Source organism: Sturnira hondurensis, unplaced genomic scaffold, assembly GCF_014824575.4.
Source record: "Sturnira hondurensis isolate 20B ecotype Veracruz unplaced genomic scaffold, ASM1482457v3 Scaffold0008640, whole genome shotgun sequence".
NCBI classification, from domain to species: domain Eukaryota; kingdom Metazoa; phylum Chordata; class Mammalia; order Chiroptera; family Phyllostomidae; genus Sturnira; species Sturnira hondurensis.
In genome coordinates, this window is record NW_028081271.1 from 359176 (window position 1) to 503354 (window position 144179).

Below are 144179 nucleotides of genomic sequence, written 5' to 3' on the forward strand. Positions count from 1 at the left end.
TAGTTGAAGATGTCCATATTACCAATGATGTGGATAAATAACTTTGCAAGTTTGAGTCTGCCTGTATGAAAGAATCTCATTAGACGAGGGTTTTAAAAGCACTGGGAAAATATTTGGCCTATAAGATTACCAGCAGGTTAACAAATTGCAGTATCAAAATGAGTTACATCTTGTGACAAGGCATTATTTTACTTTTATGTCAGTCAACACGGATGAAGCATATATCTAGTTCCACAAAGTCACGTAGGCGTGGTAAGGGTCAGGGTGCTTTGGAGCAATGGTCGTTTTTTGTTGTCACTGTAATAGGAAAGTTGGCTTTTTTTTTTTTTTTTGGTCTGAAAAGGCATTCTGAACATAGTGAAAGCCGTGCACACTGTTTGTAAAATTTGGTATTTCATATTCAGTGCATTAGTGATACAGAAGTTACCTCCATACTTCTTAGTACATGCATATGGTACCCATACCTTTGGAACATCTATACCTAAATAATTGAAAAAACTCTTTCATGTTGATTTTAAATACCATGACACTGTGCATTTGGTTATCTAGATTTTTATGAGTGAATGTACTTCAGGCCCCTAAATCCTAAAAAACTCTGCAGTTAAAGCCAGGAGTGAAAGAGTTAACCACTCCAGTGAGTGTCAGTCTGACCCCTGAGGCACCCCTGGGACAGCACTACTTCCCCAGAGTGACAGGGCCAAGGGCTGGGCTGCCCACCAGGACAACCACCTACCTGGACACGTAAAGAAGCAACGCTCCTCTGGACAGTCTGGGAGGAAGACGACTGTGAAAGGGAAGCCGGGCTCACTGATGAATGTGAACCACAAGACACGGAGGCCTTTGTGGCCTGGACGGCATCTGCCTGTTGATGGAAGGGTCCTGGTCCCCCCGAGGCAGCTGCCGCTCCTGGAGAGGTTCGCTGCTTCTCTCCATCAAAGACCTTTGGTGACCCACATGGCCCTCCCGAGATCCGCCCGGCGTGTTGGCTTCTGTTGACATGACCGAGACCCCCAGAAGTGCTTGGAGTTACCTACCCTGCCTGTGCGTACCTGCTGCCTTCACTCATCCATTCACTCCTGAGTGCAATGCACAGGCCATTTCATCTTTCCACGGTGCCCCACGAGTCCCGCGGTGTGTGGGGACTCCCCACAGGCCCCGAGGGACTAGCTTTGTCAGGACACAGAACACAGGGTCAGGACCATACACTACTTGACAGTTTCTCCAAATCTAGGCCTTTTCCCTGGATCTTTTCCCCAACTCATCTTCGGAAGATCTTTTCTTTCTAAAACCCTTCCTGAGGAATGGCATTTTGTGGGTCACAATGATTCTGATGACTTTGACGACCTTCTCCTTTAAATCCGTCCCTTTAGAATGCCAGGCAGCAGGTAAAGAACGGCTAGCTGGCTAAGATGTGCGTTTGGACCCTTTACCTCAGGTGAAACCAGGCTCTGGACACGTTCCTAAGAAGTTCACTATTTCATCAGGGCTCTCTCATTTCTTCTCTCAAATGTGACCTGCCCGAAAATGTAAAATCAAGCAAGGAGGTCTCTGAAGGGAGAGATTCCAATAAAACTGCGAGCCTTCACAAAGGCAGAGGAGGTGCTGCGGGTTAGCGGACAGACCCGCCCTGGGACTCACCACTCGTGACATTCCTCTCGGGAGTCCAGGGAGATTGCTCGTGAGATGGCATACAAACAGGAGGAATCCCAGTGAAAGAAAACTTTCCAAATATGAACATGAAATTCCCAAATATATATGAAAGACGATCGGTCTTTCAGGATATCAACCTGCTTTTGTTTCCCTTCAATAAACATGGGATGGGGGTTGGGGGGTGAAGCTAAGTTGAATTAAATGGATTGCTCAACACCAGAGTCAATTTTTAAGCAAAGCATTTTCCTCTTCCACAGCTCAATATCATCAGGAAAGACACCTATTTTTTAAAAAAATGTTCAAGGCTATTTTTCAAGGTGCACAAGTTTCCTACGGGCCGAAGTCTAATAACCATTCAGAACAAATGTTTTAGTTATAAATGGGATGTGTAAATAAACAGTAATAGGCAAACTAGTAACTCCTTTCATTTCTAGTGAGGGAAATATGGTCCCTACAAAACTTATGCAAAAGAACGCTCCCTTGTCAGGGTGAATTATGGTTCACTGTACCTTTAAATTATTTTTGTTCATTCCATACTAATTCATTCGACTTCGTGTTTTCAACAGTATGGGACACAGGTGCTTTTCATAAGTGGTTGTTGCTGGAACTAAAAGAAACATGTCCTTTGGCACGATTATGGATAGGATACCACTTTACTGTACCTATCGTTGAAATGTATCCCCGGGGAGACCAGTCTGAGCCTTCAGTGTGGCGGGAGGGGTTGGCCTCATTTCTTCCAGTCCTGGTTCAGATTGGATGGCTTCCATCAAAGATTTAAAAGGAGGTGTTTCTGAGTGCTTCACATACATGGTTTTAATGAAATCGCCATTGTCATTTATATTCGCTGGAATGTTTTCAAAAAACAAAAGTGAAACTACCTTGTGGCTATCGAATATTTACACAACCATCAATGTCTCTAATACATCAGACATACACACAGTGACAGCAACAGGCTGAGACACGTTGATCTAAACGCCCGGTAAACAGAATATTTAGAGCACGCATTATAGTAGTCATAAATAAAAAATCTGAATGTCACCCTCCTCCAAAAGTCATCAGCAGTGCCTAAAAATATCCAGGGCTTATTTTGGTCCATCTGATCCTGAATATGACTCAACTATTTTTAAATGTTGCTGCAGAAAGCAGCTGAGGCCACAGTGCCATGATTCTAGCGGAGCCTCGATTTGACACGCACGTAATTCGTAATCCCGTCTTGGTAGCACCGAGGTGACCAGTCTGGCCCCCAGGCTCCATAAGTCACCCAGCTCTCAAGTGAGGGTCCCGTCACAACTAAGAAGTCTGTGTTCTCTTGGCCCATCATTTTTGTTAATGCTAAATTTAGGGAAACCAATAGAGGAAGTTGTGATTAAAGAAGATGAACAAAGGTAACAACCTGTGTCATGACGAATTTTCGCCATCTCATTGAATAAGGAGAGGCTTTGCAGGTGAATGGCCTGCGGTGTCTGCAAGCTCAGACAGTGAGCAGGCTAAGTACCTACAGTCTAAGAGGCAAGTCAGTGTCCTTGCTCCCCACTCCACGAACTTGCATGTCCTCTGACCTGAACTAGTCACTCTGCCCTTTCATCAGAAAAACTGACATGGGTTCCCTTTCTCCAGCTTGGGGGAGACATAATTTAAAGCTTAGCAAAACAGCTCTCATCCATCTCATTGCTATGGTCAGAGCCACACCATTACTTAATTCCCATTCGGCCCAGATTGGGAGAATCCAAGCACTGGAACAGGATGGGGAGAAGTAAGAAGAGAAAAGGCTGTTCCCTCCCACCCAGGTCCGCTTCGCAGCCAGGGGAAGGGAACAGGGAGGGACCCACCACAGTCCCCTCCCCAGACCCAGACTGCTCTGCCCACCCATCACAGGGCTGCCTCCAACCTCAGTTCACGGCCTGGCTTCAGCTCCCCTCTCCAGCCCCATCCCACGATGGAAACTGCCCTTTCACTGCAGGTGTATCCCAGGTGGAGGAAGGGTCCATGAGTTGAAGGAAGGGATGTGTGCCCCGATGGACCCTTTCTCTCCCACAGAAACCCTGTTACTTCTGTTGGGTCCCCTCACGCTGAGCACCATGCCTGAGGCACGTGATGAGTGAAGGGGGTTTGACGGACTGGCTTAGTGTCCAGATATTAAAAACTGTGCTCTGAAGACCAGTGTTTGCACCGGGGCGTCAGCAAGACAAAACGGAATTAGCAGTGGTGTGTGATCAAATGGAGGTGGGGATCTTCATCCCGTGCCTCTCCTCCTGCACACCTGCAGTGCACCTGAGCACGTGAGGGGCTCCGTGGGAAGTCGTGGGTTTGAAGAGAGGGGCGCTGGGGCGTTGCTTTGCCAGACTTCAGGTAAACAACCTCCCTGTTCACTTGGGAGATGAACGCCAGAGCACAGATCACACACGCTCTCCATCAAGGACCTGACGGTTGTCGGGGCCAATACAGGACACGCAGTTCAACTTGAATTTCACATAAACAACGAATAATTTTTGGTAAAAGTATGCCTTCCCCATTTCCTAAAAGTCACTGGTTGTATTACGTTCCCTCTTTGTTCACTGACTCTGGAAGCTGGCTTTACAGGTCAGGTGGTCTTGGGCAGCTGCCTGGCCTGGTGGAGCGCAGGGTGGCCACAGGCTGGCCAGGGTCCAGTGCAACTGCATTCACACATGTGGACACTTGAATTTCATGTAGTTTTCAGGTGTTGGGACATACCATCTTTTCTCTGATATATTTTTTCAGCCATAGATAAAAAACAATTCTTACAGACTCTACAAAAACAGGCCGCCGAGACTTGGGTCAGCTCGCGGGTGCAGGGGGTGCAGGGGCTGTAGTTTGCAGTGATATAAATGCTTTCAGAATTAAGAGAATTTAAGCGAGTGGCATCTTGTGATGCACCTGACTGGGATGTGTAGGTGTGCAGGTACCTGTGTCGGCCTGAGGACTCAGGCACGCCAGCTCCTGGAGAACTGTTTTGCGCTTCACCTGTTTGACACTCCCACCTGCGTGAGGATGAGTCAGAACCCAGATGGCTCCCCCGGTGGGAGGCAGGGAACGCATCCCTGATGGGACCATAGGTCCTGCTTCCTACCAGGAGCACAGCAGGCCACCAACCTGCGGCTCCGTTTCACACTGGATGCCAGACCAATATTTAACTATTGCTAAAAATTTAAATGAATGAACACCCCCAGAAATCACTTTAACAGGTAAAAAAAAAAGGTAAAAATGAAACAATAAAAACCCTTACGTAAAGCAGGAACAGCCATCGGCCTGGAAATCACTGATTTAGGTTTGTGCCGAGGGGCCCGAGTGGGAAGGCGGTCGAGAGTAAGTTCTCCCACGGTCGGTTTGACGTCAAACCAGTCTATAAAATAAACACAAATGTTGCTTCTTAAGGACCCATGGTGGCCACTGACAAAATATAAATCACCCTGATTTAGAAATTAAGCAAACTATGTAGACATCTGTTTTACCATGTTCCGAAGGGCATGAATACAGGGCTTAACAACCCTCTCTCTACCTCACTGATGCACAAAATAATTGCTTTAAAAAGTTACTTTAAAGGAAATGTCTCTGTTCTCATAAGTTTTTTGATAAATGTTTCTTCAATAATCATTTCCATATAGAAAAATGAAGAAACTGTGTGTTTACAGCTTGATAAATTTTTGGAATGAATACACCTTTGATACCATCACCCCCACCCCTTGTCTCTCCCACACAGTACCCTAAATAGAAAATATTGCCTCCACTTGTCTTCATAAGCTGGTTTTACCTTGTTTTGTATTTTATATAAATGAAATTGTATAGTGTCTGTTTGCAAGCATTTCTATACAAAAATAGTGACTTAAAATTCTTTCTGTTTTCCGTATTTCTGATTCACTAATTCTATAAGCTGCCACACTTGGGCATGGGTTTCCCCAGGTTTCTAGAGCCTCTGAAGGTCACTTCTCTGCAGCTTGCCCTTCACCGAGGCTCGAGGTGTCTAAGGTCATTTCAACTCATCAGCCGTGCCCTGCTGATGCTCGATACGATGCTGGTTGGTAGCATTCCCTGTTGGTAGCATTCCCTGAGTGGTAATTCCCATGACTAATTACTTTGGCTGCTGAAAGTTAGCAGGCTGGAAATTGTAGACTGGTTATAACAGAACACTGTCCGAGACCCTGAAGTGTTGAGGTGACCCACAGCTAAAGGGAAATTGTGTTCAGAGGAAGACACCTTGGAAGATAAGAGTTAGATAGGAGTTAGCTTTGCACAGAGATGGACCTTGAATAGAAGACTAAATGGAATAGTTGTGTTTTATTCTAGGAATCCCAACTAGAGCCAATGAGTAGAAGCAATGATGAGATAGATTAAAGTGAACATTAGGAATAACAGAGAATGATATCTGATTTGCAGTGCTAGAATTATGACTCGATCCAACTTAAATGCTGGACACCAGAACTTAAGTGGCATAGGGGGCTGGCAGGGTATGGTAATGTGTCACAGTACCTAAGGTCCTCATAGTAAAGATATTAATTTTGACCCAAGACAAATATGCATGTTAAAATTTCTACAGTAGCACTAAAAAGTAGAAATGTAAAAATTTCCAAATTAGTGGAGGGGGAAAATGTCTTTAGAAAAAAAAAATCAGTCCAAAAGAAGAAAAGGTAGGTGAGACATAAACGAGAAAGAGAACAAATTAAAAGCAAAAAGAAGGTCCTGTGAATGCACATGTAACAATAAGCAGTATTACCGCATCCATAATCATGAAAGTCACAACACATGAAATCACAAAGGGCTACGCAACAGGATCCCCCATAAAGAACAAATTGCAGGGTTGCGATGCCAGGTGTCAACACTTGTTGTAGAGCAACAGTAGTTAAGACAGTATGACCGTCGTCAACGTGCTCACATGTAGACAATGTTCACTGGAGCGCAGAGACAGACGCGAATACAAACCGAAGCTTGAACCATTTGAAAGATGAGGGCATTACAGATCAGTGGGAAAAGAACAGACTACTCAAAAGCGGATGGTGAGACACCTGACTCTCCATTTCCGTTGCAGACAAGACCTTACAAGTGTGAAAGGCTAATCTCTTCTCAGATATCTATGCTTCGCAAATAGTTCCTCCTTTGCCACAGGTTTTCTCTTTGCTCCCTGGATGGATCTCTTTGCTGGGCGGAAGCTTTCGAGTTTGATGCAACTCTAAAGCTTGTCTGTTTTTGCTTTTGCAGCCTGTGCTTTTAGTGTGATATCCAAAACATTGCCCACACAAATATCGGGACACTTTCTTCTTGTGGTCTCTTCTGGTAGCTTTAAAGTCAAGTCTTATGTTTCAATCTTTAACCCAGTCGGGGTTGATTTTTGAATACAGTGTGAGATACAGATACAATTTCTTTCTTCTGGATGTATTTATTTCATCTTCTCAATACGGTTTATTGAAGAGTCCACCCTTTCCCGTTTCTGTGTTGTTGGCACCTTTACGAAGATCAGTGGACTGTGTCTGTGTGGATTTGTTTCTAGTTTCTGTTCCGTTGGTTTATGTGTCTGTTTTCATTGCTATAGCTTTGTGGTATAGTTTGAAATCAGGAAGTATGATGCCTCTAGTTCTGGCTACTCAGGGTCTTTTGTGATTCCATAAAAATTTAATATTTTTTCTCTTTTTGCAAAGACTGCCATAGGAATTTGAGATTCAATTTGCATTGAATCCACAGGTCACTTTGGGTAGTATGGACATTTTAATGATATTTTTCTAATCCATGAACAGGGGTGTCTTTCTATTTATATCTGTGTCTCCTTTTCTTTACTTCCTCAATATTTTATAATTTACAGTGTACAAGGGGCTGATATCCAAAATATATGAGGAACACATAAAATGCAATAGCAAACAAAACAAATAACCTGCTGAAAAATGGGGCAAAGGACCTGAATAGACATTTCTCAAAAGAAGACATACGAGCAGCCAGCAGGTAAACAAAAAGGTGCTCAACACCATTAATCATGATCACAAATCAGGGAAATGCCGGTCAAACCCACAGTGAGATATCATCACACCCCGGTCAGAATGACTATTATAACAGAAGACAAGAGACTACAAAGTGCTGGTGAGGATGTGGGTGGCTGGGCCCACCTGAGCAGCCAGCATGCGCTCCCTGTTGTGAGGTCTGCACAGACTCTGTTGTTGTAGAAAGCAACACGGCCACGGGTTCCTGGGGTCAGGACACAAAAGACACAGGGCACAGTCGGCCCACTGCAAAGCTGACAAAAATCAACTCAATCCAAGGTAAGAGGTAGATATGAATCGACTAGGAATAACATAAATGCTATTCATCGATAAACTATTTTTTAATCAAGGAAATGATAAAGCAAGGCAGCTGGAAGACGGTTCCTCTCTGCGGGAGGTATACACAATGGCCCCAGAGGAGGACACGCAGGAGATGCGAAGGCGTTGTAATATTCTACTTCTTAAATTACAAAAGGACACACAAGTGTATATTCATTGTTATTGGTCTTCTAATTATACATATTCATTATATGCATTCATGTAAGATACAGTTCACAGCCATTTTTTAATGTTTGAAGACATACCAAAAATTAGAACATAAAATTTTATAAGATTAATAATCTGAGTTATTTCTCTACTCACAAATGCATAAGTAGAATAAATCAAGGAAGAAAAGCAAAAGATGACAGGAGACAGAAAAACAGACAGAGTAAATGGAGAACAAAAGCCGAAATACCTATGTCACAATTTGTGGGGGAGTTAAGTTTCTTCTCCCTCTCCTTCTTCCCTCTCCCGAGAGACAGACAAGATGGCTTTTCTGAAAATCGGCTTCACAGAGAGAGAAATCCTAATGACCTACATCTGCCTCGCTCCTGAATGGCTTGGGTGGCATGGTAATGACGGGGTCTATAAATGTCTAGAGTAAGGGAGATAATGTTCTAAGACACAAGTCATGTCCTGAGTAAGTGGGAGGAAAGGGAAGGAGAGGAGAGGGGAGGGCAGGGGAGAAAAGGAAAAAGAAAAGAAAAGAGAAAAGAAGGAAGAGTCACTTTGCCATGCTGGAACTCTGACAGCCAGTCTTTTGGACTCTTTGGGCCTGACTTGGGTGGTGCCCCTGGCACGTCTCCATGGGTGGCCCCAGTCTGCCTGACCATCCAGACAGCAACAAGGCTGCTACAAATGGAAAGGGTAACACTGATGACACTCTAGGGAGCATGTAGGGGTGAAGCAATTGTAGCCTGACGAACTCTTACACATCCCCATCCTCTTTACTACCTGGAGTTGATACGTGAACTTCTGAATTCCCACAAAATTCTACATGAAAGATTCACCAAATAGACTTCTGGCCGAGATGGAGGCATAGGCAGCACGCTGTGCCTCCTCGCACAACCAAAAGAAGGACAACAACAAATTCAAAAATGAAAAACAACCAGGACTGACAGAATATCCAACTGTAGGGCAGTCCGGCTACCAAGGAGTTAAAGAAGAAACACTCACCCAGACTGGTAGGAGGAGTGGAGACAGGCAGCCAGGTGGAGAGAACTCGTAGCAAGGTGGTGGCTGGAGGACCAGGGCAGTTCCATATTCCCATGCAGATAAACCAGGAGGAACAACTGGGGAGTGAGACAGACTCACAACCCAGGGTTCCAGTGGGGAAATCAAGCCTCAAAACCCCCGAGTGAGAACACCTGTGGGGGTTGAGGTGGAGAGAGAAACTCCCAGCCTCACAGGAGAGTCCATTGCAGAGACCCATGGGGGTCCTAGAACGTACACAAACCACCCACTGGGGAAGCAGTACCAGAGGAGCCCAATTTTCTTGTGGGTAGCGGGGGAAGTGATTGAAAACCGGCAGGGCCCAGCAAGCGGCATTGTTCACTCCCTGACCCCTCTCCCACAGATTGCATCACTACACAGAGACGTGAGTTGCCCCGCCTCGTGAACACCTAAGGCTCCACCTCTTACTACATAACAAGCACATGGAGACAAAAAAAAAAAATGGCCCAACTGAATGAACAGATCAAAGCTCTAGAAAAAATACAACTAAGTGATGAAGAGATAGCCAACGTATCAGATGCACAGTTCCAAACTCTGGTAACCAGGATGCTCACAGAATTGAGACCTAATGAGTATGGTCTCAAATTAAGGGAAAAAATGAAGGCTATGCTAAGTGAAATAAAGGAAAGTGGACACAGAACCAACAGTGACGGGAAGAAAACCAGGACTCAAACCAATGGTTTGGACCAGAAGGAAGAAACAAGAATTCAAAAAAATGAGGAGAGGCGTAGGAACCTCCAGGAAATCTTTAAATGTTCTAACATCCGAATCATAAGGGTGTCAGAAGGAGAAGAGCAAGAACAAGAAACTGAAAACTTATTTGAACAAATAATGAAGGAGAACTCCCCCAATCTGGCAAAGGAAATAGACTTCCAGGAAGTCCAGGAAGCTCAGAGAGTCCCAAAGAAGTTGGACCCACAGAGGAACACACCAAGGCTCATTGTAATTACGATTAAAGATAAGGGGAGAATCTTAAAAGCAGAAAGAGAAAAGGAGACATTTACCTACAATGGAGTTCCCATTATATCAGCTGATTTCTCGAAAGAAACCTTGCAGGCAAGAAAGGGCTGGAAAGAAGTGATCAAAGTCATGAAAGTCATGGACCTACATCCAAAATTATTCTATCCAGCAAAGCTATCATTTAAAATGGAAGGGCAGATAAAGTGCTTCCCAGATAAGGTCAAGTTTAAAAAGTTCATCAACATCAAGCCCTTATTCTATGAAATGTTAAAGGGACTTATCTAAGAAAAAGAAGATAAAAATATGAACAGTAAATGACAACAAACTCACAGTTATTAACAACTGAACCTAAAGCAAAAATAAAACCAAACACAAACTAAGCAAACAAGTAGAACAGGAACAGAATCACAGAAATGAAGATTACAGGGAGGGTTATCAGTGGGGGAGTGGGAGGGAGGGGGAAAAGGTACAGAGAGTAAGCAGCATAAATGGTAGGTAGAAAATAGACAGGGGGAAGTTAAGAACAGTATAGGAAATGTAGAAGCCAAAAAAATTATATATATAAGATCCATGGACAAGAACTAAAGAGGGGGAATACAGGTGGGAGGGGGTGTGCAGGGTGGAGGGGAATGAAGGGGGGGGTGGAATGGGACAGCTGTAATAGCATAATCAATAAAATGTATTTTTAAAAAGACAACTCTTTTTAAAAAATGATTCACCGAATAGATTTTTCTAAAAAGCAATGGGTGTATGCACTGTTGACTTTTACTTTCATCAAAAAGGATGACTTGTAACATAAACCACTGCAATGACAATAATTCACCCATTGCCAGAACAACAGAAGAATTTTCCCCTTAACGAAGTGACAGGAGAGAGAAGTGAAAAGGTGGAAGGTTTTCTTTCTTCTGTGCCCAAGAAGGCTCTCACTAAGCTTGGAAGGATTCAGTTGGGTATTTTCAAGGAACACTTACTTGGATTCAATCTTCTGCTTATTTTTCTTCGCAACATTTGTAAAAGGAAGAGGAAATCAATTTTAAATTCATTGCTGAGCACATTGGGATTACTTATTAATTCTGACACCCGAATGTTATCTTTGATAGACTTGGAAACCGTTGACCTAGGGACCAGGGGCAATTGCATCTGGTAACTATAGTCTGTGAAGTTCACGGGGTCGTCCTGGACACTTTTAATCCTGGAAATGAAAAATAAAATATTGTTGACAAGCCATGTTTTAGGAATGAGACGTATACGGTATTATCAAAAGTTTTACAATAAACTGTATTACTGGAAAATCCCAAATCACTCACTCTCGCTGTGTTAATAAGGTGTAAACTTCTTGTATCAGTATTTCAGGTACTCCTGCTTTACAGTGAATTGTTCCGTAGATTAGTTCTTTAGGTAGCTTCCATTTCTTTTTGGCCAAGAACTTTAACAGTAGAAAGAAAACATTTTCTTCATAAAAAGTTCTACAAAAATATCCAGTTATTATGGATTCACGTTCATTCCCCTTGTACCTCTCAGCAAATTTTCTGTTTAACGTGCCAATTATTGAAAGATATTATCTAGCAGGAAAAACCATGACATCCCACTCCGACTTGAAATGAGTATGCTCTGTTTCACAGGTGACTCTTGACCTAAACTTTAATAGCCTCCTCTTCAATACAAAGAAACCCACTGCCAACTCGGTAACGTTATTTCCTGCTATAGTCATACTCCTACGGAAACCCAAGACCCTGGGAACCCACCTTTTAAAACCCACGCTAAACAGTTACGAGTGTCAGCGACTGGTAATTTACCTGTTTCAACTGTTCCCAGTTATCCAACTTGACCTTTAAAGAAGTTCCATTTTGAAAGGATGACAATCTAAGTTCCCAGGGGTAATGTATAGTGAATATTTCTGCTATCAGGAAGCCATTGGAAAAATCCCTGATCCAGAGCAGTAAGGAAATGAAATGAAACATAGTTACTTGCACCATTTGCGTTATAGTTAACACCAGTCTACTATTCTGTCCTGACAGCAAGTTACTTATCCAGGGTCTCTGAAGAGCCTCAACTATTTTCTTCTAAGTCACGTAACCCTTCTCTATCAGCTCAAGTCTAGAATGGGATGATTGATGGGGTGAGTGAATGAAGTGTTTCATCAGATTGTTTTCAGGCCCGCGCCCCAGGAGCGCAGGGGTGTCTGTGGGTGTGGGGGTGGGTGTGGGTGTGGGTGATGGGCAGGGCAGGTGGCTCTGGTCCACCTGGCTTGCCTTCCCTCGCACCTGTTGACATTCCTGGGGAAGAAGGTGAGGTCCAGGCCCTGGAGCCAGCGCAGGAGGGTCGGAGACAGGCGGCAGCTCTTCGGCAGCTGCGGATACACCAGACACTTCTTAGGCCTCCCGGGGGCGGGTGCTGAGGGCTGTGGCAGAGGCGGCGGTGAAGGTAACTTGGATTGGTCTGCCGCCGGCACCTTCAAAATCACTTTTCTGCCACGGGAGGCAGCCATGGGGCTTTCTGGGTTTCTATAGCAGCACCGGAAGGGGGCGGGGCTTTTGCGAGGGGGCGGGCCTCGTGGGTGGGTGGGGCCTCGTGGGGGCGGGGCCTCAGCACTGGCGTACTGGGCCTTGCGGCTCCCACAGTTTGAGGACCCAACTCTCTGGGTTGCGTGACACCTTCCTGGCTCCTTTGGGCGTGGAGATGGTCTAGGGCATTTCACCCTTGGGAGGGCTTTCCCTCCGTTTTAATTGTCCTCACTAATTTAGAACACCCTTGAAGTTTCCATTTTGGGTGTTAGGGTTTCTCAGGCCAGCTGATGGCCTGTTTTCAGCGTTTTTTAATTTCCAATTACAGTCAATATACCCCGGGAAGGCCAGTTTTCATCCAAGCATTTTAAGGAGGCTGTGAGGAAGCTGCAGAGGACAAGGGCAGTTTTGTTGGGACATGGGAAACAATAGGGTTTTTCCCTCCTAATCAGCAACCTCAGACCCAGAGACCAAAGTAACCACACACGGTGGTTTAAGCAAGTCATGGTGGGTAGACACACCCTCGGCCTGTGGCTTCCTCGACAAAGATTATCTGTGACTTTGAAATGGTCTATTGTCTCTGTGCATCTAAGATAACATACCTTTGCGATCTCAGGGCAATCTTCCTGTCCACACCCCTTGGTGCTCGACCCCCCGGACTGACGCAGGAGCGAGGACGAGGTTATCTTGCTCCCCGCGTGCCCCCTCCGCGTGCAGTGAACGTTCCCTATCCTGTCCCCACCCATGTGAAAGAAACCTGTCTCAGGGATTTCCCCGCCTTCCTTTCTCCCACCTCCCCAATCTACCACCAATGAATTTCATGTACACCGGATTCTAATGTGTAAAATAAACTTCTAGTCTGCTCTTCTCTAGAGCATTTTCTCAGTCCACTGAGAGTTTGCTTCTCACTGTCAGTTTGGCTCAGATAAACTCTTACGAGACTCTCTGCCTTAGGCTGGACACCCTTTCCTCAACAAAACGTGGGAGAGGTCTTGAGTGTGGAGCTCTATAACATTTGGTGAAATGTTTATTTATTACATTTTTTAAATAAAGAGAACTGAAGTGAATCTGTGCATGGTTAAACAGAAAAACAAAATATGACGCTATACCAGCACTTTCTCTTTGCCCAATGAAGCTTTTCACAGACGGTCGTTCCATTCAGTGCATTTCCTCTGAGGAGCTATGTGTTACTCTGTGCAAGTCACTAGATCTTCTCTATTTACCACAATCGCCAGTAGCCACGGGCGCCTGTTTAGATTTAAATTGAAATAAAACCAAATGAGTAATGCTGGCTACACTTCAGCTGCCCAATACTCACTTGCTGCCCTCAGCTACCACACTGTCCTGCACAGACGCAGAACTGTCCGAGCAGGGAGTTCTGTGGACAGCTGTGCCCTGAATGATTTACAGTTACAATTACCTGTAGAAAGAACGTGTATCCTGAACAGATCTGCCACCGTGAAAATACGTCAGGAAGGAAGCAAGTAATTTGGCCCGAGGGATTCTCGGCGCCCTCTCGGAGGAGCTGACCTTGGATTTGGGACTTAGATGGTATGATTTGGGACTTAGATGGTATAATGATTTGAAACTGGCGAAGACACAGGTGTGGGAGGGGCAGCCCTGCTTTGGATCAGTTCTGTGGCTTTGGGCAGGTTGTTAAACCATTTTGGTCTATAAGAGATGGAAGGAAGCAGCTTAGACCTCACCGGGCTGTGTGGGAGGTGGAATGAGTCGAATACACCAGGAGCCCGGGACAGTGCACGGCACACGTATAGCTCATCGTTTCAAGACAATCATGCAAATCCGTGGGATGAAGCGGAGAGGGGATAGTTCCACACAGAATGGCTAACACGATCAAAGACACAGGGGCATGGTCTGTGATGCCAGAGGTGGCCTTTTTCTTGTTTGTTCGTTTTAATGACTCTTAGGGAATAACAACCCATTGGGGTTGGAAAAATCAGGCTTTCACATGAGGGCTAACCCAGGATTTGGGTGGTAGTGGCTAGAGAGCCAGATTGGGGCTATAGACGGGGGCTTCATTGAGGACAGCCTTGCCAAGGAGTTAGAATTCTCTCCTAAGGAACGTGATAAGCAAGCCCGCCTCCGTTTCAAACACACCCTTCTGTATTCATTTAGCCGTGTGGAGTTGGACCTCTTCAGTGCGGTGCCTCCTCTGCTGGGCGTTTTGTCAAAGTCTGCAGATAGGGGGAGCTAGAGAGGCACCACCGCCGGAAAGGCAGAGGGAGAGAGCAGGCAAGCATCGAAGCAGCAAAGCTCCACCTGCCCTGGCCGCCGGTTCCGTCTCCCACTTTTTATTTAGCCCTGTCCGAGTAGCTTTGACCATACTCACTCAGAGGCTTTGGCCACCACTGGGAAAGTGGCCCTCGGACGCCAAGGCCCAGCTTTGACTCCAGGAAGGCTCCTCTGAGCTCGGCAAGAAGACTTGGCCCCTTCCACCAGTCTGGAGGGCTGTGCCTCCAGGTTCTCGGCTCCTAGGACCCCAGCTTCTTCTCTTTGTTCTCTCGCTGTAGGGGTGGACGTTGCTTCCCGAATCATCTTTACTGTGAACTTGATGCCCCTTCTTTAGCTTCTCAGTTTTCTTCAGGGTCTGTTGCATCTATTCCGTTTATGAAATTCTTGTTGAATAGGATTCTGAGTGATACAAGGCTACGGGCCTCGAGTGAAGCTTTGTTACCAGACCAAAGGGGCCCATGCACCTGCGTGCACCAGAGCCCAGTCTGACACCACCAGGATTTTGCAGCTCAGAGAGTCAGGGTTTATCTATAGGAAGTGGCCCACCCAGGCACAGCCCATGCTAAAGACCTGGCTTCCTGGTGGCTAGGGGAGTTGGGATCTGGTCAGGGTTGTGGTGGAGGTCTCTTGAGTGGTCAGCGCTAAGGCAGGGTAGCTGGTCCTTGCATCTGCTCCTGACTCCTGACTGCTCCTCACTTCCTATGGTTTTGCTGCTTCTCTGGGCTGGGAGCTAAAACACAAATTGAGGCCCATTTTGACTCTCCCTCTGTGCTCAACAGTCCCAAGGCTTTGCTGCTAAGATTATTTGATGCTGACCAGCACCCCATTGCCCTGAGGGCTCGATGACTGAGCAGACCTGCAGGGGAGACGGAGGCAGGTGACTCAGGGTGCCAGACCAAGCCCTTCTGAATCAAAAGGAAAGAATGGAGATAAAGTCTTATTAAAGAAATGAAGTTTCTGTGAATGAGCGTTTCCCCCACCATGAGCTCATACACGTCTTACTCCGGCGTCTAAGAAACTTGCTACCCCCTGGGCATCAGACCCGGTCAGTGTGCCATCATAGACAGAGTGGACCACGTGGGGTCCTGTGGGAGGTGAAGACACTCAAACCCCCCTGCTGACCTTGTGGCAGAGAGCCAGAGAATGGACTTGACTTGCAGCAAGATTGGGAGTATGCAGTACCCGACCTGCTAGGTCCAAGGAGACGGATGTGGTAGTTCTTGCAGGTTGACGGAGCCGCAGAACGTGCTTGCTACCTGATAAGCAGAGGGACAGTCGCCAGGGGCCGTGGCAATTGACGCCAGTAGATACTTCAGACGCAAACGCAGCTCTAAGTGGAGTGACCTCTGTTGAGTTTACAATAATCTATAGTCACCCTGTAAAGTCCATCCACTTCCACATCTGTCAGGGAGCCTGCGAAGTCAGTGTTTGTTCCCGACCTGTCAAAAGAACACGCATGGCTTCACTTGATGTGAATGTTTTGTTGAGTGAGGAAGGGACTGTTCTCCCACCTGGAGCCTGCCAAGGGCAAGTGTGAGGCACTGGCAAGTCAGCGGCTCGCAGTACAGCACGTAACAGGCCAGGGGGTGGGGCCACTGTTTCCTATTGCAACTGGTTGCTGGAAGCTGACGCTTTCTCATTGCGTAAGCTCACTTGTCCATGGCCGCTTAGCTAGGAAGATGCGAGGCCGCACTGACATGAAGAAGGCTTGGGGTTTTCTTTATAGTCAGAGTAGGGGCATTTGCCTCCTTCTGAGCTGTGTCCCTCAGCCTAGCCTGTAACCGCACTGAGGGGATGGTTGGCTTCCCTGTCCATGCCTTTATTTTATTTTCCAGTTTGGTCAGCATCTGAGCAAGAAGGAGAAGTGCTAATTACTGGGTTACTATTTCAAAAGATGCAAAAGAATATATAAAACAAGGAAGGGATTAAGAAAAGGTGGAAGGCAGTATGCACATTTCTTTTAAGACGTAAGCCTGATGATGCTTATCATAAATTCTGATATTTTCTTTCCATATTCATCCTAGATATCAGAATGCAGCAGGATTTTTATAAATTTTAAATACTTAACTCACTGAAGTTTGATGGAAACATTTTATGTCTCTATTTGTGATCTGTAAATCAACAGTACGCGGGTAAAGTTTCTCAAAAGTTGGAGGCGTCTATGGGATTGTTCGTTAAAAAGTTGTTTTATTCTGCACCATAACTTTAATTTAAGATTCATTGACATCTGCTGGTCTCATCACCTGGGTGTGGCCTTGAACTACCATTGTCTTCGGCTATATTTAAGCTGAACGCCTTGGAGTCTCACACATTATTTTATAATTGTCAGTGGATGGTGGACTTTCAAAGGTGATTATACAAAAAGACTCTGGTCCAGTTTCTAAGATGCTGGTGATGAGGAAATAAATAACTTGCCCCCCTCACACTGCCTCCCAATAATTGTTTTAAGTTGAAAGTCACAGCCATAAGATGCAATAAATTAAACATGAATTGGAAGCACCCTTTTCATTTAAACAAGCAGAACTGTAAACTTAAGAACACATCTATCACCTAAATTACTACTCATCTATTTTATGTTTCAATGTCAGAGTCAACTTCTTAAAAAAGACTGCAAGATATAATCATTTACTTAAATATTTTAAGATCTCAGATGCTAAAAGTAGTTTCAGCTAATTCTGAAGCCAAGAGTCTCGGGAGTTTTTCTCCCCCTCGGGTGACTCACTCTGTCGTGTTCAGGCCAGACTCACATTAGAGGCACTTTGCTCAATAGCGTGTTCAGATCCATCAGGCCACTTCGTGTCTCCATCTGTACAGATGAAACTGGGTAATGTTCACCCCTGTAATTGTAATTACAGCTCATGGTCAACTCAGTCACAATTGACAATGACTGTAATGGGCTATAATCATTACTTAACAAAGGGAAACACCAAGAGGAACAGATATCTCTCTCCCTCCAGAAATACCCCAAAACTTAAAATGAAATCTTTCTATGTACATGTACTGTTGGTGTAGAAATGAATTGAATTGCTATAGAGTGACTGGCAAATGTGTGAGGCCCTTGGATCTTCCACTCTGGTCCTTGCTCATGCACTTGGAAGTCGGGGCCACCTGTCAGCTGGGTTTGTCATCTTCAAGGAGGCTAGCCGGGGCGACTAAGAGGACAGAAGCAGAAGGTCCAAGGTCCCCAGAGCTTAAGCTCGGCAGGAATCCGATATCTCTTCCACCATGTTTTTCAGTCACAGCAATAACAGAGGACCAGTCCAAATTCAAGAGATGTGGAGAAAATAGACTCCCACTCTTGACGGAAAGCAAGGGAAAGTCACAATGCAAAGGGGTGTGACAGTGGAACTACAGGGGACACTTTGCAAACAATGTACTCCAGTTTTCCTGTGTCCTTGGGCCTTAATCAAGTGGAATCTGGGTTGGCACAGGGGACTTTCCCACAAAGGGTTCAAGACAATAGAGGGAGAAGTTACACCTCCTGCCAAGGAGAAAGTTCATCCTGCCTTTTGCCTGTGACTGTACCTTCTGGTGTAGTTTTTGTTAAGTTTTTAAGTCTCAGAATAGGGGGAAGAGAAAGGTCCATCTGACTTATCTAGAGAGAAAAAAATCCCCCAAGAAGGATGTTATTTATTGGCAAGTTTACAGCGCCACGGGAGAATGGGAACAGGTACAGAATTTGCAGGGCACACTGCAAAATAAAAACGTGGGCATGTTGTTCAAAAGTGAGAATCCCCAGATGAAGACGGCAGACCATCAGCCAGGCATGGGGCCCTCTCTGTGCAGGGTCCTGGACCAGAGAGCAGCCCATTGCCACAACAATAGGGTAGGTGAGTGGGTTGGTCACGTGATTTTCCCTCTGCATACACAACCAGAGAAAACCTCTGTGAGACTCTTTTCCAGTCCTTCAATGGTTCTTCCTAAGGAGGACATAACTGGAAGTAGAAATGCTGCCTTCCACCCGCTGCTCGAGACCATTCCGTTGAGGACTAAACTGTCATCTTCCTGTGAGGAGCGATTTCCTGCCTAGGCAACACGTCCGTGGACAGAGTGAGTATGGACATGCATAATTATCAGAAACCGAACAATGGGAAGTGCCGACTTGCTGGTGAGAGAGATGCCTCCAAAATTGTGAAGCGAGGAAGCAAAACAGAGACAGACTCATAGATCGGGTGCAGGCTGACAGCTGTTGGGGAGGGGGAGGGGGAGTGGAGGGATCGAGCCAAAAAGAAAAAGGACTCATGGGCATGGGCAGTCGTGTGGTGATTATGGGGGGGACGGGGTGGAGGTGGGGGAGGGTATAAGGGGCATAAACAGTAACGGAAAAAAACACAACAGAGTTGTTAAGGGAGGGCACTATTTCTTTCCCACCTTTTCTACCTTGAATGGTATTTCTGCCCCTGAGAATCAATGTGTCCTCATGTGCTGCAGGGGTACATGTGTTGGTATGTGTGGGAGTTTAACTTCCTTCTGAACACCAGAATTTAAAAGGACATCTGCCCATCACATGGCAGGGGAGATACCAACCTTGACCAGATTCCGAATGCCAATTCCACTAGCCTCTACCGCAGCCCCACGGGGCTGCTGGCCTCGTGGGGACGGACATCGTGTGGTGGTTCCTGGTGTGCCCCAAACTCACCCAAATGTGACTCCAGAGGCCCTAGGTTTGTCCCACTCAGGGGCCACGGAGGGGTCATTCTGTATCAGTGAGCATTACTCTCGATGCCGGTGACATGCCGGTGATTTGGAAAGGGGTGGTTAAAGAAATGAGCACAATTGACTCACATACTCCAGGACCTTCCACAACAAAATCAAACACTAATTACAACAGAAAAAAAAGTGTTTTATTCCAGGGATGATAATCACACTTGAACACATGAACAGATGTGTGTGCTAATATTTAAATTAGAAGAGTTCTTTGATAAGACAGTCACATGCAAGCTAAGATACAAGGCACCGGCATTCAAAAATTTGAAAATGCCAATTTTCTTGTTAATGTTGGGTATTTCTCTTAGTGGCACGAGAGCAGTGAGGAGGGCACAGTGTTGCTCCCGCTCTCCGAGGATACCTCTAACTCAGGAAACACACGGGAGGGATCTTTGGTGCTGACAGCAGTCCTAACACCTAATTATAGTTAATGAGGTTACTCTATCACACAAACATCCATGAGGACATTACGGACTTTTTAGAGATGTTTTGGTAAAAGCACATTTAAAAGCCTCTAGCTACACAGGGGACATGTCAGGAAACATGCTACGGCCTTATTTCTGGTTTTGAAAAATCTAAACAAATGTTTTGTTTTCATGCCATCTTAGTGACCTTGGCATTATATAGAATGATGGCTTGTTTCACATGGGTCTCTGGAGGTCAGCCAAGAACTAAAAGGAAGGAAAATAGGCCCCTGGGTTATTAAGATAGTGGTCACATTATTTGATCAAAATTAAGTAAGTTTTGAAAACTCATCAAAATATTTTTTTTTCTACTTTACACAGACTTGTACATATCTTGATGAGCTTATTTCTAAATTCCTAATAGACTCAAGTCTGGTCTAAAATTATACATGGGACATAAAATGTTTGTGTTATGTTTTATATTGCACTCGAGTACAGTTAAAGCAGAAGAGAAAAAACGAAGTATTAACCCATGCAAGAGACACTATTTTAGGAATATCTTCTCTGATCCAACACCCCCTTACCAAATCAGTGTGTGCCGGACCCTTGCTTTGTGTAAGAATTAAAAACGCCACTATCAATCTCTACACAGAGGGCGCATTTTTAAGGTCTCCAAGTTTGCTAAGTGGCACCCCACAGCTGAAGGAATGATTAATCTCCCATTCCCCACAGCCTGGGACTGCCCTGCTCCCAGGGTCTGGCCTGGGCCTCTTTATCAAGCGGATAGGAAGTCCACCTGCTCCAGTTCTGGTACCACCTGCTGTTGACGATTTCTGAAATGGAAGAAGGCTGGAGTGATATGGACCATGGCACTGAAGGGAGACCTAGAGAGGCCACCCTTGAGAAAGAGGCAGCCTTAAAATAGCCTTAGTGGGTGCGTAATGTTCTCCACACCTCCGGGTGAGAGAGGGCGGGAGCATAACCACCAGTCCTGCCCCTTCCTGGACCAGGTCCACTTAAGGTGGAGAAGGGACTCGTGAGGTCTTCACGAGGAGGGGACGGTTTGTCTTTTCTCTACGATTGAACATTCTAATGGCAGTGCGCATGCAGCCCTGTGGGTTTCCTGAATGAGTGGTCTTCCTTTCAAAAGGGGTATTAGCTGCTCTTTTCAAAACCATCTGCGTATTTTGTATTAATATCCAAAATACAGAGAATCAGTGACAATGACCAACATTAAAAGGTTAGTGCATTATTTGAAGAATATAGACCTTTTAAAATGCAATATGTGAATAATTTTGGTTGGAGTTCACATTTTTCCTTTTCATTCTAAAAACATAAAATGGAGAACTCGTTTTTTTTTAAACCAACCGAAGTGTACATGGGAAAAACATACTGATATTTTAAACATACCATGTCCACATACAGTAACAATGCCTACGACAATGGTACCCACGGCACACTTATGCTTAAAACGGATAGCTCACTTCTTCCCTGGGTGTTGTCACACTCACTCTGGCCCTATCTTGAGCACGTTTTAACATGAAATACACGCGATGCCGATGACACGGACACCTCCGCCGCTGTGGGGGTTGGGAGCCGCGTCACCGGTACTGCAGGAAGTTCTGCAGCAGCGTGGGCAGCTGGAGCTGGGGGATGAGGTGCAGTCTCGGCCTCCCGATGTAGCTGCGGATGCAGAGCCGGCAGAGCTGGCTCAGCGAGCTCGGGGTCGCTATGCAGACAAGAAAGTATGTTGATTAAAATCCAAAAATGAGGTTTGAGATGTTGCAAGATACACCACATACAAGCAGAGAATAAGTGCAGGGCCTCGGAGCCCAGTAGGGCAGCATGACGCCTGTACTAGGGAAAGTCATGCACGCCTTTATGCTGCCTTTATAAGAACGGCTCATTAGAATTGGGACCATGTCTTCCATATATGCTCTTTAAAATGCCTAGTCTGCAGGCTTATGAAATGATGGCTGCATTCAAATCCTCAGAAACGGATTCTATTTTTTGAAGGGGATATAAATCAAAGAAGTGTCATGCACTACAGAAGGGAATTCTTAATTTTTTTCTCAAATTAGATTTACTATTTAAGCCAAAGCTCATTTTATTATTGTGTTTAGACCAGACTTAAGAAATCCTGTTTTAGAACAAAAGTCACAAGCGTGGAAATATTTCCCAATTATGTTTCCACAACACGAGATGGAAGGTGCCCGCCCCTCTAAAACAGGGCATGTCTATAAATATTTATCTGCAGATACTAAACAAAATCACATACTATGCATTGCCAAACACTGAACGTATCTACCTTAACCAAAGGAACATAGGGCTTAGGTAAATTGGAAAAAAGAAAATGAAGATCCCTGTGATTATCTCGTTCATTTCCCCCGAAATATCCCAAATCTTACGCCCCTATTATTTTGCACGCCAGCAAAAGGTCTTCAAGCCCCAGGTCAACATTTCTGTGGCTTCGATGCTCGCCTGGATCCTTCTTACCTTCACGCTGAAGTAGCAACCTTTCCACCAGACTGCTGGACGTGGCCACATCGACGGGCCGCAGAAGTTCTGTGTTCTTGGCATTGATATCAGCTCCGAATTCTAGCAGCAAGTTGACAGTCTCCGTGCTGGATTGCTGAGCGGCAGCGTGGAGCGGCGTATCCCAGTACTTGCCTTTCTGCACATCAGCGCCTGTGTGGCAGTCGGAATGGAGGTGGATACAAACAAACTGTGCTCAGAGCCACCTAAGCACAGGCGTGGCGGAAAGGGGCCCTTCAGCCCTCTGTCAGGAGTGCTTTGTATGTACACATGTTGTACATGCATATTACCTTAAAACTTGGTACATCAGGATGGAAATGCACATATTTGCTATATTTTCTAATATCTTCTGTATCCTGAAAATATCTATTAATAAAAAATTTAAGTTTAAACAGTTCCAAAATTAATCATATTATTATATGTATTATAAACCATGTGCAATTAGGTTGACTCATCTGTGTTCATCGTGATTGAAAGCTCTTAGGATTACTCAAGAGCATATTGCTTTTCTTCTTTCCATTTATTTTAAGGCAAGAGAACTCTTTTGTTTTTTGGACAACCCGTGATTCTAGTTATGCAGCCTCTTTAGGTGAAGTGCATATAGATTTTCTGTCACTCCTCACTCACATAGTTTAAGTGGATAAATATATAAAAGCACTGACTTTCTTGACTGGAAAGGCACTTTATATTTCTGCATGCAAAGTAAAAGTTTTAAAAATGCTTACATTTGAAAACACCTCACATGTGAAATCACCTATTGCATAGCTTTTTTTACCTTAGCGCACACCCTAGCACACGGTGGTCGCTGAATGCACGTGAGAGGGACCAACGCTGTTTAAATTGCGAAGAGTAACAACCCCATGTTCCAGCACATAAATGGCTGCAACACCAAGAAATGTCTGCCAATAAAAACGCACCCGTCCTTTCCAACTCTATTTTCCGGTACGTTCTGTCAAAGCAACAGTTGTCCAAAGCAGCGCCTTCTAAGAGTCCCGTCATGACCCTCCTGCTGCTTTCAGGTTTCAATAAATGTAATCGCTTTCGATATTGTTAACCTAATGTAAAATGTTTAGTGGAGAAATTACAGTGTATAACATAACCTCCAGAGAGAAAGCGTACACCCTGTTGGCCATATCAGTTTTCTGAGAGAACAGAGCCTGAGAATAACCATCCATCCACAATTACTAACTACTTTTCTGTATTTTTTTACCCAGTGTGCAATATTTGACAGAAAGAAAATATTCCAAGCCAGCTGTAGAGCGGTGGTAAACAATAAACTCTTCTGGTTACAGAAAGCGATGGGAGAACAGAGAGAGGAATGGCAATCCGCTGACACTGAGCAGAACTCACCTTGAGGAGTCTCACTAGCAACGGGAGTGAAACACAGGGTGCCAGACACTCCCAGCTGAGCTAAGACACTGGGAGTGACAGAAAGGGGTTGCTAAAGATATGTCAGGGTGTTTCAGGGGCCAAATGATTGTCGTAAACAATGAGACGCAGAGACACCATCCACTCATGTCGAGTACATTCTAAGCACCCACTGCAGGAGAGGCACCGTGCTGGAGGGGGGCGATGGTGGGGAAAGAGGGAACCTGCAACCCAGAGAAGCCCCCAGCCCCAGACTGGGATGACCGCCCTGGTCTCAAAGGCCAGGAGAAGTGTCTCAGGGGCTAAAGCCAAACCTTGAGGAACTGGTTTGTTTCCAGTGAGTGGGCAAGGACTGTCCACCTCTGTAGGTAAGTGGGACAGAGCTCATGGTCTGGGAATGTGTGGAAGCTCCGTTGGGTGGGGGATAAGGCTACTAAGGCAGTTGCCATCCCTAAAATTTCTTTTGACGGTTTTCTGCACAGATACATACCCATTTGGCGACATTTTTTATATTCCACCTTGAAGATCGGGAGGTTATGATCTCTGTAAGTAGGGGTTCTGGAGCTTTGAGGTGAGGTGAAGTTGATCCAGAATGCCATTTTTATTGGTTATATTCTTATGTGCGGGGATGCTTAGCATAAGAGCATTTTTAGCATGGAGACATAATTTTTAATGAGGCTGGCGCAGAGAAATAAGTGGAGAGCTGAGTAACTGCTTGTGGGTATGGATGGGATGCAAGAGGCTTTCAAGATAATTACCAGCATAGAGAAGCTTCCGGATACAGTGGAACTGCTGCGACATGCAGGCTGTGTACAGAGGCGTCCCCAAGTGCGGAATGTCCTGGTCGACATCTATGCCCCATGATATCAGTATCTCCAGACACTCATGGTGACCTGCACACACAAATCAAAGAGGGTTCCCCTTTCCTTCATGCCCACCCCACCGCGGGGCTCCCCCGACGGCACACGGCCACAGGAACCCCTGCCCCCGTCCCCGGGCCCCACAGCTGTCACCTTTGCTGGCAGCCTCGTGCGTGGGAGAAGGAAGACAGGACTCCAGCTGGGGTTTGGCTCCATATTCCAGCAGGAGCGCCGTGCAGCTCGCACTGCCCTGCGAGCAGGCGTTGAATAATGGGGTCACGCCGTCGATGGTGATCGCGTTGACCTGAACCAACGGACAGGTGAGCGTCAGAGTCGGAGAACCTCACAGATTCACTGTGGTTGAATTCATTTTTACAAGCGAGGTGGTCTGCTCACAGGACTAATCGGGGAAACACACGCCATGAATAGCACAAAGTGTATTTAGCTCAGACACACGGACACAGACAGCTAGGAAAGGTCAAGAGGTACCCAGAAACGGGGCGTGGTAGGAAGTTCACAGGGGCGAATGTGCAATGAGTAGGATCACAAATACCCACTCAAAGATCAAAACCTGAAACCTGATTCCACGGTCAGGTACCTTTCAGTTGGGAAACAAGGCAAGCAGTGTGACGGTGGTGACAGTTGTGAGGAAGCCACTTGGCTGGTGGCAGTTTAAACTGGACATTCTATTTCTGAGAACTTCAGAAATAGAATTTCTAAGGAATTCTATTTCTAAGGAAATAGAATCTAAGAAAAGCCGTGCAGAAGGTGAGCAAGCGTCACGGGCGTAAAGATGTGCATTCACTGTTATCTGGAATCGTGAGAGCAGGAAGCAGCCCCCAAAGTGTTCCGAATTACGATCGGCAATCCTTCTTCCAGTGCAAATGGGGGAGGGCTGGGGCAATGAGAGAGCTTTCTCTTTACTCCGCTGCCTTTGCAGACTACTGAGCAGGAAAGGGAGGCAGAACGAGAACTTGGCTTCATTCGCTGACTCGGGAGACGTCACCTTTGGAGTGGGGACTTACGTTAGCTCCAGCTTCCAGAAGGGTCCGGGCACATGCCACATGGTCACCCAGGCAGGCTTCGTGCAGTGGGGTGACATGGTCGATGGTCACTGCGTTGACGTTATAACCCTGAACACGACGGGAATAATTTGGAAGGGTGAGCAAAAAGTTCTCTCAGGTCCTCTCTACGATGGTCATTAAAGGGCGATGTGAAAAATCAAGAAGCTTCCGGCAAGTCAGGTGTAAGTTGAACAGGACAGGCCAGCCCAATGCCAGAGCCAATCAGCTGTCAAGGAGTCTGAGCCACGTAACTGTTGTTACACCATCCTATGCAAGCCCCAAACCACTTTAAGTATTTTGTTCAATGGATTCTGAAAGTATTGTTTAAACTTTGCTTACTCACCTTTTTTTCTCTTTAGGGATTGTTTGGGTTGCTACTATGTTTTTTAAAATTATTTTGTTTTGTATAACTAAAGACTATTTAGTGACCTGGCTGGTGTGGTTCACTGGATTGAGTGCTGGCATGTGAATCAAAGTGTCACAGGTTCAATTCCCAATCAGGGCACATGCCCGGGTTGCAGGCCAGGTCCCCAGTAGGGAGCGCTGGAGAGGCAACCACACATTGACGTTTCTTTCCCTCTCTCTCTCCCTTCCCCTCTGTCTAAAAGTAAATATATATTTTTAAAGACTATTTAGAGTCTGGGTTGCTCACTTTGACTAGGGTTGTCAGTCAGCCCACACTGGAGGAACAACTCCCTGAACTACAGTAACCTGCCTTGTGGACTTTTGTCAGAAAGTGGGTCTGACGAGGTTCTGTGCTGGCGGGTGGTTCAGAGCTTGACTAGGGGTCACACGTGGGTTGGAAGCCTTCCTCCATAAGACAGTAATTGTTTTAATTGGATGAGCACATGAACCTCTACATTTTAGCCTTATCATGAGGACTGAATGAGATGATGGGTAAAAAAGCAATTACTGTTACTGTGACCAGCATGCAGCAAAGGGTTGAGGTTATTATTCAATCGAAACTGAATGCTTTTAGGGTTTTTGTTCCAATTAAACTAATGATATCCGACTAAAATAGATATTATTAGGGTCTTAGATTCTTTGCCTTTTTGCTGGTTTTTGGCAAGTCATGGCTGGTTGACAGCCACACCAAACACTGTAACAAATGGAGACGCTCAGGGCCGAATCCCAGCAACGTATCAGATCACCACGCTCTTCAGCACTTGAGGCTTGTGAGGGATCTTTAAGTGAAGGAGAGAAAACAGTCGCCCTAAATCCCTGCCACTAGCAAGTGGCAATTTCTAAGGGCCCTGAACTTAACCTTTCAAAGGTTCTGAAGGGGACTGCCCGTAGTCAGACCTGGAGAACTAATTCTAGAATGGCCAGATGACAGAAACATCTGGAACATTGCGATTCCCTCCCCCACGGGGCTTTGAGGCCACCCCTGACTCCTCCCGGCGGGCCTGTCAGCAGACGTGAATTGCTTGTTACGAAACGTCCTGGGATTTCTCCCCTCTCAAAGGCCCACACGGCGCTTTCAGGGGGTTCCCCTGTAGACACTGGTGATTTTGCAGGCTATTTTTTTTTTCTCTATCAAGTGATGAGCAAAAAAAAAAAAAGGTCACATGGTTATCAGAGAAGTAAATGGCCTTAAGGGGGCATCTCACTCTAAACCTTCCCTTCACAGATGAGACAAGGGGGCTCAGAGAGGTTGGGGTTCACCCCTAGCGTGAACCAGCCTGGTCTGGAGGCCCCGGGGCCGTGCTCTACATGCCGGGCCACACGGCCCTTCGTCCCTTGGGGCCACCGGGGAGAACCTCCACTCTGATCCTGGGAAACCAGGAGTCACTGCGAGGGCGGTGACTTTCTGACCGGGGCGTGCGGCTGGGAAGTCGCAGAAACGCACGGGCCGCGCCAGAGCACTTTCTGCTGAGTCCGATGAGCAGACAGGTGTGAGATGACCGTTCGGCGCTCTCACAGGCCGCCCCCCGGCAGGTTCCAGATCACCTGGTGTACAGAGTGGGCTGGGCGTCTGCCCTCGTCGCCCATTTGGACACCTCAGGTTGAGCCAAGGCTGCCTCAAGCTGAACGCATCATACAGAGCTGAGCAGATTTTAAATGCTTAACAAATAATACAGGATTCCAGCGATTTCTCGCTTAAATATGTCTATCAGTAAACAAATATACTGTATGTGAAACGTGAACTGCTAAGACATAAGAACATAATGTTTCACCTGTGACAACAATGTTCGCAGGGCGAGGAGACGACCTTGACTTGCTGCTTCGTGTAGCGGTGAGCGGTCTGCCCAGGAACCTGCCGGAAAAGAGGGGAAACAGGCGTCTCTGAGCCCCAGTAAACCCTACAACACAGGGTCAGTTCCTGGGGAGTAGAAACTATTCAGCTTCATGTCCACAAAGGGACCAAGACATGTACACATCAGAAAATTGGATTCTTCTCCAAGGGATCCTAACGGGCAGTCCTCAAATCCAGGGGCGTTCGGGTCTGGAACTGACCTGCCCCAGACTCACCGTGCCTTTGGAATCACCCTGCAGAGAAGAAGGGGGGTTAAGGTCTCTAGATATACCACCAAAACAAACAAAAACTTACCTCTGTCTTACAGGTTTCCAGGCAGACCTGCTCCCCGCAAAACATTTTTTGGCACCTTTAGCGAAGGCAGCTGGAGCACCTGCCTCCTCCCCATTGCAGCATGCCCCTGGCCCCACTGTCATTTCCCGTGTGGGGGTGTGAGGGGCTGAGCCCCGCAGGTCCTGAAATGTGGAACCAGCCAGTGGGCCCTACACGGGGGTGTCACAGGTTGGAGGAGCCCACTGTCATCTTTGTTGGAAACGGTGCTGATGGCGCAGCTGGTGGCACGGAAACCCAACGGCTCTGTGCCTTGGTTGGGGGTGGGAGGGAATACTGACTGGTCACGCCCCCAAGTCCCCCTCTTCTGACATGCCTTTTGTGACCCTCCCCTTAGAAAAGTGCCTGCCCCTGTTCCTTTCTCCCCAGTGCCCCTGGGCACCCAGCCACCACCCAAAGGTACACCCGGCCCTCCTGTCTCTCCCCACTGGGTGGTGCACTAGGTGTCTGTGCAGGTCACTGGATTGGTACAAGGAGATTTTCTTGTAACCCAAACAGGGCCAACATTGCTGGTTCCATTTAGTGGACCCGAGAGAGCACGCCGCATGTTTCAAAGGGACTCAATACACAGACTGCGCAAACCAGGTGAGCATTCATTTAAAGGCCATCGACGGCTAGTGAGTTCCTGCAGTGCTGACTAGAGAGAAAGTCTTCCCAGGGTAACGGGACCATGGTTGCTAGAATCTGTCTCCTTGTCTACTGCCTCTTCCTTCCCTGCCTTTTGGATCTGCAGGCAGCAATAAATAAAACTAATTTTTAAAAACTGCTCATCCACTCTAGGGCAGTGTAAATAAAGTCACCGAGCTGCTGTCGGACACGAAGTTCATGAAGAGCATGTCTAAAGCCTGTTTAAATAGGTCAGGAAAATTACTGGAAGCAGTCAGTCACTGTCCTTTAGAAAGTACCTCATCATTCCTGCAAAGCATACCTTGGGAAAAGTCCACGCATGCTTCTCTGCCTCTGTCATATGGTCTCACGTTAGAACTTTCCCACACCGTCAGTGACGGCCAAATAATGCCGCTGAGTAAAATGTGGGGCCTGTACCCCCAGGTTAATGAAACGACCGAGTGAGCCTGGTATGGAGGACAGAAGTCAGCCATCGCCAGTCTCTCTATAACCAGTGATAGCTGGGGTTTTACTAAAAATACAGGGAGAGGGGAAGAGGCCTCCTTGCACTTCCCGGGACTGATTTATGAGTGACAGTAACACAGCTAATGCTGAATCGTGTCCGCTGTGTGCATAGACTAGTCTAAGCACCGTGGACAATATCCCATTTCCTTGTCACAACTCTTTAAAATAAATACGATTATTAATTCTACCTTAGCCGAAGAGCTGAGAGCTAGAAGAAATGAAATCTTGCACAGGGTTGCATGTCTCACACTGGAAACGCCTGTCTTACTCCGGAGCTGACCTAGTTAATGATGCTGCACTGGCTTGCTTTTGCACGTCCATCTGGGATTCTTTCCTGCTCAGCCCCCCAAATTAGTAAGGCACACACCCAATTCTTTGTGTTTTCAACCGAAAGAAGAGTTACTCTTATTAGCTTCTGTGTGTTATTTCTTTACATTATGCAATGCTCCTGTGATTATATTAGAAGCAGCCAATATTGCACTCCAATAAATGGTCATTGCTAGGACAAAGTTTGGTGGCAAAATAATAATTTATAAGGCATTGTAACATTATTCTCCCTGCATGAAATGAAAACATCGCCATCATAAATAATATTATTTTGGAGAACAAGTATGTTTCGAGTTTCAGCTTCTAAGATAAAATCCGATGCTTTACAAATCTCACACACGCATTTGTTTTATCATTCAACAACTTGATTGAGGAGTGAAACTCAGCAGACTTCACAAGCTGTATCAGTTTTCACGGTGAATATTTAAACAAGATAATGATGACACTCACTTTCCAGACAGCGCATATGTGAAACCACCATGTTCGGTTTAATCAGCACAGCGGCAAAGCCATAAGGTTTCCAGAAACCAATGCTTAAATATGTTTAAATTTAAACGATGTTTTATTATTTATCATAATCATGTGTGCCAGCCTGCATAAAGATGTAATAAAGCTCATTACCCTTAACTTATCTCTATAAGCCGTTCTGCTGAATCAGACGAAGCCCACTGGTTAGCACTGCGTGTTCTTCCTTCATCATTCACTACCACGGCCAGGAACCAGACGTGGGGACCGGGGGACGCCTACAGCACAGGTGGCAAACACGGGGCCTGCAGGCCAGGTCCGGCCCTCTACTTTGTTCCTACTGAGAGCAGCACCGAGCTCCCTGCTCCTAATTAAGGAGTAGTTACACTTACACAGTCCTAAAATTGCATTTGGCCCTTTCAAGGCAACCACAAGGCTTATGTGGCCCCCGGTGAAAATGAGTTTGACACTCCTGGCCTAGAGAAGTGGCCTTCGGATTCATCCTGGGTGCATGCCTTTCTAGAATATTACGGAGACCTTTAAGTGACACCAAAGTTAACAATATTTGCACCTATGAGAAACTGGTCATTCTTCTCTTGCGCCCTAAGGTGTTTGTCCAACCGAATGATTGTATTACCCTCTGACTCATTTCAGCATTGCTTGCTGGTGTTCACAAAAAAGAAGGAAAAAGCAGGGGGAATAAAAGAAAAAGGTCACTTAGAAAACAAGCCATACAAGGACTAAAACAGAGAAACAAAGTCTTTGAATTTACCACCTATATTTCAACACCCGGGGTCCCTCCCACACTGTCACACAGCTTTCTGTCCCCACCCTGTCATTATTCTTTTTTGTTAGCAACACAAATCCATCATGGTGGGAGAAAACAATGCTGAAGCCAGAATCTATGCACTGTAGATTGTGCAATTATTGTAAATAACTGTATTTGTTATTATTTCTATTACTATGACTTCCATTGGCCTGAAAAGGGAGTTCAATGTCAGAGCAATCTGCAGGAAAGCGTAGGCAGGTGGACAGGGACAAAACCAACGGAAATATACCATGTTGAGGGAGGGCAGGCGAGAACAGGAGGAGACAAGCAGACGGAGACCTGTGAGGTATGGAGAAAGCTGGTGGGCTCTAGCGCCCAGGAACCCCGGGAGGAAAGGATGGCCAGCAGGCCTGAGCAGTGGCCTCCCCGCACCCTGTGAACATGCGAGCCCGTGACCTCATGAGACGGGGAAAGCGCTCCGAGCGAGACAGCGCTGAGGGGGCTTAGGAAGGAGCTTCTAGGGCCTGCTGTGTAAGTGCACAATGAATAATCCCTAGCGTTTGGCTGAACCTAGGGGAGGTTCAGACAAATGAGGGGAATTTTAATAGGCATTTCAGGGAGTGACCTTTTTTTCCTCCCCAAACCAAGGAAACTCGAGCCATAAATAACGGCATCTATTGCCTGCAATGCTTTTTAGTGCTATCAACTTAAATAACTATACGAAACAATTGCATGACTTATACATGTAGTTAAGGAAACAGTCAACTACAGCTGCTACATTTTCTTCCCGAGTGAACTATCCTAAATAAAGGCACGACAACTTATTAAAAGAGTAATTTATAGTACATGCATGCTATTCAATTAAAAAAAAACATTTTTAAATTGAATTCTGCTTACTTAACTCCCCAGCAACCCCTCCTCATTTGCTTCCTGATAAGTCCTTAGAAGAATTTCTGTAATTAATCTGGAAAGAGGGGAGAATTAAAGGGTAGCCCCTCCTGTTCCAGTTTCTGCTGAGAACCCCACCTTCACCCCTCCCCACTTCTCCTCTCTACAATCTGAAATTTAGCGACTGTACATCTCTAGTCAAGGGTGTTCAACACCGCAAATCTCAGCTTTCAGTACAAGTGTGCCTTACGTGACAAAGATTCGCAAGCTTCCTCAAGACCAAACAAGCTATAACTGTCTCCATCTACGACGAGCCAGTCACCTTACAATCTTGTGAGACGCTTATTCGGTGCCTATGATTTTTTTAAATGTTCAGTTGAACTCTTCAGGATAAATTATTCAGTGTGAAGATCGTTTTCCAAAGTATCTGCTGCTTTCACCACTCCAATCAAAGGCCTGCTCTTGTGGTCTCTCTGTCTCTGCTCGGGAGGTGACTCCGAGTATATTTAGAAACAACGCCAGTTCCCAGACATCTGGTATTTAATTTACAGGGAGAGAGCCTGCTCTGATCTGTAAACATCCCATTGCTAGAGCAAAAACACTCGCGGTCTCAGATACACACGGTTTGGTGAGGGGCTGCACCGTACCCAGGTCGCCGTCTCCCCAGGGCACCTCTAGCCAGCCACTGTTGAGGTGAACTCGGCTCATGTCTCTTTTTTTATCAGCATAAAAACATGACTTGTCCCTTGCCAGGTCTATTCGGCCATTTTAAGGAGCGCTGAGCTTCTTGTAACATGACCTTTCACCTTCAGGGAAAAAAAAACAGCTTTTGAAAATCCGATTTATTTTCCAAATGGCCTTTCCTTATTCTCACCCCTCTTTGAGACACTGCTGGTTCTGACTTAATTTTTTTCTCCCTCCAGGGTGTGCCCTGCGATGAAGTGAAAGTATTCCGGTGCGATCTCAGCCATGACTGTGATGGAACCCCGAGGGTTTTTCAGGAACCCTTTAACTGGCCTCTCCTGAGCCCCATCGCAGAACTGGGTTGCAGGCTCATCGGCGCGGTTAGGAACTCCGCTGGCTTCAGTGATGAAGCAGAGTGCACACTGTGAATACGCTTTACAGCCCCTTTGCTATGAAATCCTAAGTCAACACTTTTCTTCCTGTGGAAGTAGATTTACCATGAGGCCTTCAAACCTTCCGCTGAGACCCCCCAAGTACACAGATACTTTCTAAGACTCCGTGTGTAACCTCCTGTTACCTTCTTAGAGAAGAACCCCAAAGACAGATTGTGCTTCAGGGTCCATAACTGCTGGATCACGCCTATTCCCGTTTACAAAATAATTAAAAACCACGAGGCACTTGCTGACTTCCATTGTTCCCTCTTCTGTTGACCAGTTGAATCAGACGAAAGGAGCCACAGAAATTCTGGAGGGCAAGATCGGTAAGGAGCAGGTGGATGGGCCGGCAAACCCTGTCTCCTCCTCAAAGGCGGAGACTGCCTTTGCCTTCCTACTCTCACCACCTCCCTGAACGTTCCCTCAGGTAATGCTAGTCCAGACCTGAAACCACCAGACTGTCTGCACCTTGCGAACTTCAGGAAGTATCCTGAATCACACGAACACGCAAGTCACGCTATGGTTTTCTTGTTCGTGGTCTAGAGCCCTCCATTATTTCATAAGGTAATAGTGTATGGGCTGAACAGAAAAACAACAACACATGTAAGTGAAAGAGGGATGTGGCTTGTCTCAAGAGAAAAGACTAAGTTTTCAACAGATTGTGGTTTCCAAAATCAAGAGAGAAAGAGTTTTTAAGACAGTTTTCAGACAACGGTGCTGCTCTTGGGGGAGAGGGCTCACGGCCAATCTTTGGTGCTGCGGACAGCTCGCTGGCCGCACGGGGTCCACCCGAGTCCCAGTTCCAGCACTGACATGAGCAGAGGGACCATCGGGAGTTAACCTTCTGAGCCTGTTTTCTCCTCTGGACAGAGAAGGGAATTCTGCCTCGCGCATAGGGCTGTGATGAGCGTGGACTGCTCAGCATCTGACCCAACACATCGGGCACAGTGCAAGGCCCCTTCCACTTGAAACACTCACTTCCGTGTGTCTGTACGTAGTTTTTGATTGCATCTTCTAAGCAGAATCCAGACTAACTTAACTCATTTAAGGTTATGCAGCCTTAGCCCATCTCATTCCACTTGCCTATACATCTGTAGGAGATACAAATATTGGGTTCGCCAAAACCGTTCATTTGGTTTTTGCCATCTGATGGCTCTAGGAGCTCTTAGTTGTCTTTAACTTCATGTGAAAAGATTTTGTTAGATTGCATTGTGACAGCTGTCATATCAGCTTGCATTAAAAAAAAACATCAAAATTGGTGAAGTTTTGGGGTAGCCATTTTAACATTGAAGGAGAAAGAAAGTGTGCAATATTTGGGGCATATTATGCTTTATTATTTCAAGAAAGGTAAAAATGCAATTGAAATGTAAAAAAACAAGACTTGTGCAGTGTATGGAGAAAGTGCTGTGACTGATTGAACGTGTCAACAGTGGTTTGTGAGATTTTGTGCTGGACATTTCTTGCTAGACGATGCTCTACAGTCAAGGAGACCAGCTGCAGGCGACAATGATCAATTTGAGACATTCACTCAGAACAATCAAAGCTATACAATGCAAGAGATAGCTGCCATACTCAAAATATCCAAATCAATAAAGTTATTGATGAAAATGAAAAAAACATGTCTTTTATTTTATGGGAAAAAACCAAAATGGACTTTTTGGCCAACCCAATAGGTAGGTCAAAAGTTAGGGACAATGATCACACCCATAAGGTGACTCTCCAACCTATACTTTTGACCGGGTCTCTCCCACCAATTTTAGGGCTGTGTCAGCTTAAGGAAGACACAGCCATACTATTCAGATTAGTTTTTATCTATTTGTTTCCACAGATGGACATCATAGGGTCATTGTTCCATGCCACAAAATACAATTCTACAACATTTAAATGACTACTATATAATATATATCAAGATTTCATTCTATAGGTTTACCATTATCGATTTAGCCAATCCCCTGTTAAATGATATTTAGGCAGTTTTCAGTTTTAGGGAATCGACATTATTTCCTATCTTTGTGAATATGTCTAATTATCTGCTCGGTGTAAATGCTTAAAATTTGACATATGTCATCGAGCTAGCTTCAGCAAGATTGGGCCTATATATATTCTCATTAAAAGTACTGGAAAAAATTTAAAACTAAATTTAATGAAAGTTTGCTAAGTCTTTTTATTTTTTTAAATGAAAGCATGAGACATTTCTCTTTTCTAATAATTTAATAGATTTAAGCTCTATCAAAGAAGATTGTGTAAAACTGTGTTTTCTTTATACAAAATTAGATTGTTAACATGATATAATATCTTATTTTCAGCTCCCTCTGGAATCTATCTTCATGGAAGGTCCGTGAGACTCATCCAGGTGAGTTACTCTACTGGTTTTGAAGCTTTTTATCACCTTGCCCAACTGTCTTCCATTGCTCAGACCTGTGGTCAAGTGCACGTGTAGGTAGTCGACCTACAGCTTCAGGAGGGATGGAAGGCTCTTGGTTCTACACTAAGTAATTGCCGGGGCTCCTCCTGGGTGTTCAGGACCTGGAGACGATTTACTACTCTCCCCCAGCACCCGGTCCAGCGCCCAGTACACAGTAAGTACTCAGTGACCACTGGTGGAGTTGTTAAATTGTCTTCTTTGTAGTTAACCACTTTTGACCCATGCTAATTTCTTCTTAATTCTTACTGATAATTGCATTGTTAAACAGTAATTGAAAGGAAACATAATTTGGATTGAGGGAGAAGAATCTGTTTGTTCCCTCGATCTTGTAAAGGACAGTATTCCATCCTATTTAAAAGTACACTGTGGATGTTTTAACATTTTATAATAATTTGTAAATAACATTCTTCAGACTCCATAGGAAATACAACTTTACAGTTTGGGGGGAGGCAGTAGAAGGTCCTTTTTATCCCTGAATCTTCATTGCCAACCTTCAAGTCTATCATCACCCACATTGATATCCTACTAAAATGAAAACTTTGGTTATTCTTTCTAAAATTAATTTCCTCACCTAGCTTCTCTTGGTACTCTGCCATTCTCCTTTATGCCTTTCATATTTTCCTATTATAAAAATTACGAAGTTTGTGTTAAGCACTCTAAAAAAGTTGTTCTATTCATTTTCCTGCCTACATCATTCCCCTCATCCCTTCTGGTTCAATTTAAATTATCCAAAGTTGCCACATTTAATTGCCTGTAAACAGTCTTTCCGGCTGGACAACATCTTTCCTTGCCTCCCTGCCACCTAGCAACGCCTGATGACAGGGAAAAGTGAGCCCCTGGGGGCTACAGTTGAATACAGTCACAAAACGGAGTGGGCAGGTGCGTTTTCCGCCCTGACAAGGGGGAGCACAGTGCGGTCCTTTGCCGTGCTGTGCGTTCCTTTTCTGAATCCGCAGTCTTGGAAGCGCCCCCACTTTCAAGTTAGTATTTGCAAACACAGGTCAACAGAGTTTATTTCGGGAGCCCACAGACTCGCAATGGCCGCGCTACTAACCTTGACTGGTCAGAATAGCCCAGCTAGCATTTCGTTTAGGAGAACGTTCCTCTACCCTCGCTAGCCTTCTTTTCCAGAGGGTCTGCTTTAGGCAGCTCCTTTCAGGGGCACTACGTGCGCGCATAGTGTGCTTGGCCGTCTGCGACAGGCAGGTGTCATGGGAGCAGGTGCACAGAAATACCAGCGACTGGGAGCGAGCTACTTTTCCCTTCCCTTCCCACTTGCACAAAGACTCCTGTGGGGCTCAGCGGAGAATGGCCTCAACATTGAACTTTATTCAGCAACCCTTGGAGCAGGTTGATAGGTGGTAGGTGGGGTACGGGGGGGGGGGCGCGGCAAGGGCCCGAAATGCAGCAGCATTTTCTATTTTTAAAGNGGTGGTAGGTGGGGTACGGGGGGGGGGGGGGGGGGGGGCGCGGCAAGGGCCCGAAATGCAGCAGCATTTTCTATTTTTAAAGCGGAGTCTCTACTGCAGCCGGAAGTGTTTAACTATTTGTGCAAGAGGACAAGCGAAAACGCACGAAACTGCTTTTCCTCGTCGGAAACAGAACAACAACAAGAGCTCCGTCTTTAAAACACCAAAACCCATCAGTTATTTACAAATCAGTGTGTTGGTAGTAGCTCCAGACAGAACTTTGCAGCCAGGAGGCTCAGCACGCTCTGGGGCTGGTAGCCTCCCCCTTGGTCCCGGGAACAAACAGTGTTCGGGCAGTTGGCAGCTGGCTCCGGCTGTCACCTTGTAAGGATCTAAGTTTGGAATTGGCTTCCGTACAGAATCACGGGCGTCTTTTTTTTTCTTTTTATATAGGCACAGCTCACAGTTGTGGTTTTTCCGGGGGCCACTTCTAGACCAAAAGACGTCAGCAGTCAATTTAAGTGCAACTGAGATTTTCTCCACCGTAAAAGGCAGAGGAGAGAGTAGCTGGAGAGGTGAGAGGAAAAACCAAACCTGCGCCTGGTATGTCTGGCTGGCACAGGACCTTGAGGAGGTACCCTGTCCAGGACTGGGTGAAGCATGACGGGACTTGGAGGATTAACTGAGCTGCTGATCCCGTTACACAGCTTTCAGAGCGCGGCTTCTACACAGAGACCCGCCTGGATGAAAAATGGTCACACATTCTCTCACTCATCTTCATTTTGTTTAATCACTGTGTTGGAGACTGTGCCTTCTGTTAGCATATACGTGAAAACAAGCACTGGGGTCTGCCTTCACAGAACAAGCAGGAGAAGAAAACATTTCACCAGTAAAATTCTTTTCCATGCACTTGCTGCCGTATTAGATTGCCAACGCCCCCTCCAAGTTATCCCTAATGAATACCAAGAATAGTCTTTCCTTATCTTGAATTAAGTTCTAATCCTTCCAACTACGTGACCCAGGGCAAGTGGCTTAATCGTAGCCCAGTTTCCTTCTCCAAAAAGTGAGGAGCCTGGGATAAGGCCCCTGTCTTCTGCTCTAACATCCTTCTGTGCAGACGCTATGGCGAACACAGGAAGGGCGAGGTGCTTTAGGCACGTGGGGCTGCCACAGCGGAGGCCAGACACGCCCAGGAGGACCAGTTCCACCCAGGCTGCCGGCATGGGGGGCACAGTCTCAGGTGGAATTAGAAAACCCGGGAGCGCGGTCAGCAGAGGAGCCCGGTCAGCCCCGCATAGTTACACCTGCCTGTTGTCTCTCACCCCTGCCTCTAGGGGGCCCCCTCCCCCACCGTGGTGGTCCTTAGGCAGTATGATGATCTCCACAAGCCACATGGTAAAAGTAAACACTTATTTTTCTTAAAATTTTTAAATGTAAGTCGAGTGGCCATACCATGTTAGTTTCAGGTGTACAGTGGTGATTCAGTATTTCGACACCTTACAATGTGATCATCCCACTGATTTTGAGACGCACCTGTCACCGTGCAAACCTACTACAATAGTATTGACTGTATTCCCTTCAGCAGGAAGGGGGTGGGGGAGGGTGAAAGAGCTAAAGTAAATACCAATTTCTGTGTGTGAAAGAAATTTCAGTATTAAGCTTTTGGCTTTTGGGCTTCGCACTATTATTTTGTTATAGTCAGAGAAATCGAGGATGCTTCATCGTGAAAACTGGGACAATTTTTTCCTTAAAACAACGTTGCACACCTGGCAAATAATGATCTATTTTCGTGTCTGCCTCTGGCACTGGGCTGTGCACTCTCACTGTGGGAACTGAGTGCTGGTGTCCGAAGATTCCCAGGCTACAGCGGCACCTCTTAAATGGCCGGCGTGCCAGAAAATGTTACTTTAAGGAATAGAATGTGAACTTCCCAAGAATACTTCAAGAGGGCTTTCCATAGTCCTTGGGGGTAATATAGTACCTTTCTGGGGCAGTGGGGGGAAAGCCGCTGGCTTTTTGAGACGTGTGCAGTGCTGGCCTGAAGAATACACGTAATAACTCACCTAAACAACTGGGTGAGCTAATAAGCTCATTACTTCTCTCAAAAATGTTTAATGTATCAAAAGTGAGAGTAATTTTTCAAAGTGACTCCATGGCATTGAAGGAAAATGCTGTTGTAGTTGACTTACTAGAAAAAAAAGAACAAAAAGATTAAATCGACTGAGTATGCTCAGCTTCATGATTTCTTAAGAGGATGAGTGAGGAAGTGAACGTGCTTGGGCCGGAATCAGCTCAACGCCGGCTGTCGGTGGTCATATAAATAAGAAAGCACTGGGGAATCCCTAAATACCCAGAAGAATCTAGCACCTTTCCTGGTGTGAGTACAAAAATGGACTGGATAAGCTGCAGTGTATCATTGGGACTTAGGAGTAGGCAGAAGTTTTAAAGCAAACCAGTACTGGATAAACCACTAATGAAAATAATATAAATTATACCGCATAGAAGATAATGGACTCAGAACTATTATGTCAGAGAAAAACCACAAGCTATTCCATAGATTGGAAATGGTATACTATTACTGCCCACAAAGGCAAAAATAAAAATGGAAACCTTGTAGGAAGAATACAGGGAATAGAACAGGGTGATTCTACTCCCGGGAGGGGGTGCATTCTATTCCCATTTTAACCAATACTGCTGTGTCTGAAAACTCGGAGAGACCTGTGATTGTTACCAAACCTTAGTGGGAAAGTAACGAGAAAACAGGAAAAGTGTCCAAGAAAAGCAACGGAAGTCATCAAAGACACAGAGGCACTTCTATGGGAGAGGAATCCTAGTATTTTAGATACTTCAAAACAGAACGTTGAAATCTATGTGGCATTATGGTGGCGATCACCATAATCATTCAATCGCACAATCAGGGGTGTGTGGACACTTCCAAGAACTTCTGAAAAGCTAGCAAGTGGGACCAGTCACCTTCTACAGCTTTCAAAGGTAGATTAGGGACGCAAAATTTAAAACGTGAACTTTTCTTTTTGGCTTTGGCACTCGCAAACTTCAGGAGCTCATTGCTTCTGAGGGCTGGTGATGAGCTCAAGTAAGGAAGGAGTAAAGCACAGATAGACGTTTGAGGACAGATTCCCGAGTTGGAGGACTTAGATCGTGGAGCTCCTCCGCTGTCCGAAAAAGATCAAGATGATCAGACTCCCACTTAGATCCAGGGTGGCAGTCCCCCCACTGTAAACTGTGGAATATTTCAGACACAGACACTGTCCACCACCCGGCTGAACGGTTATCAACGCACAGCTGGTCTTGTTTCACGTGCAATATCCCCTCCTAGGGTTATAATCCCCACTCCTAGGATTATTTTGAAGCAAATCTCATTACATAATTTCACCCATAAGTTATTTCAGTATGTATTCTAAAAGATGAGGACTCCTTATAATCATTGCTTTAATATCTTAATTACTGTACCCCAAAATTGTAATTTCTATGTCTCAGCAAATACAGGTTGGCAATTTTTTTGTTCTAAAGAGCAGCTCAGTCATAAACTTCTTTCTCTAATTATACCCAAATTGATAGAACCCTCAAACCCTTTATCTCTGGGAAAAGGTCTGTGATCTCTCCATTTTCTAAAATGTCTTTTTGAAAGTATAAGATTCCCAGCCCTAAAGAAAAAAAGAATATTAAGTTTTTCTACATTACCAGGCGCTCACTAAGTGCAAGACAAAATCTTCACCTTAAACCATCACAAAGATGCTCTTTTACCTGTTGGTGCTAAACTCTCACCCTGGCAGAGTCGCATCTGGAACAGGCCATTATTTGGTCCCTGGCGTCAGCCTTGCGATGAGTCTTATCACAAAGCCACGTGCGTGTGCGACTCTTAAGAGTCGTCTCTGAGCCCCATTCTTGTTCTGTTTTATTTCTGATTGTATTTTACTTAAACATGAGGACCCTGATCTTCTGGCCTGCTGATGGAGGTGAGGCCGGTGGGGTGAGAGGGCAAGCCTGACCTGAGCATGCTGGGGACACGGACGGATTGTTCTCTAACAGTTACCCCTGGTTTCAGGGCTCTTCACAGCTTATGCAAAGGTTGCCGGGAAACCCACAGTGACATCTTGGGGTTGCTGGTAGATCCTCTCTGAGTGGGGAATGAGCGGCTGGGAAAGGCCCCCGGGGTCTGAAGAATCACGGCTAGAGAAAAGACATTTGGGATCAGTAGAAAACCACACTTGGAGCATCAGGGACCAAACGCTGTGGTGAAGGATATTTGATTGGCTTGTGTACACAAGACCTGGAAAATAAATATTACTAAGAAGGTCTATTCGATGTTCCCAACTTTTGGGGGGGTGTGATTAAAAAACCATCGGCATAAGATAAAATCCAGTTAAATATAGTTGGAAATAACAGTGCTGTAATCCTGCACAAATGTATTTTTATTGTAGATAAGGAAACCCAGTGGTGAGGGGCTTCTCCGGAGGGTCATGTGCTGTCCCCGATGTGTCATGTAAAGAGTGATTCTCCTGTAGCCATAACCCTAAAGGTGATTTCCACCCTGCCCCAGTGTCTGTTGATATGGGAGTTAAAATCTTCTCAAAATGTTTAAAATACCTTCTATAATATCATACATAAAAGATGTCTCTAAATCTGGAATATTTTCAACAATGACAAATGACTCAAATGATTTTTTAAGAAATACAAATACTAATCACTACATGTAAAAGAAAATAATAAAATATAATTTTAATTAAAAATACTGACATGCTTGAATCATGCTAACATAAATTCTACTAACATAAACTCACTAATATTAATTTCTAGTTGTGTAATGAAATAATGAGGTGGAGGAATGTCATTCATTCATTCATTCATTCATTTAATATTCATCCAGTGTCAGTTGATACGTCCCAAGGACACAATAAAGAAGAGAGTTGCTGCCACTTGAACCTGAGACTCCAGGGAGGCATTTGGGAATTACATGGATCTCAACTGCTGGGTAAGGAACCTTCCTACGTCTGGGAACGGAAGGTTCTTACACTCTGGCAAACTCAGAAATTCCCGTCTCCTGGTGACAGCAATGGCCCCTTAACTACTAGAAAAGTCCCTAAAATATCTGATGTACATATAACTTTCACTGAAGTTTAATAAATTGTAAGCAGTGAACCATGAGACTCAATCAAGACGATGTGACCTTATCACAGGGCATTTCCATGACTCAGATTTTCATGAAGCCCCAAAGAATTTTATGGAAAAGTAGGCAAAACTGGTGTTGCCATTACTCTTACCACGGTATCTCTGGAATTGCTTGGCTAATGTGTAATCTGTTAAATAAATGGAAAGTGATGAAAACAAAAAATGCCAATGCAGAAAACAGGACTGGACATTTCTCCAGACTTCTGTTAAATGTGTAGTTAGAAAAAAATATTTACTGCATTATAAAAATCCTAATTTTATTTTTTAAACACAGTACATAGAAATAAAATTTTTTGAACTCTCACTGATGTGACTTTTAAAGGAAAAGGCAGACAACTGTATTTGAGCAACAATAAAATAAAAAATGGAAAAAATCAATTTTACTTGCATTAGCAATTTATGTACAGGCAGTTTAACAAAGCTCAGTAGGTCCACTCCTTAATTAACGTTAATGTTCATGGCATTATTCTCAGTAGTGTATGATGCAAATATAAGCGCATCATTCATGCCAACTTTGTCAAATCTTGTCTCTTTTAGGAGGAAAGTCCTAAAGCAAATTAAAAGCTCACCACTCTCAAGCACTGTGGTTACTGGTCAACCCCGAAAATGTTCATGGTTTATTCATCACTCAGTGACGATGGTACATGTAAAACAGCTCTCGATATGCTGTAACTTTGCTACTTTGTGACCAGAAAACAACAGATAACCCAACAAAAGTAGCCCATGGAAATGAAGCAACAAAAACCCAAGACGAAAGAGTTACTGACTCTGATAACACATCACCTTTATGTCATGGTGAGCCTATGGCTGGGAAGAAAGGTATGCTGGTTGACAGAATATACAATTGACCAGCCATTTCATGTATAAGTCAGAGTTTAGAAAATAGTTAAAATGTGAGAAATGAAAGAAAAACAAATAGAGGGAAGAAGCTGTTGATTTTAAAGTGAATGGAAGTACAAAGTCCCTCAAACATTGTGAACAGTCTCCCAGGTCCTGAGAGATTCGTGTTGGTGGGTTTGAAAGAGGAAGATCTGGACACAAACCCCCCTGCCCCCCGCCCCCCCGCCCCCCCCACCACCACCGTGAGGTTTGCCGAGTTGAACTGAATTCAACCCAAGTTGAATTTTATGCAAGCTTTTTGCTAGGTAAATCCCAGCTTAACAGTCAGAGAGTGATGGCCGTTCTCAAATGAGCAATAATGCCCATGTCTTACATTGAAAAATCTCTTGATAAATTTAATAATTATTACCTCGGGGCTTTCAAATGTTGATGCCAAAGTGTGCATAATCCAGTCAGTAGCTTCATCATGCCCATTTTCCTCCCCAATTTCTCTTCACTGTGTCTGTGTTCATTAATTTCCAACACTATCAACCTTGAGTGAGAGGCCTGGTCCAAACTATTGCATATTACTGAGCTGTAACATCACTAACTGTTCTCCACATCCATTCTGGCCGGCAGCCAATCCAGTCTCTCTTCGTGGATTAAGTGATATGTCTGGGACTTGCTTCAAAATAATGCCCAAGGCAGCGTTTGCAAGTCTGACTGTAAAACCTCGCAAAAGCAAGGTTGTGTCTCCTAATGGGACATATCTCTCTGTGCAATTTATCTGCCAGGATGTCACTCAGGATAGGAATCTTTATCATAATAGATTTCTTAGAAAGCTAATTTCTCATGCTAGATTTGCCTTGCTGATATTTTATTTAAGATCTTTACATCGATATTCATGAGTGAGATCTGATTAATTTTTAAATTCCATTTCCCTTCTTCCTGTCTGAAAGTGACCACGCAGTGGGCACAAGTTCACTGTTGGGTGAGGCATCACGTGTCAAGCACCTTTGCATCCACACCTACCAATGTCTGCACCAAACACACACCTGCTCCCTACTGCCTGCCCGTTGTCCCTGGAAGGTACCGTGGGTGACTGAAACCTGGAACCATTCCTCAGAACCAGGACCTCACATGAAGTGCAGAGTCTTCCTCTAACCATGGCCACCTCTTCAATAAAGCTCAGTTCTATCCTACCACCAAGAGAAAATCGCCGCTGGGACCCCTCAGGGGAGGAGGCCCACACCCACCTCAGCCACCCCCCTCCTGACAGCCTGTCCTCTTCCCAGGAGTTCCCAGATCACCTTAACCCTTCCTCAGTTCATCACCAGGAAGCCATGAGACACACTCTGTAAACTGTGTAAACATACGAGACACAAAATGATCTCCCCAAATTGCTCTTGGTGTAACATTAGGAAAGGTTAACCCTTTTACGGACCCTCTGAAGATAACTGATAGGGCAGGATACAATAGGGAGAAAGGAAGAATGATGTTGTTATATCAGATTTTTCTGAGAAAAGCTTTTAAAAAGTTGGAAAAAAATCCCCTCGTGTTAAAAAAGAACTTTCCAGAACATCTGTCAGAAAGGTGCAGCACATGTGTCCAAGAGCTATGGAGTGGGCTCTGAAGGATCACACAGCTTAACCCAGGATCACAGAACCAGGCGTGACCAGGCGTGCAGGGGCAGGCAGCCCACCGAGAGGAGGTTGCTTGTTTAGTGAGTGTGGGTGGTGTGGACCGCCTGCCGCAGAGCAAGGCTGAACGTGAACTGCATCACTATGATACGAGGAATGCCTTTAAAAATGCATTTGCAGAACCAGCTCTTCTTCAGGAACTACACTGCCCAGGTGTATGTGCAGGTAAAAATGCTAGCGCTGTTAAAAAAAAAAAAAACACTCAGCGAACACGACAGGAATAATAAGTAAGTTCCTTAAAAGTGCTAACGGTTGTCTACAAAACCTTCCAGGAAACTTTTTACTTGATGGCAAAATGTTGAAAACTTCCCCTCTGAATTCAAAAATAAAAATGCATACTCATTGTCACTGCTCTATTTAAAATGGTGCTGAGGATTTTGACCCATAATATAAAGGAAGAAGAAAGAACAACTGGTATGACAACGACAAAGGGAGTAATGAAACTGTCATATTCACAGTAATAGGGTTTTCTACCTAAAAACACCCTATAGAACCTACAGATACTTATTAGAATTAATACGAGAGTTTATCAAGGTTGCTTGGGATAAAATTAATATATGAAAATTAATTGTATTTCTCCATGTCTATAACATATAGGTGGAAAGAGAAAAAAAGTTAATAAGATACTATGCACAGGAGCACAGAACAACTCAGTACTTAGGAATAAATTGAAAACATATATGTAAGCCCCCTCAGGGGGTGACCACAGACATCACAAGAGATATGAAAGGAAGCCTTCACACAAAATGGGAAACATAACATGTTTGCTCAGTGGAAGACCGAGTACTTCAGAGATGTAAATTCTACTTCAAATAAGTAAGTGATTACATAATAGGGTAATCAAATTCTAACAAAAACCCAGCAGGAGTTTTGGGAACCCCGAAGACGTTGCTTCTAAAACTAATGCATGAAATTTCAAATTACCAAGGTTGGAAACGTGCAGAACTACTGAGAAAATAAAATAAAGTGGAGGCTTGCTCTACCCGCCCATGAACCGACCCCCACGACCAGGCCCCAGGTGATGCAGGGGGCGCTGCAGGGGGCATTGCAGGGGGCGCTGCAGAGCCTGGGGCTGCCTGCCCAATAAAGGGTGGAGATACACTGGCTACCCACGAGTGCCAACGGACTAACACCGCGCAGTAAATCAGTTCCCCGTGGATAATTTGAAAGGAGCTTTAAGAAGAGAATACAGAAAAATACTTCTATTATCTTGAAGTAGAGCAAGATTATTAAGGTAAATTACACAAAAACTCTCAACCACGATGGAAAGTTTTATAAATTTGTTTTCAAATGAAGAGCTTCTGTTCACCAAAAGAGAAAACCCATAAAAAGTGAACTAGCCACAAAAGATAGTTGTGAGTAGTTCTTTTAAGCTTTCTTCACTTTGCAGGGGAAAGGCAGAAAACTGTACTCAAACAACAATAAAAAAAACACATAAATAACTTCTAAAAATCAATGAAAATCACTCCAAAGAATAGATGGCAAAGTATTCAGCAGGCGTATCACAAAAGAGGAAGTACGAATGTCCAGTAAACATGAAAATGGCATTATTAGCCAGGGAAATGAAATTTAAACCGTAAGATACACTTAGGTGCCCACCAGATTGGCAAAATTTAAGAATACGAGCATTACCCAGTGTCAGCAAGCATGGGAAGTGCCGTGAATTCCCATACGTTGCTTGTTTAATTACAGACACAACCACGTGGGAAGCCAGAGGGACGCTGACCACGCCACGCTGCCCGGAGCGCTGGACAAACTCACTGAAACTCGTCGCTCCCAGCGATCCCGTTCATCACTGCCCCAGTAGGGGATGGAATTTATAGCATTAGGAGCAAGTGAACTCGAAATACATATCGATAAATCTTTTTATCACATTGTTCAGTGGGGGAAAAGAAAGGCATGAAAGAATATTTAGAGACTGACTCTATGTAAAATGTTAAAATAGGCTAAGCCCAAACCTTATCCAACTGGGATGCTATTTATAGGAAAGAAAACCAAAAGAGAAAGGAAAGGAAATGCTGACTGTGAACGACAGTCACTCTCTCTTTGGGGCGCAGGCACTGTGATTGGAAAGGGTTACCTGGGAGACGCCGGGGTTCCAAGAACACTGTGTCTGGACCTGGATGGCGGTTGAACAGGTGACTGTGTTACAGTCCTTTAATAAAGTCTGTAAATGACCTCTGCTCACTTTCTGCTGATGTACGGTAGCTTATTTTATGATTAAGAAGATACTAATTAACATAAAGAGGCCAACCAAAAAGACTAAGTGGAGGAGGATGTTCACAGAAGACGGGACACCTGGATAAGAGCGGATGAAGCGCGCAGGGCTCTGCCTACTCCGATGCCCTTTAGTCTAAGCAGCGGTATTTGGGGGCCTCCCTGTTGGTCCCAGCTGGCCCAATGGGCAGAATATCTGCTCTCTGACCTCAGCTATTCTTCCATTTGTGCTGAGGAGTCCTGTTCACCTGTACAAAGTGCCCAGGGTGACCTGGGGACTTTCTCTCACAGTACGCACAGTGGAGAGGATGCGGAAAGCGCAAGGGAGCCTCAGCGTGCCTGGAGAGCAAGAGGGCCGGCAGTGTGCCGCAGGTAACCCTGGGAGCGCCTGCGCGTGCCTGAGACTCTGTCTTTGTTCTAAAATAATTGCCATTTTATGTTGCTTGGTGACTCATGGCAGTCGTTTGGGGCCATTGGGCTGAGTACCATCTCCGTGTTCCGGAATGGGGTGGGTGAGGTCACGGGTGTGTGATGCATTCACAAGCAGGGACATGGGTTCTCTGTGTAATAGCTTCTCTGGTCCAAAAATGATTCACCAATAGATTAAATAGCACGAAAAAGTCACCGAGCCTCAGAGCTAAAAGTGGACTTAGGTATCATCTGCTTCAGTGACTTACAAACAGCTTCAAAGCCCCCTATGCACGCAAGACAGCTGCCTGGCGGTGTGTCAGCCAGGCATGGGGCTCTGTCTTCACAAGGAACAGCCTCCACACCATCAGCTTTGCAAAGTAAGCTTCCAAGTCATCATCAGAATGGGACAAAGGCCTTAAAACACACAAAAAGATTCAAACCCCACTGATCTTGCCTACTGCCTCCATTTCACAGATACAGAGCCTGAAGTTGAGAGAGGGTAGTTGATGTCCCCAAAGCCACTCAGGGCGTCCCCAACAAAGCAGGACTGGAACTGAGGTTGCCTGCTTCCTACCCGCACTCCTTCTCGTGTGTGACGTTGGTACTTAGCAGCTAGGACACACAAATCTAACCCAGAGACCACACGGAAGGGCGGACTTCACAACCAGGGCCACCTGTAGGGTTTCTGTGAGGATGAAATCAGTTTATTCTGTCTATGTGTTTAGAACAGCATGACGTCTCTTACTAAGAACCAAGTTAGTGTTTACCCTTCTCATAAACAGCACACTCTTCTCATCCTTTTGTTCTTATTTTTTTTACTCACTTTGTTCACACAAATGTTCAATTTCTACCGACCGCCAGCTTGAGGTTTTAAAAGGGCTCCGAATCCACGCAAGGAATGCCATCAGCCACCCGTGGCCTGTGCTCTGAGTGTGACAGCTGAGGAGGCGAATCTGATCCGCACTGCAGCCTGGGACCTAATGTAAGAACAATTTACACATAATCCCTCCCCTGCCACCCGTCTGGCCCCAAAGAGTTTTATCACCACTAACCATGAGCTCAAGGAGGCTCCAGCTGCTGGCGCCGGTTGAGGGGAGAGGGAGTTTGTTCCTACGTGCTGGGCACGCTTGCAGGAGGAGGTCCTCACGAAGGGGGAGAAAGCCAGGCACCCAGGAGCTCCCTCAGCACCCACATGCAGGTCTAGGTGGCATCTCAGATGTGGTGGCTGGAGGGAGGCAGATCCTTGTCTGCCTCCCTCCACCCAGGGGGCCCGCCCCACTTAGTGGGGGCTGCTGCTTGCTTCCCTTCTGGGACCTCAGCTCCAGGAGAGAGTTCTGACCCCAGAGAGACCTCTCCCACCACTGACATCCCCAGCTGCTCGTGGACAAAGAAGCCACCCATAAGTGCAGGCAAAAGCTAGATTCTTTAAAAATTTTTTAAATTTAATTTTGTCATTGCTACCACTTTGCTCCCTAAAAACATACTAGAGTATCTGGGGCACTTTAACAGCAAGGTGGGTAAGGGCAGAGTGGGATGAAGGTGATGAACTGAAGTCCAGAGGTCATGCATGAACTGCCTTTAACGGAGTCCCATTAAAAAGAAGGATGAAAAGTTTTTAGTTTTTTTTTAAATTGGGTAGGAGGATCAGTATCAATTCATGAGACTAAGAGGACTCTGGGAAAAAGGACAATAAGTTTGATTAAGAAGAAGAAGGAGTGGAGGGCAGTAGTTATAAGTTTAATTTAAGTGCAGCAAGGATTTCCTGTCTTTATTTGTTCTATGAGAATGAACTCCCAGAATCTCTCATTAGCATTATTCAGCGCACTCGGGCCACTGGGTGAGGCATGATTAGAACACACAACCCCCTATAGTGAAAGCGGCAATAAAATCCGTACTCTTGAGTTTGAATTTTCTCAGTGTCTCCTTCCTTTTTCTTCTTCTTCCTCCTTGATTCTTCCTTCCTCAAGTGTTAGTACCTGCCAGGTGCTGGGCATTTTTCTAAGTTCTGAGGATGACACGAGGCTGACAAACTGGTAACGGCCTGACTTAGCGGTGTGGTCCACGATGAGTTTGTTTGGGACATCGTGACAGTCTGTGAGAGAGCAACACCAGAAGTCTTACGTCCTTGTGCCCAGTTAGAATTGTTGCCAAGACCCTGAAAGATAGGCTGCAAACCAACAGACGGGAAGCTCTGGAAAAACGACACTGCTCACTCGTTTCTTGACATAATCAAAGAAATCAAATCCACAAGGGGCGGAAGCAACTGGAAGACCAGGGCTCACATCTGACTCTCCCCTGATTCAATCAACCACCTCAAGCAAGTTCCTCCACACTTTTAAGCCTCTGTTGCCTCCTCCGTAAAAGAAGCACCATACCTCCTTCTTGCAGAGCACAGTTATGAGGTGGGAAGGGATAGTGTGTAAGGAGGGACTTCAGGAATTACCGTAAGTATATGACCTATTGTCATGAGAAAGTGTGTGGTAGGTCACATCAAGTCCCACAGCTGGGAACAGAAAATGTCAAGAGATGCTTGCTTACCACCCCGGTGAAGTCCAATGACAGGGCACGTGAGAAACAAGGCCCCCGCTTCACGTGAAAAACGATGTTTTCCGCTCGTTTTCACCTTCTCCTACAGCATTAGTAGATACCAGGTTAACTAGGAAAGCAATGCACAGATGCACTCCGATTAAAGGAGAATTTATATTTCCCAAAGGAATATGGTGGGACCCTTTTAAATAACACCTTGACACGGTAAGACACAAATTCAGCAGTTCACTAAAAGCTGTTTTATACACAACTTATAAAGCACGCCGTACAGGTATTCTGGTATATGCATATTTGATTGCTATTTTACCAAGTTTTAAACAATCACTTCCAAAGCACTTAGGTTTCTGCTGTTTTTGAAAATAGCATTTCTGCTAGAATATCACCATTCTGGCATGACAACTCAGAACTGGATTGCCACCATCTGACAAAAGGAACAGTCGGCCCCGTGTCAGCAGCGCTGGTTTGTAAATGTCTGCTGAAGACCAGGGCCGAAGGAGCTACCTTCTGAAAACAAGGCGGGCCTTTGTGTTGCTCAGGAATGCTGCTCTCCGGTTCTCCAAGGCTCCGGAAGACACACTGCTTTGAGGAAGTTCTTTGTCCACTGTCCTGCTCCCGCCTAGCTTTTGGTAGTAACCCTCCCTTCTGACTCGAGGCTGAGATTCCCACCTGGTCATGAACGTGGGTGGCCTTGTAAGTAACGGCCTGACTGTTCCCACCTCCTGGATCGTCGCTTTGTTCCCTGACAGTAATGTGCATGGCTTTATGGTCTTGTGCTGAAGAGAGAAGGCAGCGTCATTATCTGTGAGGTATTATTCTCCAAAGACAGGCTCCCCCACCTTCAGGGAGTCCTTGGGTGGCTGATGAGGGAGCAGAGGTCCCTGCAAGCTCATGGGGGAGGTTTTGCAAACCCGAGTGTGGGGCGCAGACAGTTGAAAGCACTGCTAGACAGTCGGCTGTTACTGGATGATTCTACAAAGTAATTCTTATTTCTGGATATACATTTGCTTGTTAAAAATAAGATTTATTATAAGAAATAAAAGCTTTTTGAAAGAGACACCCAGTGAAACACCGTGTTTTGCTTGTTTCCTGAAGGGATCAGCTGGCAGAAAGGAACAGAAAAATACAGAAAAAAATGCCCAAACCCTGAACTAACTGACTCACCACTCTGAGTGGTGCTGTGATTATTAGCATCATTATTATTATTTGTCTTCCCTTTTTGGCAGCCAGGGATTGAGAGAAAAGAAAGAAAAGGGCAAGAAAACGGTTTAGTGGAAGTTAATGTGCATGCCCTGGTCTGCTGGAAATTAAGCAGCTTCCAGGCACCCACCCAACGGAGTGTTGGAAATCTGCTAACACCCCAACTTCTCATGATGCCCTCCCGGAAACACCCGGGTTTCCCACAGGACAGCCACAACCAGGTATTTGACCAGGTTTGCTGGGGAATACATTTCTGCCCGATGAGCTTCTAGCAAGAAGAGTTTCTTGGACAGAGTAAGATCCTGGAAGAAATTTCTGCAAGCAACTTTAAGGCTCCGGTTCTGCACCAGCCTGGGCGCCGGAGCACGCGGCGGGCTCCAGCCATGGCGGCCGAGCACACCCCATCCCCGAGCTGTGCGACGCCACCCTGAAGCAGGATTCCTGCTCAGGGCGCACATGCAGCATGTCGGAGAGAACATCTGAGTGACCGGCGTAGGCTGGGTCTTCGAGGCACAGAATCAACTGTTCATTTTTGCTTGTTGCTTTGGAAAATTTTGTATTTTCAATACTTCTTCAATAGTTAAAACTCGGCATGCAAAGGGCCAGCAGTCAGAGCGTATGGGGGGGCACAGGAGCCTGAGGCCAGCCGCTGCCGCCACCCGGGTCACCTGGTGAGAGGCAGTCAAGGAGCAAGCAGCTGCTTGAGAACTCCGGGTCCAAACTCCACTCCTTCCCGTTACTAACCGAAAAAGCTGACCACTCAGGTCGTCTTTCAGAGCTTCAGTCTGTTATTCTTAAATTGACATAAACCTAAAGCCAACCACTGAAATCCCAAAAGCATCCACCCAAGGAGCGAACGTGATGCTGGGCAGAACACCTGCTTAGTAAGCAAGTCCCCATATCACCATGTACTTATGGCCACTGTGCAGAAGCCTAGTTTATTACCCTCCCGCCATCTTTTCTTCATGATTGCTTCTCCGTGTTTCTACATGGTGGCATTCTTGTCCTGCGTTTGAAAAAATTTAAAGGACAAGGTAACATTGATGGAGTGTAAATTATATACCAGACACAGTGGCCAATGGGTTAGGTCATAAATTATATCTCATATAAAATGTACAATAACCCTTTGAAATAATGTCACCATCTCCATTTCACCAGTGAAGAAACTGACAGCTTCAGACTTTAAACAAGTTTCCTAAGAAGACAGATATGCCTAGAAGGTGCTAGAGTCATAATGGCATTTTTTTTTCCTGTGGCTAAATCACTATGCCATCTGCAGTGTGATTTTAAACTTCATTTCCCCCTAATTTAAGGTCTTTTGTTCATTCCACAAATATTCATCAAGTCTCTTCAATATCCAAGACATTGTTTCCCTCTGTGGTATTAGCAGTTTTTTCAAAAACCCAGTGAGTTTTTGCTTCGTAAATTATAATCTCCTTCTCCTGAGTGACCTGCTTTTGGGTCACAGTTCAGTAGCCACGTGCAATATTTGACAAGAATCATATTTGCCTCATGAGCCTCTAATTAATTCCAAACTCCTTTTCTTCCTTCTAATTAAATTCTTTCTCACCCTGTCTGGGGTAGCTCAGTGGATTGAGCACAGGCCTGCAAACCAAAAGATCGTTGTTCGATTCCCAGTCAGGGCACATGCCTGGGTTGCAGGCCAGGTCCCAGCGGGGGACGCATGAGAGGTCGACCATACATGGATATTTCTCTCCCTCTCTCTTTCCCTTCCCCTCTAAAGATAAATAAATAAAATCTTTTAAAAAATAATTTCTCTTCCAAGTCTTATTTTTGTTCGTAATCAAAACACTCCTTATAAACCTGCAGAACCAGGTTTGCGGTCATGTGCGTGCTTTTTAAAATTAAACTCTAAGTAATTATGAAAATGCCGGTCATTGAATCTAACTTTCATAATTAAACATTCTTTTCAAAAAAAATTATTGTTACTTTCAGGAAACCCTAAATACTGAGCTTACTCCAACAGATTTCCCTGTCTTTCACATTCTTGGCATGTGAGTCAATATCTCCAATTAGATCACTCCAATTAGTTAACTCCAATTAGACATGCAAGTGCTGTTTTAGGACTTAATATTCATTGCACAGGGCATAGTGTCCCTGAGCCAACCCACTCGTGTTCTGTTGGTTTCTTTGAGTAACAAATGGTAAGTAGACATGAAACTTAGATTTTACTAGATGGGCTACTTCATAACGGCGGGGAGTGGAGAGAGGGCGCAATGTTCCGATGTTCACTTAGCTCCCTTCTTTTTCAGTTCATGGGGAGTCACTAATAGAGGAGGCATTCCTTCTCAGACTCCGTAGATCTGTGATTCCGTGCATTTTAACTCTAAAGGAACCGGCGCTTTTTCCTCTTCCTAATTCCGCATTCTGGATCACGGTTCGAGAAGCAAGGAAGACCCAAAGCTCCCAAATTCAGGAATTCATTTCGTGCATCATCTCATTCTAGAGATTACTTACTACTTTACTTGATGGATGATGATAGGGATCATTTTTCCAGCGAACGAGGCAGAGTCGGGAGACAGAATTAGCTCATAAATCTCAGCGGCGAATCAAAACGTGTTTGGTTGTGGCTGAGGAGCTCTGCCACTCAGAGCGGCTCCGTATTTAACTGCTACCGAAGTGTGCCCAGACCTCTGTAGAGGAAGAGTAACTCCCTTTAGCACTTTGGCAGTGGTGGACCTCACTCAATCCACCAGCGAGGGACTCGGCCAAGTCATGATGGCCGAGAGCAGATTTTCCACGCTCTGGTCTCAATGTGAATTGTCTTGTTCTGTTTTCGTTTGAATCAGCTGCACACTTGACCACCCAGAGGAGCCTGCGTTTCTATTTAGGAACAGGCATGGCATTTCAGTATTACGTTTCAGTTTGTTTGGACTCTGCCCACAGTTTAAGACCATAAGCCCTCTGGAAAGAGTGTGTTTCTGGATGTTTCTATTTTGCTCCGTAGGTAATGGTGGCATGAAGATGGAGCTGCCCCGAGGAGCGGGAACGCCTTCCAGCCTTCTCACAGGCAGTTAATGCTGTCCTAATCCTTAGGAAAGAATGTTGAAAGGGTGCTCAGCGATGACTCATTTTATAGGGCGTTTAGGTTCCGTAAAGATGCGTGCGACTTACATTATACTTGGAAGAAACTGGGACAGTTTCACTTAAAACATTACTTTATCCTCTTTTTAAAAAATCCTCTTAAAGCCCAACTTCTAGAGATTCATCAGAGCCCAGTTGTTCTGTTGAGAGATGGGGAGGGACACACAGGCACCCTGACCCCTCACGGCACCCTGGCTGCCCTCTGGCCTCTCCAACCCTGAGGCGCTTCTGGAAAACTTCTACATTTACTGAGAGGACGGGTAAAAACCTGTCCCATGGTAACCAGTGGAGAATTACAGGACTGAACAAAAGACCATTCTAGTACATTACCCCTCACCCTAGATTCCACTCAGTGGACTTGCGCCATCTCGGGCCACCTAGAGGTGCTGACAGTTTGAGACTCCTCAGCCTCTCCATCTGGAACCTGACATTCCTTGGGCATTTTCAGTCTAGAAGGTCAATGGTCTGCTCTGCAGCATTGCTGAGAGGAGGCTGGAAAGAGTGAATGACGTGTTCTTGGTGCAGCTGGTAAAGGAGAAAAGCCAAAAGTAGTTCCAGTAGGCCTTAGTAAACCCTTTCTCCTCCCCTCCCCTTGCTCCCTCCCTCCTCCTCCCCAAACTTTAAAGGTGGTTTGAGAGGAAGAGCCATTGTTTGCCTGTCACTGGAGACAAACTCTCCTCTCTCCTCCCGGGGCCAGGAAATGAACTTCGGGCACTAAAGCTGTCTTGGGAACTCACCGGAACAGCCACAGAGTCACTCCGAGGGCGTGCCCTGCGGAGTCAATGTCAAGTAGGCATTCCATCTTCTCCTGGATGTGGGTCATGAGATTACACCAAGGACTTTGGGAAACGCTTATGGCCGTCACCATTTCCATCATCAGCTAACGATTCTTTTTCGTAGGTTAAAAGTCCAGCAAGGCATGGGAAAGCTATTAACTCTTGGAGGTGTGATTTGAAAAGATGTGTGTTTGTTTTTCACAGTGGCACCCACCTCCCAACTGTGCGTCCTTATCTGGGATTTAGACTCCAGCCTCCATCCCAGTCAACCCGGGCTCGCTTAGTTCCCCATTCCGAACTCCCTCTTTTTCCACATCCGGCTTGGTTTCATCTCCACTTGCATGAAACCAGGTACATTCTGCTGTGGAAGTTTTACCTGAAGTTCCACCTTCTCTATGACGTTCCTGATGCTCTCAGTGAACTCCTCGGAGAACATTCCTTGCAGAACTGAACTGCTTTCAAGGTGGCACCTTACAAATTTCTCCTCGCTCGCTGGTTGGGTGTTTTGTGCTTGCGAAGTTTGGCTCTACTCACTCAAGGCTCCTTTCTCTCAAGAGGCAAGTCATATAATGTTTGTGGCAAACATGTATATATATATGTGCACACCTGCATATGTACAGATATCTATGTATCTGACTATGTACATGCGCCACATAATTCTGTACCAGGAACAGAGTGGGTATCCAAGTATTTATTCAAAACTATCAGCTATGTCGATGAGTAAGAAAAAATACCTTTTAAAATAATTTACCATTTTTTAAAAGAGGCAGTAAATTGGAAAGAGAAGGTTGAGACCCAGTTTTCATTCTTAACTGTCCTCATTATATAAAAATTTTAGAGTTGACCCTAACAGTGCACCTACCAATACAAACAGAATTCATTTTGAAAATTTTCACCAACATACTTGTCAGTTTTTCAAAAAGCTTGCAATGAGCATACCTGTTCTTTCCTAAAAGTCAATTCCTTTGACAATAAAACTCTGAGGCTTTAGGGAAAGATCGAGGCAGGAGACAGGAGTTAGAAATAAGAATCATGGTAAGAGGGTGACAACGGGGAGCTAGGAGGCTTGGGGGCATTACGGCTGAGGGTCCATGCGTGCTCCTGGCCAAGAACATGCCTGTTGTGGGTGCAGCTCGCATTTAACTGAACATCCCAGGCAGAAACGCTCTTGTGTCCGTCCTCTGTCCTCTGAGCTCCCACGGCACCTCCTTAACCTGGCAGAATAGCACTTACCATGCTTTCAATGACTTGGTCCCCTGCCTGTCTCTCCCACTAGACTACGCTTACCTTGAGGAAAGGCACTGTGGTGAGCTTGTGTATTTTATCCTAAATGCCTAGCACAGGGCCTTTGATGTAGAAGTTACACAAGTAATCGCCATGAGTAATAAGTGAGCAATTAATTAAGTGACTAAAGGAGGACAGAGAAGAACAAAGGAACAAGAAGGCTCCTCCTAGGAAAACTGAGTCCTCCTAAGTTATCATCAGCTGTGCCAAGTTCCTTAATTCCATAAATTCATGTGTCCCTCCAAATATGGAGGAAAAAGAAAGGCATTCATACATTAAAATGACTGTCTTTTGTAAACCTGGAACTTGGTCCCCAGATGCCATTTTTCATGGACATTATCACAATAGTTTCCTCCCAGTAAGTGTGTTCTGGCTGGTCTGAAAATTAGCTGAGCTTGGGTGAAATTAAAATCTTTTAAAAAACATTCCTTTTGTAGCACTTTTAACTATAATGTCATGGTTTTGTCGCAGAAGAGCTATTTTATTCATTCAAGTTATTTTATGTGGATTTCTCCCTAAGTATAGAAAATGTGTCTAAAACTCACATCATGAAGGTATTTTATGCCTTTACATAATGAACAACATGAAAGAAGCCATCCTGTGGATTTGCTTCTTGAAATTTTCCACTGCTGAGATTCTGAGGAGAGTTTCCGACATGAGTAACCTCCCTCACACATAATCAGCACAGAAGTACCCAAATCACATGAAACCAGGTGCTCATTGCCGACATCCACCCTAAAATGAGATTCCTGGCATATAAGTTAAAGTTAAAAGTCCTGGAATGGACTTTACTGATGGAGAAAAAGTGACATTACATCCTATGAAATTCCAGTTTCTTTTCCTACCCAGTTCACACTGCTCTCCACAATGACGGGTACTTGGACTTGAGGTGACACACTTAACGCTGCAGCCCATTCCCAAGTATCAACAATAGACTCGTGGAAAAAAAACAAAACAAAAACGTGCTGAATGGCAACCCTAGGACCAGATTTCTCAAACCACTGTCACCAATGTATCAGATGATTCCACACCTACCCTATATTCTTTTTAAAGTCGCGACCATGAAAAGAGGGTCTGAAGTGGCTGGGTGTCACGAGATTACTTTGATGGGTTTCCCAGTCTAGAATTTGTCCACGGCCTGGCAGGCTCGCAACCTGACCTATCAGCAAAGCTGTAGCGAAGTCACACATCAGCGGCACGCTTACACCTCCAAGAGCACAAAACGGAGGATATCAAGAGGCAACTCCAGGAATTTACAACAAGGACCGTTGGTGTCAGGGCTGGGACAAGGCGACGCAGGGAGCGGCATCCTAATCAGGGGTTATTGGGGATGAAAAGATGGGACTGAGGGAATACACTAAATAAATCAAACGCAAGAGTGGAATTCAGAGTCTACTTGATTTACCCCACTCACACCCGAGTTAGGTGATGACGCGGCAACAGGGGCGCCTGTCTGAGGTTGCACTGGCGGGGGACTGTGGGTCTCCCTGTGTGGCCAGTGCACCCCTCTCATGACGGAGACGTTTTGCTGTAGCTGTGTCTTATCGAATCCTGGGAGACAATTAGTTCCCTACGGTGACATCTGCGCTCTCTGCCCATGTTATCTAAAGGAATCATCCAGTTCGTTCGCTCTTCTTCTTATTTGTGTCTTCTTGCCATTCCTTTCTATCCACGCCAGCACCACCACACAAATGTAGGTCCTCATCTCCTTGAGGCAGGGGCCTCCTCGGCTCCCTACCTCAAACCGGACTCATTGCCCAACTCCAGGGACCGTTGTTATAGAAATATACCTTAAATTAGGATTTTATATGTGTCTTTTCCCATTTTGCCCCCTACTCAGGCCAGAAACTCTCAATAACTCATACTGCCTTCAAAGTTAAGTTCAAATTACTTAGCCAGCCTTCACATCGGTGCCCAACTTATTATCATTTTTTCTACTTCATAAACCTTCTACTCGCATTAAATCTATTACCTCTTAATATTCCAGGGTACCTCTAAATTCATGCTTCTCCTCTTTCCTGGGGGTCCACTCAAGTTCTGCCTCACCCATGAAGATAGCTCTGAAAATCCAACTTTGAAAATGACCTTCCCAGTTATTAGATCCATTTGACAATTAGCGTTTCTGGAAAATAATTATCACAGGCAGAAACACTCACTATCTGCTCAGTTAGAATAAACTGCCTCCAGGAGGGAACAGTACACTCACCTTCCTTACCTTCTGTCTCCTTAGTTTCTAGGTATCAGCGAGGCTCAAAAATGAGAGCTTAGCACTGGCCCCACCCACTGGCAGGCGGAAGTACTGAACTTCCGCTAGAACCTGGGATGGAAGTGGAAGAGAACCCGCCTCCACCGAAGGGGCGATGGCAGGAGACCAGTGTCCTCCCTCACGTCCTCCTGTGCTCTCCCTCCCGTCAGCTAGCACAGGTGAAAACACCTTTCGACGCCCATCCGTCTCCCTGTCCCTCTCAAAAGTGGACGGCCAGCTTTGGAAATGGGCATGATCCCGATCCACAGAGTTGTTATCAGGACCTTGAACAGCAAGCACAACACGGGAGGTGGCGACACAGAAAAGTGTAACGAAGAGGTCCCTTCCATATGACGGTGGAGTTGATGAAAGTCTCCGGCACAGAAGACGAGCAGTCCGACTTCAGTCATATTGGAATAACAAAGGGATCGAGAAGGCATAACCTTACATGTTTTCGCTGTCATTTAGCTTTTCTGCATCCTTGTTGCACACACATACCTTGGTCCCCAGCCTCATTGGAAAGCGCCTTAAAAAGACTGCCTGACACGGGTTCAGTACAATGAGCTAATTCGCAGTACCACCTAAGAAGACACCGTTTCTTTCATTTCACACCACAGCACCGCCGCTCCTGGGGAGGACATCCAGAATGTTGTCAACAGGGTCTCCGGCGATTGTGAAAGACATGAAAATGCCCACATCAGCTCATATTTCATGGAATTTGGCAACCCCACATCAGAAATGTTGGGGAACCATCTGGCTAAGTCTCGAAAGTAGGAAGGAGAAACCTAATTCAAATTGGAGTAAAGGTGATAATCTTCCCTAGGAAGGAGGGAATTGCCAGATTAAACAAAGATAATTGAGCCTGATTAGTTAATTATCAAAATATAACCAAAATAAAAACAGTGTATTTGTAGTGAATAAAAGAACAAGCTATGTTAAAATGAAGAACAATGCTTTCCTGGGCAAGAAAAAATTAATTCTTAGAGGTAGGAGATCAAGAAAAAATTTGTAAGGTCCCTAATCATTTTTCTCATATTAAAAATATTGGAGACTAATTATGCTTACACTGAATGAAAATTATCATCAGATAGTCTATTATTTAACATACAGATTAATGCAAGATATTAGAAGGTAGAATTTAGTTAAATAGATCTAACATTACAAAAACACAAAATTAAAAAAAAACTTTACATTCCTAGGAGAAGTGTTTTCCACTGGTGAGTGTCAATGTCTTTCTTTCCTTTTTGGGGTCTAGTCCTGGAGTCTAATGTAGCTTCACACAGACTCACAAGCAGCAGACGGGAGCGTGGAAGCCATTTCACAGATTTCCCGTCACTTCCCAGAGTAATCACAGTAAAGAGACCCGACTACAGAGAAGACGCCCATTTCTTCTGATTTGTAAATACAGACAAGGAGGAGCTTCCATAGCTTCCTTGAAAACAGTTGTCAGTTCACCGAAAGACATCAATTTTTAGCCCACATTTTAGGTTGTTAGTTACTGCAATGCTCGCAATTCAGCGACAAGATTTTACTGTGAAATGTGGTCACGGGCTATTAGCTGCCCAGGAGAGGAGGCTTCGGGGCCTGTGACTGTGTGATCTACTCAGCCTTGTATCTGGAAATGTGGCTGTATTTTACACTCTGGTCTTCTATGTTTGCTGTGTTTAAACAAGGTATTCTGTCCAGCCGCATAACGTAGGCCGCATTTAAATAGGCCTGTTCTGAAACAGAGCTGTTGGGTGCAGAATTAACTCCTGCCTTTTTCTTCTGGACGCCACCTTCTCTGTGAGTTTCTTACTGGCATGTAGATTTTCCCCACTTTTAATGAGCTCAAAAATCAAAAAGATTTTTCTTTTTGCATAAGGAAAATCTTCCCTAGGAAAAATATACTCATTATATACCTCATGCACACAAAAAAAGATTTTCCACCTTAACGTCCCATGTACCCACAGAATAATCCACATTTAAAACGAATTATTCTCACAAACTGAAAATTGGAAGAAAACAGACTTTTAAGAGGTCAAGCTTTCTACTCTGTGCTTTTTTAAAAAAACTACATTTTTTAACTATGTGATAGTATATTTTGATTCTGAAAATTTAAGTTATGGTAGAGGTATCTGGGACTCTAGATGCGCACGCTTTTCTGCTGCCTCTCAAAGCAGAAGTTAATCAAAAGGCCGTCAGAACTTAAAATATCACCTTGAACCCACCGTAAGAATTTTTTTTATTATATGGAAACCAGTCCGATAGAACGCATGTGTTTTTACAACCTTTAAAGCCTATGACTCACATTATTGTTTCTCATTAGATCTCATACTTCAATGTCTTCTAAGAAACATGGGTGGATGATCTGACTGCACGCATGTAAGATTGCTAATTCGTGTTCCTATCTTCTTCTAATCAAGTTTTTACAAATGGAGCAAAGCAGCAAAAGAGCCATCAGGAAAACACATGCCATAAATCTTAATATTTGATACACTGCACATTATTTTATAATCCAGTGGTTAATCTTGGTAAAATAAAATTTCTGAAAAACAAATAAGACCTCCAAATGTTCTCTTTTGAATAATTATTTCCTATATCCTTGAAGATTTGAATAAAAAAATAATCAAGCTTTCAGCACATGTTAGAGGACAACTCAAATGCAATCAGTAATTGAAGCCTATAAAACTATGGGAAATGAAATGTTTAAAGTTCTAAAACATTTATTAATAGAACAACATATGCTTAAAAGTATGTCTCTATTAATCTATTTTGCAAAAGATACCTTCATTTTATTTACCCAGACATTTCCACAGCAAAGCAATTTTTTATGAAACCATGAAGTGAGCTAACAAATATTTTCTGTACTGAGTTTATAAAAACATCCCCTTTGAAGCATCCCACAGAGAACACATGTGATGTTTTGTCGGATTATGGATGAAATGAGAGTTAAATTCAACTTGAAACATGAAAGCACTGCCGTCCACCTACCTTGTCCTTGGGTCACTCCGTAAAACTCCGCCGCTATCCTCGCCGCCTCTTTGCGGTTGCCCTTGACAATGTAGAAATGACTGAGGATGGCCAGGCTGATTTTCACAAACAGCTTGAAACAGAACAGTGAAAGTATCGTGAAGTAGACATTGGATAACTGTTGAGCAAATGGTCGGCTTTCTTCTAACACCGACATGGCTGCGCAGGAATCTGCCGCGCCGGCAGTGAGAGCCAAGTCCCCAAATGTGCCTGGCTCTCGTCCGGGATGCCCTGAACAGCTGGCCCTGCGGAAAGAAAGCATCAGCTGGTAACGGTGCCTCCAGCTCCAAATATTTATACGGCCCATGCAAGCTCTCCGCAGGCTCCGATTGGTCTGAGCGTGTTCCTGGGCGGCAACTGCGTGCAACACGTGCCCCTGTGCAGGGCTCCTGACTTTCCATTCTCAAAATAAACAGACACTCCGCCTCCCTGCTCTGGACTCCACAATCTGGGTGTTGACGTTTACATACAGGTGGTTTCCTTTTTTAAAAAAAAAAAAAGGTTTTAGTATGCAATTAGCATGAACACATTGAAGACTTTGTGGATGGAGTTCCGGTTGCTAAGGTAAATGATATTCAAAACAGCAAGGTAAAACTAAGCCCATCAATTCAAGCCTTTAAAATGGTCCTCTTTGTAGGTTATGAACTAAATCCTCAAACAGTCCACGACTGGATGATCTAAACAACGACTCATCAAATTAGCCAATTATGCAGCTTTGACTGTTATCAGAAAAAAAAAAAAAATTTTATACATGGATTGAGTGGAAGGCCATAGAATAAGAGCTTTCATCTGTTCATTCATCCAGTGAAATTTTTTAGATTTTATGTATTTTATTTTATTTTTAGAGAGGAGAAGGGAAGGAGAAAGAGAGGGAGAAAAATGTTGATGTGTGAGAGAAACATCCATCAGTTGCCTCTTGCACGCCCCCAACTGGGGACCTGGCCTGCCACCCAGGACTGGGGATTGACTGGCGACGTTTCTGTTTACAGGCTGGCTGGCGCTCAATCCAGGGGGCCACACCAGCCAGGACTCCAGTGAAAACTTTTAAAATACATGTACTATGTGTCAAACATTTTGCTGAGAAATATTAAATATAATATTCTTGCCATGAGGATCTCATAGCTAAAGGAAGAAACAGACAAGAAGACGTGAGACAAATCCAGGCGAGGACGGGGTATGGTGGGAGCACAAAGAGGAAGGGCCTAATCCTGATAGAGAAAAGTCAGAGAAGGACACAAGTGTTTCGTCTAGACTGCCCGAACCAAGCAAAACCATGTGCTTTTTGGGCCTATATTTTTTGTTCATCTTAATCTGATGCATTTTATGAACAAAATGCAAATGTTATAAGGGCATATTTTAAAAAGAGAAATAGAGTAAATCATTAAGAACGATAGTAAAAAGTAGCCATATTTGGTACATAAGTCAAAAATATTATGACAAAATATAAAATGGCATAGTATAGAGAGAGTTAATTTATACATTTATGTGACCAAGTTTGGGGCTTGTTAATTGTTGTACTGTTTCCCAACTCTTCTGAGAAGTCCCAGAATAATAAACGATAGAAAAAAAGATGTAAGAAAATAAAAGTGGTTCCTCTTGAAATTAAGAAGCCTATTAACGATTGGTCAGTTTGGTAAGTGATGGGTGTTTATCTGCCTCCTTTAGTGCATGCGTCTGAAGTAGACTGATGTACATAAAACATTCCTAAGACAAGGGCGGCGTTGCTGTAACGTGAGCATGTCAAATAACGCAGGCTTCTTTTTCCCTCAGTGACCGAGTGGCACCCAGAAAAATAAGTCAGGTCAATATGTTAGAAAGAAACCACTGAACCTTTCATAAAAATGGCCCTTGGGATTTTTACAGGCAGAGGATTAGACTGAGTGGCCACTAGTGGACCCAGTGGCCATTTCCCACGTGTTTGGTGAGTCAATGAAACTGACTTCAAAGGACCGAAGAGAAAGTCACTAAATGTCCCTCTGGCAGCTGTGGTGCGGGCGTGCCAGCCAGGCTTCCCTTGGCGGGCGGCGGCGACGACACGCCCCGCAGAGGCCCGGCCGGGACAGCTGGCCATCACAGTGCTCTGAGTCACCGTTCGTGCCCACTGCCACTTTCGGCGCTCTGCCGTTACCCACAGGCCCACCGGAGACCCATCTAACGTTTCTCCCCCTCCTCTTACCGGTAAGCGCTGTTAATGGGAATCTCCCCACTGGTTCGTGGGGGGGGCTGAACTCTTTGGGGCGGAGGAACACGGCGAGTTCAAGGAGGCGGCTATCGCTGGGCATTACATTTAAATCCCCATAATTTTACTACTAGAAAAATACTACAATATTTAGGATTTTATGCCACGATGTCAGGTTGTCTTTCAATGAGTTCCTATATGCCCACCTCTATTTCCTGTGTTGCCTTCAACAACTGTTACCCTCTCTCGTTCTATTAATCAATAAAAGTTAAAACTAAATAACTCACCATCAGTGAACTCATCAACTGTAGATGCTGTATTTTTCATACCACAGACCCCTCCAAATAACACCATAAATGATTAATATTTAAAAACACACCTGAAACATAGTGTGCCCCTATGTTCTCAGCATAAACATTTTCTTAAAAGTAAAACATTGATTAGTGATTTCAGTTATTTAGTGAGATAACACTTTCATAATTACTTTTGTTGAGAGGATGTGGAGGAGGGATTTGGTTGCCAGTCTATCGCAATGGCTCTAATCTTGTTAGTTTCAATCAATCAGCCAATCAATCAAACCAAAATTGAGGTCAATAATCGTGTCCCCATAATGGGTGGTGAGAGAGAGGTTAAACACACAGGAGAAAAGAAGTCCTTATTCAGTCTGCTGTATGCTACATGGTTCACATACGTCTTCTCATTTACTGTCCCTGTCTCAGAGGGGTCAATGTTAGTATCTAATTTTAAAGATGAAAGTTGGTTGCAGAGAGCTTTAGTGACCTGAAAACCTTCCTTATGAGCAATAGTACTATTTGAACATAGTTCTTTTAAAATATAACCTCCAAGTTACTGCTCATATTTCCTACTTTGAAGCACTTACAATCAGAATGAGCAAATGTGATTTATGCATAGAGAATGAGACCATCACCCAGACTCTCTCTCTCTCACACACACACACACCGCACACACACACACACACGAAGGGGATCAGTCAGATTGCATTTAATCAGGGACCTAAATCAGTCACTGAATTAGTAGGGCAGGCTACTTGTGATGATTCCGTGAGATGGAATCTTGTGTGCTCGAGACTGTGTGTCAGGGAGCTTCCATTCTTGCGGAGCAGCCAAACAATAATAATTTAAAAGATAAATAAAGACTGTGATGAGTGCGACGCAGGAAATTAGTGCTGTGCTGTGAAAAGAGTAACAGAGGTGAGCCACAATTGGGACAGTGAGGAGACACCTTTTGGAGAAGGTGGCAGTTAAGCAGAGACCTGAAGAATGAGAGAGCCAGCCACAGGAAGAGAAGCAGGGAAAGGATTGGGGACAGGACAGAGGTGGAGGGAAGTGGGAGGGAAGGATTTAGTTTCCGAGGACCTGACAGAGGACTGTGCGGAGCCCGAATGAGTGGCGTGCTGAGTGGCGTGCGGCACGAGAGGACTGGAGTGCAGGAGTGGGCAGGAGCATTGGGTTAGGGCCACGGATGGCGGGTGGCGGGTGCTGACACCCAGACCCTCCCTGGGTGGAAGCATTTCTTCCCCCAGCTGGTGGCGCTGCTTGCTGGTGCCCTCCACTGTCAGTCATCTTGGGAACTGCCTGTGGCTCTACCTGCTGACCCTCCCGGACACTCGACACTCGTTCTGTCCCAGAGCTTCTTTTTGATGGGTCCAGAGCAGAACACAGCATGACAATAACGACACAGGATTTACGCGAAGGGAAATGGAAGGTGATTGAGAGGCATTAACAAAAGCAAGAGAGGACCATTTTAGCAGGCGTGCGTAGAATTAGAGAAGGCAGGGGCGGAACCAGCGATGGTGGCTGAAGCTGGGGAAAAGGAAGTAAAAACTGAGAAAAGTGGGTCAGTGCAAGACCCATTTAGGGATAGAATTAATCGAATTTGTCAATTAACTGGGTGGTGAGCAGAAGGAAGTCATCGAAGAATAACAGCAAAGCCACAGCACAGTGAAATGTTCGATTGCCACAGCACAAAACTCAGGGCACCAGAATTCACTGGCGCTTTCCTCAGCTTGGAATCAACGGCATGAAAGAAGGAACTGAGAAAAGACGCCGGTGCTGAGTGTCTTGTGAAATAATTGGGGGCTTCATTTTAGAAAATTGGCCCCAAAGAAATATGCAATCAGTATAAAGTGTCAAACACAGCCGCAGATGAGTGTGAGCCCTATCTTCCAGTTCTGTATGTTACATGGCATTTGTCTAATAAATGATGGGTAACCAGCTGCCTTGGGGCGCTCTGTCACTAAGCTGAGCCTAAACACTGTAAACTGAATTACCAGACAGGGAGAATACACATGCTTCATGTTCGCTGTAATGAACCAGCACAGACTTAGAGGTCAATAATGGTTTGATGTTCCAGAAAATGGATAAGTCTAGTGACACACACAATGTCATTTTTTAAATAGGCATTACACAAAGTCAGCCTTTGTGAAAGGCTGGAGTAAAAGAAATTAAATGACACAGAATGGTTGAGAGGCTGCCTCATCTGACCTCGGACCAGAGCTGCTTCTACGGTGACCTAGAGGGTCCTGCTGCCGCCAGTGACCACGGAGACCACTCTGCCTCTGCTGTGGTTCTGGAAGCTGCTGCTCTGGCCCTCAAACGCAGACACACCCGAATGCCAGGTGCCTGTTTTCTCATGCAGCCAATCAACTCAAAGTTTCATTAACCCATATCTGATTGGTGAAATCTAAGTCACATGTCTGTACCCTGACAGCAAGGAGTTCTGGGAAATGTAGTTTTCTAGGTGCTGCACTGAGGAGGCAGCCTGCATAATGCCCAGGGACTTACCACCATATGGAGAAAGCACTGAAAACTAGACTTGGGGTGGTGAACACTCAATCCAGTGTGCCGATGATGTGTCGTGGAACTGCGCGCCTGAAACCTGTGTCATTTTGTTAGCCAGTGTCACCCCGACAAAGTTCAACAAGAAAGAAAAAGAATATTTAAGTAGACATGAATGACAGATGCCCACTCTAATTAACATTCCAAAACCTTCACTGAAGCACAATTGATTCCATCATCAATGACCTCAGTCAGTCACTGAACAGCGAACACTGAAGTATTAAACAAAGTTAGGGACCAAAAACTTGTGGATGCTTGATTTGAAATGTTCCCTACGAATAATGCTTAGGTGGGAACCTTCACTAGTACCTTCAGGGACGGATCGGCCATTAACCTGCTTTTTGGTAAAGTCAGATATTAAGAAGGCCCTCTTCACTCAGTAAAACTGATGGGTTATTTGAGCTCATCGGAGAGGGTTGCTGCTTAAGAGACGTGTCCCTAGGCTGTTGCATCTGCGCAGCACGGGTGGCCCCATGAGGAGCTTCTTTGCAAATTCCACGAGCTCTTCCAACAGCTTAGTCCTCACTGAGTCGGCACAGCGAGGAATCTTCTCCTGCCCCATGTTGGGCTCCGCCCTCTGAGGCCGAGTTCAGCCTGCTGGCGTCAGGGACAGCTGCCTTCTTTGCCTCTAGAATTCACCACCCTGCACGTGAATTTTCCAGAGGCCAACTGCCGTGGTCATTTTGCATCTTCCAATGCAGCTTTGGGGAAGCCGGCCACCCCAGGTCCTGGCGGGAGGCCCTAGTTGGACCCAGTCAATAGGACAGAGAATTTGCCTTCTATCACTCAACTTTCTTCTTGACAGGCCCTCTTTTTTGTTACCAAATATTACAGCTTTAGGTTGCAATGAGATAGACAATGATCGGGGCGGCATCAAAGCAAGTCTTCTATAGAGTCAAAATCCTGTCAGCATAATGAGGATCAGATACCAAAAAAAAAATTAACAAATTAATAAAATAAAAACCGCAGTGGAAATATCGAGTCAGTGTTCACAGCCTACTACACAGATTCCTACTCTTTAATATAGTCAGCTTAACCAAAAAGAAATGTTTTGATCACCCTAGTAATATCCTATTATATATAGGAATAATAATTCTATTAACTTACATATACACACATATTCATATATATGGTTTGGATATAAATATATAGTGTGTTATTTCTAAATAATGTTAAAATACATTATCTTATTTCATTCTTACATAATGCATTGTCTGCACAAAAGTATTGTGTGGGCTGAATGCAGACTACAAATAAAAACCCTCGCTCCCTCCCTGTCCACCCAGGCAAAGGCCATGTTAGGAGACAGCAAGAAAGCACCATCTATAATAAGCCAAGAAGAGAGGTCTCCCCATAAACCAATCTGGATGGCACCTTGGCCTTGGACTTCCACCCTCCAGAACTGGGAGAAAATACATTTGTTGCTTCCCCCCTCCCCCGTCTGTGGTGTTTTGTTATGGTGACCCTAGAGGACCAATGCAGCCCCTATGAGGAAACTGTTAATAGCTCCATCTCACAAATAAGGAAAGAGGCCCGAGAGAGGTGCAGTGATTTGCCCAAGGTCAAAAAGCAGACAGCAGCATAATTTCTGGCAGACTCGGTGGCTACAAGATCAGTCAAAATGCATTAGGGAAGGTTTGAAAAGAAGTGCAAAAGCAAGAATGTTTCAAAGGCGGCGGTCCAGTTTGTAACAATGCGGCAGGTTTGCTTGTACAGGGTATGCTGCTGGGTTAGAGATGCGGAGAGGAGCAACCTTGCAGGGACATTGTGTGCCTCGGGAGAGGCAGAGATGAGTTTTCATCTGTTCTTTGAGGCCGGACGACCTTGGGAGCCAACTCAGGAAGAATTTCCAAGCTGGGCCTAGAACACGAGTCAGGGAGCAGCTGGGAAATCAGTGTGGAGGCGCAGGAAAAGCCTGCTGTCCACATGGGGTGCGCTTGTGGCCTAATCTCAGAACTTGCTGCCCCCACCAGGGAGTGCAGTTTCCGATCAATGTAAAAAGCAGTACGATCACCCTTTTTCCAGTGCAGCCCAGTGCAAGTGCGACAGGTCTGGAAACGGGAGCGGCTCCGTGAAAAGGTCCCCCGAGATCTGGCCACCGCCCCCCACGCCGCTCACTTCCACACAGACCTCCTCTCAGCCCTTGGCACACAGAAACTCCACCCCCCTTCCATCCTGTCCAGGGCAGCCCTTCCCTCTTTGCCTGTCGTGGTCACTGTGGGTTGGTGACTCAGCAACCTTTCCCCCCTCTTCCTTCCTCTGCACCTTGGCTTTGTCCAGCCCTCCCTCACACACCCCTGCCACTTGGGGGCGGGATGGCCAGGGCAGGCCAGGGCCTGGAGTGTCCTCGGCACACGGCAGCCCTGTCTGGGCCACGGCTGAGAGCCTTGGCTTGGCGCTGCACGTGGCAGACAACACTCCCGACCAGTGGTGTAAACAAAATACAAACTTGCCTCTCCTCACTGGAGCGCAGTGGGGAGGAGACAATGGAGGGAGGGTGGGGCTGCTGCCACAGGTGTCCAGCCCTCAGGGACAGAATTGCGGGATCATTGTCACAAGAGGCTGTGGACACTCAACCAGCATATTCCCATTCCGGCGGCAGGGAGGAGGAGGGACAGGGAGAGCCACAGCCTCCTCCTAAGGATCTTGTTCAGAAATGACATGAAGCACCCCCACTGACATACCACTGCTGTCACAAGACCACACCCCGGTACAAGGAATGCAGAGAAATGAAACCCTTACTCCGTGAGCCAGCAGGTTAGGACCTAGTCTCTAAGCTTCTTTCTCTTTGCTTGTCATGCTGGATGTGAATTAGAACGCAAGGAGTTCTAGGTCCAACCATCTAAGTGAGAGAGAAATAAGTTTCTACTTGTTTGAGACATGGAGAACCAGAACAAGACCCAGGCTCCCAGCTTGCAGAAATGTCTTCACGGGATCCCCTCGAGGCCTCCCTGACCACTCAGTCTGTAATCATCATCGCTCTTAGCCGCCTCTTCTTGTCCTTCCCAGCACTTTCTGCTGATTTTAGACCATTTGTTACTTGTTTTGAGTCTCTCCTCCTCCCCCTGGGCTGTGAGCTAGGAGCTTTGGGAGCAGGTGTGGACTTAGTCGATGAAATGGAATGCTCCACCTGACGGTTGGCACGGGGGAGGCTTGTCGCTAAACGACAGCTCTCAGGAAGGGGGCGTGGACCAAGAAGCCCCACTGTTCAGAGATCATGTCCCCCACAGGGGAAGCCAGGGTCCCTCCACGGACTGGGGCAGGAGAGGGCGGCCTGGGCATCTCCTCCTCTCCCAGATGCTCCAGGCTTTTGTCATCTACTACTTATGACTTCAGCCACGGCTGGTATCTGGTTTCCAGCTCTGGCACAACCTCCAATTTGAATGTTGGATCCCTTGCAGCTGTCGCTTAGTCGGCCCAGGGGCCGGGCAGGGCCCTGCGGTCAAGACGACGGCACAGCTGCAGGCTCCCTGAGGCGTCACCAGGGTGCTTAGGTGTCCCCCCAAACCCTGCAGACCAGACGTCTAACCGCAGACGGTCACCCTTTTCCCGGCACCTTTTACTCAGACGCAAAGGCCACATTTCTAAGCCACATTTCTAAGCACGCAAAGGCCGCATTTCCAAATCGCCTGTTACTTTGAACTTCCTTCCAACATAAGGGTTCAGAGGAGTGTAACAGTGCAAAAAAATTGAGCATATTTCAGCATCCAGAAGCTAAAATCTAAAATTCTCATGAACCATTTTTTTTCTACTACTATTCTTTTTTTCTACTCACCTCCTGTACCCTACTGCCCTGCAGGCCCCACCTTTCTGTCAGTCATTAACCCCCCCCAAATAGAAAATAATTTAAATAATTCACCGAATAAGTTTTATCTGCAGGGAACCTTTAGGTCTTTCCCCTTCCACTCTGACATGTTGTAAATGCTTTTTTCTGTCTCCTATTCTCAGTTGTGGGTTTTTAAAAATAATGACTGGCCTTAATTTCTAAAGGATATTTATCTCAATGCCCTGTTCTATCGCAGTGTGATCATTACATGAAAGCTTGGGTGGAAAGGATAACCGTGGTGTCGGTAGTTGGTGTCTGTACTTTCAACACATTTGAGTGTGGACAGAACTGACGTACAGTGACGGTGACACTCGTAACTCTCTAGTGCTGGGTGCCCCCCGCTACTCCTGGTGTCACCGGAGGCAGTTTGCACGACGTGAGAGAAAAATGCACTTCGCCCTCGGGACACGGTCCACCCTACAGGCCGTTCCACCAGCTAAGGACCGAGTCTCTGGAACGGCGCAGTACTGGGAAATCATTTAACTGTGAAATTTTTTAAAGTTATCATTTTCACTTAGGTAGCGCTCATCAAATGAACACAGAGCAACTTAAACATTATACACACACAGAGACTGAACAGAAATTTGAAGCTGGGATACAGTCCACAGAATTGGAGAGTTGAACACAACTCATTTTTTTCATTTGTGTATTGTTTTTAATTTATAATTTCCCTTCTATTAAAATATGTTTTGAGACTCGACCTATTCCTTCACATAACCATGGGCACTTTGTTTTAAAAGAGAAATAAAAACAGGCCTGTAACAGCAGTCTTTACGTTCTGCCGTCCTTCCCCCTCCGGGCCTGTTGGCAGCTCCTTATGGCTGCGACTCAGGACGCTCCTGCCGTCCCAACCTGTGGATTCAGTTCCGTAGCTGGTAGGTCCATCCTGACTGCGGGAAGGAATCTTACTACCAGCCTCAACATGCCTGGGCCCTGCAGTTGAGCATATTTAATCAGAGTTGCCTAATTGGGACCTGGGAGCATCCTTAGTGACTTCTGAGTAGCCCTGTGGATCCCAAACTTCAATGTTCCCACCTCATTCTCACCCACACCTTAGACAGGACTTCGAGTCTGCCAGGGCTCCCACCTCTGAGTTCAGGCGGACTGTTCAGCATAGTGCCCGAGGGTCTTGCCTTGAACGTCTGCGGATGCCTTGTACCTGCCTGGGCACACCTTGCTTAATCACCATTTCCCTGCCTGACGCCTGAGTAGTGCCTCTGTTAGAAGTTTCCCGATAGGGGTTTCTTCTCTTATAACCAGGAAATCAAAGCCCAATGAGTACATGCAATATGTTGAGGTTATGTGACTTGAAAACCCGACACTAGAGAAAAGTTACCAAGAATTATTTCTGTAAGAATTAACGTAGAGTCAAAAACATTCTAGATCTCCATCACCTACTTGTTTTATTACGACAATGTTCTCCCCATACATTTAAAGAAACTTTTAAAAGATGTTACACACACAAGCAACACTTCCTTCCTTAAAAGACACTGGTCGTAGGTTAAGGGGAAGAGTTTGAAATCCACTCTAAGCTGCAGGTGTCCCTGTGTCCACATCTACACCCAAAGGCTCAGCGAAGAGAGAAAGGGAAGAAACAATCTGCAGTGACCAAGGGTCCGCCTTTTGATCTTTGTGTGAGAGGAGACAGAAAACCTGACCTATCACTGCTTTTTCCTAGTGATCTTTCCCTCGAGAATCAGTGGATGTCTAGGATCACTTGGGATCTCTCCCTAGAAACTTACCACCAAAATTACCAGCTGCTAAATGTGGTAATTCAGAGTGAGCCTGTGCCTTCTACCAACAAGCGATGTTAATGCAGAGACCCCTACCAGGTTCGGGAACAGCTCAGATCTCAGACACTGACCGTTGCTGACTCACAACCACCCTCAGAAGCCTCTTGGGGGACCTGGGGCTTGCCAGGCTTCATGGTAGAACCAGGGAGCGTGGCAAGATCATTTTCTTGGCTTCTGTTACAGACCTCAAGCCAAGTCACAGTCCCTCGCTTCCCCACCTGCTCCTAGAATGTCACTTATCAGGGGCTCCTGCAGCAGGCCACATGAGTGAGCCACAGGGGCAGGATTTGTGCTTCAAGAGCTTCGGTTTTAGCAGTATATATTCAAATTGCCTGTTACTTTGAACTTCCTTCCAACATAAGGGTTCAGAGGAGTGTAACAGTGCAAAAAAATTGAGCATATTTCAGCATCCAGAAGCTAAAATCTAAAATTCTCATGAATCATTTTTTTTTCCTTTAGAACAGACCTTTCAAAGTCAGGATATAAAGAAGTCAGATGTTTCTTCTTTGGCTGCATATGGGTTTCTAACCTTCTCAAGTATTCCCAGTAGCTTAAAGAAACCTCAGAAGAAAATAGTAATGTGAGGATTGGGGTTTCCTAACCATCTATGTCGTATATTGACTTTCCTTTTCAGCTTTATGTAAATAAATGAGGCGCAGGAAAGTGGCAGGAGGTCCACGTGAAGAATACACTTGGCCGAGATGATGGACTTGGCCTGGCAGGGAGGCTTCTGAGCGGTGGCTCAGTGATGATGAACTGGCTGGGAAAGCGTCTCCCGTCCAAAGCTGTGCGTGTGTGTGGGAGCAGAAGACTGTGAAAACCATAACTCAAGGTCAAGAACCTAGTGCGATGTGTCCACATGAGTTAACACATGAGTGACACGCTGGGCCCGAGGCTGGCTTTTGAAACAGAGAGGGGAAGGTGAGTTCTCTGAAGGCCAGGCAGAATAAAGGCAAGGTGAGGTGCAGGAGGGGGAAACAAAAGGACACAAGACAGTTCATTCACAGTTTAGGATTAAAGATAAAACACTCCTCCTCCTCCACTTGCAGAACAGAGGGCCTAAGTTTCCCTGGGTGTTGGCAGACATCCTTAAGGACATTCTAAACATGAAATTTATGAAATGGGAGAGAGTCCTGGCATCAGGGGTCTCAAGACCACCATGGTTCACGGATTGACCAGGACTTAGTATACAGTGATCCAGTCAGCTTATTCCGGGAAAGGACTGCAAAGCACAGTCAGCAGAGGGAAAATGCACCTGGGACGGAGGGAGCAGGGGCTGGGGGGACACCAGCTACATACAGCACCTGAGACCCCTCTCCCTGTGGGGACCCCCGGGACGTGCTGACGTCCCTGGCAATGGACTGGGACAGCATGTTCATGCTGTCACCCCAGGAAGCACCACAGACAAAGTGCCCAGGGTCTTCACTTGGGGCAGGTCGTGGAGACACCGTCTGGCCAGTGAGGACCGAAATTCCAGACTCCCAGAAAAGAGACAGGTGTGTGGCATAAACCACCCCATTTCCACAAATGGTTTAGGGGAAGTGAGCCACTCGATAAGTTTGGGAGTTTCATATCAGTGCAGGGCACTGGTTTCCCGGTGCCAAACAAGGGGGACCTTTTAAGCAGGGACTTCGACCGATCAAGGTCTCAGGCCTGTTAACTGGTCCACACAGTTGCTACAGCCACTTTCCCCTTTTCTTTCCCATCAGGACAGGTGGGCTTTGTATGTCACTGGGTCTAGAAACTTTCCTGTAATTGAGAATGGAAACGAGTAAAAGGTAATCCACCTCAGCAGGCATGGTCTGAATTTCCAGGGCTCACTTACCATAGAGCTGTGATGGCCTGAATGTGTTACAACGGGGCACCGGCCTAGCGCCAAGTAGCATGTCATCCCCAGAGGCTGAAAGCTCTTGCCTCAGTCTATTTACAGCCGGGAGTAGCTTCCTTGAGATGGGTGTGCAGGGATACAAAGCTGAACCTGGGCTCTGCAGTGACCAGACGTCCACCATGCAGTGTTAGAGATGTAATTTCAACAGTGAGTTTCTGGGTGAGTCAGAGGAGGCCAGGAAGAGAGAAGAGCGGATTGGACCCCTCTACTAAGAGAACACCCAGGTTTCCCTGGCCCCTCGCCCCTTCCTCAAAGGGTGGTCGTCTAGATGCTATGAACAGCGCAGTGGGAGAGTAACTGCCTAAACTATCCAAAGAATCCCAATAATTTCTGGATGTCTTTCTCCAGGGACTATGGAAGGGCGTCTTGTTTGTCATTTCCCTTGGCAGAGTGAGCTCTAGACCCCCAGGAAACAGTGGTCTCTGGTGCCATATCAGAGGCCCCTCCCAAGGATATTCAATGAGCTCATCCACCACATGCATGTGGCACAGGCAGCTGTGAACACAGAGGCCACCTTGTCACGCAGATTAGCCGTCAGGTGCCCACAGGTGGGCTAAAGAGAGGACTGGAGGCAATGCATGAAATTACGGGGGCCTGTACATGTACCTGCTCCTTCACCTCATCTGCATTGCCATGACCTTGACTCACACCAATCATCCCACATCTGAGCCACAACAACTATCTTCCACCTGGTCGACCAGTCGGCAGTCTCACCCTTCTCTAAGAAATTATTTATTTACCTGGAGCCCACGTGGTCTCTACATTCAACTGATCTAAACCCCCGAAGACTGCTATTGCCTCCTGGAGGACTTTCAAACTTACCAGTCTGGCACCAAGGCTTCTACAACTTGTCCTGGGCCTGCATGTTCCATTTAGTTTTGTCCTCTATGCCATTGTGTCAATTTATACTTTAAATCCTTGTGACTGGTGTATAATATGTATTTTTTCCATGGAAATTTCTTAAACAACATCATGTCATATGGAGTCAGGATCTCTTAATTCAATCAGAATTTTTTTTTTTTGCATCTACTATGTGCAAGGTTCTTCCCTGGCCACTACAAGAAATGGAAATACGTATGACCCTCCATGATGGATGGTACAATATAGTCTCCTTCTGAAAAAACATTTTCAACTGGAGTCCTCAGCGTGTCAGACCTGTAACATACCCCAGTGCAGCAACTTCCTTGGGGAGCTTGGTGCTAACCCTTACACATCCCTCACAAGAATGTATTTGAGTGCAACGCTTGCCTCTTTAGGTTTACTTCCTTTTTCTACCTCTTACCTGTCTACAAGGTCTATCCAGAAAGAAGTCCAGCCGTTGTTAATATAAAGAGAATGGTTTGTGTGGCCTCAATGTAACCTGGCAGTCAAGGAGAGTGGACTGGAATGTGCAGGCATGAACAATAACGACTTCAGTGTACGTTGGTGGGGACAGCAGACACCACTGAGTGAGTGTATGTGTGTGTGGCCATCCCATTCAAAATGGCTGAGTAGAACAATGAATCTGCATCAAATTCTGCATTAAGCCTAAACATTCTTCCACAGAAACTATCTGGATGATCCAGTAGGACGCAGCTGTGGGCGACTGGTGACTGGCAGCTTCACCACAACACACCCGCTCATGGATCAGGGCTTGTGCAGTTTTTTTGCAAAACATCAGATCACCCACAGGAGTGCCCCTCTACAGCCCAGATTTGGGGCCCAGTTAGTTCTGGGTTTTCCCAAAACTCAAATCACCTTTGAAAGGAAAGAGATTTCAGACCACTGATAAGATTCAGGAAAATACAACGGGGCAGCTGATGGCAACTGAGAGAACCGTGTGAGGTCCCAAGGTACCTACTTTGAAGGGGACTGCAGCATCATTGTCCTATGTACAAGGCTTCTTATATCTCATATCTTCTTCAATAAATGTCTCTATTTTTTCATATTACATGGCTGGATACCTTCTGGACAGACCTCGGATGTGCACATACCTTTATTTAAAGCATTTCCTCATAAAATACTTTATTCTTCTTCCCTCTTCTTAGATCAGCTGAATGAAGAATAATTACTCGCGGGCAAGCGGTCGGAAACTTAACCTTTATTCTAGGTTCTTCCTGCTCTGCAGAAATATAAAGAGCATGGCTTCCCCAGCTGACCACTTCCTACCCGAGGCAGTGCTGACAAAGCACCCCTCTGACTACTGCCGTCAGGTTCTCGGTGGGAACTATCACCGGTGAATGACACTTAGTGAAAAGCCGCTGAACCTTCTTTTGAGGTCTACAGTACTACTTCAGATCAGTAACAGCGTCGGTGTCCTTCCGTACAATCTTGGTACTTGACAAGCTAGAATTTGGATCAAAAAACACTGAGAGGAAATCTATAATGCTAAGGACTACCGTTCATAATGAAGAGATAAAAGTTACATGAATTTCAAAATGTAACCTTTCAAATTTCATAATGTAGAAACTACAAAGAGAAGAAAAATAATATGGAAACTTTCATACATTTCTCTCAATCCAGCAAAATCAAGATAATGAAAAATTAATAAAGATATAAGGTAGATGTCATAATACAGATCAACCTCTGTGTACCATTACTAGAAAATATATCACCTTTACAAGTGCACACTGAACATTCACAAATGTACTATTTTAGGCCACAAAGAAGATCTCAATAATCCAAAGAACAAACAAGCAGCATTCTCTGCCTGTGTGAAATAAAATCATTCATTAATTTAAAACAATCAAAATGAAATAGGTCCTTTCTTCTGGAAATTGAACACACACATGTAAACATGCACACACAATTAAATTAGTTCTCAAAGAGGAAACATAATTTTTAAAAAAGCATCAGAAATTTTAGGATACAGACAAAGTGGTTATCACAACAATAAAAATGAAAATATATCAATGAAACATCTAATTCCTAAAACTAGTAAACCAAAGAAAAATGAAATGAAAAATGTAGATGACACTAAAATAATAACACAAACAACAGTAAAATGAAGAAATGGAAAAGACAGTTCTTTGAAAAACTCAACAAAGAAAAACACTAACCAAAGAAAAAAGGAGAGAGCACAAATATAATTTGAATGAACAATGATTAATTGTTAATTAGTAAACGTCAAAATACAAGACTAGCACCTCACAGGAGTATCTAAGCCCCATCGTCCAGGCACTAGGTTAGGTATCGGACAGACACTGCTCTGCCCTACGTGACCACAGACGTGATTCCTCCTCTGAAGTCTGCAGCACGTGGTAACTTCCTTGGTATTTGTTTGCGTTTCAGGTCGGTCTTTATTTTATGGACTCTACAAGATTATAAATTTCACGAGGGTAGAAAGTGGCTGGTATACATCTTTGGATCATTTGTGACACAGCAGGCATCCAATAAACAGTTGCTTTATTGAATGAACTGTGGCTGCCTGGAAGACAGAAATGAAGTTTTAAACTCATCGAAGGACTTGTCCATTTTTCACTACTGGCCTCTATTCTAATTTGTTTAGTGCGGTACTCTCAAGGCGACAGCTGGCACAGCGTCACTCACTATGGCCGCAGGAAACTAACTGAAGGATCATAACGCAGAGGAGCAAGGGCTGGCTCATCAAGGGAAGATGGGAGCCACTGATCAGGTCCTAGGCCAGGTGTTCTTGACCTCTTTTGGTTTATTAACACAAAAATTTAAAAAAATAATTTAAGCAGATTACTAGACCCTGTGAGTCCTACTTTTATTATTGCAAAAATTTGGCCGCCGTGAAAGGAGCAAAGGTGTGTGCTGACAGTCTGAACCTGAAAGCCCGCGAGGGCCATTAGGTACCGATGCCTTGCCAACCTTAAATTCTTATGCATTGTGCTTTACAGCAACCGCACAGCCATTTATCGCCTTTGATCTTAACAACCCAGCGAGGTCTGTTAGAAGAACTACCAGTTAAATGCGTACACTGGAATCGATAGCATCAACCGTTACCGCCTAAAACCGCTTCAGCATCCGATGGAAGGTAGCAGTCCCAGGAGCCGGGAGGTCGCACGTGGAAAGTAAACAGCGGTAGCTGTAAGGATGCTGAGGCCTCTTCCGCCCCCTCCCCCCACCCCCGAAGGGGTTTCAGTTCCAGCTCGGACCCGTTCGACTGCGGGAAGACCCGGAGTAGGTAAAATGCTGCTGCCAAACGCAGCACCACGTGAGGTCACACTCCAGACAACCACGCTTGGCTGCTGGTTTTAAGTGCAGATTAATGAAATACAATCCGTCCCCAGGCCAGGGTCCGAGACCACCTAACGGCAGCACCGAAAAGGGAGAGCATCCGAGCCCGGAGGGGGACCGCGGGGGACGGCGGGGGGGCGGGGCGGAGTTGCTGAGTGGATCCAGGGCAGAGGAGGCGGGTCTAAGTGGCAAACCACCGCCCCACCCCTTCTCGTCGCTGATTGGCGGAAGCAGTAGGCCGAAGAAAGGGGTGGGCCCTGCGAGGCCCAGTCTCCTCCTGTCGGGGCAGTCCGCCGCCTGGTGGGTGTGTCCCGGGGGCGGGGGCGCGCGCGCTCTCCCGACGAGGACCGGAAGGGAGGCGGGGCCGCGGCGACGCGCGCCCCCGGTTCGCGCGCAGCTCAGGCGGCGCGGATCGCAGAGAGCGGATCCGCGACCAGAACGGGGCCCCGGGTGTGTGTGTGGAAGTGGGCTCGGGGGACTCGGCCGCGATGAACACGGTGCTGTCGCGGGCGAACTCGCTGTTCGCCTTCTCGCTGAGCGTGATGGCGGCGCTCACCTTCGGCTGCTTCATCACCACCGCCTTCAAAGACAGGAGCGTCCCGGTGCGGCTGCACGTCTCGCGGATCATGCTGTGAGTGCGGCCGAGGCCCGACCGGCGGAGTGCAGCGGCTGCTCCGGGCCGGGGCGGGGCAGGGCGGGGCGGAGGCTGGGCCGCCGAGGTCCCCGTTCTGGGCGGCCTCCGTACCCCAGGGCAGGCGTCCCCAGGGCAGGCGTCCGGGGGGAACCTCGCGGGCTCCCCCTCCAACTCCCACCTTTCTGCCACCAATTCCCGGGCTTGCTCTTAAATTTTAATTTTGAGTGTTCCTCGGGTCAGTGCCTCCGCTTCCTTCCTGTTCCTCACTTCCCTCCGCCCACGCCCGGCCAATGAGGGAGCTACACAACAGCGCTCCGCGCCACCGCCCCCCGCCCGGCCCCCGCCGGGCCCCCGCCGCCGCACCCGGTCCCCAGCCCGGCCGGGTCCCCTGCGCCCCGAGCCGCAGCCGTGCGGGGGCCCCGGCCCCCGGACTTCGCCCTCTTTGACATTCCCCCCGCAGCGCCCATCTGGGCTGCTCGGTGGCAGGATTTGCTAGAGCCGCTTTGAAGTTGGCGAGGGCGGTGCGGGTGNACACAACAGCGCTCCGCGCCACCGCCCCCCGCCCGGCCCCCGCCGGGCCCCCGCCGCCGCACCCGGTCCCCAGCCCGGCCGGGTCCCCTGCGCCCCGAGCCGCAGCCGTGCGGGGGCCCCGGCCCCCGGACTTCGCCCTCTTTGACATTCCCCCCGCAGCGCCCATCTGGGCTGCTCGGTGGCAGGAATTGCTGGAGCCGCTTTGAAGTTGGCGAGGGCGGTGCGGGTGCTCGGAGAGGGGCCGGCATCTGAGCTCTCTGGTGCGGTTTGGCTTTTATTTGTTAAGAGCCAACCACTTGAATAAATCTGAGAAAATGCCAAAAATAGAACTTTGGAATGACGTGGGCATTTCGCCCTTGCTTTTTTCTTGATTATTTTATTCTCTAGCACTTTTTTTTCTGGGATACGTAGAGGTTTTTTTTTTTTTTTTTTCTGGTTCTCCCACCTTTCTTTTCTGTTCCACCTTCTAACAAGTTCTCTTTCTTCAACCTTAGTTTTCTTTATTTGTCAGAATCTCCATCACGCCGGTCATCTTAACAGTTACCGCATTCACCACTACCCCGCCCTGCCACCCCGCTTTTTTTTTTTGTTTTTTTTTTTTTTGCTCTGGTGCTGTTTGTTAGGTCACTGTGTTTTAGGTTCAAAAATCAGACTCTGGGTGGAAGTGAGCCCTGCCCTTGCCTACTCTGGGGGTTTTGAAGAGCTTGGTGCACAGTAAACGCCAAACAGTTGTTAGCTCTTGTTAATTTTGAGCCAGTTTCTTACTATTCTGGGCCTTAATTTCCTTGTGTCTAAAACTGTGAAAACACGTANTTTTTTGCTCTGGTGCTGTTTGTTAGGTCACTGTGTTTTAGGTTCAAAAATCAGACTCTGGGTGGAAGTGAGCCCTGCCCTTGCCTACTCTGGGGGTTTTGAAGAGCTTGGTGCACAGTAAACGCCAAACAGTTGTTAGCTCTTGTTAATTTTGTTAGCTTTTGTTAATTTTGTTAATCTTGTTAGCTCTTGTTAGCTCCAGTTTCTTACTATTCTGGGCCTTAATTTCCTTGTGTCTAAAACTGTGAAAACACGTAGTAGCCATGACACAGGCACACAGTAGGCACTTGGTGAATAGCAACTGTCATTTTTCCCTTGGTTTCCCCCACACTGCCCCTTAGAATGGGCACTTCCTTGCACCCATCCTACCCAGCCAGTTGACATCAAGCGTTCACACATCTTTTGAGCAGTTTTTATCTCCCTCTGGGCTTTGTTAGGGACTCTTTTGTGGTACGTGAAAATAGCTGAAGACCGACTTTGATATCGAATTTGAAAGTTTGTCCTGATTTCACAGTTACAGGTTTCTCTGGTCTTCACTCACTTCCTTGTGGAATTGCTGTCTCCCCTTGTGCCTACTGCTACATCCCGTCTGTCACTTCATCTAAGGGATCTTGTGGGTTTTGTGGGCTGATATGTCTGCACGGTGGTAAAGCTTTTATCTTTACTTCTAGAAAAAATGTGGAAGACTTCACTGGACCTAGAGAAAGAAGTGATCTGGGATTCATAAACTTTGATGTGACGGCAGATATCCTTTAAGAAACGATTTCATTGCTGCTTGTATGGTTTCTAATGATACACACCTTGTAGGGGGACAGTGACTATCAACCAAGCCTTGGAAATTTCTAGGCTTATCTTTTCATCAGTTAAATTGTATTAATACCTCCTCATTCACATCTGGAGGGAACTTATTTGTAGATTCAGCACTTACCCTGAGAAGATCCTCTGAATTCTTTGCAGGAATGTTACGTAAATCAAAAGCTTCAGGAGAGTTTGAATCTGCATTTTGGAAAGAGAGAATTAGATCGTTTGAATTAAAGAAGGNGTATGGTTTCTAATGATACACACCTTGTAGGGGGACAGTGACTATCAACCAAGCCTTGGAAATTTCTAGGCTTATCTTTTCATCAGTTAAATTGTATTAATACCTCCTCATTCACATCTGGAGGGAACTTATTTGTAGATTCAGCACTTACCCTGAGAAGATCCTCTGAATTCTTTGCAGGAATGTTACGTAAATCGAAAGCTTCAGGAGAGTTTGAATCTGCATTTTGGAAAGAGAGAATTAGATTGTTTGAATTAAAGAAGGAAGAATGTTACTAGTGCTCATCCAACCTAGATGGGGTATTTCTTGTACAATCCCAAAGTCTATCTTCATATTTCACGATAGAAACATGTTTAAAGATTGAATTGCATCTGTTATGGTTCGGAAGGTCATTATCACAATGGCTTTTGGTAAGTCATATTAAAAAATAGGTATAATTTTGATTAATTTACAAAGAGGATAGTAATTATCTACCCTTTAAACTCCAGAGTGACTTCTTGAAAAGTCAGGTGCCTGTACTTGTATAGAAGGATCTCTGGCACCAGGAATTAACCAATCAGACACAACCTTATACAGCGTGACCAATGAGATGCAACTCTATTATGTGACCTGTGTATTTATGGTTCAAGGCAGGGCATTGACACCAGATGGCTGCTGTCATGTTGGCTGTTGTCATGTTTTAATTTGACACTCTACGGGGAGAGAGGTCAGTGTTCTGACTAAATAGTCGGGAATAGCACATTTTTAAAATTCTTGCGGCACGCAGTTGAAACTCGCTGGTTTGGACGAGTACAGTGAAATTGCCTCGTATCTCAACTACTGTACATGTGCTGGGTCTCACCCAGTTTAGTCCAGTCTTCTTAAGGCCGCTTTTAAAGCTTGAACTCGCATCTGCTCTTAGAACTATCCAGAAAGAAAAAAAGAGCTATTTTAGACTTCTCAGTTCTGAAATAGTGTCTCTTAGTGGATGCACGTGAATGTGTTGCTATCAGTACGTAAACACGTATAACAAATAACTCTTTACACGGAATGCTTAGTAAAACCCAAACATCGACTCAGCTCATTTCTTAGTGACACCAGTCTCGTAATAAATTGTGCTGATGTTTTTCCTTTTCCGTTAGTAAACCGATGAAACCAGTGTGGTGTCCAGCTGTGTGTTCTACCAAAGCACCTCATGGACCCAGAGCCTTCGATCTCGATCTCTGCTGGCATGTGTCCAAAGGCAGTGCACACAATTTATTGTACTTGGTTTAATCACATGAGCCTAGTTTACGTTTGCATATCATTACATTTAAATTGTGGTGATTGGTTACTTTGGAACTTTAGTGGAATCCTGTGTGCCTGAAATATTAAGTCCTCTTTATCTTTCACATGTTTGTATTACTGGCTCAGTGTGTTTCCCGGTCACTTCTCCTTTTTTTCTATTTTGGTTAATATTGCCATGAACACTTAAGAATAAGTGAGATCTATTTTATATTCCTTAATTTGTTTACATCTAGAGAATATATTTGACTGGAATGTTAAGCAGTTGTTTCTTTACTTATCAGCGGAATATTCCACAAAAAATAATGTAAGTATCCCTAAAGAGAAGTATTTTAGTAGATGTGTAAAACCTTGTTCTTTATGAAAAAAATACAAATTTTAAGTATTCAAAATGTCTGATCTGAGGAGTTGAGTAAAAATCACAAGCCTGTGGGGAGGTGAACTTCTGGAGCTATCTCCGCTGGTGGCCTCTGTCCTGGGATCTTCCTGTCCGTTTCTGTAGCTCTGCAGCCCTGCGGTCTCCAGAATGGGCTGCGTGTAAGGTAACCTGCAGTGTCTAAGGAAAGCGAGCTACTGCTTCTTCTCCGAGGGGTCCGAGCTGAGCTGCAGTGTTTTAGTGTTTGCCTTTTTACGTGACGTGAGGTTGCTGTGACACTCCAGCCTCCTCACATGCTGTCCTGGACGCCACACAGCCACTTGTGTGTTTCGAAATGGAAACTGAAGAGGGAAAGGCCTTGGGCTCCACTCGTGCGCCATGTGGACGGACACTAATTCTCAGGCCCTGCGTGGTGCGGGGCGGCGTGGTTATGTCCTCCCTAAGACATGCAGATACTCTGGAGGAGGTGGAGCAGTTTGTAGGGCAAGAGGTTGGACGGCCATGTATCTGTTTATTCATTCCTTCCCCTGGAGCTTCGTGCGAAAGTTTTGCAGTATATACCCAATTAAGTGGTATTACTATGAATGTTATCTAATTTTAAATAAACTAGTTCTCACACGATGGAAAAGAGAAAAAGCTTCCCAACAAGAAGTCACAGATTGTAGACGATGCTAATGGCCCAATTCAAGCACAGGGGAGGAGCAGAACGTGGTGGGGCCGATGCCTGGTCCTCTTTCAGCTGCTCAGCCCCATTGAAGGGTTAAAAAGAGAAAACCTAGGCAGATCTAGTACAAAGGCGGCTGGGAAATTCACCGTTAGTCCAGAGGACTGAAATGCACATTTACGTTTACTGTCGACAGTGGTGTTCCGGAAGGATAATAGTAGTGTGTGTTATGTATGTAATTTATAAGTAAAGGTACGTGGGGGTTTGTGTTCAAATTAATATGTGATTGAAGGCCTTTGAAGACCATTCCACTTGTGGTAAACTCAGGAAGGGTGTTGCTGACCTTTGGGTGCAGGATGAAATGGGAGATGGCTTTGCCGCCCACCTTAGGAGTCTGCGTTAAAGTATCCTCTCCACAGCTATACTCAAAAAGATAGACAGCAAGACATCTGAGTCAATAAAACTTGTAATCTGTGTTTATAACTCTCGTTACCCAAATATGTAATCAAAAACTGTAAAGGTAATTTTGGGTCATCTCTGAGGTCATTTTTTAATCCAGGTGAATATTTATAGGTACCATATTTTGCCAAGTATAATACGCTGCCATGTATAACGCTTGCTCATTTTTAATTCAATTTTTTATTTATTTAGTTAACAAAACTGATTATCCTATCCCAGGGTAGTATTACTATTATTTTTAAAGATTTTATTTATTTATCTTTAGAGGGGAGGGGAAGGAGAGAAACATCAAGGTATGGTTGCCCCTCGTGAGCTTCCTGCTGGGAACTGGCCTGCAACCCAGGCATGTGCCCTGACTGGGAATCGAACCACGATCATGTGGTTTGCAGGCCCGCGCTCAATCCACTGAGCTACACCAGCCAGGGCCCCAGGGTATTATTCTGCATACAGATATTATTACTGCTTTATAGAGTTACACTTTTAACATATATGCATAAATAAAATAATTAAAAATATTTATATAGATACCAAATGAGTACTACCCATGTACAATGTGCATCCTTGTTTTTTCCTTAAAAATTTGGGCAAAAAAGTACACATTATATATGGCAAAATATGATATGTAATATACATATATGCATGTGTAACACGTGGTTTGAGCTGTTGTGATTGTCTCATGAAACCATGCTCACACAGTTAATAAATATCTGTCTTGAGAATGTTTGTGTTTTGGAGTTGTGTAGGATTTATCAATATGAGGACTTAAGATAGTCTTTTTAATCATAAATTAGTTCATGAGAAGTTTTATAATTAGAAGCTATTAAACTACTAGGTTAAAATATATTAAAACGAGATTAGTTTGTGGTAGAAATGTATTATTAGTCCAGTCCGATTTTCAGCTTTGGTTACGCTAGAATAAGGGTGGAGATATTTATGTAGAAGGTCGCAGAAACAAATCTTAGGACATAAAAGTAGAAAGTGACTGGTTCTAACAAGTGAGTTAAGACACAAAGGGGAAGCCTGTAGCATTCAAATGAATGGATGTGTTCGTCTTACCCAGGGTGGGCACACGTCTGCCGTCAGCACGGACTGGAGGTAATTTGCAGTTAGAAATGAAGTCAGCTTCTGTATTTCATTTGCGGTGTGTTCATGTTCAAGAGGTGACAAATTAACCAGCTGTATGTGCTGGTTGGTTTTTTTAGTTCAGTGTAATTTTTAGCACTTCGGTCAGCGCATTGTGTAGTACCTATATATTGAGCATATCTTTTATGCCAGCTATTTTGTTAGGCCCTGGAATTATTGGGTTGAATCAATTCTGCTGTAGAGAATCTATGAAGTATTAAGACAGAAAAAGCTGTTCTGAAGATAAGAGTAACAACTGGGGAGATACATAATATTCTACAAGTCTCAAAGCAAACCATCCAAATATAAATGTCATTTTCCTGGTGACAGATACACCTACATTTATATTTGTAATTCTGGTTTGCCCAGCCTGACTAGTAAGTTGATACAGATTGGAATTGGATAGGTCATTGCCTTGGTGAATGAATACACAGAAAAAGGCATCTCACTTCGCTACGTTCTCGATTCCTTGTGCTGTTTCCGTTCCCTGTTAGAAAGGGCCTGTGAGGTGCTGTTTTGAACCCTCTCACGGAAATCCCTGTTCCACGTTTCTTCCCAGACACACTGAGCAGTCGGCCTCACAGGCTAATGGACAGTAGCTTAGGAACAGCGCAGTTCTTGGGATTTCCTGGTGACCACAAATAAGTGTTCTCTCCATTTCATGTCCCTAGTTTTCCAAACAATTTGTTTATCATATGTCAAAATAGTAGCTTAAAAGAGGTGTCTGGCTTCTAGAAACTTGCCATAATAAAACAGTGATGTGCCTGTACTTTATTCTAATGAAAAGAAAAAATATTTAACAGGCTTCTTTAGTGGTTCCACGGTAATTTAAAAACCTTGTCATGACATAATGGGCAGCAGTGACCTGTGTTCACAGCGTGATGGCACTGTGTCCCCGCCTCTGTGGGGTCCGTTCTGGGTTGGAGGTTCTTGGAAATTTACAGGAAAAAATGAGATTTGAGAGTGCTCCCTTTTTGGGGAGTTGAGTTCCTTCTTCCTCTCCCAGAGCCTCACCGTAGAGCGCATGCAGGTCTGACACCTTGTAGAAAGATGTGAGGACCCTCAGTAATAAGGCTGCCTTAGCAGAGGGAGTGATAACCTTTCGAGAAATGTCTGTCTTCTCTCCAAGAAATGTCTGCACTACCCTTCTTACATCCATTCAGTTGTTACCATTTTGTGCGCTTAAAGATTGTAATCGTTCCCCCCAAGTTGGGTTCACTGATAATAAACTGTTTGCCTACCAACATTTTTAATTTGAAGTGACAAAGATGCTCTTTCTGATGAGTTTTTCTATTCATTTTCCTTCTGATGTAGGCGCTGAACCAAGTTGTCCTTTGGGACAAGATTGTTCTGAGAGGTGATAATCCGAAGCTGCTGTTGAAAGATATGAAAACAAAATACTTCTTCTTTGATGATGGAAATGGCCTCAAGTGAGCAGTTCTTTGTCATTTGTTTACAATTTAATGATAATGTGAAAGAATGGGAGAGGAAGGTATATTTTCATTTTTAAAGAAAGCTAGTAGAGGGTAAAGCGAGGCAGGCGGAGAGAGTAGCCCAGCGTTTGCGCACCTCTGACCCCGAAGGTGGTGGCGCGTGGCTTGGCCGCCCGGGCTGAGGCGGGGATCCGTGCTCGGCCCCTGCTGCGTGGGGCCTGCCTGGCCTGCTCTGCCCAGGGCCTGCCCGGCTGCTGCGCTGGTGCAGGGCTTGGTGGGCGCCGGCTCCTGCTGGGGCGGAGGGGCGGGGGTGGCGCGCTGGCCCCGTTGCTACGGAGGTTTGGTTCTCTTCACTGGGCCTCAGTGTCCGAACACAACATGAAGGACCTACAGTAAGTGACCCTCCAAGTCACGCTTGGGTTTTCCGCTCTGAGGGGTTCCTGGGGGTTTGCCCGTCTAGAGGACGAGAGTGTGGGGGTTGGAAGCACGGTCGTCAGGTCTCCCACCCGAGTCTGTTTTTATTCTCCGTGTTGTACTCATTGAAGCTCTCGGTTGGTCGTGCTCAGAACCGAGTGAGCTAGGGTGGGTCGGGGGTGGGTCGGTGGGGGGTGCCCCCAACACAGGGACTTGGGACAGCTTCTGTCTGTAGGTTAGGGTGCCAGCTAGGAAGGGCTGGTCGGACGTGAGCCTTCTGGACACCCCAGCACTTGAACCAAAATGCTTTCGTTGAACCACAGACGCCTCTGCTGACCCCCGCTCGCTGTCTCTCCTGCAGGGGGAACCGGAATGTCACTCTGACCCTGTCTTGGAACGTCGTGCCGAACGCTGGGATCCTACCTCTCGTGACGGGATCGGGACACGTCTCTGTGCCATTTCCAGATACATATGAAATAATGAAGAATTATTAAATTATTCTGAATTTGAAGCAGCATATTTTTATACTTAATGAATCGTATCTCATCACTGTCCTTTGAATCTGTATTTGTTTTTGGTTGTTAACTTCATTTTTTGTATAAGAACTAACATCAAAAAGGCATATTTGAAGGGAAAGGTTAATGTGCTACTTAACCTTAATTTTACAATCCAAACCAGAAAAGGCCATCAGTGGAGTGTGATAAGAATAAGAAAACTACACAATGGGGTCTGTGAAAATTAGTGTCGGAAATGTCCCCAGTTTCCATGGTTCTCAAATGGACCAGAACGTGAGCAAGGAGAGCACCTGACACCCTCAGGGGCCGGCAGAGTTGGCATGACTGTGCAGTGATTTGCTTTCATGCAGACCCACACAGGACGGGACGGGATTCGGGGGTAGACACGCTTTGATCTCATTTAGGGGGTGTCTGGTTACTGGGAACATTGATGTCGGTATTTGTGGGAAGCCTGGTTCCCAAAGTAGCCGAAAGTGACGGAATTGTATTCCATCTGTCTTAGGGAGGCCCAGTAACACTTGTTTTTCTTACAGGTGGCCAGCTGCTTTCTCCACCTAGACCAAATTCCTCTTTGTATGCAGGGAATCACTCTAGCTCAGTGTAAAGCCTCCTAAGGCAACCGTTCGTCTCATGCTTTCCCCCAAAGCATCCTCTGTGTGCATGTTGGGTGGTTCAGCGTCTCCCCCGGGAGTTACAACGTGTGCATGGTCTCCCGCTGAGTGGGGTCTGTTCTCGCAAGCATGCCTAGTGCCACTCTGGTAATTATTCTCCATTTCTGCAGGCCTCCTTTTAGTAACTACCGGGTGATGATAATACTTGTTGGTGTGCCCCTCCACCTGCAAGCCCTCGCATGTCTTCGTGCGCTGCATCCCCAGTGGGCCGGTGAGGTGAACGCTGCAAACGTCCGCTCCCGGCAGGCAAGGAGGGGAGCCCCGGTGCTGGTCCGCGAAGTTCGCAATGTTCGCAGGCCCCAGCACCCAGGGAAGGGGGTCAGCCCTGGAACCCAGGCCTGGCTCTCTGCTGCGCCTCTCTTCTGCGCCTCTCTCTTCTGCGCCTCTGGTCACAGGAGAATCAGTTCGCAGGCAATTATCCTTACACGTTTGGTTCCTGAGCGCCTGCTGTGCTGCTCCCAGCAAAGGTTTGCCCTCCCACAAGGAAGGGACTAATTCCCAGCGGCCCACACCCTGACAGGTCACGGCTCACTTCTCTCTCAGCGTCAATTAGTATTACGTTAAAAGTACAAGACTCCAAATGTTAGTAAAAGTAATCTGGAGATAGACACATGGTAATGCTTTTTTTTTTCTGGAGGGGGCAAATAATCGCCCCCAAGGCAGCAACTACGAGGCAGTAACACTCCAAGCGAGGCCAGACCCTGCCCCTGCTCCGCCAGCGGTGACCCGGGAGGGCTGCTGGTCCCTAGGAGACATATAGTTTGGATTGGTAGCTGACTGTGCCGGTTGTTTCTCACTGGGTACAGCCCCGTTTAGCTGCGGGCGTTTTCCCAGCGCTGTGTGCGCGAGCCTGTGTCCGCGGGCAAGGCCAGAGGCGTGAGGTCATGCGGAGGGGAGTGGGTTTGGCTCCCATCTCTTCCATTAAACTTTTCAGGGCGCCGCCTTCTTCGCCTGTAAAGTGACGGTTGCACTAGTGAACGTGAGCAGTGGCTCTTTCACACCGCCCACGCCGGTAAGGCCCACGCTGGTAAGGTTCCTTGGGCCTGCTCGGGAGGGAGCCTTAACCACCAAAGCCCCTTAGTGAGGGGAAGCCAGGAAGATGATAGACACACCCACGTAATTCAGGTGGGGCCGACTTTATTTCTGGTAGGTTTTACACCCAGAAAATGTACTTCACGTGGTTAGTGCAGGCAGACGTGGGAACTTCCGAGCCGTGGGCATCGCCGCTGAGAGCGGGGGTGCGTGCTGGAGAGGGGAGCTGGGCCAGTTACGGGGTGCAGGGCGGGGTCCGCAGTTCAGGCCACGGAGCTGGGGGGGTCTGGCCGCTTGGCGGAGGAGAATGTCGCCGAGCACTAGAGCAGGAAGTTACCGGACAGGTCCGCCTGCTGTTTTGGAATTTGGCGAGGACAAGGGTTCTAGCCCAGCCAGCAGGATGAACAGGTCATCGTGTTTTGTTTTTACGTAACTAAGGGAAACGCCGCAGGGGAGGATGCGCCCACATGAGAATACGTAAGTGAAGTCTCAGGAACTCGTTTTTGGGTGTGAACAGCTTTTTTACTTTTCCATGGTTCTACGTGAAAAAAACAATTAGACTTCGTCCATATTGATTACCTTGCCATCCTCAGTGTCACTGTTTTAAAGAACTTGAACTACGTGTCCTCGAAGGCCCAGTCTTCCGACTCACAAAAACCGAAGTACGACCGGAAACGTGAGCGCCCAGAGGTGAAAGGGTGGTCGCAGACACGCAGCCAAAGTCATTCTGGTCAGAAAGGGGTTGATTTTAACATGGGGGGCTCACACCCCCCCTTTTCTCTAGGAGTGTAACCTAAACAAAGAAGTTCAGGTTAAACGTTTAACCTAATTCCCCCAGATTGATTACATTGGGTTCCTTTATGCTTCAAGGAGAATAACAAAACTTCAGCATTTCCTTAGGGTTATTTTGAACGTTGTGCCTTGGAATTGCTTTACAGTTCTCTGTGTGTGTGTGTGTCGGGGGGGTGTCTGGCCAGCCTACGGACAGCAGTAGAGGTGGGCTATGAGGTGGTGATGACCTTTGTCACTCCTCTGTCTAGCAGGGGTGTCCAGCCTTTCAGCCAGCGGGAAGAAAGAGATGCCTTGGGCTACACATTAAAGACACTGCGACATGTAATCACACACGAAAAAATCTCAATGTTTTAAGTAAATCTACATTTTGTGTTGGGCCGCATTCATAGCCATCCTGGACCACATGCGGGCGGCGGGTTGGACACCCCTGGGAAGCTGTGGATCTTTGGGGAGTAGATTAGTGGGGGTATTTTTTCATAGCACTTAGAATGCACACTGTAGGGGTCGACTGGGGCAACCAAAGCTGTGAACCTGGGTGGTGTGCGAAGGTCTGCCCCTTTCAGAAGCTTCCCTGGCTTTTTCGGCGGAGAGCCTGTGTGCGTCTGTGAGCGCCAGGGGCTGAAAGAGGCCTGTTGCACAAAGTCGTGTATGTTGATGCAATTCCAGAGATTGTTTACTTCACAAATACAGCCTGATACGAAAAAAATTCATGAGAACACTGGAGATATGTTTGAGGATTTTCTGCATTGCAATAAATAGCATTTTTCTAATGAAAATGAACTTTATGAGTCCAAGTATGCATTTTAAAAGGTTCGCAGGTTTATGCTTCTTATGCGAAGCTGCCGAACTAAAGGACAAGGGGTGAAATCAAGTCCAGCGAACTAAAGTTTTTTTTCTTTCTCTCGTCTTTTTTAAACGTTTTTTGTGGGGTGAGTGGCAGAGGGTCCTCACGCCTGAGGTCTCTCTCCCTAGTCTGTGCTCCTACACTAGCCAAACGGTAAGCTGTCTGTGCGCAGCCTTGTCAGATACCTCCTTGTATCTGCCCCAGCGCCTGCGCACCTACTAGGCGCCCAGTCAATACAGGTGACAAATGGCAGCCTTGTCTTTCTGATGGGGACAGTCCCCATGGGGACAGTCCCTCGCTGTTGCAACCTTGAGCTCTGGGTGCCAGGAGCTCTGACCCCTCCCGTCTCCCTCCCCGCCCCCCTTGTTTGGAGGGTCCAGGCAAATGCAGCCCTTGCTCCCACCAGAGAGCCCAGGGCCAGGGCCTGGCTGGGAAGAGAGGCGGATAGAAAGCACTTTACTAAAAATCACACTAGAAAACCACCGCACAGCCAGACTTTAAAAAAACCTCAGGATGCTTCCTTAGCTCATGAACAAAGGGTCTGACTGCACAGCCTGACCCTGTCTCGGGAAGTCGGTTGGTTGAGGCCCTTCCGCCTCTTGGGCCCAGCAGCTGGGCAGGCCGGCTGCGGTCACATCTGTCACATGGAGCTTGTTGGACGGCGGGGACCGCCCTGAGTTACAGAATTCCACTTTTCCTCTTTTTCTCCCAGGAGAGAGGGGCTGTGTAGCGTGAACTCAGGCAAAACAATACAAGGAGTCCCTCAGAAGAACAGAACATCTGTTGAATTTGGAGGGTCATTTTTTTTAATCACAAGTATATTTTATCTGGAACAGTAGGGAAGGGCAGCTCACTTTGTTTTTTTTTTTGCTTGTGTTTTCTCCAAACCTAGGCAGTCCAGTGTAGGAACTTGAGTCCCTACGCATTTTCTCTTGCACGCCTTCGTCCCTTTCTTTCCAGGCAAGGCGCTCCCACGGGGATTCTGGGTGCCACAGGTCTAGGGTGAATGAGTTACCCCACGGAAGGGAACTATGTCACCTGAAGGGGTCGGTGTGACTTGGACTATCCGCGTCCTGGCCAGGCTGGGAGAAGCACCTCCTCTGGGCCCTTCCTGTCCCTGGAAAGCAGCAGAAGGGCCTTTTCTTCCCGGAATAAGTCATCCACGCACACCCCACTGATCTGTGTGCTGCACATGGCGGAAAACGGGCATCTGGGAGTCTGAGACACCAGTCAGTACATGTGCGGGACAAAAGAGCCCCTGCTTCCGAGGCCCACCTCTGTGGAGGCCAGAGCCCGCTGCTGGGCGGCCGGAAGGGCTGGGCCTGCCTGGCAATGAGAGAGTGCACATGTCAGAGGGATCCCTCCCAAAGGCATCTTGAACTTGGAGGGAATGGGACCCTGTCAGGACTGAGGTCACCAGGGGGTGTGGGCCTCCTACGGGATCATTTGGGAAGTCTCGGGTTTGTCCTGTTGCTGCGGCCTCCGAGGCTGCTTTAAGACCCCGGTGACCACACCCTGGGTACAGAGACAAGCAGGGCCTCTGGGACTCGAAGGGACTCTGGCTCCCTTGGGATGACAACTTGGCAAATGCCCTTGGATTCGGAGAGACAGCTGGCTGCCAGACTTGCTGTCAGCCCCACACTTGGAGCCCAGTTCAACAAGCGGGTAGTTAAAATGACACTGACCCCTGTAGCGGATGACACCTGAGTTTCAGTGGCTCCAGAAAATGGGAGTCCATTTCTCACTGCTGGAGGGGCCGGTAGGGTGTGACTGAAGGGTGCAAGGGGCTGCCTTTGGGTGGGACGCTCGTCCCCACCCTCTGCGCTCCCTCAGGACGGGGTGGGACTGCCACCCAGGGCTGCCAGCCCTTCCCCTGCAGCTGGCTGACCAGGGTCCCGAAGTGGGGAAGCCTCACTTACTCCAGTCGCTTCGCCCCAGCCTGAAAATTTAGAGGTGCGCTGAGATTTGCGTGTGAAGCCATAACTGATTCGTCTTCGTTGCCGCGCAGCGAACCACTGTTTACCGTAGTCCACAGCAGTGCACAGTCTGTGTGACGTGGCGGCCTGTTCTCTCGGCGGCGGCAGCCACGGCATATTCTTCCTGCCGCCCGGGTAGCCTGGTGTGCGTTTGTTTCTGGGAAAGAGACCCTCCCGCGTGTTTGCTGTCATTGCACATCAAAGGTTGGGAATGAAAGAATCTCTAACACTCAACGTCCAAAATCTTCATCTTGTTAAAATAGTCTAAAGGATGTGATGTTTGGCCTATTGTAATGACTATCAGTTTAAAGCACACACCGTTGAGTTGCCTTAAAAATGTATCGACATGTGTGACATGGCATATAAACACCACAGTGACTCAGTAGCCACAACCGTGCCCTCTCTAAGGAACAAATCCCGAACATTAGAAGTTGTATCATTCCTTTTTCTCCTTACAATCATATTTATGTTCCTTTCCCCCAACACCATTTTATTCCAATGGCTCATAATACAGACAGTTCTATTTTCAGAAGCCTTATATCAATAACTCTGCCACACTCTCTGCAATAAAAATATGTGCATACATTAGAACTGATCTTTAAAAATTATCTGTGACCCCGGTAAGTGTTTACAAGTTACCATGGAGGAAGTTATTTCTATAATTATCAACAGTACAAAATGATCCAACTACGAGTTAGAAATTTTGGCAGATAATTACCAAGCAATCGTAACTCTTAATGAGATGGGATCAGATGTGGGGACACAATCGATGGCGCTTTTGTTAAAGAGACTACCACACCCCCTGTCTGTGCCCAGGCTTTACCCCACAGCCCGGCCCTGGAGGAGGGGAGGGGGTGGAGGAGGGCCTCGGGCTGGGGCACCAGGTCCCAGTCGGTGCTGGCCCTCTGAGCAGCGTGGCCACAGGGCCAGGGCCCCACATTTCCTCCTAACTGAGGACCCTGCTCTGACATACCCTGCTTGCAACCAGCCTGCACACGTTTCCAGGTCCGGCGGGTTCCCATCGCCACCTTTTCTACCTATTGTCCAACCTCCTCAAAGTACTTCCCAACTCGGCTTGCACTTTGCCTCCATTTGGTTGGGTAGGTTCTCACTTTGGCCAGGCTGGGGGTGTCCAGTGGAATGTCCCTTTGGTTTCCACCCGGTCACTAAAATGTTGGCTTCCTTCCAGGTGTGGCGCCCACCCTTGCTGGGAAAGTAGATGCTCAAACCTCACCTCTTCTCTGTCTGCCTTGTAGATTCTTAAGCCAGGGACCCTGTTAATTGCTCCCAGTGCACCCTGGCGGAGTCTTTCCCCCTCCTCGCGGTGCCCTTTCCTAAGCTGAAGGTCTAAAAACAAGCACATGAATTCGTTTTTCTTCCACTAGGGTTCTCTGGGACTGTTCTCCCAGCCTAGGAGGGTGGGCGTCTGGGTTTGGCTTCCTAGCTATGTTGCCTTGAGGAAGTTACGCTGGGTTGACAACGGAGTAACTGACTCTAACATGCAGGGTTGTACGTGCCCCGCACCACGTGTGCCTGCAGAGACGCACACTGAGTGGCTATTGTGTTGACTGTTGTCGTTTCCTTTATTTGACAGTCTAGGACAGAGGTGTCAAACACAAGGCCTGTGGGCCGAGTCCCGCCCTTCAGCTTATCTCTGCCCGACAGCAGCTCAGAGCTCTCACTTAACTGTTAAGGGGTAGTTATACTTAGACAGTCCTAAAATTACACCCAGCCCTTTGAAGGCAACCGGGAGGCTGATGTGGCCCCCGGTGAAAATGAGTTGGACACCCCTGGTAGGGGAAAAGAGGTCGGTGCCCCCAACTAAATACTCAGGTGTTGCATGTTTAAACACCCTTGTAGCACACAGGTAGAAAATTACTGATCTAGATGAACGTGTTAATGACTTCAAGAAGTATGGCAAATTGGACCCTAATTTTAACCATTTGGAATAAGAAGAGCAGGGAAAGAAAACAGGAAATAAACTTTGGCTGGAAGCTGGTGCGCGCCATGAAACGCCGCGGACGATTCCAGAGTGGACCCCGGCCAAGGCACGAGGGAGGCCGGCCACGAGCGGCTTTCAGCGAGAACGTTTCCATCTCAGACCATCCCGCGGTCACCCGAGGTCTGGGAGTGGGTGGGGCCGCCACGCAGGTCTCCACCAGCCTGTCCGGCCTGGAGCGAGGCCCCTTTCCGCGCACACCTGGGATGTGGCACAGTCCCCAGCTCAGACCTCACCACGGGGGTCCCTGCAGAACCTTGAGTGGGCCAGGCACCGCGCTTATCCCCTGGGTAGGCCGCGGGGGTTGCACACAGCCCCTCAGAACGCTCACCGTCCTTGGGACATTCTGCTTCGTCCCAAAGTGGGGAGTGCCCAGCGCCGCCTGAGGCCCCCGCTGTGGTCTCAGAGAGCCAAGAAATAAAAGTACTGTAACTGCGGGGATGACACCCCTCCCCCAGCTGAGGCTCTGGCACGAAAAACGAAAGTTCAAACCGGAATAGGTATTAAAGAATGAAGAGTCCCAGAGGCGTAGCAGACGCTCCTCGTCGTTACACTGCTGGGATTCGTTACACTGTTGGGACAGACATCCAAGGCGCAGGCTCCCGGGGCCGCAGCCGCGGCTGGAGCAGGAGAACCGGTTTCTGTACTCACCGCAGCCGGGAGACCAGCTCTCCTGTCCTGTCCTGCTGGCGTCCCTCCTGCGGGAAGGGGCCAGGGAGCCCTGGGGCAGGTGGCGCTGGGGTGATGAGACCAGTGGGCGGACCGGCTCCCCGGGCGACTGGAGCCTCGCAGCAACAGGGCTGAAGGGTGACGCAGGCGAGCGCGGAGGGGCAGGAGGTCGAGCTGGACGCCGGCCGCCTCTGCGTGGAGCTGCCCTTGAGCGATGGGCTTAGCGGCTCCAAGGTCAGCGCGTCCTCCTGAGGAGGACACCGCTCACCCACGGAGAGTGGGGTGGGGTGGGGGGGGGGGTGGTCACCTGCCGATCCTCACTCGCCTGATCTGGTGACCTAGAGGCGTCAAGTGTCCCCGGATAGAAAACACATCCTAAAGGGACTTCATGGAAGCTCTGGGGCCCAACCAACTCTACAAAAATTAATAGAGAAAGAGGCAAATCTGACCTCAGCACCACTGTTCCAATGAACTGTTTAGTGAAAAGGCCCAGAATAAGTTTCCATGTAAGTGTAATATTTTTAATGCAGTGCAAGCTGTAAAATCACTAGAGAGGGAGATCATTTCATCCATGCAACTTTTCTAGTTTCTTGATGTTTAAAAATTATTATTATTTTTTTACTTTTTAATAAACAGTTTTAGTGCCAAATCATTTCACGAGCAGCCATGTATAGGGCACTATGCCGTCCGAAGACACCGCACCTGGGTGTTTCGTTTTACCTCTGTGAAGGGGAAATTCTTCATGCTGGCCAGGTGTGTTCTTGTGAAAGGCCAGAAAAAAGTGATACTCCCCTTGCCACACTCCAAGTTCGCAATTGCTTACCCTTCGCTGATTTATGGTGCTTTGGTGCCCTCTGGTGGTGCAATTTGAGAAAACAAGCAATAGTATCAGAGCCCTGATTTTCAACCGGTGAGCGGGAAGAATTTTAAAACATGCAACACCTGTTTTGTGATCCCTCCTACTTTGTTCTTCTTTCTCAACATTGCAGCTGCTATTCGGGGTCGTTTATGGTTCCATATAAATGTTTGGAGTGTTTGTTCTATGTCTGTGAAATATGCCATTGGTACTTTAATAGGTATTGCATTGAATCTGTAAATTGCTTTGGATAGTATGGACATTTTGATGATGTTTAATTCTTCCAATACCATATGATCTCACCTTTAACAGGAAGCTAAACAACAAAGCAAACAAGCAAGAAAATATAACCAAAGACACTGAAATAGAGAACAGGCTGACAGTGACCAGAGGGAAGAGGGGAGGGAATTTTAGGGGAAATAAGGGAGGGATTTAGAGGAACATATATAAAGGATTTATGGACAACAACTGAGAAGGGTGGAAATGGGAGGGAGGGGGGAGCACAGGGGTGGGATGGGATGGGAGTAATAGAAAACTGTACTTGAGAAATAATTAGATAAAAAATAATCAAATAAATAAATAAATAAAACACGCAACACCTGACTATTTAGCCAGGGGAAATGACCTCTTTTCCCTCAGACTGTCAAATTAATAAAATGACAATGGCCGGCACAACAGCAGCCGTCTGGCATGAGTGAATCAAAATTATACCTATTTTGGGGGTCAGATTGGCATATATATATGGTGGCGTGTCACAGAACTGTAGTGATTAGTTTATGTGATAAGATGAAAAAGGTTGAAAATCGCTGCTACGTAGTATCATGCCCAGTAATGGTTGCAAGTCACACACTGAAAACCATCAAGAAAAATTGCCCCTAAGACTGACCTTGGTGGTTCATTTCGTTTTGCCTCCCATAAAAATTGCTAACAGCTTTGGCGCATTGAGTTAATAAAAACGATAACTAACTTCATAAACCGAGACTAGGCTTGAAAACCTGTCTCGTAAAAAAGATGATAAATCTTTTTAAAATGGGACTAACAAAAAATCAATTTTATTTCATCTCTGAGTGTGTGTCTGCAACAAACGCCATCTCACTGAAAGAAGACAGGAAACTCGAAAAAGCCCTGGAAAACCAGGTTAAAAACAAGCCCATGAAGAGTATGAAAAACGGCATTTATTCTGAACTACAACTGACGGAGTGGAAGGGCGTGGCCCTAGAGTAGCTATTTTTCCATCACTTCAATTTTACCCTTTCAATCTCCTTATGGTTTAGGGACATGCCTTTTATTTACTTTTAGTTTTAATAAAAAATTTAAAAGATGTACTTATTTATTTTTAGAGAGAAGGGAAGGGAAGGAGAAAGAGAAATGTTGATGTGTGGTTGCCTCTTGCGTGCCCCCAAAATGGGAACCTGGCTTGCAACCCAAGCCTGTGCCTTAAGTGGGAATTGAACTGGTAACCCCTTGGTTTACAGGCCTGTGCTTAATCCACTGAGCTACACAAGCCTGCCTGAGGGATGCCTTTTAACTAGAATATAGCTGAGCCCTGGCTGGGTATCTCAGTTGGAGCGTTGTCCCTGATAGAGTGAAGGTGTCGGGCTCCATCCCTGGTCAGGGCACATGCAAGAAGCAAGCAATGAACGCACAAACGAGTGGAACAACAAAGTGATGTCTCACTTTATTTTTCTCTGTCTCTCAAATCAAATTAAAAAATTCTAAACGCAGGTCCTGCCATGGAAGATCCTAGGTCTCTGGGAAGAGCGAAGGAGTGTGGACTCCGAGGTCAGAAAGGTGAAGCCCACTGACACGGGGCCTCTGTGCAATGGGTACACACAAGTCTCATGTCACATACAACATACACAGGGTCCTCGGGAGAAGTGGGAAGTCCACAGTGAGAGAGGCTGGGCGATACCTTCCTTACCTGCCCTCAGCATTTTGGGCTGTATTTGTGTATAGAGCTCAATATAACTCAGTATGTAACTAAGTTATGTGCCTCAACTGAGTTAATCAGGTATTCTGCATTTCACGAGCCCTTGGTGTCCATAAACTTGCCTGGGTCATATGCACACAATCTTGAAATTTCAGTGGCTCATAATAAATAGCCACTGAAATGCCTATTCATTAATAAATAAATATTTATGTATTACTCATGATCCAAGCGGGTGGTCTGAGAGAGGAGCGGGGGCTCTGGCTTTTGAAATCAGAGCCCCTGACCTTGGCTTCTGGGCACCCAGTGTCGGCATGTGCTTCTAGGACCCCTGCACTGCACTGGAAATAAATATATATAACAGAAGAAGGAGCACAGAGAATCGTGCAGGCCAGCCTTGCAGGCCATCTCAGGGTAGGAGAGTTATTCGTAACCTGCACGTGGAGAACAGGCAAAGCCATCAGCTCTCTGAAAACCCTGTCAGCCTGAATTCTCTTTTCTCTGGGCTGGGCTCCTTGTCAGAAATGAAGAACACGTCCGTTGTCCCTGGAGGAGGCTGTTTGTTCTTCTTCTGTCTGTTCCTGTTTGTTCTTTCTGGTGACACTCGATCAACAGGCCCGTGGCCCTCCTCCATGAACTTGGTCTTAACCATGACTCAGGATTGGAGAAGCAGAGAGGAGCCCCTTTCCTTGCGGATGCAGCAGTGAGGGGACCATGGGGCGGGAGTGCGGTGGCAATAGCAGGACAGGGAATGCGGGGCGACATCGAGTGCGGTTTAGGGGTTCAGTTTAGTGTCTGTCTGCAGGAGCTCCCTCAGGGTGCAGAACTTGATGCAAGACTGCGCTGGAGAAATAGCAGCCGAAGTAGAAAGCACGAGAACTACAAATTCAGAACCACTGCTAATAAATGAACTAATGGGTGATTTATACATGTGTCCATGTTTCTCTGCATGTGCACACAATATACACAACATTTAACCCCTTCCGGTAACATTTATCAGCACCTTGTTTGAAGAGAGATGGGTTGTTAAAAATAAGCTAATAGGAATTTAATGTTTTTATAACATTCAGTTAAACTGTTTGATATACCTCGTGAGTTTAAGGTATTCTCAAGCAAATAACACTTTTGGTTCTCCTTCTTGCAAGCAAATAAGCTACTTAGGAGGGTTCCTCCCAATCCTGTGACCACGGGTTTGGTTATTCCAGGCCCTGGGAGAAACTGACGAGGAAAACTAGCACTTATGACTGATTTCCACTAGATGGCACTATTGAGTGCAGGATTCAACCTGCTGTAGATTTTAAGGCAGAAATTTGACCAATCGTAGAAGACATTTATTTATATTGGGTTACTTCCCCTTCCACATTAATATTCAAGACAATACCCAGACCACTTTTGTTCGTTTTGGAAGTAAAGAATCAAAATTTGTAACCTGGAAATTAAGGAGCTGGTATGCTATATTATCTGCCATTTTATTGGAATTCAGAGAAAGGACATTTTTATTATAAAACACCATGTTTTGGTCATGTTCATATATACTGTAAGTTTTGATCAGCGCTATTTTCATTTTGGGGTGCAATAATTTTATTTTCAGACTACTTAGAGAGTGGGGGCTATTTTTTTTGTCCATTTTTTAAAATCAGACGAGAACATATCTCAAGTGGCTGCGTTGGTGTGTAAAAATAAACCACCTCGGAGTGCCTCGTGTCACTTGGCTGGCCAGGAGACACGATAAGCGAAAACAAAGCTGTAAAACATAAATAACGCGCCAATGGCGGGCCGAGGTGTACGAAGTGCTCCTGATCTGCGTGTCCATGTGGAGTAACCGCAAATCCCACGACTCCACGGGCGTCTGTTTCCCGTGACCCCACAGCGGGAGGGGGGCCTGTCCGGCTCCGTCACTGTGCAGTGAGGACGCTGGGCAAACGAGTTATGGCAATGTGTTTGAGAAACCCGAGCCACCCTGACCCTCCCCGTGCGCCTCTCAGGGACTCAAGGCGGGCACTTCGGGTTCCCAGGAGGAGGAATTTCTGTTTTCTCGCTTATAAATCCTCTGCCTTAGGACACGGCGCATCTATGCAGCATCGTTAATAAAGTTATTCATTCTAAGGTTTTATTTTAAACACGATTACTAAGGAAGGTGTTAACATCGGAGACAGGGAGACAGAGGAAGGGCCTTGCATTTGGGGTGCCGAGTCTTGAGGCCTCGCCATGCGCGCCCTCTGGGGAGGTTGTGGGAACCTTTGGGCCTTGGGTTCCTCAACCATCACATAAAAGGGTCAGATGGCTGATTTCTGACAGTCCCTTGGAGGGGCAGGACTCCGTGATATTCTTTTTTTAAAAATTTTATTTTAACTGTTGTTTGAGTACAGTTTTCTGTCTTTTACCCCCATTCCAGCCCCCCCTCCCAGCCCTACCCACCTCCCTCCCATTTCCACCCCTGTTAGTTTTTTGTCCATGTGTCCTTTATACTTGTTCCTGTAAACCTTCCCCATTTCCCCTGAAATTTTCTCCCCTCTCCCCTCTGGTCACTGTCAGCCTGTTCTCTATTTCAGTGTCTTTGGTTATATTTTGCTTGCTTGTTTGTTTTGTTGTTTAGGTTCCTGTGAAAGGTGAGATCATATGGTATTTGTCTTTCACCGCCTGGCTTATTTCACTCAGCATGATGCTTTCTAGTTCCATCCATGCTATTGCAAAGGGTAGGAGCTCCTTCTTCCTTTCTGCTGCATAGAATTCCATTGTGTAAATGTACCATAGTTTTTTGATCCAGTCATTTACTGATGGGCATCTAGGTTGCTTCCAGCACTTGGCTGTTGCTCTTCTCTACGGCTGCTCCCTGTTTCAGAAAGGACTCCTCCCCCCTCCCTCCCCCTGCAGCCTCTGTGTGTCCACACCTCATCGCTGCATCCTTTTGTTAGATTTGGATCCGGTGACTAGAATAGGATGCTTATTTTCCCCTCTTTCCCACCATATGAGTCTTTGTCCCTGAACTTCTCTTAAAAGTTGCCACTGGAGTGTTGGGATTTATATTTAAAAAAACTAACCTATGCGTCACTGTTTATTGATCACGGGTAAAGTCCTAGTTGTCATAACATGTGGCGTCGAATGAACAGGGTACGGGGGGCTTCCTGCCTCTTCAAGTCCTGATGTAAACGTATTAATGTTTTCATTGTTGTTTAAAGTATAGGAAAATATTATCTTTATAGCAGATAAACAAGAACACTCAAAGATATATATTCAATAGCAGTAAAATTTAGAAAAAATCTATGACCCTCTTTCCTTGCAAGAGGGGAAAAGAAATAGAAATTTACTGATTGTTCTGTGATGTAATTTCAATTCTGTACTTGGACATGAATTGTCTGTGGATTCCAACATAGGTGCTTGGGGGAAGTCAGCGCAAAGTTAGAGAATCTATCTTAGTATATTTCCACTCTGAGTTCAGTATGTTTCAAAACACTGACTTTTCTCGTTGGCACTTTTTTTTTAATTCTGAGAAAAGGGAAACGCTGCCGCGGGAGCCGGTGAGAAAAGTCGAAGGAAACAATAGTCATGAGTCATCGTGTGAGTGGGAGCCAGGGCTGGAGAGATTCCCACGTGCAGCCAAAGTGCCGGTGGAGCATGGGAGGGGAAAAAAATCTCAGCTCTTTTTAAAAATCCTACAGCAGCCCAGAAGAGAGTTCGAATTTTAAAAAGCAAAGCGAACGTCTGCGTCACCCGCACTGCCCGCTTCCTGGAATTATGGCCGTGTGAACTCGGTTTCCGTGGCGATTGGATTCCCGGGCCAGTTTCCTTCCCTACCAGGTCCCACAGTTCCTTTTCCTTTTTTTTAAAGAGTCAGAATCCCCTTCTGATTAATGGTAAGTCATAATGTCCATCCTCACCACACAAACCAAAGTGACGTGGCCAGAGCTTTGCCGAGCAGAGGTGGGCTTTGGAGACCACCCCCCCCCCTTTTAACTTGCCTGGTTCTGATAAGCTCGGCAGCCATGGAACAATGCAGCCTGGGTTTACTCTGGCTTTTCCTTTTGGGGGGTGCTAGCTGTACCCCTATTTCCCAAGCCTCTGAACTCACAGCCTGGGAAACAGGCATTTCTGCAGATGCAAAGTGAAGACTTCCTCGTGCTCCGAAATGAAAACCGCCCTGCTCCCCGGAGCTTGGGCGCTGGCAGACAGATTTCTCTTTTCTGTGGCTGAGCGTCTCTGCATGTGGATCTCATCAGGAAAAAGCGCAGCGTTGGAGACGTGGATTTGGTAACGACTGTGGTAGCCCATGTGGTAGCCCTCATGCTCAAAAGTACAGTTTGGAAACATTATCTTTCTCATGTTAGTCATTTCCCAGGGATTACGAAGACGTACGAGCAAGGCTGCCTGTCACAGTGGCTTAAATCCACCAGCAAGAAGGAGCAGACCTACCTGGCCGTCTTCCTGGTGCTAGGCCCCTACTTTCTCCGCTTCGTACTAAGCTTATTGATTCCTGGAAGAAGACAAGGGGCGGGGAAGGGTCTCTCTTCTTTAGTTGTAGGCGTATTATTGCTCACAGTCTTGCCTGTAACACGATCAGGGCCTGGGGCCAAAGTACAAAGGTACGGCCACATAGTGTTTGCTAAACATCTAGAAACCATAAATCCGTCCAGTGAAACGTTAATGCAAATGTGGTCCACTTCCCTACTCAAACACAGTTACCTTTTATGTGACGTGGACACGCCACAGCTGTGAATGTGAACCCTCGGACCACTCCCATCTCTGGTTTGGAAACTGACCATGGGGGCTGCCGCTGGCCTCTGGCCTGTGCCGTGGCCTTTTGTCTTCCCGTGCTCAGTGCTGTCTCTCGCCATGAGAGGCAGCAGGACACTCCGTGTCCTGACACGGAGTAGGGACTCAGTGCGTCACAGTCCAATCGTTACACTGACTCCTCTCAGAGAAAGGGGAAGCAGGAGAGGCTTTGTATCAGAAGCGATGGGTAAGTTGAACTTGAAGGAGGTGGGGGCAGACCAAGCACTTTCGGACAGAGGAGACTAACTGGGTTGGAAGAAGAAACAGGTAGAACTGAAGGATGATGGGGCCACAGTGAGTGTCGGGGAGCAGTGGGGATGCGGGCTCGACCGTGGAGGGACGGGGACACCAAACTGCAGTCCCCGGTCTTCAGGGTGTAGGAGGCGGAGGAGGGAATACGTTGACAGGCTTTAAACAGGGAAATGACATTATCATGTGACTTCCAGGCTGACATGACAATACGTCATGCATCACGAAAGATAACTTGAATGCTCCTCAATTCATGCACTGGGACCCCTTTAATTCTAGAAGGTGAGGGTAGGGGAAGAGCCAGAAGCCAGCCTTCCACAGCAGAAAAGCAAAGGGTGTTCGCTGATGTGGAGGCCGCAGCTCCTCCTCTCCAGCGGCCGTAGGAAAGAAAGCGGCCAGGTGCCTGCTGCCCAAGCCTCCCCGGAGTCCCGCCTCCTGAATGCACTGCCCCTTTGAATGGGGGTCCCAGCCCCTCCTCCGATTCACCGGGGACCTTGAGGGTGAACTTCCACGTTTACAGCTGTTGGGATTTTTATCCTTTCAGCATTAAAACACATGAAATAAATTCCATATATACTTCTTTCGTGCTCCAAGTGCACAAGAATGCGATTCTTGATACAAGATCTTCCTCAAATATTTTCAGGAGAGCGTAACTATACATCAGTGTGCTGTGTGCAGTGGACGGAAAAAGATACTGTAAATATAAAAGGTTAGTTCCAAGTTAACTAACCATTTCATGTAATTACATAATTTTTATAATTCAAATGGGGCCTGCGTATTATAGTCTTCTTAAGACAGCCTCTTTCTTGTGGTAATAATCCTGAAAAATAATTGCCCCACGTTTCCAAGTAGCTATTACTTCCCTGTCTCCCATGTCGCATGTAAGGTGATGCGGTGTGTTGGGCAGTTATGAGTGGATGTGGTGAGTTCGCAGAACGGCGTGAGGCTGGACCTGCGCATTCCCGAAGGGGAACATGTCACGGTGTGAATGTGTGGGCAGAGCCAGCGCGGTTAAAGACCACGTTTTGATTTTGGAAATGTCATACTTCAGAAATGTTGGTCTATCATCTGATAATTTTCAATATTTCTACATGTTTGGGTGAGAATTCACCCAATTCATTTCTCACTGAAATGAGCTGAATTAAAAGTCTCACTTTAGGTGCTTCAGACATATATAACTTCAACCCATGTACACTATGCATTTATCTATGTGTGACCCCGGTCACCCCAGCGTGGAAAAGTGGGTTTCATGGTTTTGACTAAATTGTCCTGTTAAATTACTGGACTGGATGTCTTCGCAAAGCCCACTGTTCTTTGACTGAATGAATTCTATTGACAAATCATCGTGGTGTTGTAAGGAAACAGTGGCGGTGTGTTTTGAAGTTCATGTTCAGAGTGGAGGCAATGGGAGCCTGGTCACTCCCCCTCCCCCTCCCTCTCCCCCAACCTCCGGGCTTTAATATTGGCCCCCACGATTTTCCTCCTGCCAGACACTCTCACAATATCCTTCTGCTTGTCGGCGCTCCAGCGGTGACCCAATCTGTTCATTCACGGTGGAGTCTGTTCTTAGCAATCGTATCCCTATGCTTTTCCAACAAGACCAACTTTGAAGGCTCTTGATTTTAGGGACAGTTCACTAAGTCATATGAGTGTGTCACTTTAATGAGATAAGACCTCAGGAAGATGTGACCAGCGTGGAGCCTGGAAATGTCCAGTGGCTCTCAGGTTGAAGGTGGCTGACCAGGCTAATGACTTCTTTCTGATGCTCGGGTGATAGAGGCGCGACTTCCACAATCACCATTCCTGATGGAGAACTTCAGACATCCCAAGTGCCTGGAGGAGAATGAGGCCTAGAAAGACCAAATGCCGTGTTTAAGGGCACACAGCCAGTAAACAGCAGAATGCACGTTTGAACCTAAGACTGCTTCACTGAAGAGCAATTGCTGCTAACAGTGAAGTTCAAATCCCAAGTTTTTGGTCTGATACATTATCCCTTGTGCCTGCGCCATTTTTGTTTTTTAGCTAGCATTTATAAAGTGTTTGTAAAGCACTTTCTATATGCCAGGCAGGCTCTTAACACTTTATAATATGTCAACAATTTGTGATCTAGATGCAATTTTACATACAAGAAACTGAGACCCAGAGAGGATAATGAACTTGGCTGGTGTCCACTTGCATGAGTGATGCTCGCATGCTACCCGACCTCTGCTGTTTCTGAGCCCCTGTGAAGGCAAAACTGATTCGTCATGACTCTAGAGGTCTAATTTCACATTATTTCTGCAGAGCCCAAATAAGCAGTATCTTCACCTTGGATGCTGGAACATTATACAGAACCAAAAGATCAAGTTCAGATTACGTTAATCACACATGAAAGGCAACGCGTGGCTCGTGGGGAGGTACGTCTTCATTTTGATTATTTAATTGAAGAAGAAAAAGTGATATGTTGATCAAAAGCTTGCTGAAAACTGTTATTGCTAAGGATTTAAAAGTTAGATTATATTTTGTTTTAAGCTGTTTATGGAATTCAGTCTTGGGGTTTTATAATCCTCAAATCGGCTTTAATCAATCTGTCAAATCCTTTTAGCAGAATTTGTTTTAGTGTTTTTGCGCACTGACCAGAAACAGCACCGTTACTTTTCAGTAACCTTTAGACGAGGTTTGCTCATACGACCTAACGGTCTGTATAAATCGTCTAATTCATAGTAACCCTACTATGAGGGGAAACTTCGACCCCCTATTTTAATTCCCAGTGTGATCTGTAATAGTCATACACATTTTCTCTCACTGGCAAAAAAAACACAAAAAACCCAGTTGCAACAATGTCATTAACTTGTACGAATTACATAAGACATAACCTGCAAACATGCCAAGGTTAAGATTTGATACTTCACCTAAGGACACATCCATTAAGCATTGATAAAAACAGACACTTTTGTTTTAAAATGGAGACCATTCAGAGGTGTTTTTATTTTAATATCCCAGATTAATTCACACATCCAGGGGGTAAGTTTCTTATCATGCCTAAAAAAATTTCTCTGATTTTAGTTCTGTCATTATTCTAATAACCTCTTCCTTCATATAAAGAATGGAGAATGATAGGCTAGACTATATTCACAGTAAAATATCTTATACTACTTCTAAAAATTCTAAAAATAGTTAACTGGAAAGATGAATAGAAAGTCAACATACAATTTATTTCAACCTTTTCTTTTTCTCTATTTTCTTTTTTAAATATACAATCTTTATCATATTTTCCCATTACCATTTAGTCCCCTTAGACCTCCTCCCTCCAGCAGTCACCTCAGTGTTGTCCACGTCCACGAGTCCCTTTTCTTTTTTCACTTGTATAAGTCTAGTTAGAACCAAGCTTTTAAAATATCTTATCCTTACAATCACATAATACTTTTCATAAATTTCTTAAACTTAAAAGGTAAGTGGCGTTTGCCGAATGAAGGGGATATTTCATTTACATAAATAACGTGAAACCTTTCTTGGTCATATCAAAAGACTATGGCTTATTCAAAAATTATTTGTGTATATGCTTGAAATAATGCACTATGGTTTCTAGACTGGGAATATAGAAGGGAGAAAAGACTAGAATTGATCTCTCGAAAGAACAGGAAAGCATTGACAAAGTTAAGGGCATGCATGGGAGGTTCAAGAGCAACTTCAGTGGGAGCAAGGGGTACAAGAACTGAATTCACTGATTAATTCTAACAGTTGTTTTTTTTTGTTGTTGTTGTTGGAATGTTTTTGTGTTTTTTTTTGGTATGTACAATGTCATATCACCTGCAAAGGAGACACTTCTACTCCTTCCAATTTGGATGACTTTTATTTTTCTTGCTTAATTGTTCTGGCCAGGACTTCTCATATTATGTTGAATACAGTAGTGAGACTGGGCATCCTTGTCTGCTACTGACCGTAGAGGAAAAACTTTCAGGTTTTCACTGTTGAGTATTTTAGCTGTGAGTCTGTCATCTATGATCTTTATTATGTTGAGGTACATTTCTTCTATACCTAATTTGTTAAGAGTTTTCATTGATCATAGAAGAATGCTGAATTTTTTCAAATAGATTTTCTGCATCAATTGAGATAATCCTATGATACTTCTACTTCATTTTGTGAAAGTGGTGTATCATATTTATTGATTTGCCTATCTTGAACCATTTGTGCATCCCTAGAATAAATCCCACTCGATCGTGTTTTAATGTGCTGTTGAATTCAGTTTGCGAGCATTTTGTTGAAGATTTTCACATCTCTGTTGAGCAGAGATATTGGCCTGTAGTTTTTCTTTTCTTATAGTGTCCTTATGTAGCTTTGGTATCAGGGAAATTTTGGTAATAATATAAAATGGGCTGAGTAGTAGTCCTACCTCTTCAATTTTTTGGAATATTATTTCTTCTTTAAATATTTTGTAGAATTTACCCATGAAGCCAGCTGGCCCTTTGGGCTTTTCTTTGCTGGGATGCTTTTTATTAGTGATTTAGTCTCTTTACTCATTATTGGTTTATTCAGCTATTCTATTTCTTCATCATTCAGTCTTGGTGGTTTGTATGTTTCTAAGAGTTGATCCATTTATTCTAAGTTATCTCATTTGTTGGCATATAATTGTATGCAATTATATGCCAACAAATTACATATAATTGTATGTAATAGTAATCTCTGATGGTCTTTTGTGTTTCTGTGGTTCATATCGGTTGTAATGCTTCCACTTTGATTTAGAATTTCGTTTATTCAGGTCTTCTCCCTTTTTCTCCTTCATTAGTCTACCTAAAGTTTGCCAATTTTGTTTATCTTTTCATAAGAATAATTTTTAGTTTTACTGATTTCTTATTTTTTTCTAGTTTCTATATTATTTATTTCTGTTTTAATTTGTATTCTTTTCTTCCTTCTGCTAATTTTGAGTTTAGTTTCCTTTTCTAGTCCCTTGTGGTGGAATTGAACTAATATTAAATAAAGATTACATGTTATTTTAGTATATATATATATATATATATATATATATATATATATTAATCTAGAACATTTCCCTCTCACTTTTAAATTCCTTTATTACATTGATTTTGGGGGGAATATCATAATTTTTTTTCTGGTAAATTACCTTAAATTTGGAGTATATATAATTGATCCTTCTGAGCCTATAATTTTCTGGTAGTTGAGAATTAGGTTTAAAATCTTATTTGTATTCAGGTTAAAGATTTTTTACATACAGTGAATGATAACAGACGTATAACACCAGGATGCCCCACAATGCCCAGACTGGCCCTTTGGCTAAGGGGTGAGCACTGGACTTCTCCAGTGTAAGGCCACTTAACCTTTCACAGGTAGTGAGTTGTCCCCAGGTGGCACCGAGCGAATGTTCTGTTCTCCAACCTCCTTCAACCTAATGATGTTAACATGCATTGCTTGAATGAATTATTGATTATTTTACCACATTTTTCATTCTTTGCCGTCTGAATGTCTATAAAGTTGAGAGAATGACCAAATGAAATAATAGGAAGTGTTTTTATTTCTGTCATCCATGAAAATTCAAACAACAATCTCAAGTGGAATCTATCCCTACCTTGTATGTTTTTTCTCGGCACGGAATAGTGGAAGCCCTCGGGTGAGCTGGCATCGCTGGGGAAAGCAGAGCCCTTGCAGTGAGAGTAGGAAGAAGGAGGAGACAGCAATTATAGGCCCAGAAAAAGAACCTGGAAAAAGTCTCATCATGGCCAATAGCCACCAGGAACTCAAAGAAGTGGAGCAGCCCATGCGGAATGGAGAGGAAGACTGCTCTTTGGAAAGGGGTGAAGGCCACCAGCCAGCAGGCAATAGTAGATGGGGACAGGCTCCCCACCAGCCCTACCCTCCACTGGGCCGCACCCAATAGGCGGGTCGGTGATGGGATGGGGATGCTATGGGGATGTTTCTGGAGGAGACGAGAGGAATCAGGAGGAACCCCAGGGGCTGCAGGTGAGGCATTGTCTGTGCATCCTTATGGAGTGCTCTCTGACCACCGTGCGTCCTTATGGGGAAGCGCTCTGACCGCCGTGCCCATCATGTGAATTTGCCTTGTGCCTTGCCTTCTGCCATGTTCCATGAGATTAATACCGTGATTTCCACTGTGTTCTTTTCCTTGGATTTCCTGACATGCTTTTACTGATGTGTGTGTCGGGAACCTTCGGCAATTACCATGTACCAAGTGGTTTCTGTGTTACCAGTTTCATTGTTTTTAGGGGGCTTAGGAATACATTTAATTGCAGATCCACATAAGGGGGCACCTTGTATGCAACAACAAGCTATGAAAAAGCACGAAACAGTTTTTAGCACAGTTGACAAAAGTAGCAGACTCTCCGGTTGGGGCTACATTGGTGACCTTTAAGGAAAACATTCCCTCCAGTTACCATTTTCTAATTGGAGATTGTCTTGGCATACAGACTGCTGTTCCTGCCAACAGTAATTTCACTGATTTGTATGGAAAAATGTAAGGCTAATAAAGCCATTTCAAACAAACAAACAAACAACAGTACAAGCACTCAGTTGTCTTGAGGAGTTCACCTTCTCGATCTGTCCACGCCAGAACCTTCTTTCCCTTTGTCCTTGGCTAGGTGCTTAATTTCCCCGCTGTCGTTGGCATCTATTATGACTTTCGTTTGCCGAGCACCGCCCGTGGAACCCAAGCATTCTTTCGTTTACTTGTCGGTTCTCTACTTCAGTGGAGTAATTACTTATGCCTAGATAATGACATTTTTAGAGCTTTCAAACTCTCTTAATCCATCCATCTTAAGAAAGATCCAGGAAGATCCTTAAGAATCGAATCCTATCCTTTGTATTTGAGGTCTGTCTCAAGAATTACACAAAAGAAACTTTCTCCAGTTCCTCTGGAATCGCTTACCTATTTTTTTCTCATGGTAATTTTGCCATTGACATGCATTTCCATTGATTCCTGTTGGATGGAATCAATTCTGGTGTGACGGTCTCTCTCTCTGTGCTCCTCTGACTTCAGATCAGTGAAAATACCAGCAAGGTCAGACCTCGACAGGTGTTCTGCTCTGAGCTAATGAGTCAGTGTCAGCTCTGCATGGATGAGGCTTGCCCTCACTGCTATGGGTTAATTCTGCATCCGCTTCAATACCTGTTTCCTCCTGCTTTCTGCTTTACCCAAAAGTACTCTAATATTTTCTTTCTCACGTACATTTATCACTTTCTAATGAGTATATAATTATTGAAATTGTTTATCGTCTCACTCAATACATATCTATTTTCTAAATTATGTACTTTTAAAATCAGGACATACTTTTTGTGCCCTTATTCCTTAAGGGCCAGAGTACAATTTATGCCCATTTTTCATCGTACTTCACTAGCTCTTCTTGGAGTTTTGGAAATGAAGGCCTACAGGACTAAGGGTACACTCAGACCTAAAGAGGAAAGAGAAGTAGGTGATCAGGAAGTAGAGGACACTGTTGGCCCTGTCCTGACATTTTTGTGCCCTTAATGGCCACAATGCCTGCCACGGTTCTTCCCTGAGAAAGACCATTAAATGGGTCAGAGATCATCATTGCACTGTCTTAGGAGTGCAGCGTGGCCCTATAACTAGGATCCCATGTATTTTCCTGATTTTACTGCATATCCACTCCCACTCTGGTAGCTTCCAGGAGGTGTCCACAGGACTCCGTGTGTCTGAATGCACTACCAACATGACAACAGAGGACATCCACAGAGTTACTCTTGCTTTCCACCACACACTCTGCAGGTCCTCACGTGATGACGACAGTGAAAACTCTCCAAAGATGTCTCTTGCCCCGGGTGTTATCTCCTCTCTGCTAGCCTCAGCGTAGCCCTGTGTGTAACTGAAGATAATCAGATTCTCACTACCTTGACCTCCAACAATTTATTTCTCCATTGTTTCTCAATCACCCACTTCCATGTTCATCCTCCAGAATTTATGACCATCTCTGTCACCTTCCGTGATCTCAACTCCAAGTTTCTCATTCCCTGGAAACTCTACCTTATTTTCCCATGCACATCCTTTCCCTGACTTTCTAAGGTACCACAACTCATTGCCCTCACAGGGAGTTCTAATTCATTGACCCTACCACCTCCACAGTGCTTGCCCAGAGAACACTCAATCTTTCTCTAATTCTCATTCCAAATGTTCTGCCTTTAAACCTGGGAAACTGAGCAAGGCTGGGGAAAACCACAGAGTCGTGACCATGTGAAACAATTCACAACCACTGATCTCAAGTGGACTCAGTGTAGTCAGCAGATATATTTCCCTAATTGCTTTTTCTCCTATTATGTTAGACCATCGTGCCACAACTTTCCCCAAACTCCCAAACCTTCTTCTCAGTTATTCTCAGCTGAGGATCTTGCTACATATTTCCCTAAGGAAACAGAGGCAGTTAGGAGAGACCTTCCACATGTTCTCACTGCTGTATCTACCAGCCTACCTGCATCCGTACCATACTGTCTTTCTTCTCGTTACCATAATTGGACTGTGTGTCATGCTGGCTAAGGCAGCCCCTCCTTAGGGCATGGTACCTACCCCTGTTATCTGCTCCAGGGTCACGCTCTTGAAGTCTCTCCCCCTTGCTTCTGCATTAACCCAGTTTCCTATGCAACCATATTACAGTAGCTCCCATCTTGAAAGAACCTTCCTTCAATACCACCATCCCTCCCACCTCTTACACTAATTCTCTGCTCTCTTTGCAGCAAGTTTTCTCTAAAGTGTGAACAACACAGTACATGTGGTCTTCGTTTCTTTTACTCTTCTTTTCTCTTAAACCAACTTCAATCAGGTTCTGGTCTCTTGACTGCACTGAAACAGTGAGCATTAAAGTTACGAGAGACTTTTGCATTGCCAATGCAGTGGTCAGTTTTTTAGTTCTCATCTTACTCAACCTTTAAACAGTATTCAAGCTAGCTCATATTCTCACTAAAATATTTCCTTCACCAGGCTTCCAGAACAGTGCCTTCTCTCCCCCTGTCTGCTTGACTGCTTCTTTTCAGTCTGGGTTGTTCTTCTCATCTTCTCAATATTTCAAATTAACACACAACCTTTCTGTAGCTTCCCCTGCTTCCTAGCTGGACTCATTTTTCAGGGACCTCCGTTGAACTCCATTCTCATGCATCCAACTGCCTACCTGACATTTCCACTGGGCGTGCGACAGGCTTCCTAAATTTAACATGGCCAAGACCAAACTCTTGGTTTGCACACTCCGCACCCTAGTGTTCCGATACACTCCCACTTTCCCACTTTTCTCAAAGGCACATTCATCTTGTTTTCATGGGCCAAACTTCTGTTGTTCTTGACTCACCTTCACTCCCAGAGCCAAAGCATCAGAACATTCTGACAGCTCTTTGTTGGACCCTTGGCCAGGACACTCTCACCACCACGTAGAACTTCCACTGCTCTGGCTCTCTCCCAACTCCCTCTAGGTTCTCACTTGGGCAATTGTGTCATGTTATCCAGGCCTCTGACTTTGCCCCCGTATAGTGTACACTTCACACTGGGAAGACCAGAGACATGCTTTGGAAACCTAAGTCAGAGCACAGCACTGCTCTGCAGAGGGGACTCAAGGATCTCCATCTCAAGCAGGGTGACCTGCCTGACCTCTTCTGCTATCACTTGCCTCTGCTCCCTACTCTAGCCACAGGGGCCCCTCAGCTGTGTCTTAACCCCCTGAGCACCGAGGCCCTGGCGCTCCTCTCTCTGCCTCTCTGTGCAGCCCTCTGCCCACCGCTCCTTTCCTCCTTTTCCCACATCATTTCCCCCAGGGCCCGCATTAGCATCTGGAAAACCCTATAGTCATGTGTTCATTTGTCATCTGTCTCCCTAATAAAACAGAAGCTTCCCGAGGCAAAAAGTCGTGTTTTGTCTATTGTTGAATCCCTGCGGCCTCAAACAATGCTCGACACACAATAGTCCTTCAAACTAATTTCTGAATTAACATGTAGTTCAACAAATTACGTTCTCCCCATTTCAGATCAGAAAATTAAGCTATGATTAGCTTATTTTCTGTTAATTTATTCTAAATTCTCATCCCACATAATTGTAAACTTAATAAACTTCTGCTCTTCAGATCTGGCGCCCAAAACAAGGCCAACAGAGTATTTCTAACTTTTTGAAGGTGAAGGAATTGGCCAAGGACTGAGGAATACCTAAAATAACGACTTTCTTTAGTGGACACAGCACAACAGTTCTCAGAGATCTGATATTTGTGTTTAGTGAGGAAACCACCTTCACATAAAGAATAGAGCTCATTATGTTGGCAGGCAAACTGGAAATAGGCATTGCATTTATGGGGACATAAAGATAAATGTAACGCTTATTGCCTAGGAATGTGAGTGTCAGCCTCTAGGGTCTCGGTTCTGTAAGACAGAGAAGAGGCACACACGTTCTATTACCTATTCTAGTTAATTGCCCCCTTTTTCCGTAGACATCCGGAGCTGCTCCTCGGGATTGTAGCCTGTATCTCAGGAAAGAGAAGACAAGGGTACTGATTTTGATTGAGAGCTCTTCCACTAGTCTTGCAAGGTGATTAAAATGTTGAAAACATGAGTGTCACTAAAGAGTAATTTTTCTCAAAGCAGTGGACATGGGATAGGAACTTGATGGGGTCCAGTAATCTGGGCTCAAGAGGAGAGTTTGTCACTGTTGGCTGTGTGGCCGTAGGAATAGTTCTTAAACCATTTCCTCATCTAACAGGTTGGTAAAACTGTACCAGCCCACAGGAAGTGTTGAGGATAAACCAGGAGAAGACACAAATGCACTTTGCCATCTACAAAACACCATTACATATCTGATCAGAAAGAGGCATTAAAATATCAACTATGAGCCCTGGCTGGCGTAGCTCAGTGGATTGAGCGTGGACTGCGAACCAAAGTGTCGCTGGTTCAATTCCCGTCAGGGCACATGCCTGGGTTGCAGGCCAAGTTCCTACTTGGGGTCACACAAAAGGCAACCTTACATTGATGTTTCTCTCCTTCCTTTCCTCTCTCTCTCTAAATATAAATGTACATAAAATCTTTAAAATATCAACTATGGATGATGCTCTCACTAAATGCTGTCGATGCTAAAACTAAAGGGATTTCTCAACACGCTGATTTCGTAGGTGAAGAGGCCGAGGCCCAGGGAGGTAAACTTGCTCAGCAGCAAGAAGGAGGAACTCCAGCCTGGAGGTGTGGTTTGGTTTGCTTAAGTTTCTTTGCACTGCCCCAGGCCTGCAGCCTTTTCCTGTATAGCCTATTAGCTAAGAACAGTTATTACCTTCTTAAATTGTAGGAAAAAATGGAGAGAATAATAGTTCATCGTGTGTGAAAATTGTGTGCAACTCAAATCTGGGCGTCCATAAGCTGTGTGTTGGAAGGCAGCTGTGCTCCTGGGTTGGGCACGGTCTATGGCAGCTTTGGGGTGAGAGGGGTGGGCTGAGCACTTGTGAGAGAGACTACAAGGTCCCCAAAACTGCAAGAGTCCCTACATCTCCTCATACAGAAGGAGTCTGCTCACCTCTGCAGTACCCACTCAGCCTTGACCTTGGCCTCTGTTGACCACTCCCCTTCAATAACTTTATTATTTTATAAAATTTTATTTATTAACTTTAGAGAGATGAGGGGAGGGGAGGAAGAAAGAGAGAGACAGAAACATCAATTTGTTTTTCCACTTATTTATGTATTCATTGGTTGCCTCTTGTATGTGCCCTGACTAGAGGTCAAACCCATCCATCAATATCTTTAAAACAAGAGGATGACATATGATCTTTGAATCTTGCCCTCAGTTTGAAATAAAGGGTAATTAAATCTATTTCAGATCAAGTCCTCAGTAGATGAAATTGTTCTGTCTGAGTGAGAACTAAAACCAAATGTCATTAGCCTAAGTGAGCACTTAAAATATGTCTTTCACGCCCATTTACTTCCTTGCTTTCCACACACACACACACACACACACACACACACACACACACGAGCCATAGTCTCAATTTTAGCTACAATACCATATTTAGCCCAATCTGTGCAAAAGATAAAATAAAACAGAACTGCAACAAACACACAAAACACTCAAAAATGTTCTTTAACTTTAAAGGAAGAGAAGGAGAGAAACATCAGACTTTGAGCTGACCTTGCTAGAGAATTTCTGTTTCAGCTATAATTTTTAGAAATGAATCGATCGAATGTTTCATAAATTGTGATACTCTAAAATTACTTTAAAATTATTTCCTCAAAATCGTTCCTATGCAATGGTATTTTTGCATGGACTATATTAAATAATAATGCAACTGACTTAATTTGTGGAAATCACTAACACTGTGGGCACGGTGACGACATGACATCATTTTTTTGAAGACAGCATTTGCCGTAAACCAATTACTTCAACGTTCTATCAGTGCCGGGGTGACAACTTTGGGGTGGTCCAGAAGACGTTTTGTTTATGAAGATGTGCGTCCTTAAATTCCTTAATCAGTGGAGTGAGGAAGCCCAGAGCACCAACAAACACGGTTTGCTCTCTGCTGGCCTGTTACTAGAATTGAATATAACTGCTATTTCTGGTAGACAATTTGTCCTTGAAGGCTATGATAGTCTTAAGATTTAGAAATTAATAGTTGCCTGGCATTGCCCCAAAGGAGCCCGGTCTAGTACCTGTGAGTTACCTTAGCATCAGGCGAGTGCCGTAGGGGCCTCCTCCGATGGCTGGTAAGGCCTTGCTAGGGACTTTGGCTATTGACACCCCACGTTAGCTCTCGAATCCTAAAGTGGATGTCCGCTGTTTGTGCAAACAAGTGTTAAGTGCAGTCAAAGAATCTGTTTATCTGGCTAGATTCCCCATTTATAGTACAAGAGATGAATATTCTAAGCTGGCCACCCACCATTCTTATAGTGGGGGAAAAATGACCTGAGATGTCTTCAGCAGCACTCCACATCACAGTGTGCTTGCGTGCTTGTTTTCCCCCGAAATGGCCCTTCCAATGTTTTCTATTATTTAATGCTTACTTTGTGCCTAACAACATTAGACAAGCAAGTAGTTTTGATGAGCTAATCTGAAGTCTCTTTCCCCCTAGTCTTGTTTATCGATGGATATACCATAATATATGGGTAAATAAAGAGATGCATGTTTAACGAAACTTTGCCTCATTTGGAAACTATTTCTATTGGCTTGGTAAATAAAAGAGCTTGGTAAACACCGGCTTGTATACACAAAACAGTTCTGGTTGGTTTCTGTTTAAAAATATTAAATCAAATATGCAGAAGTTTTATGGACCTCATGGCAAATAATTTACTTGCTTGGGTATTTGGATAGAAATGTACTTGGGTAGAAATAACACCAGATCGTTTCTGTCATATGTAAATGTTTATGAGAATTTTCTAGCAGTTTAAAAGTACTGTGATTATTGGCAACCCCGAAGAGGATGTCGTTAAAGGTATTTTAGTATGCGGTCCGTAAACACGCTATACAGGATTGGCCTTACAAGACCTTACATTTCTTTTCCTTAGAACTATTATTTTAATTCATAAAAGTGATTGTCCAAATAATTTAAAGTGATTAGCTTATAGTGAAATTTAAACTCAAAAATAGAGCTGTAAAATTTAGCTGTTTATCTATTTTTTTTTTTTTATTTTAAGAATTGGTTCTGGGTTTCAGGAGCCGATTCTTCATAATTTGAAGCCCTACTTGGTGTTTCCTCTCTCTGGTGAAGGTTATGTTGTTCAGTTACAATATTAGAGGTTGCCCTCTATTTCCTTCCGAAGGAAACTTCTCTGGGGCCGCATCGATGTTCACGAGCCAGTTTTCTCTCAGCCTGAACAGCTAAGAGAGTTAAAGTGACCTCTGTGGATAAATGACAGGGGAACTGGCAACCACATTCAATCAACACTTGTCCTGACGGCCACTTCCTGAGCAGTTTTGGGTCTGCACACGAAGTCTGTGCTCTTCAGCTGCAGAGTAAGAGTTCAGGGGACATCAGGGTCGGCCCAGAGCCTGTCAGCCACGCCAGTGGCATGGACAGAACTGGGTCTCCAGTCACCAGGGTTGATAAATACCGAGTGATTTAAGCGTCTTATGAGTTGGTTGAAAATTCCTTGTCAGTAGATAAATAACTGTCCAAACAAACTCTGAGTTTTAAGTTTCCATATCTCCTTGAAACAATCCTTGGAGGTTTTTAGGTATTGAACTAAATGTTCCAGCCCTGATAAAAACGGGCAGCTCCTTCTCCTGGAATATGTCACCTTTGTCGAGGATGGCACTTCCATAGATTGCCCGTAGTATGGAAACAGGCACAGTTTAATTGGAGGGAGAACCAGAAGGGAGGTTTCTGTAAGTTAAAAAGATTGCTCAGAATACAGAATTTGAAAAATTAATAATTAAAAAAATGTTCTTTCTAAGGGTTTTTTCTTCTCAGTCGGGAAGGCTGAATAAAATAACTCTGCAATGTCTATCGGGACACACAGAGCACCCCCAGTGACATGTAGTTGAGGTCAGAGAAACACATAGCAGTGCCTTACACTGGGACCGAACCCAGAACCTGGGCATGTGCCCTGACTGGGAATCAAACCTGTGGCCCTTCGGCTTAGGATACGACACTCCAGCCAACTGAGCCACACCAACCAGGGCTGTTTCATCAATACCGATACATGCTTTTTACTTCATATCCCTCTGTTTCCCGCACCCTCCCCCCAAAACCGCGGCGCTGTTCCACTTGTCTGATCCCCATTTACAACCACGCTCTCTAGAGACCGTGTCCACACACACTCGTTCTATCTCCGTACCCCCTTCACACTGTGAAGTTGAATCCGTGAAAGTGCAAGAGCAGTTGACATAACTGTGTAGAAGCACAAGTTGTCTAGTGAGAAAGAGTGGTCCTCTGTCCCTCTCCTAACCACTTCTGGTGCCGCTCTCCAGAGAAGGTCACCTTGAAGTCTCTGCACTGTTCCTTGCAGGGCAAGTGAGTTCTGGCAGGATTCGATCCCAGTGCCTCCGCAGTGGTGGCTCATTTAATCACACTGCAGTCTCTCTTCTAATTAACAAAATTAGGGCTGACCAAGTATCCTACTATTAATATTAGCATTACAGTTTTGCATTTTTCTTTTTTAAATATACTTTATTGATTACATTATTATAGATGTCCCATTTTTTTACCCCCTTTACTCCCCTCTGCCCTGCACCCCTGCCTCCCACCATTATTCCTCCACCTAGTTCATGTCCATGGGTTGTACATGTAAGTTCTTTGGTTTCTCCATTTCCCATACTATTCTCAATTTCCCCCTGTCTATTTTCTACCTACCATTTATGCTTCTTATTCCCCACACCCTTTCCCCCATTCTCCCCACCTCCTCGCTGATAACCCTCCATGTGATCTCCATTTTTGTGAATCTGTTTCTATTCTAGTTGCTTGCTTAGTTCATTTTTGCTTTTGTTTTTGTCTTTTTAGGTATTCACCAGGGCAGGGCTACCTACGTCAGCTGTGTCATGGCATTGTATGTGGGGGAGGGGTCCTAGAGGGAACAAGGCTGCTTGCTCGGCTCCTGGCTGGCTTCCAGCCACCTCCTTCGCTCCCCACAAGTAAATTGTGCCCTTCTGGTGCTGATTCCCCGGTGGATGCATTTGTGGACATTCTAGGACCCTGTGGGCCTCTCCAATGAACTGTCCTATGAGGCTGGGAGTTTCTCCTGCCACCTCAACTCCCATAGATTTTTAGAGTCAGAGATTCTGAGACTGTATTTCCCTGCACTGGAACCCTGGGTTGCATGGTGTGTCTTGCTCCCCAGTCGTTCCTCCTGGTCTTTCCACATGCAAATGTGGGATTACCTGCTCTGCCAGCTACTGGCTCCCCTGCCCCATCCCTCCAGCCACCACCAGGTTGCGAGTTGTCTCCACCCAGCTGCCCATTTCCACCCCTCCTACTGGTCTGGATGAATGTTTCTTCTTTAACTTCTTGGGTGTTGGACTTCCATACAGCTCAATTTTCTGGCAGTTCTGGTTATCTTTTATTTTTAGATGTGTTGTTGTCCTTCTTTTGGTTGTGCGAGGAAGCAAAGTGTATCTATCTACACCTTCATCTTGGCCAGAAATCCGGTATTTTTTTTCTTGAATCAATTTGCAGAATTAATATTTTGCTAACAATTCCCTCTGGGATTTTTAATTTGTGTCATGTGCCTGCTAATAAGTATCTCCCAAATTTACACTTCTATTTTTATCTATATAATTGACTATTCAACATGGCTATTGGGGTGCCCAAATGACATGTTCCAAATGCAACTCCTGACGTCTACACTCAAGCCTGCTCTTGCTGCATTTTTCCTTAACTCAATAAATGGCAATTCAGTCCTTCAGCTTCTCAAGCCATAGCCTCCTGAGGCTTAGCTTCTTCAGAAGACCGTATAAAACAGTAACCCTTCAGTTCTTGCATATTCGTAACTATTTTATTTAGCATTTACATTTGAAGGTCAGTTAGCTGTGTATCACATCCTAAGCTCTTCTTTTTTCCCCTTGAGAATGTATATGTTTCCCTCTTGTCACGTGGTTCAGAGTCTTGATGTGAATCAGTCTGGGCTCTTCTGAGTTTCTCTCTTTTACAACTTATATTCTCTTTTTGGGTGGATGTCCGTAGAGTTTTTTCTCTTTCTCTAAATTTCAGATGATTTACTTGGCCATGTCCTGGCATTGATTATTCTGAGTTTATCTCCCCAGTACAGAATCCTTTTCTGGTCTCACTGTACTTCTTCAATTTCCAGAGTTTCCATTTACAGATATGTTGCAGCTTCATGGCCTCTTTTCAATATTTACCTTTTCCCCCACAAACCCTTTTCTATACCTTTCTCCATACTTTTGACATAAAAACTTTCTCCTTTTTAACTCTATATTTCTTACTATATTCTCTGTATTCTTTTTCTAGTTTTGTGGTTTTTTATTTGAGTTTTGATTTTAATTTTTTTTCCTTTCCTGATTGCTCTCTGCTATACCTTAATATCTTCCTGTTGTCTGGTTATATCATTTTTAGAATTTTGTTTTTTGTGATCTGGTACTACTTATGCAACATATGGGTTCTTTTGGGGGGGTGTATCCTGTCCCCTAGTTCTGTGGAAGACACTGTTCCCTGGTTTCTATTTCATTTTCCCTCTCCATAAAGCAATTTTGTGATTCCCAAGAACTATGCTGCTACCTCTGTGTCATTGATTTGACATTCTTTAAACGTGACTGCAGACCCAGAAACTCATGCCTCCTGAATTCTTTTTATGATTCATTTCTTCTCAGCCAAAGTCAAATATGTCTATTGTGACCACCCGTAAGCACTGACAAATCCTCAAATCACTCTGCTTCCCTGTTCATCTGTTCTTTGGACTTTCTCTCCTGACAGTCAGTCAGCTTTTCCCGTCTGTTCTATATGGATCCCATGGACTAGGACGATTCTCTGTACCTGCCCGCCAGCTTAATTCTAGGAATCCAAACTCTCACAACACAAAAATGAAAGGTGCCTGAGTGTGAGCCGCTGAGTGGCATAAAAGCGTGGTTGTGTTTCCTTTTACCAGGGTATAAAGATATCCCATTGGACGTCTTGCTCATTCTGTTGTCATCTGCAGAAGGCTGTGGGCAGGTACAGTGAAGATTCAAGATAATGTTATGCGAGGCAGACAGGAGAAATTCTGGGCCTCCATATTCTCTTCTACCTCAACTCTGCCATTGACAAATGGACTCCAGAGGAGTACTTTGTGACTTTGTTATTAATTTTTGGCACAGGAAAACAACTACCTACTTTTAATTTGAAATAGAAAATATCAGTGGTTAATCCAACAAAAAATTGAGAAAAATATTTAAGCAAGAGAAACATATTTAAGCAAAAGAAAGGTAATGAGACTATTTATGTACCCCTATAAAGATAAAAAAAGAAAAGGAAGTAGAAATTCTGGTGACTTAGACTCTTAGACTCTTGTGTCTCAAAATTAAATAACTCATCTATCTGCAAATGTTAGGGAAATCTGGATATCCTTAGAACACCTTTATTACGCTCATTATAAATCTATCTGAACACACCCCCCCTGTGAACACACCGGGTGGACATAGAGCAGTGAAATTCAGTAACTACCCACTCATGAAAACCCACAGTCAACATGCCCAGGGTCCAGGCGTTCTCGAGTGTTAGGTCTCAAAGTGAGATTGTTTGAAAAGATTCTAGTAGTGCTCAGCGCCTTATTTATTGTCGAGAAAATATAGTCTTGTTGATGGTAAACTACTTTTATTCCAAAACATTGAGGCCCTACGTCATTCCCCGTGTTCGTTCACCGGCCTCTGGAAGTGGTGACCATCACGCACTCCTGCATCCCACACGTTGGCCAATAGGCAGCGGTCCTCTCACCTTGACCCCCTATAATGCAGTGAACCTTCACAAGGCAACACTGTACGCCCATTTCTGAGATATAGCTGGATTTTTGGCCAGTGCGAAAACCTTTTCGAGGATCTGTCAGGGGGTGCGGGGGAGGATACCAAAGGTTCCCCTCGGTTAGCCTGAGTTTCTGCGACGCGAGAGAGAGTTTTCCAAGCGTAAACTAATGTCGCTGTAGTTTTCATAAGAAAATGGAAATAACAGTGTACCCAGGATGAATGATTGGTTTGGGTTTGTAATTTGCTATGTCTTAATTTAGCAATATTTAAAAAGTAGTGTTATGTGGGGGGGGGGGGGGATAGAGTATAAAGCGCAGAGAATATCTGCCAGGTGAACAAACTTACGAAGGTGGGCAATGGTACGTGTAGTTCCCATTCAGCATTTTTATCCTGTGGCGACAATGAATTGAATGACATTAAAAAATTTTGTTGGTGATCTTTACTCTAAACACCAGGACTTTGTGTTCCAAATTTCCCCACATTTTCTAAAACCAAGTCAGTTGGAATTTTTATGAGATCACACTATGTGGATAAAAACAACTTGCTGAAAATAATGAGCTGGTGGCAAATCATATCTGAACAATGAGTCCTATATTAAAATCACAAATGAAAATCCTTAGAAAAATTTGGCCAAGATCAACTTAAAAAACTAAAGGTGAGTCATTTTAAAATTATTGAGTCCAGGCAGGCCAGCGAATGCCATGTTCTTGAGATGATATTTAATCATTATTTAAACTCCTGCATTTTAATTATCCTTCCATTTAATATTGCCAAGGTGCACTTAAGGAATCATTTTCATTTTAATTGCAAAATGTCATATGAATCCTGACTAAACTGTATGAAAATAAAACAATAAATTTAATTCTATCAAATTAATGTCACACAGAATGTTTTTTTGCTGTTTTCTATTAATTCTTTTTTAACTTTATAAACATAAAGTTCTGTGATTGTTGACACTATCACAGAACATTTTTTTTTTATTTTTGGAAGTCTGATGTCAAATGTATTATTTTAAAAAGGGTTTATTTGAAAACAACTTCATGAAAAAAACTTTAAGAACTATACAGGAGAAGGCTCTTGCTTCAAAGACACGAGATTATAGGCAAAGTTAGGAAAGAATCTGCTACATAAAATAATACACGGAATAATGAGAATGAGAAGAGATAGAAAAAGTCTGAGGGGCCAGCTGGGTAAAACACGCAATAACTTAATATATACATATGTACATGCTCGAATGCATATATATGTGTATAAAAGAAAGATAATGCTAAAGCCAAAGAAGGGCTGAAGACGAAATATTGTGCTCAGTTAAAACAGTTCTTAAGCAGTCTCAGTTATATGGAACTTATTTACTATAAATTAACTGCTTTACGGAGCTGTGCAATCGCCTCCACTCCCATCATCACATCAAGTTTCCTGGTGTCCACGAAATGCTCTGTGGAAAACCTCACCTCTAAGTCCTCAGCCCACGCCCAGCCCTTGGCGGGTACCGATCTGCTTTCTGTCTCCATAAATGTGCCTTCCCAAGGCCCTTCGCAGAAATGGAATCAAAGAATACGTAGTCTTCTGATGTCACTCAGCATAACCGTTTCTGAGGTCCTTTAGTTTGGCACCACGCCCCTGCTGGCACCTTTTGGTTGCTGCGTGGTTTTCTGTTGCACGGATGCACCCATTTTGTTGATCCACCCACCAGCTGATTGTCCTTTCGGCATGTTTCCAGTTTTTTATTGGTGATGAATAATGCTCCGATCAACATCCACATGGCCTGTCTTTAAGTGGATACATGGTAGCAATTTTTCCTGGATAAGTAAGAGTGGAATTTCGGAGTCACGTGATGAAGGTGCAGCGTTTTGAGGAAGTGGCGAACTCTTTTCCGAAGTGGCTGCACCTTTACACATTCCTGCCAGCAAGGGGGGAGGTTTCCAAATTCTCCACATCCTCGCCAAGGCTTCTTGTTGTCCATCTGGAGGGTGAGCAGTGGTATCTCTTTGCTGTTTTAATTGGCCTTGCTCTAAAGACTAATGCTGCTGAGAATTTTTTCCATGCACTTCTTGACCGCTTGTGTATATTGTTTGAGGAAATGTTTATTCAAATCTTTTGTTCATTCTTTATTGTTTTTTTGTCTTATTGTTGAGGTGTATTTTTATATAGTTTACATGCTAGTCCTTTATTAGATATATGACTTGCAAATATTTTCTCCTAGTCTGAGGCTTGCCTTTTTTAAATAGTGCCTTTAACATTAGTTTGGGTCTTTGAAAAATTTTGCCGAAGTCCAAGTTATCAAGATTTTTCTTTTACTGGGTTGTGCTTTCATTGTCCTGCCTAAGAATTCTGTGCTCAACCAAAACCCATGGGGATTTTCTCCTGTGCTGAAATTTCTTGAAATTTCACAGTTTTAAATATTACATTTAGGTCTCCATTTCATTTAGAGTAATTTGTGTCTATAGTGTGAGGTAAGGGCCTAAGTTCTGTTTTTTGGTGTTGTTGATGCCACAGAATTCTACTATTTTTAGCTGAAGTTCAGTTGTTCTGCAAACAAAAATGCTTCTCTGGTTGTTACATGCCTTTGGTCAGTTTCCAGAGTTATAACATGTTTATTTTTGTCATTTCATCTAGCTTTGTAGTTACTTTTTTTGAAGAAAGGATTTTCCCGTCTCCTTCTTTGGTCATTGCCTTGTTTCTACTTAAAATACGTGAGAAGAGAGAAAAATGAACAGCCATTAAGACTGGAAACAGGGAGACACCTGATGGATGGAAGGTAGCCATGGCATTCGGTAGCATCTTCTCACTCCGGATCTTTCAAAGGCTGGGTGTGTGTGTGCTTGTGTGTGCGTGCATGTGAGTGTGTATTTGTGTGCGTCTGAGTTATTCAAGTGGCTGGAAGCCACTTAATTTGTGGTAGTTTATTATGCAACAGTTGATAACTGAGACCGTATATCACATTCATTTTACATTCTCTGTATAAATAGTACCTGAACATAACAAACCCTGGTTATATGTAGTCAACTTCGTATTTCTTGGAATATTTGACATCAAGAGTATGGGCTTTCTGATAGATCTTCTGGGTACTTTTGTAGTGATCTTTTGAACTTGCGCTTATTGACTGTGACATTCGGGTCAATGTTAGTGGAGTTAGTGTCGTTTCTATGGGGTTGTGTGTGACTTTTAAAGCTGTTGGCTGTCAGTGTATCAGATTCACGTCTCAAGTTGAAGTCTACCAGTGGCATTCTGTGATCCCTGGTAAAAATATAGATTTGATAAGAGAATGCAGCAACAATAAAAACTTTTCATAAAATTTATGCACAGGGCTCAAATCTGGAGTTTCTTTTTACACTGAATACAACTTATTTTGTCTATAATTATTTAAATATTTCCATATAACTGTTAATAAAGCATCAGATTTTAATTTTGTTGGAGGAAGCATACATCTTTTATTAATCAAAAATTAAATTATTTACTTTACCACTTTATTATATATTTGCTTAGATTCCAGGAACCCAACATCTACAGATACAAGCTTGAAGTGGATTCGACAATTGAGTTTAAGAACACAGTTAAAGAATGAGGTAGCCTAATGGTTGCTAGTGTTAAAGTAGTGAGAATCTGAAAAAGCTATCCAATGGAAAATGTGTGAATTAAATATTTCTGATATTCCTCCCTTCTTGCAAACAGCTACACAGAAGCATCTGTTCAGTTATAACCATGTCCTGTCTCATCAAGTTCCATACCTGAGTCAGTTTTGACCTTGACAGATCACAGGATAGAAAAAGTTCTTTAGGGGGTGATGCAAATGTTAGACATTTAGGAAAGGGGGTGGAGCAGTGACGAGGCTGGAACTTTCTTCACAATGCTCCTCTGAAACAGACACCATAGAAACTTCAGAAGACTGAGTCTAAGCCTGTGATACAGTCTTGTTTTCCCTTCTGGAAGATTTGTTGCTTTGTTTTCACTAGGCAGTTTAACTGAAAAGGCTGGCCATCTTGTTTAGTCCCAATGAGTGTGACTTTAAAAAAAAATAACTGTCCAGCCCTGACCATTGTAGCTCAGTGGGTTGGGTATCATCCCACAAAAAAAGGTTGCCAGTTCAATTTCGGGGCAGGGCATGTGCCTGGGTTGGCAGTTGGGTGCCAGGCTGGGGTGCTGGGATCACCATGCTCTCTCCCAGCAGAAATCTCCACACACATCTGCCAGCCTTCCCCTCCCTAAGGGTCCTTTGCCCCTGGAGGACAAAGGAAAGAGGTAGGGAGCTCTGGCAGCTGGCTGTGGCTTTGGGGAAAGTTTAATTTTCAAGTTTCTGTTTGCTCTTTGTTCTAACATTTTGCGACATGTCTCTTGTGGGTAACTATGTTGTCACTCCCTCCTTTCTGGGGACATTGAGCCCAAATCATTACCTAGGAAGAGAAGGTCTCCTTTACCCACATGGCACACATTCACTTCCCCAGCAGAAACACATCCTAGCCGACCTCACCAACTAAATTAATTGAATGTGTTTTAGTTTAAGCTACCATCAGCTAGACTGATGTGAATACAATTGCCAATGGAATATATTCTTGGGTAAAATAACCAATCAGTAATATGTATATCTGTTGATTTACAGATCATATTTTTTTCCAAAGGGAAAATGGTAATGTGTTGGTATTCATTATAGTTGGACTGTATCATGTCTTTAATTAAAATAATTAATTAAATTATTTAATTTAATACCACCTCTAAAATGCCACTTGACATTATAGTACACTATAAGCAGGTATTCTGCTACAGATTCATATAACTATATACACAAATTTATCTTTAAAATTCAAAGAATATTAAAAATAACTAAAATACACTTTGATTTACAATTTATGAAGCTCTTCACTCGTGTGATTTCATTAAACTATGAAGAATCTAGACAACTGTCAATTTAAAAATGCCATGCCTGGTAAACTGGCCGTGATTATAGATACATAAACATCTTTGAAATACTTAAGTTAAGGCATCGTAAAAGTGGGGTTATTGTCATGTATTATGCCATAGATGTATGTGCCTTAATTGTTTCATGCTTGTTATTGTTGTATTTTGGGGTTCTAAAGGTTTAGGTTGAGGAAATTGCTATTTTCCCCTAGAATTTCTTTTCACTATACTTGTTTCAGTGAGTTCAGCCTGAGTTGACGAAGGTACAAACAATGAGGCACCAATACCTGGGCCTGACCATGCTTAAGGCCAACAGTCTTGTTTGATGTCTCACTTTCAAGATACCTGGGACACGGTAGGCATTGGTATTGAGAGCCACATTAATGCTCAGCATCCAACATGATATTAAATACTTTGGTGGCAAAAGCTGATAAATGATCGAGGATAAACATTGTAAAACAGTTGAAAATGGCTCTGGAAACAATGTGAAAGACATTTAGGTACCAATAAATGTCACTTGTCTCAGAGTAAAAGAAGAGAAAGCAGAGTGCCATGTGTACCATTTTACTCCATTGTGGGTCACGTCAGCATTTTTGTCACGATCCCTGAGCACACACACATTTTGCCCTCCACATACGTGTTGATGGTTAAAAACCCACCATAAGCAAAAGCTTATTTGGTCATTATTAAATGTTAATTTTAGTGATTACATTTGAAATAATCAATACACCACTGAAATAAAATATTTTTTCTCTGATATATTCCTATTAATTAAAGTACTAAAAACCTTCTTGGTTATCTCTTTCATTTTTCTAATAAATATTTATTGAATACCTATTATCTGTTACCTGTTATTCATACTTTAAAAAGATAAAAACAAGTAAAATTCAGGTCATGACATCAAAGACCCTAGGTTTTGGGAAGATTGAAGGAAAAAAGATCCTTAGGAACTTTGGATTTTTTTTTTTTTGTTGAAGACAGGCAGACTTGCCATAGGAGTAGAACATCAGACTAATTTATAAAAAGCTGAAAGCATAGTGATTAATATGGAATAATCATGATTCCAAGTGAATGTCAAATGTTTATTTATTTTATTTTATTTTTATTTTTTAAAATTTATTTAATTATTGTTCAAGTACAGTTTTCTGCCTTTTACTCCCATCCCAGCCCATGCCCCCAGTGTTCCCCACCTCCCTCCCATTTCCACCTTTGTTAGTTTTTGTCCATGTGTCCTTTATACTAGTTCCTGTAAATCCTTCCCCTTTATCCCTGAAATTCCCTCCCCTCTCCCCTCTGGTCACTGTCAGCCTGTTCTCTATTTCAGTGTCTTTGGTTATATTTTGCTTGCTTATTTGTTTTGTTGTTTAGGTTCCTGTTAAAGGTGAGATCATATGGTATTTGTCTTTCACCGCTTGGCTTATTTCACTCAGCATAATGCTTTCCAGTTCCATCCATGCTGTGCAAAGGGTAGGAGCTCCTTTCTTTCTGCTGCATAAAATTCCACTGTGTAAATGTACCATAGTTTTTTGATCCATTCATTTACTGATGGGTACCCAGGTTGCTTCCAACTCTTGGCTATTGTAAATTATGCTGCTATGAACATTGGGTGCACAGGTTCTTTTGCATTGGTGTTTCAAGGTTCTTAGGATATAATCCTAGCAGTGGAATTGCTGGGTCGAAAGGCAGGTTCATTTTAGTGTTCTTAGAAAATTCCATACTGTTTTCTATAGTGGTTGTACCAGTCTGCAACCCCACCAACAGTGAACTAGGGTCCCCTTTTCCCCACAACCTCTCCAATTAGATTAATTTTCCAACAAATATATACAGTTACTAAACACTACACTCTGTGCTGGGGTTCAGGGACACAGAGCAACAATGAGAACTTGATTCCTGTTCTTATGGGTCTTATATTTTATTAATGGAGTCATATTAAAATCAAGAATATAGAAAAATATAGCCACTAATCGCAATTAGCAATAAGGATGAATGCCAGCAACAAGGGGCCACAATATTGGGAAAGGGTAGGAAAGAGTCCCTGAGGGTTTGAAATTCTCAGTGGGATTTACACTGACGTTTATGTCCCTCTCCTATCTGTGAACTAGTCTGACATGAGATCACACACTGTTGTTGGGTATCTGTTATTATCAGCTGAGCTGCATTATAGGAATCATGTCTCTTGTCTTTGTCTTATTCCATCTCTTTGTTGCACACAAAATATTCTGTATATGTTTACTACATAACTTGACTGCATTATATTCTATGACATCTAGTTCTGTGACGTATGCTGTATATAACTTGTAGGCACTCGGAAAGCTTCTACTGTGTGTGTATGTATGTATATGACTCTGACTATTGAGGGATCCTTCTCACACCTCATTCCCCCCCCCACCCCCAGAATCTTGCGCTGTGCTTATCCATGATGCCAGTAATGACTGAAGTTCAAGGACTTGGCTTCTTTTTGAAACCTCATTTAGTAGACCTGTCTCTGTAGCAAGTGGTCCATTGTTAACTACCAAGATGAGGAAATATTGATTCGATCATTCATGTTTGCATACATTTAACCCTTTCAAAGTACTTTAGATGCCAAAACATATGGTGTTGTTGCGCGTATCTGAGCAATAATTCTGTTGGAGGTTTGAAGTTCCGAAGGTCTGGTAGAATGATGGAAAGGTCAGTATGACCAGTGATTAGTACTGAGATGACTAGAAACTGAAAGTGGAGATAAGGAAAAGAGTATTTATTTTGAAAAAAACTTGGTTCTTATGAAATTGGCTCTAGTTATTATGATTTACTATTTACCTGTTCAGCTGTAACAGAAATAAAAACCTGGCAGTGTATCTAAATCCTATCCATATTTTCTAATGGTGTGTATTGCCCTTCTGAGTCTCACTACTCCTGCTTTTTCGATCATTTGACCAACTTCCGGCTACACCAATTTGCTTTTCTCCTGTGTTCACTCTCCCACTGAATGATACCACCACTTGCGTGGGAGCCCAGGGCATGTCAGGAAGCATTATCCTCAAATTTTCCTTCTTTATTAGCCCATGTTCAGATAACCTGTGATTCTGTTGGTTACACACACCTTTGATTCTGAATGGGCCCATTCTTAATATCTCCCTCTAGCAGTACCTACTTTAATTAAGTCATTCTCTCTCCTCACTGTTTCCTAATGGGCCTCTCAGCCAAGTCAAATTATGTCTTACACTGGCTCTAGAATTATCTTTCTAAATGCACATGTGTCTATTCTTCTTTCCTAAGTAAAATTTGTCAATGAGCTCATTGTCCTGAAGGCCAAGTTCAGACTCTCCCTTCCTAACACCCAGGGCTCTCAGCCATGTGGTTCCTTGATTTCCACTCCGGCATGGCCATCATTCCTCCTGCTGCTTTGCCTCCCCCTCCCAACACATACAGTCACTCACACGCACTCATACTCATGCACACACTCACACACATGCACACACTCTGCTGGAAGTCATATCACGCTACTTTCAGCTCTGTGCCCTTTCTTAGCCTTAGGCCTTTTCTTACCCAGTGACTTTCCCATGTGACACTCTGCCACTTGCTCCCATCGAGCCACCCCTCCTCCTAGAACCGGAACTGGATAACTCATTTCTTTTATTGAAATCACCCATCTACACCCAAGTTTTCATCTTACTGTCTGAGGCTCGCTTCACTCTCCCATGGTAAAGCTGTCTGAGGTCTGGGCTCTTCCTGGCTCACAGTGACATCTGCCACCCCTAGCAGGTGGCCTGTTTGATAAATGCTTGGTGAATCCACATTAGACACTTCTCACTGTTGATGGATGTAGAATTTCTCCAGGACACACAATCTTGTGAAAACCACGCAAAGGTGTGTGTGTGTGTTGTGGGGGAGCTGTGGAGGTCCAGTGTGTGGATTCGCAGGGAGGTGAGCGCCCTTGACTCCCACACAGGCTGCTGGCCAGGGAGACCCTGAGGACCCAACACAGGGACCATTGTCTAGCTCTGGCTGCTCTCCTCTCTCCTCGTTCCCCCTCGCAGCAGCGATTGTGTTTGAAGTCCTGTCTCCTGTTGTTGCACTTTCGCTGATATGTAATAAAAACTCAGAGAACAGCTTGCAAAAGGCAGTACTCATTCCTGCTGAGAAAAAAAGGGGAACAAGTGAATCCTCTGCTAAGCAATTTCAAATGTTTCTGCTGGAACCTTCACAGCGTAATTTTAACTTCTTGGCACTCAGTGAGGTCAACATCGGTGTGCTTTGTACTAACGCATTATGCTGGGAAATTGGATCCAGAGGTAAGTGGAGTTTCCTTTTCTCAAAGGTTGTCTAGCCAAGATACACAATCCGTGAACAAGAGCAACTGGTGAGAACACTGGCGAAGTGTGTGCCTGGGTAATAGCTTGCTTCCCTGTGTTCAAAAACACCAAATCTTACTTCCCTTAGGTTCTCACTTATATTTACTATTATTTCTATTTCGTATTATTTTCATGAAGTTTAAACTGCAGACTGGGCTCATGTTACTTAGAATATTCAGAAATTTGGGAAGCACTATGTAAAACTTATGTGAATAAACATAAGTATTTCTTATTTGAATAAACTTTTTTAACGATTGCATCTGGTTGTGTGGAAATATGGATATTTAAAGCCTGTAACATCTAAAAAACATGTTTAGTTTCCAGTTTTAAGAAAGTCATGATAACCTTTTTTTTTTGACCTTACAGATTCTCTGAGAGTCATTCAAGTCAGTTGTGTGGTATTAATTGCATTGGCATTGTGATAGCTTGAAGTGCAATGGAGGAAAAGAATATTCAATATGGATAAGTAATTATACTATTAACAACTTACACAAGTTAATGACCAATGTTACGTCGGTGCAATGGTAATTGATTTCAGATCATTCAATAAGAACTGCTTCCTAATCAAGACCAGGATATATTTAAAGAAAAAATTGGTACAAAAGGCTGAAAGATATAGGATTTATAGCAAATAGTCTTTAACTGAAGGCCAAATATTAGCAACAGACTATTTTGAAAGGGATGTATTTGGGTAAGCCCCCACAATTTAGCATTGTTTTCTTCTGAATATTATCCAACACATTTCAACCTGTGGAGTCTGTGACCTGGGCTAGAGAACACCCAGAAACCAGCCCCTTCTGGCATTCCCTGTTTGAGTCAGAGTGAAAATATCCCTCACAGACTCAGTTTTAGGGGATTTAGCCCTCTGCGTCCGCAACTAAGAGAACTAAGAGGAAAAAGAAGCTGGAACAAGGCTGTCAAATCAGACTTTTGATTTTTTAGAACCTCCCGGTTCATTTAAGCTGAAAGATTGATGAATTATGGCCCTCGACCAGCCATCACATGTAATAGTGTATTTCAGATCCGTCCTTTGCCTCCTAACTTACTGCATCACTGACTATAATTTCATTTCGAAGGGCTTGAGTCCAGGTTTGGAAGATTTAGGTGGATGCAAATCTGGAGCTTCGTTAGAATGAAGGTGACATAGCGCCATGATTATGGGAGCTACGAACCTGAGGAGGGACGCTGAAGGTCAGCTGGGAGTGCTGTGAAGAATGGAAGATCGACGGTCAGGACCAGGGTAGACAGTCATGTCCTGAGCACCTTGGGCAATGTATCTCATCTCGCAGGGTGTTGAGCTCTGTCAGGGTGTTTCAAACATTTTCTTTTTCTCATCTCTCTTCCTTTTTTAAAAAGCAGCACTATGTTACATTTGTCTTCTCAAGCATAATCTCACTGTCAACAAAAATTTGTTGTGTCATTCAACCAATATTTATTCTATGTGCTGGGTGTGGTTCGAAGGGCTGGTGCATGACACATGGCTGAAAGCAAAACAGAGACGATGTCGTGGAGACAAGGGGAGCAAGCTCTGTCTTCTTGGACCGACCCTGCGCCTGCCAGTAGCCCAGATCCTTCTCCTTGCTACTGGGCCTGCCTGGAGCCCCGTTTGGGAAACAGAGATGTCTGCATTTTCCCAGTAACCTGTGGTTTCACAGGCAGAGGGAACACATGAATTAGCCACCGTCCTTGTCATCACAAATTCACCCAGGGCTGTCACAGTCGGGGCCTCTGTGCACAGGATCATCCTGTTACAGCAGACACTGATTGCTTTCTACGACGTAGCACCCCACATGAAGAAGAAAGAGGCACATGAGTCACATATTTAATGGGATATTGGCCTTTCTCAGTCTTAATTTTTCTTCTCAGTGTGGAAGTCCCTTATTCTCTCCCTGAAGAAGGTACGGAGGTCCAAGGCCTGCCGTTATATGGTACAGCCATTAAAGGAACTCCCAACCATTTGATGTGGTTTTATTTAATAAGTAACAAGTAAATGCACTTAGTAAATAAAGTAAGTAACTTTATTTAATGTGTCAAGGGAACATTACACATTCTATTTGACATCTGAGCTAGTTAAGCTGGAGCTGAAATATATTCTAATTTTTCATCAGGGCACAAGAGAGAGATAGAGGAGAGAGAGAAAAAGGAAAGCAGAAGGTAGGAAAAGAAGCAGTTGCCTTTCAGAATTTAGGAGGAATAGGGACGATTGACAGTTAAAATGCACAACTGCTTCTCCTTCCTGCCAGTCAAAGATAATTTCCTCTGGTTCCTTTGATTCAAATCTACCAAATAATATACCAGGTGTTTTTCTTTTTCTCTTAAGAACAAAGAGAGAGTCTCTGAGTTTATATGAAGTCTAAATGATTTAAGTCCTGGTAGAAAAACTTCAGTTTGAAGTCTAGTGGTTATCATCACCTTACGTTTCAATAATATTTTATTTCCCACACCTGCCTTCTCAAGCCATTTCAATGAGGAATAACAGTGGGAGAGAAACTCAGTAAACATGATGTGTGCGGAGAAGGTCTGAGTAGTTACGAGCCAAGTGGGAAAGGTGAACAGTTGTTACTACCTGGCTGAGGCTGGCGGGTGTCTGGAGTTCCGCCCAAGGCTACCCAGCTCCACACCTTCATTCTCTCGGAGGTTTTCAAAAAACTTGATCTTTCTGGGACTTCCTGCCAAGATGGAGGTGTAGGTAGACACACTGTGCCTTCTCGCACAACCAAAAGAAGGATGACAACAAATTTAAAAACAAAGAATAACCAGAACTGACAGGAAATTGAACTGTATGGAAGTCCGACAACCAAGAAGTTAAAGAAGAAACACTCACCCAAACTGGCAGCCAGGTGGAGAGGACTCGCCGAAAGGGAGTGTCTGGCAGACTGGGTGAGGTGGTGGCTGGCGGACCTGGCGGTCCCACATTCATGTGGGGTAAACTGGGAGGAACAACTGGAGACTGAGACAGACCACACAACCCAGGGTTTCAGTGGTGGAGAGTAAAGCCTCAGAACCTGTGATGGAAAACACCTGTGGGCATTGAGGCAGCAGTGGGAAAAACTCCTGGCCTCACAAGTGAGTTCGTTGGAGAGACCAGAGGGTCCTAGAACCTGCACAAACCCACCCACCTGGGAATCAGCACCAGAAGGGCCCAATTTTCTTGTGGGTAGTGAAGGAAGTGACTGAAAGCTGACCAAGAGCCAAGCAAGCAGCACTGTTCCCTCTCTGACCCCTCCCTCGCACACAGCAGCACAAGCAGCCATGTGGGTCACCCCGCCCTGGCAAATACCTAAGGCTCCACCCCTCACTACATAGTAGTCACACTGACACAAAAAAATATGGCCCAAATGAAAGAACGAATCAAAGCTCCAGAAAAAATGCAACAAAGCAACGAAGAGATAGCTAACCTATCAGATGCACAGTTCAAAGCACTGGTAGTCAGGATACTCACAGAATTGGTTGAGTATGGTCACAAAACAGAGGAAAAAGTGAAGGCTATGAAAAGTGAAATAAAGGAAAATGTAGAGGGAACCAACAGTGACAGGAAAAAACAGGACTCAAATCAACAGTTTGAACCAGAAAGAAGAAATAAACATTGAACCAGAACAAAATGAAGAAACAAACATTCAAAAAATGAGGAGAGATTTAGGAACCACCAGGACAACTTTAAACATTCCAACATCCGAATCATAGGGGTGACAGAAGGAGAAGAGGAAGAGCAAGAAATTGAAAATTTATTTGAAAAAATAATGAAGGAGAACTTCCCCAATCTGGCAAAGGAAATAGATTTCCAGGAAGTCCAGGAAGCTTAGAGAGTCCCAAAGAAGTTGGACCCAAGGAAACATACACCAAGGCACATCATAATTACATTAGCCAAGATTAAAGATAAGGAGAGAATCTTCAAAGCAGCAAGAGAGAAGGAGACAGTTACTTACAAAGGAGTTCCCATTCTACTCTCAGCTAATTTCTCAAAAGAAACCTTGCAGGCAAGAAGGGGCTGGAAAGAAGTGATCAAAGTCATGAAAGGCAAGGACCTACATCCAAGATGACTCTATCCATCAAAGCTATCATTAGAATGGAAGGTAAGATAAAGTACTTTCCCGATAAGGTCAAGTGAAAGGAATTAACCACCACTACACCCTTATTATATGAAATGTTAAAGGTACTTATCTAAGAAAAAGAAGAAGATCAAAAATATTGACAGTAGAATGACAACAAACTCGGAACTATCAACAACTGAACCTAAAAAAACAAAGACCAAAATGAACTAAGCAAACAACTAGAACAGAAATAGAGTCACAGAAATGGAGATCACAGGGAGCTTATCAGTGGGGAAGGGGAGCAGGGAGGGGGGGGAAGTACAGAGGATAAGTAGCATAAATGGTAGGTAGGTAGAAAATAAACAGGGAGAGATTAAGTATAGTATAGGAAATGTAGAAGCCAGAGAACATATATGTACGAGCCATGAACATGAACTAAGGATGTGGGGAATGCAGGTGGGAGGGGGTGTGCAGGGAACAGGAGAATAAAGGAGGGGGATGGGGCCACTGTTATAACATAATCGATAAAATATATTTTAAAAATAAAACAAAACAACAAAAAGAGACTTGATCTTTCTAATATTACACTCTGAAAGCCAGCCTCATAGATACTGTTTCTGGAGAGCTTTGTAGCCAGAATTATGGAAAATTCTTGTGGTTGTCACGGTGTTTGATGAAGGAGCAAGGATCATAATACTTGTAAATGTGGCTGATTTGCATGAAGTTGGAATTTTTAGTGACAGTGACTCCTGGATGGAATCTTCTTGAAGCTGTAGGGGAAGAGAAGATAATCGCAGCTGGAAGGTGGCTGGGGACTGAAGGGACTAAGTGAGGCTTGGCCACTGTGCTTGGTGTGAACCTGGGGAAGTGCCCAGCTATGGTGGCTGAGGTGGTCAGAGCTGGCACTTCACGGTGAAGCAGGTGTTGGCCTGTGGGATACGATGTGAGGAGTGGAGGCAGGCTTCCTCGTCCAATCTCTTATTTCCATCACCTGCCACATTGTAGTCGTTCCCCTGAGGTAAGATCCTTCAAGCATGCATTCCAATGAAATTAGATTACCCTCGAGGCACCTTAGTTGCTGCTACCTGAGCAATAATCAGTTCATCGGCAGAGACACTGCAGGAAGTGGATCCTGATGAAGTGGACATGCAGAGGTCGGTCTGGGAGAGAACCATGTGGGCCCAGTGGAACCAGCTCCATGGGCACTGAGAGTGGACCGGGGGTCGGGGAGGACCCGGGGAGCACCCGGGGGTGGACCCAGCTGAGGTTCAGTTCTGGCTCCCAGTGCAGTGATGAGTCTGTGAAGCCATTCTGCCACCCGGGCGTTTCTGTCTCATGCAAACTCCCTGCGCGTCACGCACGTCCTGTCTGCCTTGGTTCCCCTTCAAAGCATCACTCACATCCGATGTTCCACCCAGAGCCGGGGCCGCTAAGTTTCCTTTCTCTCCATCCCCGGCATTTCTTCCCCACCTGTGACCTAATTCTCCCCACTTGACTGTGCAGAGAAATGTAACTTCCCACGCCCTCCTTGGAGGCACTGCTACCTCTGTGCGTCTGAGGGCTCGGGGATGACCTGCTGCACAACGGGCTGTCACCCACAGGCCCTGCCATTAAGGGACAGCAGGTGGAGGATTTGAAAGTGAATTCTCTCTGCTTTCCTTTCCCACACATTTCAGTGGCCGCTAACAGGGTCTTGAGACTTGCAGCCCAAAAGGACTGTCCTTCTCAACAACTCTGCTCAATGCCCAGGGCGTCTCTGGGGGGCATGGCTCTGAAGAATCTCCTCCTCCTGTCTATTGCTCAAGTGTGTCCTTGGACATGATTCAGGTGATCCAAAACAGCTATCATGTGTTTCCAAGTGACAAGGGTGTTGGCTAGTGAGTGTTCTCTCAGGCCCACCTCCTGCCTCTCGCGAGCACCCGGTCAACTCCAAAAGGCGAGGGACACCTGTCAGAAAGATGAGTGGTGCCCATGGAAGTGCTGGAGGCTCGGTGACAACTTAGTGGGAGAGTCCGGGAGCTATGTTTGCCCAGTGGTATCCTGTGCCTCACAGCTTTCCTCAAGGTCGTCGTGAAAGTAGTTATTTGGGTATTGCTTGTTCAACATCTTGAACTAATGTGTTTATTAACAGCGTCGTCACACTTTTATTTCATGTTCCCTTTTGTGTCCCCTCGGTGCATTTTGTTTCCTGTTGTGTCCCCAGAGGAGCTCCGTGGACCCAGAGCATCGGAGAACGGGGCAGGGGCTGCCAGTTGCGCCAACACCAGCCGTGTCCACGGGAGGAGGCTTCCGGGGGCTACACGCGAGCAGAGGGAAAGTCCGGTGACAGTTACGGAGTAGTCACCGCATCCTGGCCCTGTGTCTCCACAGGGCTGTGATGACAGATTTCTTCATCTGGGAGTCCCCACCTCATTGTTGGGGTCAGGAAGCAGGGGATGGCTCACAGCCCGGTGGGCTCGGACAGCCTGCCAGTGCATGTGGCGTGACCCGATCCTTGTGTGTCCCAGACCAAGTTCCCCACAGCAGCACAGCCAGTGTCCCGCTCCCAGGCAGACTCCAGGCCCTGACTGGTGTTTGTGTTTCAGACGGAGCTCCGTGCAGCACCTTCGCTCTGACAGTCCTACGGGATTCAGAGCTGCATGTGCAATGCGCTGGGAGCAGGAAGAGATGCCGTCTCACCTGCTCTGCGGCCCCTGGTGAGGAAAGGCAGGCAGGCAGCTGGGAGGGCACTCATGAGCTGTTCTCTGCTCACGGTCCCCAGCTCCCCTCGGTGAGACAAGGACCAGCCGTCACCACGCAGCTGTGCTGTGACCCGAGTGTGTGGAGAGATGGTAACAGCAGCCTTGCCTTTGAGTCTTTCTTTGTTTTCAGACAGCTTTTATCCAAATAAGGTTCTTACTCCTCCTGAGATAATTCCTATTACTTTGAAATGGGGTTCCAGTACCCCTGCAGTTCCACCGCAGTGACCGGCACCTCCTTCCACAAATGGGCCGCTTGGTTGTGCCGACACACATGTTGTAACTGTATCTGGTTTCCTTTGAAATACTTTTAGGAACTTTGAAAAAGGAATGGTTTATCTAGAAATCAGGGGGGGTAAACACAACCTTAAAATTGGTATGTGAATGTCGGGGATTAAGAAAGATTACGATAAAAACGTCACCACTGACAACACTGCAGGGTTATTTCAACCCCTTTCTGTGCCTTGGAATATTGTGCATTTTGCTCCACTCGGAGATTTTGAGCCCCAAGGAGAAGGCCCAGGTTAAGAAACAACTACAAAAGTCCCATGGACAAGAACAATGGGGGGTGGGGGGATTGAATATGGAAGGTGGGGGGTGGGCAGGGGAGGGGAGAGCCATGCGGGAAAATGGGATAATTATAATTGAACAACAATAAAAATAATTTTAATTTTTAATTTTTAAATATAATTTCTACAAAGTGAAAAAAAACACTTGTAGAGACTTTTGGTATTTTCTGTGGTGATTGAAACTTGTTCTTTGAGGCTAGCGTTTCATTTAGGGGACTGTCCAAAACACAGGAGTAGGTCAATGAGTAAGACAGGTGATTGGGGTGTGTGGTACCACTTTCATTTAAAAATGAAGGGAATGGGAGAGGTCTCTCCACAGGATCTTTTACACCACAGCGTCTGTGACTGACTGGCCACTGTGACCTCACAGAATGGCTCTGTTAAGGGGAACACTCTAGATTGGTCTATTTTGTCTCTTCTCAATCAGGTTCTGTGGATGGTAGTCGTATCTGTGCCCTGGTTTGCACGGAATTATGGACCAAATGACGCAGCCTGGGTGTCACAGGCTTCCTGCGATTCCAGTCCCCTTCAGACGAATATTTCATAGACCAACTTAAGATGATGAAATCGTGCTCTGGCCTTGCGGAATACTAAAAGCAAAATAGCTCCTACATTAATAAGCCCATTTAAAATGCTTTTGGGGATGTTAAGTTATCTGGGGATGTGCACACTAGATTCTAAATTCAAGCCTGAGTGGTACCTGACATTTGTTTTTGGTCTCTTCTAGAACGTGGGTTCAATCGAAGCCGCCTGATCATGAAAAATCAACATACTGCAAATGCACGGGCAAAGCTTTCCACGCAGGCAGGAGAACTGCTCTGCCTCTCAGCCTTGGCCACGGCTTGTTTTCACTTTTTTTTCCCCCAAGTTCACACTTAAGGCCCATTTAATGCTTGTGTGACCACCACCTATTTCCTGTTATTGTGTTTCTTTTTATAGGCTGCCCTCCTCAGAACCCTTATCTTTCCATCAGCTCCTACTCCTTTGAGTTGGGATGAATGTGCCCGAGGCAGGGAAAGACTCAGGGACCCAGCTCCCGTCTGAACGGAACCACCGCAGAGTAACCCGTGACAACAAAGGGTGCAAGTCCACCAAGGTTAGCGCTGGTGTTGTGGTTTTGTTGTTTGAAGTGCCGACCAGAGGGAATTTTTAAATTTCAGACATTTTGTTGTTTTCTCCAAGTCTTTTTTTCTTTAATCTAACTTAGGACCTCAATGTGTCCACAGATCTCTTTTATATTATTTTTGGCTGAAGCTGGAAACAAATTGCGTTGAAAAATATGATGAGAACACCTCTCTTTGTAGCCCCATGTAGTAGACGCCACAGGCTTGGATTCTTCAGAAAAGCTGTAGAAAAACAGCCACTGTGTCAGGTTATCTGCTTAACCAGACGCCGGCTCAGAACTGCTGGAGGCGTCCTCACCCACAACGAACTAACAGTGTGTTTCGGAGTAACTGCAAGGCGTGGCCAAATGAGCAGCAGCTTGTATAGGACGGGAATCGGAACCCCACACCCATGCTTTTACTAACACCGTGAAAGAAAAGTCGTGTTTGGGTGCATTTCTAAGGCCCATGACATTTGGCAGGATGCCTGAGTCTGACGTAATTAAATATGAAACATATGAGCGAATTAACCTGAGTATCCCATAATAAAAAGCTAAATATATGTATTTTTGTCAAACTCTAGTCATTTTGAGATAAATTTAAAAGCATATTTAACCAATGGAAACTTGGATTCTTAAGTGTGGAGGACAAGCAATTTTTAAAATTTCTCAGTTTATGGACCATGGTAGCAACTCATTCAATAAACACTTTCTGAGCATCTGCGCTGCCCAGAGGGCTGGGACGGGCAACAAGCCAACAAGACGCAATGTCCCTGCCCTCAAAGGAGTGGGTCCAGTGCGAGAGACAGTTGGGTAAACACACATTGTCACTGTCCCTGTGCTGTGAGCATGAACACAGTGACGCAGAGGGCTCCCTGGGAACAGAGAGACTACTTCCAGTGCCTCTGGTGACACCTCAGATCAGCCACCGAGCAGCTGCAGCACGTGACTGAATCCTGGAGGTCAAATACGAACATCCTCTATGGGGAAAGGGTCAAAGACAGGGATGCAGTGAATTCTGGGAACCCTACCATGGGCCAGAGGATTGTTACAAGACCAGAGTTTGTTGATTTATGGACCTTCCCGCCACCTCCCACCTGTCTTGTGCTCTGTGCTGCATGAAACCAAATAAACTCTCAGGGCCTTGGCTTTTCACAGGTAAATTGGGATAATGATAGGTTTTCCTACAGATTAGCTGTATTCATACACAGAAAGCACGTTGCACACTACTCAGAACATGATACTCTCGCACATGTTAACTATAATTAGCTGTCTCCTCATGGTTGCCCATTCTTGCCAATAATGCCACACAGCAAAAGGCCGGGTGGTCAATCCATTCATTCATTTATTCCCAAGTATTTATTAAGCACTTACTCTGTGACAAGCATTGGGAATTCCCAAAGGAAAAGCACAGGCACCTGGTCTCATGGAGCTTAAAATTCTAGCGCTCAGAGGAAAGAAAACAAGGCCATCTTCAGACAAGCCAGTGACCGCTGTGTTCACACCCTACGTGACGCTCATGCTGTTGAGAGCTGGTGGAATTTCTTGGTTTTCCGGAGGGCTCGAGGCAGCCTCGGGGCGACCTACAAATCAGGACTGTTTATGGATCTACTGACTTGGCAACCAGCTGAGATGAGCAGCCTGGCTCCGACACTGTAGATTAAAGCTGAGGTAGCAGTAAGTTTAATACTGCACTCCAGGAAGGGTTTTCTACCCTCATCACACCATTGAGCCAGCTGGTTTTCCCTATCCTATGTGGCACAAGGAGATTATTTTATTTATTTATTCATTTAGTTAGTTAGTTAGTTAGCTACTTATTTTCATCTTCACCTGAGGATACCATTTTTATTACTCTTAGTGAGGGAAGAAGAGAGAGGGGGAGAGAGAGAAATCGCTGTGAAAGAGAAACATCGATGGATTGCCTCTATATGCATCCTGATGGGTGGATCCAACCTGCAATTTAGGCATGTGCCTTGACTGGGATTTGAACCTGCAACCTTTCTGTTCATGGGATGACACTCCAACTCACTGAGCCCCACCGAGCAGGGCTGGCACCACGATTTTTAAAGACAATTTGTTCCAGACCTCAAAGGATAACTGCTGCCTGTGAGTGCCTTGTTATAAAACTCTGTCTTGTACCTTGAATCACATGATCCATGTTCAGTTTACTTTAAAGTGCCGTGTGAATGAGAGGTGTTGGAATTTAGATATAAATGCTCCATGGTCTTTTTCTCTCCTTAGCCCTGTATTATTCAAGAAAAGCAAAGTCTTGTCAAAGGGTCTTGTGGCCAGCACTGAGAAGCAGCGCACAGCATGTTACCCTCCTTTGGGTCTTTGGGATCTCGAGTTTCATTTTTATCTCATTCCAGGGATTTGGTTTAGATTGAAAACTCATTCAGAATGAACTGTCTCCAACATCTATATCAGAAAGTACCTCTAGCTCAAGAAGGAGGTCTCTGGTGGGGCAACCTGCTTACCTTACCTGTTCTGGCTTCCTTTTGCTGTCCTGGAGAATGCTTGGGAGAGCCACGGGGGACTTGTCCTTCAGAAGCAACACGTGCTGAAATGAAAGCAACTGCACGTAGAGTAGCATTTCCCGTGGACGACGCGCATGAGTGTCAGGTAACACCTGGGGGCTCTCCTCACGGCGGATGGGATGGGCATCCCACCGGGGCATCCTGCAGCCACACCCACAAGCCCTGACTTCCAGATGCTCATGGAGATATCTAGCTGATTTGTTCATGCCACTTGACTCTTACTGTTCTTAGGAAGAGTATCTTGGCTTCCAACTTGAGCTAGAATTTAGAGGGGTTCATGCATTTCTGGTGCTGAAATTTATTTGAAACCTATGATATCTAAGATTTTACCCATTGAACCTATTTAGAATCCTCTTGGGCTATTTTGGGAGGTTCTATTTGTATAACACATGAAAAGCTAGTTTATCATCTTTTAAAATAATCCTTTAGCTATGTCAGTATAAAAAGCATTGAAATACAATATTTATAGATGGTGTATTCCCCAGATTTAGAGTTTTAATGAGCTTAGATAAGTTATTAAAAAAATCTGTTGACAGTTATACTGATTTTAAAATTGCTAAGTAAAATTTCTAATGAAGAGCAGTTTATATAGGTTTAAAAACTCTTATTAAAAGTATCTTTATATCTTACATGGTAATATGTTTGATTCTCCATATTTTGAAATAAAAAAATAGATAAATGATCTTACATTGGCCAAAAATATTAGAAATAAATACTAATTTTTAATCTATTCCAGCTTAAGGAAGGTTTGTATTACCGGCCATATCTGCTTAAATTTTCAAAGAAATGAATTTAATATATTTGTATAAAATTAAAAAATATCAATAGAAAAAAGTAATAAATTAAGAGAACAATATAATTTTTCTAGTGTTTAATTGAACTGGGGATTTTTAAAAATAACATCATGAAATTCTATAAAATATTTTAAAGCTATTAGATAAGTAGTAATATTCTGTGTTTTATCAGATTTATCTATGAATAAAATATGACTACATAAATTGCTGCAATAAAGATGGTCGATATTTCAGTCTTTGGAGTATTCCGAGCATGTTTGCAAACAGGCCATGAGCAACTGTGTTGCAGTCCATTCACCCACTTTCTAGATTCATTCACTGATCACATACATTTTTAAAACCTGAACCACACTGAAGGAATGCACAGATGTCAACCAAAGGCTTAGTTAGGCAAAGGGCTCTCTAGAAAACCTCTCAATCGTTTAAGCAATGGTCCTTGGTTTCAAGTTACTTTACAAACCAATTTACTGTATTTTTCTTAGAAATTCTTATGTTTATTACAGACATTTAAAATAACGTACGTAGAGTGGAGAAGAAAACGTCAACAACACCTTTTCCCTCTTTCAGCACCATGACGTACAAGTTGCTAGTCTTTTTAGGCGTGAGTGTCTCTCTCTCTAGGTGACTTGTTCCGGCTTCAAGGTTGCTTTCTTCGAGTCCCTCCATGTCCCATTCTCTCCAACGTGTCGTACGTATTGGCCTGATTATGCGTCACATACTGTGATTTTACTGATTTGCGTACGTTTTGACTTTTGCACTATAAATTAAAACACCACAAGCATTCAGACTGTGTCTTTCTGTTCATTATTTAATTCTCAACCCTTAAAAAAACAACCAACAGCAACAACAGCAAAAAACAGCTCTCCTTTGCTGCTTTTGGTCTTATTGGATTAAAAAACAACTTTCATATTTAGGTTAGCCTAAACCAAATTTATAGAAACCTCAAACTTCAACCTTTGTCAATGAAATAATAGACTCACGTTAGTAAAATAAAGAACACAACAAGGGTCTAAGAACATTGAAAAAATTTGTCAGAAAGTGGTAAGTATAATCAAAATTGGATTCGTCTTTGCTCTTGATTAGCTTCAAGACTTAGGGTAAGTTACTTTACTTCTCTGCACTTGTTTGCTTATTTGGAAAATGATACTAACGGCCTAAAGATAAGTGTGCTACGAGGTTGAAACGAGATAAAGTGTATGAATGAGGTAGCAGCGCATGGCTCATGGTAACTACTCAAAAGTTAGTTCAGTTACTGTATATATAGTCTAAAAATAGTTGCTGTTTTTTTAAAAGTAAGTACGAACAGGAAGTAAATGGGACCGGCAGAGACAAAATTATACTGTGAAATTCAAGGCTATATAGCCAAGTTTTTGATTAAGAGTAAACAGTGGGCAGAGAATAATTACACAGAGAACATAAGCTCATGGATGTGACCTCAAATTCTTTTAAGATAATTACATTTAAATAACAGATAAGGCCCTGGCTGGTGTAGCTCAGTGGATTGAGCGTGGGCCTGCAAACCAAAGGATAGTGGTTCAATTCCCAGTCGAGGCACATGCCTGGGTTGCAGGCCAGTTCCCAGCAGGGAAC

General features: G+C 44.9%; 3 protein-coding genes across 6 annotated transcripts; 1 reads left to right on the top strand and 2 right to left on the bottom strand.

The window, feature by feature from the left end:
* Nucleotides 1-4224: 4224 nt before the first annotated feature.
* Nucleotides 4225-12683, bottom strand: SPATA4 (spermatogenesis associated 4). The gene is made up of 7 exons (XM_037055083.1): nt 12410-12683; nt 11942-12071; nt 11453-11571; nt 11117-11337; nt 4895-5011; nt 4575-4649; nt 4225-4304 (listed from the first exon to the last, which is right to left on the bottom strand). Exons 1-7 carry the CDS (start codon nt 12631-12633, stop codon nt 4225-4227), a joined length of 966 nt encoding a protein of 321 aa, XP_036910978.1. The 5' UTR covers nt 12634-12683.
* A 7041-nt stretch (nt 12684-19724) lies between these two features.
* ASB5 (ankyrin repeat and SOCS box containing 5) lies at nt 19725-95625 on the bottom strand. 4 transcript variants are annotated; one of them, XM_037055117.1, is made up of 9 exons: nt 95420-95625; nt 81360-81427; nt 61424-61707; nt 28018-28097; nt 25802-25909; nt 24930-25080; nt 24675-24809; nt 22510-22701; nt 19725-21742 (listed from the first exon to the last, which is right to left on the bottom strand). In XM_037055117.1, exons 3-9 carry the CDS (start codon nt 61617-61619, stop codon nt 21615-21617), a joined length of 990 nt encoding a protein of 329 aa, XP_036911012.1. In that variant the 5' UTR covers nt 61620-61707; nt 81360-81427; nt 95420-95625; the 3' UTR covers nt 19725-21614. The 4 variants fall into 4 exon arrangements, with proteins under 4 accessions (XP_036911012.1, XP_036911011.1, XP_036911013.1 ...); XM_037055116.1 differs by lacking the exons at nt 81360-81427; nt 95420-95625 and adding an exon at nt 81095-81177; XM_037055118.1 differs by lacking the exons at nt 81360-81427; nt 95420-95625 and adding an exon at nt 66446-67382.
* On the top strand, nt 78550-87456 carry SPCS3 (signal peptidase complex subunit 3). The gene is made up of 5 exons (XM_037055121.1): nt 78550-78819; nt 80838-80911; nt 82702-82778; nt 86407-86522; nt 87301-87456. The coding sequence occupies exons 1-5, from the start codon at nt 78677-78679 to the stop codon at nt 87431-87433; spliced, it is 543 nt and encodes a 180-aa protein (XP_036911016.1). The 5' UTR covers nt 78550-78676; the 3' UTR covers nt 87434-87456.
* Nucleotides 95626-144179: the final 48554 nt, after the last annotated feature.

Coding starts and splice junctions, on each gene's coding strand:
- SPATA4 (XM_037055083.1), bottom strand. CDS start 12,633: ATGGCTGCCTCCCGTGGCAGAAAAGTGATTTTGAAGGTGCCGGCGGCA. Junction 12,072..12,409: donor TTCCCCAGGAATGTCAACAG/GTGCGAGGGAAG, acceptor GCTCTGGATCAG/GGATTTTTCCAATGGCTTCC. Junction 11,338..11,452: donor ACCTTATTAACACAGCGAGA/GTGAGTGATTTG, acceptor TTTCATTTCCAG/GATTAAAAGTGTCCAGGACG.
- SPCS3 (XM_037055121.1), top strand. CDS start 78,677: ATGAACACGGTGCTGTCGCGGGCGAACTCGCTGTTCGCCTTCTCGCTG. Junction 78,820..80,837: donor CACGTCTCGCGGATCATGCT/GTGAGTGCGGCC, acceptor CTTTACTTCTAG/AAAAAATGTGGAAGACTTCA. Junction 86,523..87,300: donor GATGATGGAAATGGCCTCAA/GTGAGCAGTTCT, acceptor TCTCTCCTGCAG/GGGGAACCGGAATGTCACTC.
- ASB5 (XM_037055116.1), bottom strand. CDS start 81,168: ATGCAGATTCAAACTCTCCTGAAGCTTTTGATTTACGTAACATTCCTG. Junction 28,098..61,423: donor CGGAGTGACCCAAGGACAAG/GTAGGTGGACGG, acceptor CTTTTCCGGCAG/GTTCCTGGGCAGACCGCTCA. Junction 25,910..28,017: donor TGCGAACATTGTTGTCACAG/GTGAAACATTAT, acceptor CGTCGTGTTCAG/GGTTATAACGTCAACGCAGT.